The 144179-nt window shown below is 31.0% G+C and overlaps 12 protein-coding genes and 1 long non-coding RNA gene across 24 annotated transcripts in view; 4 read left to right on the forward strand and 9 right to left on the reverse strand.

Moving 5' to 3' along the window:
- LOC114164293 (Pentatricopeptide repeat (PPR) superfamily protein) overlaps positions 1-3638 on the forward strand; it is a 4098-nt gene extending 460 nt beyond the window's left edge. Inside the window, exons 1-2 of one of the 2 annotated variants that reach the window (XM_028048902.2) lie at positions 1-2885; positions 2969-3638. The exon at positions 1-2885 is cut by the window's left edge and continues 460 nt beyond it. In XM_028048902.2, coding sequence (XP_027904703.1) covers positions 1-2373 — 2373 coding nt within the window. In that variant the 3' untranslated portion in view covers positions 2374-2885; positions 2969-3638. The remainder of the gene's footprint in view (positions 2886-2968) is intronic. The other variant, XM_028048901.2, reaches the window with a different exon arrangement.
- Positions 3639-11904: 8266 nt separating this feature from the next.
- On the forward strand, positions 11905-16235 carry LOC114163316 (Chaperone DnaJ-domain superfamily protein). 6 transcript variants are annotated; one of them, XM_085666507.1, is made up of 8 exons: positions 12037-12361; positions 12850-13372; positions 13768-14297; positions 14428-14486; positions 15015-15110; positions 15237-15413; positions 15524-15572; positions 15913-16235. In XM_085666507.1, the coding sequence occupies exons 1-7, from the start codon at positions 12313-12315 to the stop codon at positions 15563-15565; spliced, it is 1476 nt and encodes a 491-aa protein (XP_085522633.1). In that variant the 5' UTR covers positions 12037-12312; the 3' UTR covers positions 15566-15572; positions 15913-16235. The 6 variants fall into 6 exon arrangements, 4 of the variants coding, with proteins under 4 accessions (XP_085522633.1, XP_027903351.1, XP_027903353.1 ...); XM_028047550.2 differs by having other exon boundaries at positions 12038-12361; positions 15670-16235; XR_014984586.1 differs by lacking the exons at positions 15524-15572; positions 15913-16235 and adding an exon at positions 14748-14817 and having other exon boundaries at positions 11905-12361; positions 15237-15379.
- An 808-nt stretch (positions 16236-17043) lies between these two features.
- Positions 17044-18328, reverse strand: LOC114163318 (Mitochondrial transcription termination factor family protein). The gene has a single exon (XM_028047559.2). The coding sequence runs from the start codon at positions 18120-18122 to the stop codon at positions 17214-17216; it is 909 nt and encodes a 302-aa protein (XP_027903360.1). The 5' UTR covers positions 18123-18328; the 3' UTR covers positions 17044-17213.
- A 1382-nt stretch (positions 18329-19710) lies between these two features.
- On the reverse strand, positions 19711-27358 carry LOC114163317 (CBL-interacting protein kinase 23). Of its 2 annotated transcripts, none has more exons than XR_014984588.1 (15): positions 26584-27358; positions 22957-23019; positions 22769-22840; positions 22546-22653; positions 22242-22322; positions 22103-22156; positions 21887-22012; positions 21454-21543; positions 21231-21350; positions 21015-21143; positions 20701-20817; positions 20527-20583; positions 20362-20436; positions 20101-20200; positions 19711-19991 (listed from the first exon to the last, which is right to left on the reverse strand). XR_014984588.1 is itself a non-coding variant. In XM_028047556.2 (15 exons), the coding sequence occupies exons 1-15, from the start codon at positions 26773-26775 to the stop codon at positions 19972-19974; spliced, it is 1401 nt and encodes a 466-aa protein (XP_027903357.1). In that variant the 5' UTR covers positions 26776-27353; the 3' UTR covers positions 19711-19971. The 2 variants fall into 2 exon arrangements, 1 of the variants encoding a protein (XP_027903357.1); XM_028047556.2 differs by having other exon boundaries at positions 20101-20197; positions 26584-27353.
- Positions 27359-46562: 19204 nt separating this feature from the next.
- Positions 46563-49756, reverse strand: LOC146883473 (uncharacterized). Its single transcript, XR_014984558.1, has 2 exons — positions 48195-49756; positions 46563-46851 (listed from the first exon to the last, which is right to left on the reverse strand). It is a non-coding gene; the product is annotated as an uncharacterized LOC146883473 (long non-coding RNA).
- Positions 49757-52370: 2614 nt separating this feature from the next.
- On the reverse strand, positions 52371-60842 carry LOC114164125 (LEM3 (ligand-effect modulator 3) family protein / CDC50 family protein). 5 transcript variants are annotated; one of them, XM_028048658.2, is made up of 10 exons: positions 60581-60842; positions 59665-59714; positions 59419-59583; positions 57397-57458; positions 57237-57311; positions 57012-57128; positions 56337-56407; positions 54408-54705; positions 53360-53649; positions 52371-52845 (listed from the first exon to the last, which is right to left on the reverse strand). In XM_028048658.2, the coding sequence occupies exons 3-10, from the start codon at positions 59495-59497 to the stop codon at positions 52743-52745; spliced, it is 1095 nt and encodes a 364-aa protein (XP_027904459.1). In that variant the 5' UTR covers positions 59498-59583; positions 59665-59714; positions 60581-60842; the 3' UTR covers positions 52371-52742. The 5 variants fall into 5 exon arrangements, with proteins under 5 accessions (XP_027904459.1, XP_027904460.1, XP_027904456.1 ...); XM_028048659.2 differs by lacking the exon at positions 59665-59714 and having other exon boundaries at positions 52371-52840; XM_028048655.2 differs by lacking the exon at positions 59665-59714.
- A 2309-nt stretch (positions 60843-63151) lies between these two features.
- Positions 63152-67178, reverse strand: GUS3 (glucuronidase 3). The gene is made up of 9 exons (XM_028049030.2): positions 66673-67178; positions 66126-66162; positions 65819-66002; positions 65566-65711; positions 65057-65287; positions 64775-64964; positions 64484-64609; positions 64032-64131; positions 63152-63755 (listed from the first exon to the last, which is right to left on the reverse strand). Exons 1-9 carry the CDS (start codon positions 66916-66918, stop codon positions 63399-63401), a joined length of 1617 nt encoding a protein of 538 aa, XP_027904831.1. The 5' UTR covers positions 66919-67178; the 3' UTR covers positions 63152-63398.
- A 13583-nt stretch (positions 67179-80761) lies between these two features.
- Positions 80762-87945, reverse strand: LOC114164036 (protein PHOX1-like). Its single transcript, XM_028048497.2, has 3 exons — positions 85659-87945; positions 85341-85581; positions 80762-81138 (listed from the first exon to the last, which is right to left on the reverse strand). The coding sequence occupies exons 1-2, from the start codon at positions 87685-87687 to the stop codon at positions 85433-85435; spliced, it is 2178 nt and encodes a 725-aa protein (XP_027904298.1). The 5' UTR covers positions 87688-87945; the 3' UTR covers positions 80762-81138; positions 85341-85432.
- Positions 87946-96165: 8220 nt separating this feature from the next.
- OS9 (ER lectin-like protein) lies at positions 96166-99536 on the forward strand. The gene is made up of 8 exons (XM_028046071.2): positions 96166-96401; positions 96537-96640; positions 97552-97755; positions 97908-97979; positions 98639-98754; positions 98881-98947; positions 99017-99123; positions 99204-99536. Exons 1-8 carry the CDS (start codon positions 96326-96328, stop codon positions 99355-99357), a joined length of 900 nt encoding a protein of 299 aa, XP_027901872.1. The 5' UTR covers positions 96166-96325; the 3' UTR covers positions 99358-99536.
- A 1120-nt stretch (positions 99537-100656) lies between these two features.
- On the reverse strand, positions 100657-105234 carry NUB1 (ubiquitin-associated (UBA)/TS-N domain-containing protein). The gene is made up of 11 exons (XM_028049451.2): positions 104859-105234; positions 104662-104784; positions 104487-104583; positions 103874-103909; positions 103207-103394; positions 102993-103095; positions 102007-102188; positions 101864-101941; positions 101440-101542; positions 101277-101370; positions 100657-101188 (listed from the first exon to the last, which is right to left on the reverse strand). The coding sequence occupies exons 1-11, from the start codon at positions 105155-105157 to the stop codon at positions 100854-100856; spliced, it is 1638 nt and encodes a 545-aa protein (XP_027905252.1). The 5' UTR covers positions 105158-105234; the 3' UTR covers positions 100657-100853.
- Positions 105235-113830: 8596 nt separating this feature from the next.
- Positions 113831-114953, forward strand: LOC114162797 (sterile alpha motif (SAM) domain protein). Its single transcript, XM_028046772.2, has one exon. It carries the CDS (start codon positions 114031-114033, stop codon positions 114829-114831), a length of 801 nt encoding a protein of 266 aa, XP_027902573.1. The 5' UTR covers positions 113831-114030; the 3' UTR covers positions 114832-114953.
- A 1044-nt stretch (positions 114954-115997) lies between these two features.
- Positions 115998-117264, reverse strand: LOC114162804 (uncharacterized). The gene is made up of 2 exons (XM_028046778.2): positions 116436-117264; positions 115998-116271 (listed from the first exon to the last, which is right to left on the reverse strand). Exons 1-2 carry the CDS (start codon positions 116950-116952, stop codon positions 116237-116239), a joined length of 552 nt encoding a protein of 183 aa, XP_027902579.2. The 5' UTR covers positions 116953-117264; the 3' UTR covers positions 115998-116236.
- Positions 117265-125544: 8280 nt separating this feature from the next.
- Positions 125545-128068, reverse strand: LOC114163790 (protein NUCLEAR FUSION DEFECTIVE 4-like). Its single transcript, XM_028048112.2, has 3 exons — positions 127528-128068; positions 126418-127313; positions 125545-126293 (listed from the first exon to the last, which is right to left on the reverse strand). The coding sequence occupies exons 1-3, from the start codon at positions 127849-127851 to the stop codon at positions 125804-125806; spliced, it is 1710 nt and encodes a 569-aa protein (XP_027903913.1). The 5' UTR covers positions 127852-128068; the 3' UTR covers positions 125545-125803.
- Positions 128069-144179: the final 16111 nt, after the last annotated feature.

Consider the following 144179-nt stretch of genomic DNA (forward strand, 5'->3'; position numbering starts at 1 on the left):
CTCTCAGACCCCCTCACCGATGCCCTCCTACGCCGCCTCCGCCTCCACCCCGCCGCCGCCCTCGAATTCTTCCAACTCGCCGCACAAGACCCCCACTACCGCCCCCACGCCACCTCCTTCTGCCTCCTCCTCCACATTCTCGCCCGCGCCAAACTCTTCTCCGAAGCCCGCTCCCTCCTCCACCAGCTCCTCTCCCTCCACTGCACCAACAACTTCCGCGCCTTCGCCGTCTGCCGCGACGTCGTTTCCATCTACAAGGAATTTGGCTTTTCCCCCACTGTCTTCGACATGCTTCTCAACGCGTTCGCTGAACGCGGCATGACGCGCCACGCACTCAACGTGTTCGACGAAATGGGCAGGCTCGGCAGGACCCCCAGCCTCAGGTCCTGCAATTGCCTCCTCGCTAGGCTGGTGCGTGCCGGTGAAGGAGGCCCGGCGCTGACTGTTTTTGAGCAGGTTTTGAAGATGGGGATTGTGCCTGACGTTTTCATGATTAGTATTGTTGTGAACGCGCATTGTCGGGAAGGGAATGTGGATTGCGCTGAGAGGTTTGTGGAGAAGATGGTGGGGATGGGGTTTGAGGTTAATGTTGTGGTGTACAATGCTTTGGTTGGAGGGTATGCTTGTAAGGGTGATGTGGGAGAAGCTGAGAGGGTGCTGCATTTAATGTCTAGGAAAGGGGTGGAGAGAAATGTGGTCACTTGGACTTTGTTGATGAAAGGTTACTGCAGGCAGGGAAGGGTGGATGAGGCCGAGGGGTTGCTTCGGAGAATGGAGGAGGATGAGGTGATTTTTGTGGATGATCGAGTGTATGGCTTGCTGGTGGATGGGTATTGTCATGTTGGGAAGATGGATGATGCGGTTAGGGTTCGAGATGAGATGGCAAGGGTGGGGTTGAAGGTGAATGTGTTTGTTTGTAATGCGTTGGTTAATGGCTACTGTAAGCAGGGTTGGATAAGAAAGGCCGAAGAGGTGTTTAGGGGGATGTTGGATTGGAATGTAAGACCGGATTGTTATAGCTATAATACGTTGTTGGATGGGTACTGCAGGGAAGGGAGAATGAGTGAGGCTTTGATGCTTTGTGAGGAGATGTTAAGGGAGGGAATTGATCCTTCGGTTGTGACCTATAATACGGTTCTCAAAGGGTTGGTTGATGTGGGGTCTTACGGCGATGCTTTGAGCCTTTGGCATTCGATGGTGGAAGGAGATGTGGTGCCGAATGAAGTCAGCTGCTGTACTCTGCTTGATTGTTTTTTCAAAATGGGAGATTATGATGGGGCCATGAAGCTTTGGAAAGAGATTTTGAGTCGGGGTTTTACTAATAGCACTGTTGCATTCAATACAATGATCGGTGGGCTGTGTAAGATGGGGAAAGTGGTGGAGGCAAAGGTTGTTTTTGATAGGATGAAGGAACTTGGATGCTCGCCCGATGAAATAACATATAGGACATTGAGTGATGGATATTGTAAAACTGGTAGTGTTATCGAAGCTTTTAGAATCAAAGATATGATGGAAAGACAAACAATTTCCCCTTCCATTGAAATGTACAATTCCCTTATTTATGGACTATTTAAGTCTAGGAAGTCAAGTGATGTTGCTGATCTTCTAGTTGAGTTGCGGACGAGAGGACTATCACCAGATACTGTTACCTATGGTACCCTTATTTACGGTTGGTGCAATGAAGGGAAGCTGGATAAAGCTTTTAATTTATATTTTGAGATGATCGAAAGAGGGTTCTCTCCTAATTTTTTCATCTGTAGCAAAATAGTCAGCAGTCTTTATAAGAATGATAGAATCAATGAAGCAACTGTGATCCTAAGCAAGATGGTGGATTTTGATCTTCTTACAGTTCATAAATGTTCTGATAAGTCTGTTAAGAATGATTCCATAAGTCAAGAAGCTCAGAGAATTGCTGATTCTCTTGATAAAATTGCTATATGTAATTCTCTTCCTAGCAATATTGTGTACAACATAGCTATCTATGGTCTTGGCAAATCTGGGAAGATTGATGAAGCAAGAAGTGTTCTGTCAATTTTGTTATCTAGAGGTTTTCTTCCAGATAATTTCACATACGGTGCCTTAATTCATGCCTGTTCAGCTGCTGGTGATGTAGATGGTGCTTTCAAATTAAGGAATGAGATGCTGGCGAGAGGTCTTATTCCAAATATTACTACATATAATGCTTTAATAAGTGGGTTATGCAAATTGGGAAATATGGAACGAGCACAGAGACTTTTCCATAAACTTCCTCAAAAAGGCTTAGTTCCAAATGTCGTTACCTATAATATACTAATCAGTGGTTACTGTAGGAGTGGGGACCTTAATGAAGCCTCTAACTTGAGAGAGAAGATGATTGAAGAAGGAATTTCTTGAACCCATACTCGGCCATGATCACTGGTCTTTTTGGAAGACTCTTTAAAGTGTTCTAATCAAATTATCGAATCATATTTTGCTTGATACTTGCTCATACATTTTGCTAAACGTAAAGTTGAGCTGCTAGCTCAAGACTCAATTAATGCTCACCTGCAGCCATATCTCTTATGCATCAATTTCCAACCAAATTTTCATACACAAAAGTATATCGTACTAATGATTTATTGGTGGCAATGGTCATTTTCCCATCCTATTCATCCACAAGCATCATATTTCAAATTCCGGAGTTTCATTCTCTTTCTTGTGGAGGCAAGATGTGATTTGTGATTAAGTTTTTATTCCAGTGGTCAATGAATGTGAAGTGTTTTTCTTCATACAATAATAAAATCCCACAGCTTATCTAGAGGATTTGGAAGATTTGGTTGACTTGGATGCTTGTATGGATTGGTTCACGAAGTCACATTGTTTGATGTTACTTAAAACCTCACCATGGAGGTTTTGCAGGTTAGAAGGTGCTAACTTTCTTGCGCATAAGACAACTACATGAATAGGTTACCTTATCAATACGCTGAGTTGTTTATGTTGTGCAACTCAGGTCAGATATTGAAGAACCTAGATGGCGTATGTCAAGCTGTGGCTTGTAATGTGGCTGAAAGCCTACATCTCATGAACTCTGCATCAGCATCTCATCCAGTCGAAAGGGAAAACACCTCATTTATGTTGGGAGATTATGCAAAGTGTGGTGTAAAAGGCCAGGTCAAGCACCCTTCAGGACTTCACAATATCTGGATCACACGGTTTTCTGCATTGAAGATTCTAACAACATAAATTAGTTCAAAGAGTTATGCTACATACTCCAAAAGGTAAAAGCTAGATTATGGGTGATTGTTGGATTAGATAAAATGACAGACAAATCATTCATTCATCAGAGTCAATAAGCTTGCCACCAGTTCATGAATTCCTTGTCATTTCGTCATTAGGGTTTGAGGGTCACTTGGTTGACCTTATGCTCTGATAGTGACAAATGAGACTAGAGATTGAATCCAGAAACCCCCATTAGTAGGTAATTTGTAATCCCATTGTAAATACTCAGATTGCCGTTTTTTTTTCCCTGACATTAGAGTTGGAAGAGCCTGCTTTTCCTTAAACTTTTTCGTGTAACCTAAAACATTTGTTTTCATTCTTCTGATAGGTTTGGCCTGAAATAATTAAGCTAAACCACATAGAAACAGCTTTACCAATGAGAGTGTTTTTTTTTTCCATGATGGCACTGTTCCTTCTTTTTACATACTCTGCTGTCGAATAGTTACACAGATATACAGTTGATTGACTGACTTTTGCATATTCTATACCTTTTTTTTTTAATAAAAAGTGTTTAGTTATATAATGGCTTAAATACATTTTTCGTCCTTATTTTCGTTTGTTGCGGATGGTCCTTATTTTGACCAAATGTTTAAAATGGTCTCCATTTTCGTAGTGTTTGTTGCGGATGATCTTCATTTCTACTAAATGTTTAAAATGGTTCTCATTTTCGCAATTTGTGTTTAATTTAGTCCTTTTCTGTGACACCGTTTAAATTAGTAATGGAGTACAGATGACATTGTTTGTATTACATTGTATTGGGGTATATTACGTGTATTGTACAGGTATAGTAATTAGATAGTTGGGAGATAAATAAGTGAGCTAGGGTTTATCGCTGAACCACTAACATTGCAAGCTGAACCACCAACATTGCACAAATTGCTACAACACTGATGTCTCCAATGATTACAACCAGAGGTAAAGGTAGAAGATTGGACCGTGACATGGGATTGCATGGACCATGACATAGGATTGCAGGAAGAAGAAGATTGCAACAACAAATTGAGAATGGAGGAAGAAGATTGCAACAACTGACCAACTGCCCAACAATTCATTTTCAAAATCCTAGCTCACCTATTTATCCCCAAATATCTAATTACTACACTTGTACAATACACATACAGTATATGTAATACACCCCAGTACAATGTAATACAAACAGTGTTACATGTACAGTATTCCGTTACTGATTTAAATGGCGTCATAGAAAATGACTAAATTAAACACGAATTGCAAAAATGAGGATCATTTTAAACATTTGGTAAAAATGAGGACCATCCGCAACTAGGGATGTCAAAAAAATCTGTACCCGCGGGTATCCGTGGATAAAACCTGCAACGGGTAAGAAACGAATATTAAAAATGGATACCCGCGGGTACGAGTATTTTTGATACCCGCATGTTAACGGGGCGGGTATAGGTATCATAGTATCCGTACCCGTGGATACCCGTACCCGCTAAACTTTAATTTAGAAAAATACCCTTATATATATATATATATATATATATATATATATATATATATTAGCAAAAAACATTATGAGTCTTCATTCAATAATGGTGGTCAGATTCTTATCCCACAACTGAGTAAATTACTTTCAGATACTGTGGAGACATTAATGTGTCTCCAAGACTGGTTTATGGACCAACATGGAAGGTAATGAAATTAACACTTTTACTTAGATATTTTAATTAAGTGATTGTTAGAAATTTTTAATGAACTTCTTATGTTTTCAGGCCCTTCTAGATTAAAATTGGACAACATGAAACTTTATAAAATGTTGTAAGAGGTGTACATTGATGAAGTTAGTAATTTTTTTAATATTTTATTCAAAAATAAACTACAATATAAATTGGTCGTGATTTTTTATTTGTTTGTTTCTCAAGAATCAATCGGAGAACAGAGACTTCTTGATCCAAGCACTAATTATGGTTAAATATTTATTTTTTTAAATATTTTTGTAAATACCCGCGGGTACCCGTGGATACCCGCGGATATGAAAAAAATAGACGGGTATTCGCATAACGGATACCCGACGAATATGGGTACGGGTACGAGGCGAATATTTATTCAGGGTAAGTGGGAGCTACTACGAACATAAAGATCATTTTAAACATTTAGTAAAAATGAGAACCATTCACAACAAACACTGCAAAAAAAAAAATGTATTTAAGCCTTATATAATTTAACTTATAGATTTGTGAATAGTAAAATAAATAATAAAATAAAGTAATTTAAATCAAATAAATATTAATTTTGGCTGTGTAATTTAACTTATAGATTTGTGAATAGTAAAATAAATAATAGAATAAAGTAATTTAAATCAAATAAATATTAATTTTGGCTGTGTAAGTAAAAGTAATATACACGGTCATTATTATAACTATTTTATTAATTATGATGATAATTAATTTTTTAAATGATTAAAAGCATTACAAAATATATGGTGATATTTAATTTGAAATAATTATTAAAAATTAATTTGAAATATTAATGCTTTCTTTGGATCTAGCCATGGGTGCATGAAGAAATGAAGGCACATAAATCGTATTTTTAACTTAATAAATTAATATAAATGAAAATTTATTTTTAAATTAGAGTAATTATAACCTTTACTTTTTTATTTAAAAAAAATTATATTATTAATACATTATAATTAAATTTGTAAACATAGTCTCTGAGGTTTCATAAGATTGCACAGTTTAAATGCAACCATTAAGAAACTGATGAGATAGTAACGGGATTTTACAAAAGACGAAATTCAATTTATATATATATATTTTAAAAATTTTATTATTTTAATTATGAATAGCATATTTTTTTTGGAAAGCAAAATAAAATAAATTTCTATGGGATGCTTATGTAAAATTGATTTATATAGTAATGATATTATAGACTAAATTCTTTATTTTAGATAATTTTTCACAAATAAAATATTATATAAGTTACGTTCATTGCATCAATATAATATATACATGTTAGAGAAAAAAAAAAGACGACCTAACTCTTAACTAATGCCCATGTTTGAGTTTTTAAAATAAAATATATAAATAATTGAGTTTTTATTAATATTTTATATTTCATTGGAACCAAATTTAAAACAAGATTCACAGCCTCTTTTGCAAATTCAAACTAAAAGAGGGTAAAAAACATTTAAGCTTATTCACTCAAAGATAATCAATTGTATTCTCTGAGGTTTTATATATATATATATATATATATATATATATATATATATATTAGTTATCATATATTTATTATTATTTCTCTTTTTTGATGAAATTTTTATTTTATTTATGTTTTTTAAATATCACCTAAATTCCTTTTGAACTGAAAACAAAATTAAAAATGTATTAGAGATAAAAGGATTAAAGAAAAAAAAGTAGAGAATGAAACAAAAAACTTAATAATTCACCAGAAATAAAAAATAACATTTATGTACATTCTTTAAGATAAATTAATTATTAACTCATTTCATATAAATATTTCACATTTGGTTGGAACCAAGTTTTAAAAGAATCGCATTCTCTTTCCAAATTCAAAGACTTAAGAAGAGTGGAAGTTACTTAAAGCTACATCAAGTGGATATGATTTTTCAAAATTATGATGACTCATGTGTTAAGTGAATTAAAAATTTTGATTTTGAAAGATATTGTTTTCATCAAAATAATTATGATTAAATTGCTTTCGATGCAATTTGGATAATTCTATTTTAGAGACCACTCTGTAGTAAAACTTAACATTGATTCTCCATTCATTAGAAGAAAAAGAAAAAAAAAAGAAGTTAGAAATTGCTTGTAACTGAAGATGAGACCAAATAGGCACAGTAAAAAGAATGAAAAAAAAAAAAGTAACACCTTCATTGCATTTATAAAGCACAATGAATCACGTCGATCTCATCGAATCGAAAAGAAAGAAAAGAAAATTGATGAGATGATGAATAGGTCAAATGGTACCCCACACTCACACTTGTACTATCATCAAGTTCATGCAATCAACTCATTTCATATCACAACTACCTTTCAAACTTAGGAACCAAAAATCATGCATGTTATCATCAATGAGAAATTCAAATATAAATCGAAAAACTTTCATTAAATAAAAATAAAAAAGTTAAAATGATATACAAGAAAAACAAGTATATATAATTTTAGTAAAATTACATACAGATTAATACTATTTTAATCCAAAAATTTTAAGACAATAAATTTTTAGTCTTTATTTTAAAAATAATACTCAACTTTTTTATTTTGTATCCGACAAAAAATTTTGAGTCAGTTAAATTTCTATCTGTATATGAAAAGCATAATGGTTCAAAAGATACAATATGTGTTCCCATATGAATCCTATTATAAGAAAATTGATATTACATTAATATATATATATATATATATATATATATATATTATATCAAATTAGAAAAAAAAAATGAAAAGGAGACTAGTTGGAGTTGATAATTATTGAATGGACACATATTAGAACGATGAGACGTATATTTTGGATGAAATACGTACATTGATTTGTTGATTGTATTATATATAGGTTTTGAGTGTATATACAGACAGAAATTTGTTTTTCCTATGTAATAATATTCTACTCTTTTCCCCCCTTACGTGGTGCTATGACTAGACATCATTGTAATATTCTGCACCACCATATCTAATCAAATAATTATACTTTTCTCCTACGTACGCTGTACAAATATCAAATAAATACGGCTAAGATACGGAATAGAGATCGCAATATTATATATATATATATATATATATATATATATATATATATATATATATATATATATATCCGAAAATGTTAATATAATTCAATTATTTATTTTTTAGTGTGATTTAATATAAGTCATTAATTAATATATCATTATTTTATTTAAAGTAATAATTCACACTAAATCACATTAAAAAATAAATGATAAAATAAATTACTGGTTGATCATCGTTCTTATAATTTTTTAATGAGATATATCACACATGAGAAAAGGAGTCATGCGCCATTGGCTAACAAGAAATAATATTGAAAGTTGACCATGAAGACATAATATAGCATCTATAACATTATATTATCCAATTATTAATTTATATAGGTTGGAAAATAATTAATTATTTGTTATCATATATATTGTTAACTTAGATCTGTGTAAACATGCAAAAGTGTTTTTGATTATTTCACAAAAGTTAGAAGGCCTTGCATTTCTCAAATAACTATTTTCTCCATTAATAACAAAAGAGGATTATTTGTTTAGCTTATTTTTAACAATTCTGAGAAGGTTACCCTAGTTTAGGCGGAAAAATTGTTAGATTGTTTTTGAATTATAAATAAAAATATAAGAGTAAAAATAAATGAAGAAAAATTGTTAAATGAATGAAGTGAGATAAATAAAAGAAACAATGATTTTACTCACGTTATATAAACCAGGGAAAACATAAACGAAAATAAATAAATTTATAAAAATATTTTATAATACTTGGAAATTACATATAACCAAAAAAAGGCAAACTATTTTGTAATATTGCTTTTAATATATATTTTATTTATTTAAAATATATATTTATTCTAAAAAACAAAAGAAAGACGTTGACACAACAAGGTCAAACATATTAATCAGTCAATTGTTTGTATGAATTGAATACAAGTGTGCAAGTAATACGGTTGCATGTGTGCACCTTTTGGTAGTATCATGTGTAATATTTCTTCTCCTTTAACAAACCCTAATCACATTATTTTACTTATTTTTAATGTAAGATTCATAGCACATCAAATACCTAATTATTTTAGATATAAACAAGAATGAATAATTTTATATTACATAATTTAGTTTAACTAATTAATGTTAAATAAAGGTATTTCACATCAAGAATACAAAATTTATTAAAATAAATTAATTAGCTAAAGGATGTTTTAGAAATAATATTATTTAACAATATATAAAATTAGTTAAATTTATTTATATTTAAGTTCTTCTCTAAGTGCCAAATTTTTTGTTTGTATATATTTAAGTAGAAGGACTTGCATATTTTAAAATTGAACACTCATGTTTTGGATTCTATGTAGTAAAATGGAGAAAAATAAAGATGAAATAAGTAAATAAAAAGGTAATAGAAGTAGATGAGAATTCGTTTAGCTGAATATAAACAAAGAAGAACGAAAATAAGTAAAAAAAAACAAAAGTTAAGTGAAAATATTTTTTTTATTGAAAAACCAAATTAAATTTATTATCTACTTCCATTTTTTCCCCTTCAACCAAACAGATCATAATAGAAGTAAACCAATTGGTGTTTTATGATATCTTATTGTCTAGGGTGAAATAATTAATAAAAATTCCCTTACCTCAAACGAGTAATATACATTTAATAAACCTTAAAATATATTACACACAAATATTTGTACATAAAATCTTCTCCTAAAAGAAAAAAATAAGTATACACACAACTATTATATACCATAATTTTTCAATAATAATTTTATACAATTATTTTTATTACATGTCTTTTTCCTTTTTTGTTTTCTTTCTATATATTTCCCTCTTTCATTAATCATATATTTTAAATAAAAAAAAATTATATCACATCTCTCTCACCGTCTTACTCTCTTCTTATCCTCAGAGTAAACTATACCATTATTTTCTCATGATTTGGTATTAAAACTTACAAATAATTTTTGATTTTATAGTTTTCCTCTCTTAGGTTTTCCTTGTATCTGTAACTTAGTTTCTCATACATGGAATTAAAGATATACTCTTGAAATTGTTGGTGAAGTGGACCTAGCCTAGTAAATATAACCTTGCATTTTAGTACTTTTCATTTTTAATTAATTTATACACCCAAAACATTTTACAATTATAATTTGTTAACTGGAGAAAGTTATTATGATATTTTCTCTCTATTGTCATAATCTATTGCCACGCACTTATATTAAAAAAAATGATATTTTACTTGTTATCAACACGTGTCCACTTTTGAAGATATAATTTTTCAAAGATATATGCACATTCATAAGATCAGTTGCATTGAAAAATAGGTGGAGATGAAAGGTGTGTTTTGTGAAAAGACTATTTATACAAAACATGCATGTCTTTGTTTTTATTCCTTCTGGCATTTCTTCCTTGTCTTCATAGAATACAGACATTAGTGTTCTGTCAGTATATTTCCATGCTCTTTTACAGTGTTTAGACTAAGCTAGGGATATACTATGTAATAACATAGCTAGTACCCACACAAACACAACAAACAAATACAACATACAATAAATCTAATTATAATACTTCAATACCTTTTAAACTCTTTTGCTAGTCTTTTTCAAATTCAAAACATAAACATATATACATTATAAATTCTGTTGAACTACAATGGTCATTTTGGTATAGACTACAAATATTTTCTTTATGTTTATTTTTTTGTTTGTGGAGATGAAAACTACCTTAGCTTTTGATTTAGTGTCTGATTGATATGCCCGATAGTTACACATCATTTATCGAGGTTAGCTTTTGATTTAGTGTCTGATTGATATACCCGATAGTTACATATCATTTAAAAATCGAGGTCAAAAATAATTTAAATGTATTTTTCTTTTTTGATATGTCTTTTAAGAACAAAACTCTGGAAGTTCAAAGCAGATAATACCTAACAATTATAAACAACAAAAGCTTTTTATATTTAAGACTGAGAACTCAATGGTTAGGTTGAAATAATTTAACATCAGTTAACCCACATGTTGAGTGATAGATGCTTTGGCTTTGTGAGCAATGTTTAGAGAAGAGTTTAGTGCCCTGAGATTGGAATTGAGCATGCTGAATTTCCTGGGAAAAGTGAAACAGATTGTGAAGATAGAACAAGTGGGATGATTACAAAATGAAGAGAAACAACTTCTTCCAAATCTGAATACAATGAGGAAGGGAACAAACACGGTTTGCGGAAGAATTAGTGTTGCTCGAATTGACAGGTGCACCACATTGCTTACTTTGTGTTATATCACCTTTAACATTATTATACTTGCACGGGGTCACCTTAATTTGTAATCAATCTAATTGTAAGTATTGAAAAAGTGGTGTAATAAAGTGATCTAAAAAATTGACGTGCAAAATACCCATATATTATAATTATTATTAACCTGTGAATGTGTTGCTGAATAGGCTGGAAAAACAGCACCTGATAGCTTCTTATGAATGGAACGCACTGCAGGACAGATTGACAAAAGCACTCTATCAGTGAACAGCAATATCTGATGGACCCATGATTATCAAAAATCATGAGTTTTTAATTACACTTGTTCCTCTTCACCTACCACACTAAACAGTAGAGTTAACTCACTTCACCTCTGAATTATGCTTTTGGACCACCACATAATATGGGAGGCAAACCATGTTTTGTGGTCCAAATTCCAATTAATTGGCTAACTCATTTCATAATAAAACAATTAACAAATTGGTGTTCTTCCTGAGTACAGCTTTATCAATACTTAACCTTGTTGGTTGTTTGTTTGTTCTTAGCATAGCAGCAGCACAAGACTATCTATATATGTTTCCCTGTGGTTATTTCAGCCAAATGAATTAAAACACAAAGACAAATTGCATATTATATAGAAGGGAAAGAGCTGAGAATGATTAGGCCTGTGTGTTGGTGCATTGATTATGATCTCTAAATGGAAGTTTAAAGTAAGAGTAAGGCAGAAAAGGGTGTGATGAGAAATGAATTTAAGGGATGCAGTGTCCCCTTGTGAGGTACCAATCATCCCTTCCCTCACCTGCCCCGTTGGCAACTTTATCTTGAGCCATACACGTAATTCCATGGTTCTGACACTTTGATCTAATTCCCTCATATGAAAGCAAAGTATTAGAGAGTGACGGTATCCCCAGATACATACATACACACAGTACATTCCATAAATGAATTTTATCCTCTTATTCTTTTCCTGAATCCTGAAAAATGGCTCTACAAACCCACATTGCATGAGGACAAGCAAAAGGGTGGACACTGGCATAGAACAAAACCACTTGCCCCCACCCAAAAAGAAAATTAAAAGCATAATGAAAAGGAGGTACCAAAATCAAACATAGCCAGCAGCAGCATGATGATGTCTGTGGGGACTTCCAATTCCAGCCTATGCATCTTTCCAGGTAATCAAAGCAACTCTAGCTCTATTGCACATTATTCCACTATGCATTTCCCATCACTTATCACTAATCATTCACACAAACCAAAAATTTATCATTCAACAAACAACACCACAATAATACCATCCTTTCTTAACCATTACTTAACCCACTATGGACCAATGCTTTTATCTTCATTAATCCCAACCTACTTAATCACTCTCTCCACAACTTATTTAGCTACCATCTATGCAAAATCTAGGTTTAACAATGGAAGCTCAAAGAATGTTGTAAGATTTAACCTGTGATTAGAGCAACGCAATCAATGGCAGTAACTGTAGATGATGAGCTTCTTGATTACTAGAAAATAACTAAAGCTCAAAGAAAAAGGGTAAAAGTCAATCAATGGCTTTTTTCACAAAAACTGTTTTTCTTTTTATTTTTTTCATTACCTTTTGTTTTATGTTCCTCAGCTCTATATATAAGCATAACCCACACTTTGTTTCTTCTAGTCAATATTCCGGTCAAACAACCTCGCCGGAAAATGGACGAGTCGTGGAGAATGCGAATGGGACTCACGCCGGGGCTCCCTCGCCGCCGATCCATGGAGGACCGCTCCGCCTCCCGCACGCGCCGCTCCGTCTTCTTCGCCGCCACCGCCGAGGCGGAAACCCTCGACCCCGACGACTTTGCCGATGTCTTCGGAGGCCCGCCCAGGAGCCTCCTCGCGCACAAGTTCTCCAGGTCCAATTCCTTCTACGAGGAGATTTTCCGACCGCCGGAGTTCGCGTCTCCGGCAAAGTCGAAGGGCGGCCGGAGCCTGCCGGTGTTCCGGATTCCAGCCAAGAACGAGGCGTTTTACAGCGACATATTCGGGTCGGACGATGACCGGCGGTCGCGGGAGCGGTCGGGGCCGCAGTCGAAGGCTAAATCGAAGTCGAATTCGTCGTCGGCGCTGAGCTCCGAGGAGCTGAGCCCTCTCCGGCCGCCTATCGGTGATGACGTGGCATTATCGGCCTTTGCTTCTAAACTCAGGTACTGAAATGAAATCCCAACCAACTAACTGTTTCGAGAGTCCTTCTGTTACGTTCTGAATTGACCATTTTGCCCTCTGTGATTGCCTCTATTTGCGGTTTTGAATTGAAAGAGTAAAAAGGAGTGTAGTATAGAAAATGTATTGCTAGGATTTTTCTTTCAGTAAATTTGGGAGCTAAACTTTGAAATAAATATGATTTCCAAAGTAGACGAAATATCTTTTCTGGAAAATAAACTTCACTGATTTATGAAACTGAGGTTATGCAAAGTTTTTTATTTACAGTTGGGGCAACAACTGTAGCATTCCTTAATATTGTGAAAAACTAAAAACTAATATGATTGAAACAGTTATTGTTATGGGAAGTCTGAGGTTTCTTTCTGGGTGATTGTTTCAGGCCAATAAATGTGCCATGCAGATGGAACTCAACCACTATGATGCCTGGGGAACACCCGATTAAACAAGGGGGACCACTTTTTCCATTCAATAATCAGTTATTTGAAGTTCATTGTCAGGATAATGAGTTCAAGGAGAGCTTCAAGAGTCCTCATTTCGGATTCTCACGAAGAGTCTCTTCACCAGAGACAATTAGTCTTGAATCCAATTCATACCAAAGCATGAAGGTATCTGCCGATGACTGGGAACTCAGTTCCCCGTTTTCTGCTGTCTCTGGCCTTTGCCATGAACATGAGGCAAAATCTTCAGTTCATGATTATGTTCTTCCAGAACTGGTTATAGACCAGGACGATGATGAAGTGATGAGCTCCTATGTCATAGAGGTCAACTCCAACTTCAGAGAGGAAAGTTGTGGAACAGCAGACATTGATGAAGCAATAGCATGGGCCAAGGAGAAGTTTCAGTCACGAAATTCTGATGAAGAATCAAGCTTGAGAAATGAAAGCAGTGAACAAAATACAGCGGTGGAAGGTGATTGTCTTAACTGGAAATAAAATTTTGTGCTTATTTTCTTCAGCTTATCTTTAAAAGAGTGATTTCAGTATTTTTAGAAAAATCATCTCTGAAACAAACTAATTCAAACCTGCATGATATAATGCAGGAACGTCTGATGCAGGTGAATGCCATAGTGATGAAACGGGAAACATTCAATCTTCCAAGGTAGTATGATATATTGGAAAAAGCATTGCTTATGAGTATGATACAAAGCTTGTAATGACACTACCTCAGTTTTAAGATTTGTCCGTATTGCCTATAGTTTTGGATAGAAATTTTGAATTAGAAAAATATAAAAAACTACTTGAAATATTGATGAAATCAATTCCATTCAGACATAATCATTTCAGGAATTGATAAAAATACATGGTCATAGAAAGAAATGATAAATATTCGCTCAAGTTGTATAATATATTTTATTTACAGGTTGTGATCAAAAGAGTCCATAATAAAATAAATGCAAGGAAAGGAACCAAGTATCTGTGATTAGAAATGAGTAAGAGTTTATTCAGGCTAATCAGGCTGCAATTCCCTTCCTCTCACAATTAACTTGTCTTCTTATATTTTAAAGCAGCTGAAACTTTCTACTTTGTAAAATACGTGACTATGACTATTACTAGGATTTTCCTTTACTTCCATTCCTTTTATCTTAGAACACAAATTTATATGGATTGTTCTGTTGTTTCTATGAAGGGACAGACAGAAACAGAAAAGTTGGACAGAGATATAAGATTGTGGTCATCTGGCAAGGAAACTGACATTCGGCTACTCCTTTCAACACTTCATCATGTAACGTTTTATTTGTTGTTGATATTTCAATATTGACAAATTTATTGAATCTTCTGTAGTTTTATACCCCTTTCCAAGCATGAAGACAACTGGAGAATTGACATTATTTTATGTTTTCAATAAAAGATTTTATGGCCCGAGAGTGGCTGGTATGCTGTTCCTCTTCCGAACTTAATAGAAAGTTCACAAGTGAAGAAGGCCTATCAGAAAGCAAGATTATGCCTCCACCCTGACAAACTGCAGCAAAGAGGAGCAACACTCCTACAAAAGTATATAGCAGAGAAGGCTTTCTCCATTCTTCAGGTATGTGAAATATGTGTCATATATGTATAAAACCTACTATTTGTTTCAGAGACAATAAATATAGGCTAAAGATCAACACAGAAATTAAGTTCATATCTACTTTGGAACAGGATGCATGGACTGCATTCATATCTGAAGACGTTTCCTTCTAAACAGCAGGTGACTCCAATTCCTGATAACTCAGTTTTGGTTTAAAGGTCGTGGGAAAACATCGAGATGAACATTTTGAATGACTGAAGTGATCATGTCCATGCAGCATATACACAAGATGTACATGAAATTTGAAAGCAGCATGTCCATTTGTACAAACTGTTGACTGATGGATCATGGATCTACTGTTTTGTGCTTGTATCATAAGTTGTTTGACGCTTTTGTAGGTATTATTTTGGAAGTAGTTAACAGGAAGTTATTTGGTTGGTTTCAGTACTTGATTTGTATATGATGACATGAAACCAAGAACTTAGCTTTTGTTATTCTTTTGGAACCTTGTTCCATTCAGATCTCATCAACAGCAGCCCATCAACCTTTTCAGCTCTTTCTGCTGGATAAGCTTATCAGTTATCATCCCATGCTCTTAGATTCCTTTAGCCCCTTCTCCTACGGCAGAGATTTCTTGGTGTGTCTACACATGGTCAAATTGTAAAATTGAAATATTTCCAGTATCATGTATCAGGTTACAGCAGTGAACAAGGCCTGGTTCCAACTGCTACCTACGACTAAATTTCCATGTTTACAGATATTGGCTTCTCAGGAAAATATGTAATCTCTTACACCTACATCATGTATACATGTAATTTCTATGTCGTTGGTCTCTTGATTGAATTCCATTCTTGCAGAGATTTTTCTCTTTTTTTTTTCTGACTTTTGACCTAGATGATAAAATTTCCACCATATTTGGTTTTTGGTTTGGAGTGTTCCAATTCAAATTCAGTTTAGATAAAAAATTTAGATTTGTAGCATGTTTGATCATCTTTAAAATATATAGACATCAATATTTGGCTGAACATAATTTTTGTACAAATAAAAGTTGGAATTACTTTTGCATAGTTACAACTTTAATTCCAATTTGCAAATTAATCCAAACATGTCCTTTGAAGTTCCATTGATAAATATGAAATTACTACCTTTTCACCTTTTGTTCCCAGTATCATGAAATCAAGAAATAAGCACTTTTTAATTATTTTGGAATCTTATTCCATTCAGATCTTATCAACTGCAATCCATTTGCATTTGAACTCTTTGGGCTAGATAATCTTATCCTTAGTGCACACATTTCCTTAGCCTTTTTCCCTACTTCATAGATTTCTTGCTTTGTCTAGATCCTGTCAAATTATAAAATTGCATATTTCTGCACTTAAATTTCCACTCTTACACCTACTGGCTACTGGCAGGAAAATATGAAAGCTACAACACCTACATCATGTCATATTTTCATTGTGGATGATCTTAAATCTTTTGAGAGTTTATTTAAATTCTATTCTTGCAGAAACTGCTTTTCTAACTGCTAACCTAGATGATAAAGTTCCAAAGTTCCATTGATAAAATATGAAATTACTATACTTAGAACTTAATTCAGCTTTGCTTCTCAGTATCATCAATATATTCAATACAATAAAAACGCAACCAGAGATTTGAAACGGCAACTTAACTAGTATATATATCAGTAACTTCGCATGAGCAATCTGTACTAAGAAAGGAAAACATACAAGGCATATAGACAATTTATCAAACAGTTCAGCTTCATTGGAAAACTATGCATTCACAGAAGTAAATAGACACAATGGAATGCATCCACTATAGTCACCCACCCCCCTGCTTTAACAACTCCCCAAATTCTTCATCAGTGCTTTTAAGCATCACTGACAAAGGTAAAGTGATCCCACTCTGCACAACCTCAGTGTGTCTAGGTTTTATCCTGTTTTCCAAACTAAAAGCAAAGTACTGAGGAAACTCTTTAAGCTCCTCCACTTTTCTTCCCATTTCCCCAGCAAAATAGCCATACTTTGGTTGAAAATTATTCTCTATACTGAAAGTGAGCAGTGCTGGACATCTCAACACCATACTCCTGATCTCATCCTTGGAAAGTCCCAAAGTCTCCAAAAATCTAAGTTTAGGGATGAGGGTGTGTTCCACACTAGACACCAAGAGAACAGAATCTTGATAAGCCAAGGCCCCCAAATCCTTGAATCCAAGTCTCCTTAGGTAAACCAAAGCTGGCCTGAGCTGGTCTTTCACACTGGATGTAAGCAATCTTGGGCACTTATTGATCACCCTTCTGAAACTATTTTCAGGGACTTTGAGTTCATTCAAGATGAAATCAAAAACTGGGGTGAGATCAGTTTTGATGTCAGAGGTGAGAATCTTGGGGCACATGCCAAAGATTCTGGGCAGGTCCTTCTCAAGAATGCCATTGGAGAAAAGGAAGGTGATGATGGACTGTATGGATTCCATGGTGGCTGTGCGAAGATCAGGGTTTTGGGAGAGTGCTTTGCCAGCATCAACACCCATTACCTCGAGACACAGAATTTTCTCTTTGAATTCAAGGGAGAGTTTGGCGTGGGTTGGAGGATAAAGTGGGTGGTTTTGGAGAAGGCTTTTGGGTTTCGGTGCCACATGCAGAACGGTTGATCTTAGAGGAGAGTACGGTTTCTCAGAAGCGGTGGAGCAAAGGGAAGAATGTAACGCGACGGCTCCGGCGGCTGGGGGCATGACGGAGATTGAAGAGAGAGAAACAGAGAGTGAGGCATACAGAGAGAGAGAAGAAGGGATAGGGTAAAGGGTGTGGTATTATGGAGATGTCGTACCATTACGGCATGACACGTATGCATATGTTGGGAATTTGATTGGCTGAAAATGGATATCACTTCATGGGAGATGGCTGAAAATCTTATTGATTTTCATATATTGTTTGAAACATTATACACATCCCTCACGAACTTTAGGAACATTGTAATAAGCTAAATCATCTTTCTTCTTATTTATTTGTGTATGAATTCTCTTGCGTATCTATTTCTTCTCAAAACTATTTTCCCATTGTCTCTTGATGTGTAATACTTTCTTAAGGACTAAATCAAAATAACTAATATGGTCACGTGTTAAAAAGATGGACTATTGTATTCATTTGTTTTGCCTATGCCACTACTACTATATTTTCATGGGTGTTTCTTCATGCACTCCTGTAAAAAATGTGTTTTTTAATTCACATTGAAATGTGAACGTATCATGCATCATATAATGTAAATAATTCAAACATTAAAATGAAAAGGATTTGATATGTAAAAAGAAAAAATTTAATATATAGATTGAAAAGATTATATTTACTCATTTTTAAAGTTTGAGGTCAAAATACATCAAAGTTTTAAATAAGAAAAAATTCTAATTTTGCATTAAATTTCATAAATTAAAAATATATTTTCATTTTTCTTTTCATATATATATATATATATATATATATATATATTTACAGATTATTCTAGTTTTTCTTGGGGAGAGCTAAGCTTTGGGCTAAATATTCTTTTTTGGGCCATAATTGCACTTTAGATTTTAATTGTAATTTTTAGTTCAGGCATTGGTGATAGGGTATCTTTTGTAGTGGGCCTATTATCTCATTTTCGGTACATATTTTTTGTAATTTTCATTAGGCCTTGGCCTTCTAAATGTTTTTTTTTTCAAATAGAAAAAACAACTTTAATAGGTGTTAGAGTCTCATTGAGGAATTAAGGTACAAGTTAATAGAATTTTATTAATAGTAAAATCCTAAAAGCAAATTGATAATAGAAAATTGAATGTAGCTCCTAGTGAACCGATAAAATAGAAGTGTGATTTTTCTTCCTTACTGTTCACGATTCTTTTAAATGGCTAAATGATTTTTATCACAATCGTAATTATCTTCTAAAGCTTCTTTAAAGGGTTTTTTCTATTTCTTTCAAATTAGTAATTCATTAGAAAAAAAAAAAGGTTTTTGTTAACCTTTTCATAAACACACGATATTGGGACGAAAAGTTTGCGAAATGTGAATTGCCACCAATTTAACTCTCCTTGTTGATGATCATATATTCTTCCAACTATAGAAAACGAATTCAATAACTAATTACTGAAATAATTTAATTGAAGCAATTCTAAGCTCAACAACACTTTATATAAAGAGGCTATTTTACGATTAAAAAGATGGATCAATCGATCATTTCCTTTTAAAATGATAAGGAATTGGAGATGGAAACAAATGACAGAAATGTTTAGTTGGCCTAGATTTGGCTTTTACATTTGTGACAGCACAAAAATGAAAAAGTCATGAATATACGGTTCAAATAAAAGCTAATTTCCATAAGCAAACGGTCATATAAACAAACATTAGGAATGTTTAGCTAGACTAGTTTTCCCTTTTGGATATGCAAAGTTTGTAACAGCACAAAAATTAAAGTTACTCGTATACAATTCAAGTAAAGGGAATTTTAACTGACGAGGAAAAGAGTCCATGACAGAATCCTCAATGAGCACCCTTAGCTAATAACACAACCACTCATTGCACTTCGTACGGAGATCACATTTTGGATGACACTTATTTTGATGGTTTAGCACCTGCTCATACAAATTCAAAACGATATTACATTACAAGTTCATTGCTCAAAACAAGTACTATAAAACATATTTCTATAACTCCAAATATCAAGATTCATAGAAAACGAACCATCTTTTCCTCCATCTTTTCCTCCTTCCTTTCCTCCATCGATAGGCTCTGCTTTCCAAACAATGTCTTTCAGCCCAGTGGCAAGATTTTTGTAGAACTACTAAGAAAGAGATAAGTTAGTCCAAGCAAAGGTAATGAAAATGAAAATTTGTTTTACTCGGTGATCTGTAACCACAAGTCAAGTAGTGATAATAATGAAGAAGTGTTAATTGCACTCCTGTAAATAAACAAATACATACATATTTTTTGCATCAAACTTACCTTGTGAAATTCCAGTGTATCTCCTTGAGACTTACGCAGCTCAACCATGTATAGCGAAGGGGCTACCTCTAAGATCTGAAAACCGGCTCTTAAAGCATTAGAAAAATAGTGACGACTCCTGAATACAAATAAACTAACATGAAAGAATACTTTGAAAACATATACCTCGGTGGCCACAGATAGATGACCTTTCCGTCCAGTCTTTTCCCCTTGAATCTTTAACTGAGGTGCAGCAGAATAAGATAAACAATCAGATATGTATATCAAGTTATTAGTGCTAGAAAGTAAAAATTAGCTTCGATATGTATATCACGTTATCAACTAAATACATTTTTCTACCTTACAGTTGTTCTTCTTAACATCAAAACCCAGGGGTCCTGCAGCTTTCTCAATTTCTGAAATTATTTCATCTGCTGAACATTTGGATGTGAATCGTGTTTCCCTTTTAACAAGTCCCTGGTTGTCAAAAAATACAACTAGCCTTAACCATGATAATAATCAAATAGCATGTGCAACAGAAAGTAAAAAGAAAAGAAAAGAGTAGTTGTGATCCCTTGCCCTCACAGGACAATTCTTATTTTACAGGTTTCTGTGATGCATAGTTGTAATAAGAGAAAAGTATACAAATCATTTAGTTATGAAGATACACATACCATTTGCTTCTCAAACAGACTACTAAGGTTGAGACCTTGAGATTTAGATATAAGCTCAAAGGCATTCATTGTTGCTGGTGCCACATGCCCCTCCTCTTCACGCCTCTCAACTACGAGATTTTGAGAATCCTGTGTACCGCACTCAATATAGAAGTTAGAATCCAAGCTTTGGTGAAAAAAAATTAATTAGGCTTCACAAAAAAACCAAACACTTACCAAAGATTCGCTGAAAATACAATTTACATCATCAAGACTAACACTAGGCTGTTCAAATACGGGAGGCTTATATCCCTTCTTGAACCAATCATTCTCAACCACCTCAGATAATGTAATCCTCTGTTGCGTATCATTAAATAAAAAAACAGATAAAGATTTTTTCACATATTTGGTAAGATGGCGGAAAAAAAATAAGAATATTTGCTAGACACCAGTGGCATACAGTGGCAGGATTTGGATCAAGTATTCTGTTGATTAGTTTCTTTGCACTTGAAGAGAACCATGGAGGACACGTGAACTCAGCCTTGTAAATCTGTCGCGGGAAATAGGAAAAACAAAATAAACGAAAAAGAAGCACACGAGGACTGTCATGAAACAGAAAATATGTAAGGTCATTCTAATTCACAAAATTCAATATGATGAGTTTTCTAGACAGCTTCACGACATTAAATAAATCAAGCTAATTATCTAATTCATATAAAAGGTACCAATTCATCTAGTAATTAGTTCGTAAACTGCTTCAATTCTTACAGATTCTAATCACAAAGATAATAAATTTTGAGAAAAATTAGGTTGTATCGAGAAAGATCAGAATAATGTGAATCGAGTTCAGTCAGGTGAGCAGAAAGAAACGAACATGGAGTAATCAAAATCACCTTTTTATATAAAGCCGTTAGATTGGTTTCTTCAAAGGGCAAATAGCCTGCCATTAAAACAAAGAGAATAACACCACATGACCACAGATCTGCCTTTGCACCATCATAACCTTTGTTGTTAATCACCTAGACGATAAGGAAGCAGTGATAAAAGAAGAAAAAATAAAAGTTTATGAGATAAAATGTAATGGTAACAAGCAGCAAAAGCCAATCTACCTCTGGAGCAACATAATTTGGCGTACCACATGTTGTGTGAAGTAGCCCATCTTCCTATTATCATTAAGATAATCAGTTTCCAGTTACACGTAATTACATTATCACTTTTTTTTTTTAAATTACTCAATGTGCTACTCACCCGAACTTGTTGAGGCAATGCACTCAATCCAAAATCTGATACTTTAAGCACTCCATTAGCATCCAGCAACAAATTCTCAGGCTTTAGCAGATAAAACAAAGGAACACGTTAATTTTATATTCTTTTTCTCTCCTTCCCTCTCCCCTTTCTTCACACACACATACATCTTTCTTGTAAATATAAATTCTTGCACTGCACTGAATGTTCTCTGAATTCAGAAATCCATATTTTTGAGCATGCAGTGGCATTCCCTCTTTGAAAAGGGGATCAGAGGAAAAATGTAAAGGATGCAAGAGTTACACACCTTTAGGTCTCTATGAAAAACACCTCTGCTATGGCAGTAATCCACAGCACATATAAGCTGTTGAAAATATTTTCTTGCTTCATCTTCTTTCAACCTCCCGCTGCGTGCCTGACTCAAGTTAATAGCAACAAAAACACAATAGTAGAGTTATATAAAGACCGACGAGATAATTCGCAGGACTCAGGCCTTCAGAAGCTTGCGGTAAAGATAAAAACTGCCTTACAATTTTATCAAACAGCTCTCCACCAGTCACAAATTCCAATACAATGTATATCTTTGTTCTGCTAGCCATCACCTACGCGACGATTAGTCATTTATAATGAAGTTAGGAAAGACAGGGAAAATATGAAAACAGAAATAAATGATACAAAATTTAAAGTAACTGGAAGGAATCGTCTACTGCATTCTAACCTCGTACATACGTATGACATTTGGGTGTCTAACAAGTTTCATCGTCGATATTTCTCGTTTTATCTGCATATCAGTGAAAAGTGGTAAATGTAAATCTCCCCGGAAAATTCCAACAGTTCACACCAGGACCTATTATGGTCAAGCTACCTATTTTGGCTCAAAGATACCTCTACAAAACCGTCTTTTAGATTGAGGTGAGGATTCTGTAATCTCGATGTTTGGCTACTGATCAAACTATCTACGTCAGAAACTGAACTCTAAGAGTGTAACTAAACTCGAAAGAGATTCTTTGGCCACTGAAGAACTAGCTCAAGAGAATGAAAGCAAAACTCTTAAAACAGTTTTTATTCCGACTTCAAACTCAACCAAAACTGTTAGTTTTGCTGACGAATTTATGGTCTAACGATAACAGTCCTAAAATAATTAAAATTAAAGTGTTATGGTAACAATTATGGAGGTCATGATTTAACTCTGTTTTGTGTAATATTATAACACAAGTTTTTTTGAATAAAATTTCAACTCTTAACATTACTGGTGAGAGTTTCTAATTTATAAGCTTTACTAATTCAACTAGGATGTAAGTTATTTAATTTTTTTACATTATTATCTTTTATATTGTATTTTTTTTTGCATTGTTCATAATTTATTTTGTCTATCATTATCTATTTTCCAAAAGTAATCAATTTTTTTTACATAATATTATATAAATATTGCACGATGAAAATTGAAAAAAAAAATAGTAGTTTAAGTTAAGAAATAAAAATATAAATTTATGAGAATAGATAAAAAATAAATTTGATTACTACTTATTAGAAGAAATAGTTTAAATAAGAGGTCTTGTCTAAGTAAGAAACATATATAACATAAAAAATAAGAAATAAAAGCATTACAAAGGATAATAAAAATTTAAGTATTTTATAATAAATCTAAAATTATAATTATATCACAATATGTTTTTTTCTAAAAAAATATAAATTTTATTTATAAAATAAAATTTATATAGTTATGTCACTTATATTTAACAATTAATTTATGAGTTAATTCTACCAAAAACTTTTAATCTAATAAATAAGCTTATTATTACAAAGTTTATATATTAGTAATTTATTAACTAGCAATTAACTTGTAAGTTAGAAACTAAGTTATTTTTACCAGCTAGATCATAAAGTCAAACACATGCATAATCAATCACCAGGTTATATATCTTCTCTCCTCGTATTTCTCTAAGTATCTGTCCCCTTTGTCTCCAAGGATTTTTCTTTATGTTAAATTTGAAAATAAAATATAGAAATAAATAGATAAAATTAACGGTATCAAAATGAAAATAAGACCCACACACACAAAAAATAAAAAACCAGAACAAAGATCTACAATAAGTAGGACCATGCCTTAGTGCACTAAGTTCTTTTCATAATTAATTTAGTCTTTATCTCCAATTTAACATATTAGCCTTCAAAAATCTTCCATCCCTAGTGCTGCTAACACCCGTCCCACATATACATGATAATAAGAAATATATATAAAAACAAAATAGTAATGATAAATAATAATAAAAATAATACCCAAGAATACTTACTCTAAAGTCAAAATTTGTCATTGTTTCAAGCTGTTTATTATTCAAATTAGACAGTTTTATTGTGTTTTCCCTTTTTCACTTTCCTTCTAGTTAATAGGATAGTATTTTCCTAGTTTCTTTCCCTATCCTGCTTATTTTTTATTAATACAATTTCAAAATAAATAGTATGCGTATAATGTGTATAATTAATTTAAATCATGCTAATTTTATTTAATTATCCAAATTATTTATAGAAAAGCAAATTCTACTTTTTAAAAATAATAAATAAACAAGTTTCACGTTCATTTAGTTTACTGCATGTTTTGTTCTGTTTTCTTCATACACGTCAACGACAACAGAATCCAAACACCCAACAAATTAAAAACTCTTACCCTCTCAGAAGACGACAAAATTTCCTTTAATAAATATGCTGAATTGATTTCCACGTTCTAAACGAGAGAAACCAACAACAGAAAACAAACCGACGGAAACTCCCGAACAAAAAAACTAACAGAAACCCATAAATGATCTCATATTATGTCAAACGACCTCATCCACAGTAATATAATAAGGATTAAGAAAATGTGTAAAACGGTTGAAAACTTTGATATATGTTTATTACAAAATCTCTTTATTAGAGTAGGTTAATATAGTATAAAATTTAAAATTCGATTTTAAATAAAATTTGTATTATAAGAATTTCAAAAATAGACATTTTAAATATCTCGATTATTTTATATAAGAACTTCAAAAAATTTCAAATTTTGTTTACTTAAATCTCTCGATTATTTTTAATGACTCATAATTAATTCTGAAAAATATAAAAAGATGGACAATAAATTTAAAAAATTCAAAACTTAAACTTTTAAAATTGAAAAAAAAAAATCATTTAACCATGTAACCTTAGTCACGCACCTTCGAGAGTACTCACCAAAGCTGGGAGCATCTCGGTAGGGGTTGGTAAGGAGATCAATGTCATAAGTGGGTTATTGGCGAATAATTTATAAATATTCTGAATTCTTGTAAGAAAAGAAAGATTAAAATATTCAAAAATTACTTTTAATAATAAAATAAAATATTATTACAAATAAATGTAATCTTTCTAGAAGAATTAAATTACTTGTCCATACAATGTAAGTTCTTCAAAAATGATGTTAGTTTTCAACATTCAAATAAAAAACAAAAATCTATAAAATTAAATAATAAAAAATTATTTCTTCTGTTAACACTTTTTGTAAAAACTTTTAAGTCAATAAATATTTAAACAAAAATTACTAGTTACAAATAGCAACATAAGTTGGGTAGGGTATATCCCGTTAGTGGGTACATAATTAAAATATCCATTTTTTCTGAGTATGCATTAAAAATACTAGTAGTCAATCTTATCTCCATGCATTTATCCTTATAATTTTTGTATTTTTAATCCTTCCTCTGGGCAACTATGTGGAGTCCAACTCATTTCACACTCGTCAGCAAAGCCTACACTCTACACAGGTCAGATAAGTCTAATAAATTAACATTTTTTTTTTCTGATATGTATCTGCCTTCCCAAAGTTGGTGGATTGCAGGCTTTATCTGAGTCCCGTAAGGTCTTATCTGACTAATACAAAGTCAGCAGGTTCAAAACTACGTGAAATATTTTATCGATTTAAAATAAATTTATTTACTTCCTTTCATTTGTTATTTTTTTATTTAATTTTAATCTATTATTTTAATCACTATTAAATAATCACATCATATCATTAAAAAAAATCACAGAAATAATAAATTAAAAGTAAAAAAATAATAATAATTAAAATATCATTATCTCCTTCTTTATCTCTCGTCTTATTTTTCTTTATATCGTACAAATTTTAAAACATTCTTTATGTTTCTTATTATTCTTGTCTTCTCTGTCAAATATTCAATTTATCATTTTTGTTTAATTTGTTTCGTATTTATTTTCACACAATGAAATGCGGCATCACTATTTAGAATAAATAGAGGGATCACAAACCAAAACAAACCCTATTAACAACAATAATGATAATAAGAAAGCGTAACTAAGAAAATCAATCGTAAATTAGTGGTACCTGGTCAATCATTTTGTGCTTGAGAACTTTCTCCTTGTCGAGAATCTTGATGGCGACGTTCTCTCTGGTTTCCACGTGTCTCGCGAACTTTACCTTGGCGAAATTGCCCTCACCCAGGGTCCGACCCAACTCATACTTCCCCACACGGGTCCTGCTGCTCCCGCTGCTGCCCTGACCCGAACGTGACGTCATCTCTCTCTTCCTCTTCCTCTCGCTTTTCCCCTCTCTCTCTGCGACAATCCTTATTCTCTCTCCTCTCCTTCCCTCGCTCTCTCTAATATCAACTCCTCTTCTTCTTCAGTGGCTGCCACACGCGAGACTTTGCCACCTTCATCTTCTTTCTCTTCTGTCTCTTCGCAATCAACCGGCGGAACCGTTGACCGTTGGATCTGAGCAATTCAATCGCGGCGGTTCGGGAGGAAAAAAGTCGGTGACTCGTTGACCGTTGGATCGATGGAGGACTCCATCATTTGCGGAGAATCAGAATCAGAGGAACGGAAAATTTCGGAAAGAGGAAAATCAAATGAAGCTTCGGGGGAAACCAGAAGCCTTTTTGATAAAAGATTTTCCCCTCTTGCTGATAACGGAACGAATCGAAGATGTGGATTTCGAATTTTCTTCGTTGGTGTTTGGTTTGGCTGGTTTGAATCTGAAGAAGAAAGGAATGAATGTTAGCGGTGAATGAAAGCGCGAATGAGGAATGGTTCTCTCTCTGACTATGATTTTATGAACGATTACGTTGGTGCTCATGTGAGTCTGCTTAAATATAATTATTTTCCATGAAAATGACGAAAACTATTGTACGAAAAGAAATCCCCCATTATTTGTCTTTTATAACAATGAACTCGTGAATCGGTATTAGATTGAATATTATATGTCATTATTAAATTATTATGTTATTATGAGTAACGTTAGATTTCATTGAAAAAAATATTTATTATTGAAAGAAATGTCAATAATAACGATGATTAAATATTTCAAAAAATAGCAGTTATACTTGGCTTAATTGAAGGATCAATCATAATTATGATGCTCTCACACTTCAATTTAAGATGTATTTAGGATATTTTACCGATACTTATTAAATGAAAAATATCTAAATTAATTTATAATATTATAGTATATTATAAAAAAAAATTTAAATAATAATCAATTTTAATAACAAAAATTAATTAGTCATTATATAACGACAAATTTAGATACTAATTTAAAAATTAAAAATTATTAGCAACTAAAATAATTAAAATAATTTCAAAAAGTTATAATTGGTCTCTAAACTGATAATTAAAATAGTTTTTATTGTGAATTGGTTTTTAAATTAGTTACTAATATTAGCTACCAAGATTTTGACTACCAAAATAAGTGGTTTCTAAATTGGTCACTAGCATTAGCTATCAGGTTTTGACTACCAAAATAATTGGTCTCTATATTAGTCTTCAATTAGAAAATTGGTCTCTAACCTATTTTTAATTACTAAAATTGATCATTATTTAAAAATTTTCTTGTAATGGTACTTTGATGATAACATTGATTTATATTTTTTATGTTAGTGCATATAGTTTAATTTTGGATTCACACAGTATCGATCATATATTTATTATGTTTTTAAGAATTAATGTTCACTTTTTGTCAATATTTATAATTACGTATTTATCACGTATCGTATCGTATTATTTTTAAAATAAACGTATTGATGTATCATATACGTGTTGTATCCGATACACGTATCGTATCTATGTATAATAGATCATAATATATGAAAAAAAAAATCTTTACTTTTTATAATTTAGCAAAATTGGATACGCATTGAAATTTCATAATATTCTTTTTACTTTTTTAGAACAATAATATGATAGTATTTATTACAATTGTTTAGCTTTTAAAAAAGTTTTAATGCGAAATAAATAAATATATATTTATACTCAAAGAAATCGTTTCAACTTATATAAAATAATAAATAACATAAAGTTGAAACAAAAATATTAATTGAATAATATATAATACCACATGGTACACGCTCATATCATTTTAAAGTTAAGACTATGAATGGTTTACACATCCCTCTTATTTTCATGTCTCATACATGTTTTTTAAAAACAAAATCATAATGAAACTCCAAAACGAATAATATCTCGGATGTCATGATTAACCATAGGTGTTGTCTCATTGAATTTATGATCAAAACATTAAAGCCAAACGAAGAATAATTTTCCTTAGTACTTTATTGGAAGTATCTTATTAGACTTCGGACTGAAACACCATATAAAAAAATATAATTTATCCAATATATAAGAAAAATAGTGTAAAAACCTAAATTTGGTTATAGAAATATTATATTAACTTAATTTTGAACTTCAGTTCAATATGACTCATCTTGACTTTTGGTTCAAGTCAATCTTCGACGCAACTCGACCTTCAGCCTTAGCAGACCTGACTCAACCTTCGAATTGGGTCGGCTCTTCTCAATCTTCAGTCTAAGTCGACCTTGCTCGACCTTCGGTCCGACTCGATCTTTGGCCTGACCCAACCCGCCTAACTCGACCTTTGGTCCAACTTGGGTCGACCAAACTCAAACTTCGATCAAGTTTGACCTTTGACTCGCCCGACCTGGCTCAACCTCCAGGCCGATTTGCCTGACCTTCAGTCTGGTTCGGCCCAACTCAACATTCGTTTTAGACTGGTTTGACTTAACCTTCTGCCTAGTTTGACCTTTGACCCAGCCTAACCTGACTCGACCTTGGGCCTAGGTCAGCTCAACTCGACCTTCTCCCGGACTAACTCGACTTCTTGGACTTGTAGATTTATTTATTTTTAGCTAGTGAGCAATTTCACAACTTGAGAAATTTTAATTTTCTTATTTTTTGAGTGAATTTCATATTCTACTATTTTAGTTATTTGAAATACTTTCTTAAATCTTAAATCTTAAATTTCTTTTTAGTTTCATCATCCAAACATATAATTTTCTTTGAAAGAATTTAAAATTCTCCAAACAAATCAATTACTTTCTCAAATTGTCTCATCCAAATACACCATTGGTGAAAATTGAAATTAGTCTATCTATGAAACATAGGCCCAATTTAATCTCTCAACTATAGAAATACGTGAATTTAGTAATTTTTATCAAATTTTGTTAAGTTTATTTGACATTTCAAACATGTTTCATTATAGCATTTTAGTTGTTTAGACCGTTTAACACATCTTCGCTTCAATGTTAATTGAGAAAACACATTTGAAATGTAAAATAAATTTAACAAAATTTGGTTTAAATAACTAAATCCACACATTTCTAAAATTGGAGAAATAAATTAGTCTAAAATTTTGAAGAGAAACTAATTCAATTTTCACTAATAATTAAGAGACATGTTTAACACTTATTAAATATACAAGAGAAAAATTAAAGTTGTCAAAACGGACCACCCAACCTAGCCCAACCTGACCCATCATGAGTTGACTACTTAGTGTGTCAAACCAACCAGACTAACTAATTAGCGAGTAAAAAAAAATTGAATTTGGCCTAACCGACCACAAATTGGTTAATTAAATGAGTTGACTCACTTAATTAAAAAAACAATTTTTTTTCTAGTCTCAACCAAACTAAACTATAATTTTAATTAAAATATAAACAAACTTCAATATAATCCAAATATAAATAGTAATACAAAATAATGTTAAACTCCTAATACAAACCAAAATACAAATTATCAATATGTTGGTTATAAAAAAAATAGTCCAACCCAACTTAAATGTAAACACAATAAAAATTATTTTTGTAACCTTTATTTATGGGTTGGTGATCCAGATAAAAAATTAACATATATTAAAATTATAAAAAAAGTTAACTTAACTCGATCAAAACTCATGATGAATTGAATTAGTTCACAAGTTCTAATTATTTTCACATCTATAATAAAAATGTTATCATTTACACGATACTAGGTGCAACAACTAAAAAAGTGTTAGTATAAAGTTAAACACCACTTTGAAAAGGTGTTGATTTAGTGACAAGTCACAAACAAAAAGTTTCAACCTATAAGAAAAACAACTTCTTTATGCAATTAAGGCTAATGAAATGAATAAGGATGGTAAAACCACAACCACGTGGACTTGTCTATTAACATGTTAATATTTTTTGGTTGGACGGTTTGACATGTCAAATCCACCAATTCAGTTTGTCCTACCCACTTGGTTGACAACCTTAAAGGTCAAAGACAGGGTAGGAGGGATTAACCTATCAACCCAACTTTTGAATTAAAAGTTAAAATAGAAAAATAGTTTAAAAGATTATTATTTTTTATTTTGTATCATTTAAATGATACATGTAATATTATAATTTAAATAACTACTATTAAAAGTTAAGTTATAATTATTAATTGTAATACAACAATTTAATATATAAAAGTAATAATTATTTAATTTATCTAATTAAAAATATTGATTACTAATTAATTAAAAAATATAAAATATTTACAAGACTAAATGTGATTTTTAATATAAGCTGATCTCACTTATTTTTTTCACCTTACAAACACGTATACATTTATGTCAATTACACGCAAAGTATTCTCCACTTTTAAGTGTTTTAGTTTTTAATTCATTTAATAATATATAAGATCCATTTATAATTATATTATTACTAAAATTTGCACACAGATATAAATATGCATGCATACAAATACACATACCATAATGAGTGTGCTAATAAACTAATAAATGTAGAGATTGATTTTAGAAAATATTTAACATAATCTCAACACTAATTATTACAAGAAGCGTGCTGATAAACTAATAAATTTAGATATTGACTTTAAAAAAGATTTTGCATGCTTTCAACTCATACTAACTATAATGAGTATATTAATAAATTAATAAATTTAGAAGTTGACTTAAAAAGGTTATGCATAATGTTAACACTTATTTATTTATATTAAATATATATATTTTTAAAATGGTTTGGATTATGTAAATATAGATATTTGTAGTTACATATATTTTATTTAGGTTGTCCTCCTCATATTTCTTTTTATCTCCATTTCTTTTAATAATAATATTTTTTTAACATATTTGATGGGTAAATTTGAAGGTCCTACTATGACATGAGAGTTACAACAACGGATGTTCACAAATAATTTTGGGGAGAAAAAGTAATACACTGAGAGTTTATAAATTGTATTTCTTATGAATACTATTTTAAATAAACTTTCCTAATTTTATTGTTTTACTCATAATTTGATTTGTTATTTAACCTTTTAAAATATTAATATCAAACTTATCATATGTAATCCTATGAATATTAAGAATGATTCTTCTAATTAATCAATTAGATTAATAGTATGATATTTTAGATTATGAAAAAAATTAAATTTATTTTACTTTTATACTGATGGATATGATGGATAGCTTTTCTTATATTATTTTTAAAAAATAAATTTATCTTTTTATTTTTTTCATCAATTAATTTTTTTAAAATTAATATTCAAAAGTAATTTATGGTTTAGAGTTTATCGTAATCTAATAAAAAATTCAAAGATATAATAATAAAGATCACAATTAAAAACTAACTATAAAAAAATACGGATCACGTTACTTCTTCTTCCAAAATAAAAATATATATAATCTAATTTTCATTAGTTTTCAATATTTCATATAATTTAAAAAATAAAAAAATATAATATATAAATAAAAATTAAAGAAAAGAGGAGCTTAATCTCCTTCCGACACTGAGAGTTACTATGATACTTGAAAAAACAAAAACTGAAACTTTTTTTTAAATATGAAAACTAATATTAAAAGATGGTCATTCCCGAAGAATCAGTTATTTGTAACTACTTTACCGTTTCACAAGTCATGTAACTACTTTACCGTTTCACAAGTCAATTCAATGTTTCCTTGTCTTTGGATGCATATGCATATTATAAAACTTTTGATAATTATTTATCTAATAGCTTTCAAATTATTATTTTCAAGGTGAAATATTTTGTATTATTAACTAATAAAAATGTGTTATAAACATTTTTTAACTAATAAACTTATCATACACAAAGTTTATAAATAGAAGATTGTATAAAACTGTTTTATAGTATTAATAAAGAAGCTTATTAAGTGGTTTATAATGTTTAGTTATTTTTAATAAATCATCACTATATATTAACTTTTTCTTATATTTTTTAAATATAATTAAAAGATAAATTATTAATATAAAATATTTATATTTAAATAGAGAATCTCTATTATATATTACCGAGTGAGAAACAATTATTTAGTGTCATTATATATGTTTAAGAAAAATAATATTAATAACAATGATTATATAGATACATAATGGATAATAAATAGTTATAATGTTGAACAATGCACATTTACTTTTATTTCTTTATTTTATAATATAATTAAAGATGAAATAAGAATGTAATATATATATATATATATATATATATATATATATATATAATCTTTTATATGTTGTTGTAACTTTATTTAGTTCTAAAATATAATTAAAAATAAGACACTGATTAAGGAATAATTAATATGCATTGGTACCATTATTTTTGCATTAAAAATTGAAATAATTAAGTATATTAATTACAATAGTATAAAACCATATAATATATTTTTAAAGATGAAAATACCTTTTTAATTTTTAGAGAATAATTTATGATACAAAACAAGAATTTTGGAGTTTTTAAAGCTTTTATTCAAATTGATACCGTAATTGTTTCTTTTTTTTTGTAATTTTAGATATTTAACACAATTTTTTTTATGATTTTTCTATTAATTTAAATTTTTTTATGTTTAATTATATTTAATTTTTAGTAACAATAAATATAGTTTTTTTATTATTTAATTATTTTTTAATTTTTATTGTTAAGCATTAAATAAAATATTAAACACAAATATATAACATTTATGAATATTTTTGTCCTTTAATTAAAATAAAATTACATTAATAATTATTAGGTCAGAGTTTATTTAATATCATACTTAATTATATATTTTTTAAGATTCGGGTGTATATTAGTTATCTTCAATTAATGTCTTTACGACACTCCTTAGTAAAATCCTTAAGAAAATTATATATAACGTATATTTTAATAAGAATAATTTTTTAATGTCTTGTTATAAATTATAACTTTAAAATATAATTAAGAGTAAAATAACAAAAAAGATGTACACTAAAATTGGGAATCTCAATCCACGTCTTAGAGTTGTGTGATGTGCTTTGAATGGATGTGGAAGTTCTTATTGAAAAGCGTCACTGAATTGAAATTTTAATTTTTGACTTTTTTTTTTTTCTGTTTGGGTTGATAATGGATTTGAATGGTAACATGTTATTTTCAACTTTTAGGGGAAAGCGTGTCAAATTAAACAACAATATCTTATTTATCATCATGGTTGGTGGTAATAATTAAATATGCCAGAAGTTCACATGCTATTGGTACAAGATTATTAAATTTTCAACAAGAAGAAGAAGGATTTGATTTTTATATTTTCGCTAAAAATCAATTAAAAAATGAAAGTAGTTGTTTTCCGAAATATCAAATATTAACAATTTTTTTTATTCTTTATCTGAAAATAGAAAAAAATCTGGTGAGACCTGAATGTGAGAAATAAAGTAAAACAGAGATAGTCATGGATTAAAGCTGAATTTTTTATATTATTTTGGAAAGAAGATCCAAAAATATATATATTTATAAAAAATTAGATTACATGTTTTTTTTTTTAATATTTTGGAATAAGGATCTTGGATAACGCTTGGGATACATACTTCAAAATTAGATTACATGTTTTTTTATTGATTATTCCTTAACATTCTATAATAAATTTCTTATTATGAAATAAATAAAATAATTTAAATTTAAATATAATTCAATTTTTTTTCTCTCTAGAAACGCAGAGTTTAAAGTCTCTCGAAAATACTTTATTTGAAAAGGTTTTAAAAACCTCAGACAAAACTTAATCTGGAGAAGTAAATTTTACTAGCACGATGATATTATGGCTAGGTAATCAATGTATTTTTTTTTTCCTTTTTTGCATTAACAACTACTCTGCTCAATTTAAAAAAGAAAGTAACAAAAAAGAAAGAAAATGAATAAAACTTCAGAATTGTTTTAGAAAACTTTCACAATAAAGACCTATTAAATATTTATAGGGTTGTGTAAAGGTTTTATAATTAATTTTGCAAGTACTAAGTATAACTTATTAAGTATAATTTATTTTACAAGTTCTAAAAAAACAATCAACAAATGTTCTATTTTAGCTATTTCTACAGCTTTGAACTTACCTTGAGGAGTTCCCTTAATATATTAAAAATTGATAAATATTACCTACAAATTTAAATCTACAATGACATTCATGTCGTTTTTTCTTCATAGAAAAATCCACTTTATGTGGATTTTGTTCTTCAGAAAAAAAATAAAATTAGAAACATTTTGCCACTTCTTTCTCTCACAACTGTTAGTAGATTTCTTTTTTTTTTCAGAAAGATAACACTTTATTCTTGAAATGCATCTGGGCTTGCGCTTGTTAAGCCCAATATATTATAAGATGAAAAAAATTAAAGGAGAGTAGTGGTCAAGGTCAACACTGGACACCAGCAGCTTCCTGCACCTCCTATACTTCTTCCTGCACCCCCATAATTTTTTTTATTGTGCAATTTAGAAGTAAAAATATATATTTTAAAATATACAATTCAAAATGAATTTTTTATTTTGTATTCTAAAATGTATAATTTAGTATATACTTTTAGATTTAGAAAAATATTTTAGTTTGTGCACTTTAAAATATTAATCTAAATGGTACCATAATTTGTTTGATTTCAATTTAGATGAAGGGAGGGAACAAAGTATAATATGTTGTTTTGGTTGAAAAATGGGCGTGCAGAAACCACATAGTTATAGCAAATTCGACATTCTTAAGGGGGTGTTAGGTTTCTTCAGTTTACTGGATACTAAGTACCTTATTAATATTTCCATGATGTAACAAGAATATATGCAAGAATATATGACACATATTTTGCATCTATGTCAACCGAAAATACATTTATTCACGTTCAATATAATAAATTTATTCTTAATATAGTTCTTTTTGAACATCGTTGAAATCACAAGTTTCCTTTTTTATATATATATATATATATATATATATATATATATATAAATATTAGTGTTTTCGATGTTAAGTGTATAAACTAAGTTAATTTGGACGAATTTAAAATTACCTAATATGATTGATTTTATGAGTAAACATTATTATATGATTCTAACTTTAACACATTTTTTAACAATTATAATTAACAAAATGTTATGAGGAGAGAAAGACACAACGGTTAAATAAGCACCAAAACAATGATAATGAAGAAGATGAGGATGATGCAATTGTTGACGATAATAAGGGTATAATTGACACAATAAAATGGAATAAGGAAGAGAATAACTCAACGATGGAATAAAAATACTTAGTTACTCAAACAAATTATATATACTACATCAATTATGTAAAAAATTAATAGAGTATACGTGATTTCAATATTGATTATGTAAAGAACAAATATAACATACGTGTATTTTCTACATTAGATGCTTTAGAAACCTGATGTAGAAAATATTATTAGTTTCATAATTATTCAATATAATATCTATATGGTTCTCTCAAAGAATTAAATTAATTTCTACTAATTTTGTTTCGGAAATAGGACCTAATACCTATCTAAAAACACTCAAGTCTTTACTCTTCCTTCGTTGCAGTTTTTACTGCTCGCTTTCCTTTTTTTAGCTCTCGTTCGATCTTCTTTGTTCTTTCACGCTTGGTTGTCCAAACGACCGGGTACCTGTCTATAAATGCTTCTATGCTTAAGTCAGTTCAAATATATTCGGACGAATGCAATTAATGCTGTAATAAATGCGAAGTAAAAGTCCTTACCAACTTACTTTGGGTTCCTATCTATAGGGTTTGACATGGGCCTGTGATTAGAGCTTTCTTAATCATGACACAATTATTTTTTAAACTTCATTACTGACTTGTATTACTTTAATTTACAGGTTTAGTTTTGATGCAGTCGCCCAACCGAAGGGTCGTGCGTGCTGTCGAAACTCTCATAATTATGACGACAAAGTTCTACTAGAATGAGCGTCTATGGCCGCTCGGGTTGTGGATTCCCTAAAATCACTCAGAAGAAATTGCCACATCAACAACCCACGAGATTATCCGTTTGTAGTGGACGGCCTTCGACCGCTTATCTTTGAACCACCTAACCGAAGGTCTAATTAAGAAACTCGATAGGTCATACAGGTTTCAATTAAAATAATTTGAGTAGGAAGAAATTGATTTGTTAGAACATTAGTGGATTGTTCTCGTTTGAAAATGATTTCTTAGAATCCAATATACTTGTCATGATCTCATTAATAGACAACTCCAAAAGTGCAACATAGTTGTCAAATTGCAGCTAAGACATTGCTATAACCTGTTGAATGGCATCTTTCCATGCTACCCAATAATTCCATCAAAACCCTTTTCCTCTGAGACCATCGTGTCCACAAATCCTTAACACCACCTAAAGGATTTACTATATTTTTTTTTCCATCTTTGCTTTCAGGAACAAAATCACCATTAATCAATATTGAATCACGTACAAAATATTGTGTAACTCCTTAATATATATTTTATCTCTAATTATAATTGAAAGAATATTCTTACTAGGTGTAGTAGAATTTAATTAAGAAAAATCATGAAAATAAAATTTCAATGCATTACATTATATTGTTAGAGATTTTAGATTTATGATAAATAAAGTTGTGTTAGATTTAAAATCCACTTCTTAAAATGAAATGAGAGTTATAAAAAAACCTATATCTTAGTGAGATTGGATTTTTTATTTGTTTCACCTAACATCAAACCACCAGTAATATTTAGTTGAAAAATGGTTTTTTAACTACTAAATTTTGACAATTTTCTTTTACAACCTTAAGTGCCATTTTCTAAGTGGTTTTTTATTTTTTTATTTTCTCATTCTCAATATTTCAAAATCATTTAGAAGATGTCACCTCATGAGAAAATTTTTAAAATTTAATAGTCAAAATATCATTATTTTACTTAATTCCACTTTAAAACTATATATGTATTAATGTGAGAAAGTGTATTAGAGATCAAATAAAAATAAAGTAAATTTATATTATATATAAATAGATCTAAATTTCACTTACATATGTATTTTGTAATGTTAAATTAAACTTTAACTTCTCCTTCTAAAGATAGTTTTATAAAATGGAAACTAATATTAACCTATATATAGATACTGGTGACGTTCAATTGGACGAATACTAATCACAATGTTTAAAACATAATACTCTTTGACTTATTGGCTTGCTATCTATAACAATTAAATAGAAAGTAATACTCTTTTAAAATTGGGTTGTACCTTTGTTTAAAATTAAAATTTGAAAAAGTTATATATAAGATAATTTCTAGAATTAATTTGAAATAACTATTTTTTTAAAAAAAATGATATACATTAAACAAAAAAGTATTAATAAGGTGAAGCAAGTTGCATGGATAAAATATTGGCATTTTTTGAAGGGTTATCGGAATCGGAGAGCAGCGATATTTTTATCCGCCGTCTCGACAACGCCAAAAGTGCAAATGCATCCTTTAGCGAAGCATCGGCATCACCGACGTAATAAGCCACATGCATCTTTTCCAATCTATTCATGCAAACAACAATTCCACCATACTGTAACTGCACCCACTCATAAGTTAACCATTTTTCATCAAATTATAATATTTTCTTTCCCTATCTGCTTTTCCAAAATTAAGACACAAGACACTTTTTTAAATTTTCTTGACTTTGATTCTTAACTAAGACTATTTGAACATATTAAATAAATCCATTTAATTATAAGAGAAATGAGAAGAAAAAAAGTGTTTAAGTTGTATTTGATCCCAACTCCTATACCATGTATTGGAATAAGTTCATTCAATTAAATTTTAACGGAAACTCTTTCTAACTACTTTTACATGCATTAGGATTAAGGAAAAAATGATTGATTCTTGGAAATTTAAGTGTGATCTAATCGTTCTAGTAAAAATGAGAAAGTTGAATATCTTATAAAGAAAAATATTCATAATCTATTGTTCTGAGATTTAAGATTAGAGGTGGTTAGTGGCGGATCTTCAACAAATACTCTGAGTTTAGTCATTTATATAAATCCAACAGTGATATCAGAGTCGATGGTTCAAAGTGATTGATAGCATAACCATAACAAAAAAAGGGTCACCAGAGTGTGAATACATTTGAGGGAAAATATACCATATATGAGAAAAAAAAAGGACTTATCATTGAAGAGAGATTGTTGGAAATAGTCTGAGTGTGAGTCAAAGTCCCACATTGGATAGAAAAGACAAAGTTAAACACTATATAAGAGTTAAAACGCATGACTTTATTGTATTAAGGTTTTAGGATAAAAGTGATGTTAAATATCTTATGTGTGTAAGATTAATATCAAATGTCTTAAAAGTGGTCTCAATGACTATTACCATAACTTATATGAAAAATATATAAACCCAACGATAAGTTATATGAGAGTAGAAGATGATTCTTCGACTTGAGAAAAAATATATTAATATGAAAAATATTCGATCAATATAAACATTAGATAAAAATAACAAGATTGAACAGCGAAGAAGAGTATGCAAATTCTTTTTATTAGATTATTAAATAAGAGGCAAAATCACTTTCGAAAAGCATTATGAGATACCTGCCGTGTTAGAGAGGTTATGCATGAGTGCAGAATGGAATGAGCAGTTCCAAAATAGGGCCAGCGAAAAAGCTTAGGGTTGCAATCAATCAGAAATGGAGAAAAAAGGTGAAAAGGAGGCTAATGGGATAATGTTCAACTTCCGTTCAATTTCAGGAATGCAGACAATTTCTCTCTTTATGCCTCCCACACATGCCAACTCTTCTATTATCTTTATTCATTATTACACTACTCAAATACAATGCATCACTTTTTGCCTCTCTCACAAATTTATTCATTTTCGATTACATCTTATTCCTGCATATATGTCAATATTGAAACATCTATTATACATCACTTTTTCATTCAATATACATTTAGTTAATGTGAAATATTTTCTTTTTATTCTACGTTAGTTTTAATAAAATGTTTGTAGAATATTCTTGTTATATGCCACTCACCTATCACTACTTGTTCTATTATGACACAATTTACGATTGAATTAATTCTCACAATGCCAATATCCAATTCCACAAATACAAGGTATCTCCACTAACCATTTGGAAAATATTGTGAGAAATAAGAAGGAAGATGTCATGAGAATGGAGGTTGCAAGAGAAAAGGACATTGTTAAGAAAGAGAGAATAGTTAAGGAGAGGGGAGACACACATTTAAAGACAATGAACATGAAGAAAAGAGCACCACAACAATTTGAATATATATATATATATATATATATATATATATATATATATATTAAACATTTGTTTAAATCTGTACATTGATTTGGAAGAGTTTGATGTGAATTTAAGATGTGGACTTACGAAATTTTAAGAGTCATATAAGTAATATATAGAATACACTACAAGAAAATGTATATTAAGAATAAATTTTAGTGATCAAATTAGATATCAATTTACAAAATAAAACATTATTGGTTACTAAAATAGTCACTATTATAAATAAAAAAATTATAATTGGTTACTAATCAATTAGAGACTAATTTAGAAATTAATTTCTTTGGTAGCAAAAAGCATGGTAGCTAATATTTAGTGACAAATTTTCTTTGGTGGCTAAATTTATGAAACCAATTTAGAAATAAATTATAATTTTTTATTCATAATAATGACTATTTTAGTAACCAATAATTTTTTATTTTGTAAATTGATATCTAAATTGGTCACTATAGTGACTAACAACTTTCGATTAATAAAATTGGTTGTTAATGAAACATTTTCTTGTAGTACTATTATTAGGAGTCATATAATTACACTATAAAATATTATAAATATTAAATTTGTAGGAGTTATGAAAATATGAAAGATATGAGATATATAATAGATATAAGAAATATGTTACATAAAGACCTTGTTATTTTATTTTATTCATAATATAATATATATATATATATATATATATATATATATTATGTATGAGAAAATAATTAAATTTATAATAAATTATTTAAAAAATATATTTAAAGTGATATTTAATTAACTTACACTTGATTTAAAACTAGAAAAATATTATACAGAGGAGTGATATTTTTAACTAAGCTATTTGGTTTTAGAAGTAGTTTGTACGAAACCGAAAGATAAACAAAATATTCTTCTTAAATATACTTTCATTTTATTACAAGAAAATATCAAATTATTTTTTAAATACTAGTGGTAGTCAAACTACAATTTTATTAGAATTAGTTGACTCTAATGTGATACATAATGTTAATTTTTTATTAAAAAGATTAAAAAATGTAAAATTATTTATAAATATTTTAGTTGTTAGGTAATTGAGTTTGTGTAATGTTAAACCTGAGTTGAACTTCTGATACGACTCTATCTATTTTTAACTATTTTTAATAAATAGATACTTGTGTTTTTTTAATTAACATTAAGTTATTTATTATTAATAAAGTCTATTTAATATTGGATACTAGAGTCGATTTAATCAATTTAATGATAAAAATTATTATTTTTAATTTTTTATAAATAAAAGTATTTGTGTTAATATTTAATATTGTATTGTAATGAATCGATAAACTTTTAATTATTTAATTTTAAATTTTAAATTTTAAAAACATTAAATATTAGAGTTCCTCAAAGAACTATTAAAAAAACTGAGAAAGTAAATTTGAATTATATTAAAATATGACTAAATATCTTAAATTACACTATTTATATATTTCTCGATTGTCTTACAATATTAATCTTTATCTTTTTAATATTATCTGAGCACTATTTTTTTATTAATTTAATGATGATTAGAAAAATAATTATTTCCAATCGAAACCCTTAACAATGATTAATTCCAAATACAAAAGGAAAAAGTTCACGAAATAAATGTAAGAATTATTTTAGTTAGTGAATTCTTAAACAATGAGTAATTTTAATAATTAAAAATATGTTTCAAAATTAATGTAAAAATACTAATTTTTTGTAACTAATGTTAGTAATACTTTAAAGACCAATTCATACTAAAAGAAATATTTTAATTATAGATCAATTATAATTTTTTAAAATTATTTTAATTACTAATAATTTGTTAATTTATAAATTAGTATCTAAATAAATTATTATAATGATTAATTATTTTTTGTCATTAAAATTAATTATTATTCAAAAATTTTATATGACCATAGTAGATATACATTATTTGTATATTCTTAAAAATTTTAAATATTCATATTAGTGTAAGAATTATCAATCCAATTTAATTTTATAGTCAAATCTATAGAATTTAATATATCTTTAAAAAAAATTAATTTCTTTCGACTTATTTTTTACTGTGTAAATGATTTAAATTTATTTTTTTTAAATTAAATTTATTTTTGTGCATATTTGTGGTATAAATTTATTTGAATTTTACTTTAAAATTAATTTTTATTTGAGTTTATATTTCAAACAATTGTATTTAAAAGTGAAAAAATGAAAAATAAAAATATCTATAATATTTAATATAAAAAACTTTAAATATGGAAATATCCACTAATAAAACAAATTTTTTAGATAAGATTAATGTGCGTAAGTATTACGTGTATATTATTATAATAATACTGCAAACATGGAAAACTAAGTTTGTCTTCTTTTTTTTTTTTTTTATGATTTTTATTCGTAGGTGCCATAGGTATTTAGTACGGTAGTTACAAAAAGGATCAACAGTCTTTTCAAGTATTCATGTCAACTTAAGAATATTATACGTACTGGTAATCATTGGAAAAAAGAGGATAAATAGTATTTTAAAATAGTTTATTTTAATTATAATAAAACATTTTAACATTTGCTTCACAAACTATATTTTATTTTCATTCCCCTACTTATAAAGTTAACGTTTTTAATTTTGTAAGAGAAATATATTTAAATTATTATTTATAACATCTTTTATCTCTATCCATCTAACATTTAAAATGTTATCTTTTATATACATATTAAAGCTGGTAAAATAATGTTTGAGTCTAAATAATTTTAGGAATAACAAAAAATTTGTACTCACGAGTATTCGCGGATAAAATCTATAACGGGTAGGAAATTAATATTAAAAATGGATATCTGCAAATAACGGGTACAAACATTTTGTATACTCGTATGTTAATGTGGCGGGTATAGGTATCATAATATCCGTACCCGTAGATAGGATACTCATACCCGCTATACTCTAATTTAAATTAAGAAAAATAAAATAAATGAAATGATTAAAACGTTAACACGTTGATTTTGAATATGCTACTTTTTATCAATTAGTTTTAAAAAATCTCCATTTATTTGTAAATGGTCATTCAATACTATTCAAAGTAATTTACATTTTATTTGAACTTTATAAATGTTATTCATTGTATTTTTATTTGAATTTATGATTAAAATTTGTTGTTAAACATTAAATTTTTCTTTCATAAAAAACTGCGGGTACTCATGGATATTAAAAAAATATACAAATACCCGTATAATAAATACCCACATAAATATAAGTACGGGTATGAGACAAATATTTATTCAGCGAGGAGAGTCACTAACCGTACTCTATCCACCCGCTGACATTCTTATAATAGATCCTAATTACATCCGGTTATTTCGGAGTCAAACAGGTTTAGGTGGACTAATTTTCTAAAATTATTACAACGACTTTAAAATTTTCTAATTTAGCACTTATGTAATTTTTTGAAATTTAGAACTGGTTTTGTGAACATTAAAATATGGAAACTGATTGGCACAATTTTCGACTTGATTGGTCGAACCGGACTGCATGAACCAATATTTTCACCCGGAATCAGTTTAGAAGTGAAGGATCAGATCTCATGAGTGAGATGTATTAGTCATTATTTACTATATATTTGAGGCCATTTCCTCCAAAATCTGAATACAAATAGAAAACCTAAAACGATAACAACATCAATATTTAAAACAGAGTATGTCTCTGGCCAACAAATTAACCCATAATAGATATTCATTAAAGAATCACATAAAAAAATCTAAATAGATTGATATTTATTAAGCAGATATCTGAATCCACCACCGTTGCATTAATGAAAAAAAGACATCTTAATTATAGAAGAAGAAAAAATTGAACAATTGACCATCTCGACTGAAAAAGAAAATATATATATTAATTCCTTAGCAATGTTAATAATGGCATTATTGCAGTTACATGGAGAAATAAGGGTCAATTTGTGTAAGTAATTGTATAAAAGGAGATACGAAGAAGAGGAAATTGGAATACCACAAATTTTCTTTGAGCAAAGTCATCATCAGTAGGAGTAAGCATGTCCAACATAACTTCATTGTTAACCCCATTCTGTGCAGTGTCTCCTCATTCTTTGGCCACTGTCACCAAATTACAGATCCAAATAACCCTAGAAACTATCTATGAAGAAGAAGATGATGAAAAGGAGACAAAGCTTGAAACTCCTGCAACCCCTTCCGCCACCACCGTTCTTCCCCATGCATGCAACAACTTCTTCATCCCAACTCCTCAACCCTCTTCACTCTTTGCTTGGTCCAAACTTCCACTCAGAATAATGTATGTAGTGGTCCCACGATGGATTTCTGCAGTTAATCAACCAAATTATTATTAGGTTTAGAATTTTGCTATTACACGTTCAATATTCTTATATCGTTTAGAAGTCGAGACTTAAAATAGTTTAAATATCTTCTTTCATCCATCTACGAAGATACCTTTTAGTCATGTATGAAGCAAATTTTTCTACTCAAATCTCATAGGAACTTCATGTTTTAACCTTTGATGACTACATAAGTTAGTCACATACATATAGCTATATGTTATGTTCTTTTTCTTATATACTCGTTAATTTGCTCATTAATGCTTCCATTCATTTTGGTATGAACATGTATGGTATAACTTCATCGTAATCATTCTATTATAGGTTTTACATATGATTTTAACCTTTAATTTTAACGCAAAATTAGAATTAGTTTTCGTTTTAAACTTTGAAATATTTGAGTTCTAAAATTTTAAAAGTGAATAAATATAATCTTTTTAATTCAATTACTTAAATTTTTATTAACATATCAAACACATTTTTTAATTAATATTGAAACGAGAACATGTTAAATGAAATAAATCACTCAAATATTAATATGAAATACATTTAAAAATTTTAATGTGATCAAAGTAAAAAGATTTTCTCTATTTATTTTTAAAATTTGTGTAATATAATATGTTAAAATTTTAAACAAAGACGAAATCTATTTCATATAATTAACTAAAACTATATTTAACTATTTTATTATTAATATTTGTCTTCTTCTTAATCACTTGTGTTGTGTTACTCAAAATTCAAAGATAAATTATTTAAAAATTAGTTACACAGTTCTTTTTGACTAATAGTGTCTTAGTATAATTTTAATTGCATATCAATCTAAATTTACAATTAATTGTAACATTCATTTGTTAAAACCAACCTCCACGTCAACTTTTATATGAAGACATTTTTTTTTGAGTTATTTGGAAGATGATAATTAGTTGATTATTAAACGTATCTCTATCCAGAAAAAAACATTGTTCACATTAGTAATGAAATCGGTGGCCAGTGTTGGAGAAAGAAAATGACAGAGACAACTGAAGAAAGTAGGGTCTTGCTATAATATTATCCATATTCTTTTTGGTTCCAGGAACTTCGCCAGAAATTCATATAATTACAAAACTTTCATTTAGGAAAAGAAAAATAATAAAAATGTTTTTTTATGGATTAAAGTTGATTTTTGTGTAAAGTAGATTATGCCTTTCTAAAATAATTATTCTAGATTAATAGTTTAAATTTATATAAAAAAGTAATTTGAATGGATAAAGATTAAATCAGTATTTTTTGTTTTTTAAAAATATTTCTGAAAAAGTTCCTTCAACGTGTTTTTTTCCTGTGGTTGGTGCATTGACAATAAAAGAAAAACCCGCTTCTAAGGGTAAGCAAAAAGGTCGCGAATGGGTCCAGCTATTAAATGTTGTTAAAATTTTAAAACATATTTTTTAACTTATATAATTTATAATTTAAGAATTTTAATTATTTTTGGAGTAAATTTTTTATTTGTAAAGTTAGACGAATAATTTTAGTTCTACTGTTAATTTTCTTCTTTAAATAAGAAATTACTATGCAAATATTGCTTTTCGTATTTGTACTGACAAGTCGCATATATAGCCAAAATTTAGAAGAATAATGTCCTCATTTTATGTCAGTAACTATTCCTATAATATATTCAGAATTACAGATAAGTTTCATATTCCAAAAATTTAAAATTTTAGATATTTTTTTTTAAATAATAGGTAAGAAAATTGATTTTTAAAAAAATAAAAATATTATGCAGATATAATAAAATATTTACAATGGAATATGACTAGTAGTGTTGCATATCCAAAGATAAAAATCAAAAAGTAAAGGGGCAACTTCATAGAAATGCCTCGATTGGTGATATATTATCAAATATAATATGCAATTAGAGTGTTTTTCAACTTCTTCTAATATTTCTTGAGACATTGGTGGAAACTCAGAATTCTCACATTGATTTTTAAATCCTTTCACGTTTATGAAGTTATCTTATAGAAGAACAAGGAAAATTTATTTGTACATCGTCTTATTGATAGATCTCACAAGACTGTATATGTCAGATAGTACATTCTTTTCACAAGTTTACATATTTAAGTTAAATTCGTATATCAAGGTGTAATAATCAAAGTTTTATAAATATAAAAATAATTATTTTTTAATAAATGTGAAGTTACATGTGACATTCCATTTAAATAGAATAAATCTACTAAAATTAAAACATCACATAATTATAATATGAAATAGAGCATAAGACAGAAAGTAAGGAAGATCTACTAATACAGTCACCCATAGTTATACTAGGATAAAGTTAAGACATACCACTATGTCATAGAAACAAAATACTAGGAATACAATTATTTTTGCAAAAGACCGGTCATAGAGCAAGGAATTTAAACTAAACTAAGAGTTCTTCAAGAGGGGTTCAACAGTGAGCCACAACCCAGACGATGGGGACCACCTTACACAGCAGCATCTTCACCATCCTGAGAACCACTAAGGGTTTCCACATTTGCTCACACCAATAGTATTGGTGATCATTGCAAAAAGGAAAAGCCAAACAACGAAACATACACCAAAAGAAAGGGTAAGATAGAGCAAAATTTTTTTAATCATGTTATAGAGCAAATAAAAGTTACCTCAGGTCAAAATTATAGAAAGCAATAGGCATCCAAATCATGTGAAAGCAAACAAATATAAGACTCTTTGACTCAATATCCGGATCATACTCTTGATATAGAATTCTAAAGGAAGTATGCACTTGTGCTGATTTCTAAACTCTGTAGAGTCTATACGCAAGGGGTTATCACCCAACCACACACAGGGTTAGTCCTCTAATGTCCTGGGCTCAATACGTCCCAAGACTAGGACCTCCTGCCACTCTCACCACCTAAATCATTCTGCTTTATGTGAGCATGAACGATTATTAGAGTTCATGATACCTTCATTTATCTAGACATCTCCTATATCAAGGTATACACTAACCACCATCACCAAGAGTTTCCCTTGAAACTCTTTTACCAGCAAATTCCACATGCCATCTCAATACATTCAATTTTCATGCTAATCCACCACCAACCAAACAAGTCGTGTTTTCCATACAAACACTTTCGTTTTCAGTCCCATTAAAGCATACAAAACTGATATGGTCACATACTTTGAGCAAGGAAAAGTAAATAAAACACACATGGAACAATCATCAGCCAACACAACGCCTCCTGCCTGTGTTTCGCCCAAGCTTAAGGTTCTCGCTCAAGCAAAAGGGGTCCTTTCGCTCAAGCGAGCCCTTCTCGCCTAAGCGAGCCCTTCTCGCCTTGGCGAGAGCTCAACAGTGGGTGCTGCAAGGTTCTAGCAAGTTCTCGCTCAGGCGAAAGTGTCTCGCCTAAGTGAGACTACTTCTCGCTCAAAAGACAATTAGTTGCCTCAGTGACAATTTGAGCTGGAACCAGGGTGAGTTCCTGCTACTCTCGCTTAGGCAAGGGTCACCCGTTTAGGCGAGATCAGCAGGTTTCTCACCTGTTTGCACATGCAACACCTTGTTCAACCAGAAACACACACAACCACACAAATTCATGCAACCATCAACATCATTCAAGCATCAGAAACACAAAAAACAGATAAGGAGTAAGCAAAATAACTTAAAAGTCCTAAACCCTAGCTTCCCTTACCTGGAGAAAGAAGACTAAAGGAAAAGAGAGTCCTAACAAAAGCTCACCACAGCACCACGACAGATTTAGAAATTGTAAATATTGATACCGAATCAAAACAGGGTTACTAGTACGAACCCTAGGCAGGGCCACAACAAAACAACTGGAAAAAGAAAGTTGAGGTCTACTTACATAGAGATATGAGTTCAAGCAACTCCGAACAAGGTTGATTCACTAACTCAAGGAGGCAAAAACTGGTGCCTTAGCAGAGCTGTTGTTCAAGAGTTGGCGGAAGGGAGGGAACTGTTTTTTAGAAAAGGAGACAAATGAGAGCATTAGGGCTAGAAGGGGTCTTAGGAGTCCCCAAAATGGGCTGACTTTGGGCCCTCTTGAAAGGCCAACCCAGACCCCTTCTTAGGACAAAATAAAATAAAAGGGTCTCACATTATATATTCAACATTTAAAAAGATTTTACATAACAAGTATATAAGAAATAAAATGTCTATGGAAATAATATATTGTGCGATACAAAATTAACAATAATTAGTTTTTAGATATGTAATTTGTTTTTAAATTTTTTTCTATATTAGTAAAAGAAATAAGGTTGAATGAGAAACATAAAGAGACTTTTTATATCAAACTTCTGGTCAAAACATTGACAAAGAAAAATTACAAGAGGTTGGTGGATAAATGAGAAGGTCAAACAAAAATCATATCTTAATTAAAGAATTGTAGCAACGCTTTATTATAGCATTCTACATTCTTTCTATTTTCTATTGATCATATAGTGCTAAATGTTTTTAGTAGGAAAGTGAAATTATTGTAACTCTTTACCGTGTGAAGTAATTCTAGTGAGCTAAATATGTTCTCTCTTTAAGAGTTCTCCTTGTCCTTTTTAATAAAGTCTTAATTTCAGGAACATGTTAAGACGATGTAACTAAAAGTGGTTTGTGTACTAGTGTGTAATCTAGAATTATTTGTGTACTTGAATAATAATTGATTTGATTAGTGTGAAACCTCTTGATCAAATTATTTAAGGAAAATTGAATATAATTCGTGAGTTTGGGTGAACCATCCTAAAATTTATTTGTATTGTTTGTGATGCTTGTATGTTAGACTGATTTACCCTAATTATCTCCAAAAAGAGTTTAAAACTCTATTAAACCGCTCTTATAGAGTCAGCTAGCTGTGCCAACAAAATCTACACCAATAAAAAAAAGAACTAAGTACTATTATTTATCAATTTAAATGCTTAACTTAATATTCATTTCATATTATATTAATCAAAAGGTTATAGGAGATAAATATTTGGTTCAGTGCAATCACACATTTGAGAGAAAACTTGTGATTAGACAAAATAAATTCTTCTTAATTTTAACAATGCAACACAGCTCGATATCTCAAGTCACATGAAGATTTTTGTTTATTAATTTTTTTCCCAGGAACATGGGCAAAATTCTTTCATATTAGCAATCCTCTATATAAGAAAATGTATAGAAAGCCACAGAATAGTAACAAAGGCATAGAAACAAAAACTCTGTTGTTCAACATTCCTGAGCCATGTGGTTGTTCTTCTTCCATGATAGGTTCCAATGTGAAGCAACGTGATGGTCTCTTATAAGCTGATTGTAGAAGGAGGGTTGGTGCAACTTCACCCCAATTGTGAATGGCCTTCATGTTGTTCATATTGTGATTGAAACTTCAAACCTAAACAAAGATTATTGTGGAGAGAGAGGGAGATTTTTGAATGTTATGAATGCAAAATGTTTGATTGAGGAATAATGCACTTGACATGAGTTTTTATAAGGTGAAAAGAAACTATTTTTGGTTTGAACACCAAAGAGAAGGACTTAACAATGGGTGTCCAACATTTTAGGGAGGTAGCCCTAAATTTTCAATGGTTGATATATATTTTTGGGAAACTAGGCTTTAATTTAGCTTGCAAATATGTAATTTCTACTAATATTTTGTTTTGGTTGTTACTTTCTAAATTATTTCTACTAATATCTTACTATTCTTTTACATGTCTTTTTTAGGAAAAAAAATATTTAAACTCTCCTAATTCTCTTATAACTTTAAACAAGTGATTATAACTTAAATACATATGATGTTAATTTAAGTAAGAAATCAATTATGCTAGAAGGAAAGTACTCATTTCTTGAAAGATATTTTTTTTAATTACTCACACGAAAAAGTATCATATTTCTAAAAAAAAAAAAAAAAAACTTCAGAATTCAACACCATTTAACCAAAATACAATCAGAAATTGAAATAGTAAAGTAATTTTTCAAGTAGACAAAAAAAATATCATAATATCAACTTGAAAAACAAATTCCCTCTCTCCCATGTATAGATATACACATGCGTTTAAAAAAACTAGATCACATTAAAAACTCGTTTTAATTTATTGAAATAAAAATCAAATACACAACTTTAAGTTTGAAATGATTTTAATCAATTAAATGGCCATTTTTTTTAATAACAATGTCGACATAATAACAATACTAGTAATAAATAAGTTATCTAAAAATATATATATAATATCAATAAAATTATGTCTCATAATTGTTTAAATTAAGAATTTTAATTTTGTTATTGTCATTGTTACCACTCTAACCACTATTTTTTTCTAAATTATTATTATTGTTACGTCACTGTCAAACATAATTATCTCTATGGTGCCAATTATTACTAATTGTTGTCACCATTAATATAAGAACTTTTGTGATCATCATTTTCCCCACCATTAAACTCCATACTTTTATCATTATTTTTATAACAAAAGTTAAATATGGTTTGTTTTTTCTTAACTTTTGTTTTTATAATAAAGATCGTAACAAAATTTGATTAAAAAAATTAAATTCAAATAATTCTAAAATTAAAAAATTAAATTAAATTAAAATTTTAAAAATAAACTAATTTTAATTTTTATCAGAAATCGAAGGATGAAATAAATATTTAACCCTTGTAATAAATATCTTCACTTTTGTCATTATTGTTACTTGTTTACCATGTTAGTGTTATTGTTATAGTAGTCACATTGTCACCATCATCAACATCAATATCATTATTTTTTTTATTGTCATTAATTTTATTGTTTTCACTACTCTCATCGTCACTATTGTAACTTTCTATTATTTGATTTTTATTACGGTGCTTACCAAATAATGTGTAAGATTAAATTCTCAACACAAATGAATTAATATTTTAGAAACTAATATTTTAGCATGTGTTAGATAGAATATGTTTGGTTTTGTTTAATTGAAATTTATAAGAAATAAATATTTTAAAATATAAAAAATATAATTCACATTTTAATTAAAATTAAAATTCTTAAAAAATAAATATATTTAAATTAGTTATATCTTGAATAAAATTAAAAAGTGATCTTTAAATGTATAAATCGTTTATTTATAATAAAACATTAAATTGTTAATAAGATTTACTTTAAACTATTGACAATCTGTTTTAAAAGAACTACTGAAATTCAACAAAGAAATTGAGATAAAAGGAAATCGAAATATTTACTTAAAAATTTCAGTATTAACGTGTATAGATAAAAGAGATCCGACATGCTTGAAAGAGAACTTTTATCAAGAATGTGAGAACTACGTTTAACACATTCAATTAGAGATACCATAATTCGTAAGTGAGTTTTTGAATAACAATTCGAGATACCATAATTCATAAGTGAGTTTTTGAATAAGTAGATTCACAGTTGTTAATTTTATTAAATCTTATTCAATAAAAATGAGTTACCTTCTATCATTAACATTTTTTCTTTTAATTTGTGATATAGTTGTGATGTTTATGGTGTGATAAAATGAAGGAAAAAAAAAAGTAATGTTACTACAAAACAGCCTTTTCCACGAATTTCTTTCTTGATAACTTAAAAGGAACCATTTATATGTAAGAGTTTAGCAAGGTAAACCAACCACAAAAAAAAAAAAAAAAAAAATGAAATGTCCACATGTTTTGTTTGTTTCTTTAGTGTAAAATGTCATGACCCGAAATGATATATAGATAGGTTTTTCTTTTAAAATGTGTAGGTCTTATCAAAGACCATGGAGACCTAAGATTATGAAATCATTGTATATATCTTTTCTATACGGATTCAAGTACTTCCAAGCACTTCAATATATAAATATATAAATATAATTTACTGATTAAAAAAAACTATAAAAGGGTCATACCATATTTATGAATGCAGTTCACAGCTATTAATTACCGGGAAACAATGCTTGATCGGATTTGTACTTAATGCACTCACAGTTGAATTAGAATGACTGTATAAGAATTTCTAAAGAATGTTATGTTTCAACAAGCAATTAATCAAGCAAGTGATTGTATCAAATAAAGAAAAATATCTAAAGAAAACATACCAGCTTTCCGTTTCTGCCATTGGTAAAATGCTCTGAGAAGCTAAACAATCCTTTTATAAGATCCTATCTAGTTTAGAATACTGCCACGTAAGAGTGGTAGGTCCTGTTCTGTAAAAATATGCTGCAAAATACAAAAGACCATATACGGTTTCTATTTCAATATATTGTCTTTTGTGTACAATGGCAATGCTGAGGTTTGATTCATGACCTCATGCAAATACCCAAGCTCTCAACTATCCCATTCCTAAAGGCTCATTTCCATAATAGTTAAACCAAAAGAAGATGCTTGCTCTGCCTCATCATTTACAATTAAATACAGAAGTTTTTAATAGCAAGTGTATGTATCTTGTGCATCGCATTAAGAAAAGTACAACCACCAGTGTACCATACCATGTCCTTTATCAGCTAGCAATGTTTTTCCTATTCCAAGATAGGTAGGCCATGTCCCCATAAGGTCTGTCCTAAAAAGAAGCATCAATGGTAAGTGAAAGCAAGTTCAAAAAATGTTGGGACAATCTATTTCAAAATATAGAATAGCAGAATGATCAGAACATGCTTTCTTGGATAATCTATGTAAGAAGTTTCCAAATCTTCAGTTTCTAATATTTTCATGACTTCACAATAAACTGTATAAATATTTACTCACAATTTCATTTAAAAGGACTCTCGGTCCTGCCTCAGAATATTAGTCTAATCTGCTAATAATGTATAGAAGTAGTAAATCATATTACACCACCGGCTTAAAACATATTATTAACCTTTACACAAGTCAAACTACTATTCCTAGCATGATTATGTGTGAAGAAAAGCTCAAAAGATCTTAAATGAAAAGGCAACAGAAAAAGAAAAGTAAAAGGCTCTAATGCAGTAAGTAAGCATTAGACAAACAAAAAACTAGCAGAGTTCAACATCCTCTAAGCAACTGCATAAGTGGTTTCATGTGAACAAAATAATCAAAAAGCATCTAGAAATTACCTAGGATTTTTCATATGAAGCAACAGGAAGACGATGGAGATGAATATGCAAAAGGCGCCAACAAATAAATTTGCAACTCCAAGGAAGTCATTTTTTCCACCCAACCAGCTTGATGTTGACAGAACAAGCTTCTTCTTTCCACCAAAACTGTAAGTGTTATAGTTATTTTGCAGGTGGACTACTATAACATCATCTACATCCAAGTCCTCTTCAATTCTACCATATAACTTTCTGAAGCTGGGGAGAGCAGCAGTCCTCATCCAAACAATGAGATCTTCTTGATCACCAAGCTGATATATGGGAATCAGAATGCATTAGAATCAGAACACGAGAAAATATATCACCAAAATAAGTGCATATAGAAAATTAAGAAGAAATTAATAGTACCATATAGTTTGACCAAACTATATGGTACTAAATATTAATATTTCACTGGTGCGTATGCTCTCTATTAGTGCGACTGTTTTCAGGCCAAAAGGAAAAAATAAAGAGAGGAGGGTGAAGGTGGTGAAGGTGAAACTGATTTTATCACCGCCACGCCCACCCTCCCTCACTCCACACAAGAAAAAGTGAAAATCAGCAGCACAATGCATAAGTATCTCTATTAGGTTTAATCGGACTTTTTGGCCTCCCTTATTCTCTTTCTCAAATTTAGTCCTTCCACTATTTTAGTTATGCAACATCTATTAACTTGACATTCAGTATTAAACAGAAGTGCTAACATGACACTCATGCACTGCAACATCAATATTGATGTCAAGTTAATGGAAGGACCAAAATCACATAATTAAAAAGGAATCAAATTTGTGGAGAAAAAAAAATGTAGGAACCAAATTTGAAAAATGATGATAGTAAGGTGACCAAAATGTGTAATTAAGCCTATCATTTAACTCCTATAGAACACTGTTAAATATATGAATAAAAGGAAAAATGCATTGAAATGCAGGTCAAAAAAAGATATTTCAAATCCAAATACGGAACTTGGTCACAGCAAGACAGGATGTCAATAGGAAAAGCTCAATATGCAGTTCAAAAGCTTCAAACTCACAGGAATACTTGGATCCAGCTTTCCACCTCCAATCAAAGTCCCATTTTGAAAATTAAATGGGTAAACATGTTTTCCAAATTTATGATCACGATCACTTTTCCAAGCAATATTCTTCCTATTGACCTTCAACTCTGATGGCCCACGACTGAATTTATATGTATCATTGAACAAACTCCACGCTATCAACCCACAAGGTACAACTGGAAGATTATGGGAGGACTCTAAAGGTTTACAAGAACTGGTGTCATTGTATCCAAGTCCATGTAAGAGCTGCAGGTCACTTCTACTTTTGACATACCTGAACAAATTTTGAAAGTTTGAGTGAACAGTGGAGAAACAAAATTACATAGTTGAATTTATAACATTTTACGGTATAGACTCTAACTTAAAAGATCTATACTGAACCTGAAATTCTTTCTGCTGGAGTACATTAGATTAAATTCAAAGACAAATAAAAAACATGACTAAAACAGAAATAATTTAAAAAATTAACAATGGTTGGGATGACCTGTTGCTCAAATAATTAAAAGACAACTAAGAAAATAGTGCAAAAAAGACGTTAAATTCTGTGCCCTTTGCATGTAAGCATCTTTGACTTTTACTTAAGCCGAATTAATCCTTAAACTCAAGTTAATGTTACAAAGGTCCTTCAATTAAGTGAGTAATCAATATCAAAAAGGTTTGATCATTAATTGTTACTAAATCCAAACCATCAAACTAAAATATTATTTTTTATCATTGCTTAATTTAAAAAGTAAAAGTAAGAAATAGGCAGAACAGAGCATATTTCGAATCTTGAAAACAAGTACTCAAAACCCAAGTTCTGTTAAGAAACATGAACAAAAGCCATAAAAAGAGACATCATCCAGTTACTGGTATTATGTTCAATCAGTTGCTGAACTTCAACAGGCCTCACAACTATATGTCTGATCTTACAGTACAAGACATACAAGTTACTCAACCATTTTGAAACTGATTAACATCAATTAATTTTGAAAGAAAAAGTATTATGCAAAGATAGACATTTTATATTAGGGGGGATGACTGGATATTTTTTATGATCTGGATGGAAAAGATTAAAGAGATCATCAATTGTTAATATCAAAGTAGTAAATTCCCACTTACCAGCATCCTGGATTAGATTTATTTAAAGAACTTTTAAGATTTCCTAAATTTGTCAATATATTAGGCTAGAGGCTATGATTTTCCTGAATCCATACAAGAAAATTGAGCCGCCAAAGAATAACTGGATTCTTCAGACTTTCAAAGTCTATGAATCATGAAATCAACAAGCTTGGTTTGTAATGTTGCTTGGATCATGAAGTTATTGTGTACAGAAAACATAGAACATGTTATGTTCTGCAGGTTATTTTATTAATTTTTCATTTAAGAATTGGGAAAAACAAAAAAGAAAATATGATTCTTCAATGGTTTAAGATTTAGTACGTTCGCTTAAGGGAAGGACTTACTGCCAGGACTAATTGAACCTATGAGTTGAATATGGCTATACACAGAAGCTATAATTATGCATTTTTTCCTAATAATTAGTAGAGGTAGAAAATGAAACTTCAAAATAAATCCAGAATTGCTTTGGAGAAATGTCAATATGTTCAAATATAAATTAATAGTGCAAATTGATTTGACGAAAGCAAGAAAATATAGCAGGGCATACATTCAGGTTTGATCAATTTAATATATACAGTTGCACAATAATCTATTTCCAACAATGAGAAACCAGCAAATGATAAAAAAAATGGCTGGTGTATTGACCAAAACACAAACAAATAAATAAAAGGAGATCAATGTGAAAGAGAAAGTATAAATAGACAAGATCTGAAGTTGAATGATGATTTGGAGACCTTGACAAATAGTACTTATTCTAAAGACTTAATCATTGTATTTGAAAACAAGAAAACAAAGAATCCTCACCGTCGGTGGTTTTGGTAATAGTTATCAAGCTGGTAATAGATATAAATTGGTGCTTTCATTGGCTTAAGTACCTACACAGATTATAAACGTAATCAAGAGGTGGTAAAAAATCAACTTTATTGATAATTCTTTTGGCAAGATATTAGCATTTTAGCTTCCAGCCCCAAATTATTCTTCCCAATTAAATGAGGGAGCAAAAAGCACACCAAAAATGTTATGAAAATGAAGTAATAATACATGTAAGAAAATATAATATAGTATTATACCATGTCCTTTTGAACAATGTCAAAACCCATCACCATGTGCTACCAGATATGATTTCCACGATTCATAATATCTACATCAGCACGTATAATCTTTTCTCTTGAAGGGTGGAAGATTCTTCATAGATCGTAATAACAAGATAAATGCAGAAAACAGATAACTAGCTCAATTTTAAGTACACAAGTTTTAACCACTCTACATGGTCATGCAATGCAACTTCTGAAAGAACTACGGTATGGGAATGTCACTAAAGAGTTTTGTGAATCCTATGTCAAAGATGTTAAGAGGAAGCCAGCCAATCAGTCAAGGAAAATTAAGAACTAAGTGTCACTGATCTATTTAACTAAAAATTACTGAACACTGAAGCAACAATCAGTATATGATGTAATAAATCGTAAATTGAACTATCACCTTTAAGAATCGTGAACAGTTTTTGGTGATTAAGTCATCTTTAATATATGCGACCTTGTTATTTCTATATTCTTCAGGTACACAATCCATGTCATACCTATCAACAATTTCAACAACCTACAAATAAATAGGTCAAATAAATATATTTTAGAAAACAGGAAGATTTAGGGGGGAGACAGGAAAAAAAATTGGTTCTAATATCAAGAAAGTAGAAATTATTCGTACACTGTTTGAGGCACGAAGTGTAACAAGTCCAATAGGAATGAAAATGAAACTCATCAATAGAAATGTAGCGATGATCTGCATAGAAATTGATTAAGACTTAGTACATGCATTTCATAGAATAAGGTGTCATGAAATATTCAAGTTTTGTCAAAGAACTAACTGCTGCAGGTGTAAGCACAGGTTTACATGCTGGAAGGTTCTGCTGTGTAAACTGATAGAATGCTGCAAAACCATCAAAATAGCAATCAGTACAAGTTTCAACAATAAAAAGGGGAAGAAAGAGGGGGGTTTGGGGGGGTGGCGATCAGGAACCAAAGAAATAAAACAGTTCAATAGCTAAAATAGAAAAAAAAAAGTACTGAAATAAATTGGTAAAAGACTATTTTTGTTGAAATAAATGAAAACAATTTTTCTGTCACCATTACAGCTATATGATTGAAAAAGTCAGTCAAAATGTTGGAATAATGATACTTAATGTACTTAGTAAATAGAAGATTCATGTAATCACATGATTATATATGTATTAAGTGTTTATGGGTATTAGTATCTAGGAAGTTGCACTCAATTAATATTAGCCTAGGAACTAATTTCAACTAAGGGTCCTTTGAATTTATGTATGATAAAAAAATCAGTGGGTAGTTGTGCTCAGCTGATGTTTATTATATATATATATATATATGGAAAGAGAAGAGTACAATACAAGGGAAAGTTATATCCTATAACACTCAACCCTTACATACACCGAAAAAGTAGCTTTATGAAAGTTGTATACAGAGTCTCTCTGTGGTTGCGAATTTTGTATTTAATCACGCACATGTAAATCCGTTATTTATATAATCATTCAAAGCATAATATAGGGAAAACTAATAATGGAGAATATACTAATTATCAGTTGTTCATATTTCCTTAACTACTGAGTCCAAATCATATCTTCTACACTCCCTTGAAGTTAGAGCATACATGTCATATGAGTCAAGCTTGTTATACAAATGTGATCAATACGAGAGTATGGATTCAGTGAGCATGTCTTAATGTTGGTCACTACAGTTGGCAAAGTCAGTGATGATTTCTCCAAAAAGCACCTTCTCTCCCACAAAAATGACAATCAAATCTTTATGTTTTTAGTTCGCTCATGGAAGATTGGGTTTGATGCAATTTAAACAACAACTTCATTGCAACATAATAGTCAAGTATCCTGTTTATCTCCAGATTTTAACAGATGAAGAAGTTGTTTCAGCCATGTAATTGCTGCCATAACTCGGTACTTAGCTTTAGCACTGGATCTAGCAACTATTTTCTACTTCTTGCTCAACTCTTGGCTAGAAGAGAGGAGTACAATACAATAACAAGCACAATTTTAACATATAGGTTTCTCCATAAGTACTTCTGGAAGAGAAAAATAAGATGGAAAAAATGAAAGGGGGTTTCTCCATGAGCTAAAATTAGTTTGTGCATAAGCTTATTTGTAGAATTTCTTTCATATAACTTCTCCAAATTTTTATTTTTAACTTGTGCATAAGTTAATTTTAGCTGATGGAGAAGCTCATTCATCTGTTTCTTCTTTTTCTCCTAGAAATGCTTATGGAGAAGCTTGTCCAAAGAAGCCCTAAGTTTATTACGAAAATTTGTTTGTATAATATACGTACCAATTGAATAAGCCTTTTCATTCTCAAAACTCACTAGATTAGCTCACTCTCTCTCTTCCTCTCCCTCTACAACAAAAACTTATGCTTTAAGGAGGACAAGTAAATACAATATCTTCTATTCTTCTTCGTAACTGCTGATAGTGATAACCAATATCTGCATTTTGATTATTGTTACTAGTGATGAAATAAGTTACAGTTTCATTCTTATATCATGCTTCAAAAAGAGGCAAAATTATAAAAAAAAAAAGAAAAAAAAAAATATATATATATATATATATATATATATATATATTCAATAGCATTCAATTCATGTAAAGAATCCAGTAACTGAACTCTCCTGACAAAACCCTGTTTAGTTTCCAGATTATTACACAGGTCCAAATTAAACAAAAGAAAAAGTGATTCATTCATTAATCATATAATTGCCAAATATAAATATAAATCATCTATTAGAAAAACCATTAATGCATTGCAAAAGCTTGCAGTGTCTAAGCTGTCAGAAATAGTTGAAAATCTGCCAAGAAAGTAACACTCACCACCACGTTGTGTTGAACGTCCTGGAATTTCCTGCACTCCTGTGCTAACTGTTGACGAACTCCCCCCATCAAGATCCATTACTAGCACAGCTTTCCAAGTTCCAGGGGTGTGTCACTCCACAAATTAGCTACCCAATTTTCACAAGCAGTTGCATTTGCCCAATACTGCATCCATTCCAATTCTCATCTTAGTTATAGCGAATACCACAGCTTGTCCTCAGTAATTGAAAAGCATAAAAGTACAACGAGTTAATCTTTAATACTGTCTCCATTCCAATTTGTCATGCTGCACGGAACTAAGTAATGGACAACAAAAAGGCATCAATAGAACATTATGGCCTCTTTTAATCCATGTAACCAATCCATACAAAAAGAGGGTACTACTACTTCCCAATCCCAATTAAAATAAAATAGCACGATTAGAAACCCAAATCTGCATCATTTTATTCTCTTCTAACAAGAGCTTACCAACAACAAGAAGTAACTTGCAATACATTTCATTTGCAAAAATAACATCATCATCACCAAGCAAAAAAGAAGTTTCTTATGATAAGTGAATAAGTCCCGAGACTCTCCTATTTAATGGATTGTCTTTAGGGTTGGGTTCTCTACTTAAGTTCTAACAAATTGATATTTTCAAGAAAAATCAGCCTAGAAAAAGGGCTAACTATTGTCTAGATTAAGGTGCAAACTAAATGTTGGTAGGTGAGTGAAGTCTTCAAGAGAAAATGAACACCCGCTCTTAAAGTAAAGGCATAATAATGCTAGCAGACTCATTGAGTGAAATCCGGGGAAGAAAAAAGCAACCAGAACAACAAAACAAAACAAAAACAGAGAAACTCAAACTGTTGATACTGCACATAATAACAACAAAATCCAAAATGACCCCAGCTCAAATCAAACGACACCGTTTTACCACTGTTTCCATGCATCAACTTAATCCCGAATTATAGCATTCAAAATTTCTAGCTGAACTAAATTATCGACCTCGTTATGATTCTCGTAATTACAGTCACAATTATTACGATGATCAACACCAGCAGTAAAATTAATCAAAAAGAGGGAGAAACACACAAAGGCATATAGGACGTCGTAAAATTGCACGTGCTAACAACGTAGCGAAAAATTGAAATATTAACGACGAAGAAATAGTAGGTATTACCTAGAACGTTGTGTAGATCTCGGAGCGGAGCGAAAGAGAAAAAAAAAACGGAAGAAAAAGAAAGAGAGGAACGAATGTAAGAGCATATATTCTTGGCTTGCAGAGAGGGAAGTGATGTGAACGCGCAACACAAGAGAAGGGAAGAAAACCAACGCTGCGTGAGGAATCTCTTCTTCCGCGGTTTCGCTTTGTTCACTTTTCTCAAAATCCCTCTGTTTGATTAGAGTTTGTGTTAGTGTCAAGGTTCCGGGAACTAATGGTTTGGTTTACCCCCAAATCAACTTAACACCTACCACGTGAATTATGTTTCATCAATTTTCAAATCAATAAATTAATGACAAATTTTTAGATTAGTTCTTAGAAAAAATTATAATTATATAGTATTATGGATAGTTCATAATTAAATAAAGAGTGAATTATTTTATAATGTTACAAAATAACAAATATTATTAATATAACTTTAAAAAGTTAATATAAAAGTCAACAAATTTACTTTCCAATTTGTAATTAGGTAGGTTTGGAAAATTAATTTTATGTAAAGCTCATGTTAGATATTAAGATGTATTTTGACATCTTGATATTTCAAGATACGTGTAATTTTTACTTATTTTAAATGATTATGTAAAATGTATTTACAATGAATTTAAATTAAAATGTCTGGAATTCTTTTATTGTGTGATAAAATGTCTGGAATATAGTCTTTTAATATTTTGATATTTTTTATTGTTTGAAAATGTTGTGTTGGTATTATATAATAAAGGGATAACATTTAATTTGAAATTTAAAAGTTTAAAGATGTTCTCGTAATTTTTCTTTTCTTTTAATCTACAATTTAATAATTAATGTTACTTAAATTACAAATTAATTAGTTTTTAAATCCTAAAATAGTACTCAGTGAATTGAGTTATGTAAAAGTCTCTTTTTTGTCCTCTCTTCTTTCTTATGCATGTAATTTGATTTAATTTTTTCCTAAGTGTTTTCTTTCTCTTATTTTTCTAAAATTGTTATTTATCTTTTATCCTTTTCTAGATTATATTTATCTTATAATAATAGGTGAGTTAAATATTCATGAAAGGTATAATGATTTATTTTTTCTTTCCACATTATTTTATTGAAGTGTTTCTAGAGTTGAAAAATTATGGTCAGTGTCATAGTTTTTGCTAAAAAATTAACCGTTTTATGGCTTAAATAAAGAGTTATTTAAAATTACAAGGATAACTTCTAAGAGAATACATATAGAATTGAACACCTATTAAGAAATAACTTCACAAAGTACGAAAATTACAAAGATAAACACTCTTTGTATCATTTGTAAGATACTCTATGATCCAGCAATTACATGATATTAAGGTTATAGTGCATGCCAAGTTTGTTCATATTTTGCATAGAATTTTTATTTGGTTCTACATAACGAGTCTTTTAAATAAATGTATCAACTAAGATTGTTATAAGTTACGTGTTTTTGGTTTCTTATATGTTAAAGTAGTAGCAAGAATTTATATATATAACAAGGATATGTGCTACACCCAAATTATTGTGCTTCAGAATACCTTAAATTTTGAACAAATTTTCATTTTATATATATATATATATATATATATATATATATATATATATATATATATATATATATATATTTCAATTATCATTTAACAAATAAAATTTGATAATATATCTTTTATAGGTCTTTAATTACATCACATGTAAAAATGTCAAAGCGGGCCAGACACGTTGGGCCGGCCTACTGGACTGCCCTGCCAGTCTGCCCAGAAAAGGACGGACCGGGTTGAAATTTCCAACTCGTCAACCTGCTGTAACTTGACTCGCCTAGCCCACCATTTTAGTAGGCCAAAACAGGTCAGCCCACCGTGACCCGCCAACCCTTTTTTTTAACTTTTTTAACTTTTTTAATGTTTAAAATTTAAAATAATTATAAAATAATACTTTTTTATATTATATAAATAAATTTATATATATATATAATAGATTTATAAACAAAAATTAAAAAAAAAGATACGGGCTAGCCTGCCGGCCCGCTAGCCCGCTCTAAGACAAAACAGATTACAATATCCAACCCGTTTATTGGTGGCAGGCCAGCTCAGCCCGATCCATTTTGGCTGGCAACAGACGGGCCAGACCAAAACGGACGGGCCGACCCATTTTGTCACCCCTAACATGTATCAAACTTTTTTAGTCAACTATTTACAAATATCACATTATTCATTGACTCTTAGTCTTTACAAGTAAACATCCTGTCTGTTTCCATCAACAAGCTCAGAATAACACCTCTATGAACCAAAGATTCTGCCATTGAAGATCACTTATATCTTCTCATTTCCAATTCATGAATCAATTTACTTCTTTCTTCTCAAATATCTTTTAATTCGTCCGTCAACTCACGCAATTTCATTGATTAGAGGAAGATAAAAAACAGTTTGAACACAACAGGACGAAATTTTGTTGAGCAAAATTTTTTTTAATAGAAGCTTAGGTAGTAAAAACTGTAATTAAGCAAAGCAAAATATTATTCCATGTCAGAAGAGAATTATAGCTGTAGAAAGAAACCAATCATTCATGTGAAAGAGGGTTTGCCTCATTCAGTGATGCAAGAAATTGAATTTGTCACTTACAATTGCAAACTGTAATCACATTGAACTTAATGAGTAATAGCAGAAAGCCATCATCATTATCCTAGTTCTCAACCTAAATAATTGGCTTCTCTTCCTCCGCCATATGAAGAAAACTAAGACATTTTTTTCCATGTAATTTGCTAAACCACCAAGTGAAACCAATTTTGGTTTCCCCTAGTGCCACCTAACTAGCCGCAAGCAGTAACAACAGCATCAGGTAAATGGGCAAATACAATAGAGAAAGGTGCAACAGTTATTGGTTCTGATGAGTTCACATATATAGGATCCAAAGGAGGAATTTCACCAGCTGAGTTTACCCTCAGAGGTTTTCCATTCAGTACCATGATTTGGCTATGTATATTCCCATCCTGTGGAGTTAGATGGTACTCTTCTCTTGCAGTTTCACTTGCAAGAGGCAATTCCATCGTGTTTGAATGACTAGACATCTTTCTCAGCCTCAAACTCTTTGCATTGTTGTCGAAGGTTACATCAGCTTCAACACTTGTGTTGCCGTCTAGGTTTATCAACAGTACTGTGATTCCCTTCTGTAAGATAGAACTATGAATAACATTTCGTAGATAGTGTGTTTGTGTCTCTATGGTTTTGTTTGGGATAAATTCTCAAAACATACGTAAATAAGAAAGCAATCACAGAAATTAAAACCAGCTTCTGTACTTCAACTTTTATACAACTTATCTAAATGAACTTGTTCATAAGTTCATCTTAAATTCTGCATTATTTAATCTTGTTCTTCTCTTGCAAAGTATTTACTCACAAGTTTATCCAGTGTATATGTGTGTGTGTATAAAAAATTTACTCACGGATTGCTTTGCACAGTGTGCATAAGCTCTTATCTTTTTTGTCCCAGAGAAGGTAGTTGACAGTACATGTCTTCCCATGAGTCTATGCCAAAGAAGAGCACTGTAAAGAAAAAAGAACATTACCATAGAAACATAGTATGGATCTATTTGAAAAAGGATCACCTATTGTATTATTGGAATAGTGGGGTCCTTCCCGTATAAGCCAAAAAACTATGTGTCAAGTAATTAATGAAGCATGGAACATTTGGTGGATTCATTTCAGCTCATGAAGAATTATTCATAATAATGAAGTAAACCATGCATATGTGGGTCCACAATTATGTTCCCCATTCTTGAACATGGAAATTATGACATGAAAAATGCATGTCTCCCTTGCAAAGTGGTCATATGGCCTTTTTTCCATCTCATGACTTGAGCAAATAAACAAGACTATGAAAGTCAATTATTAGTACCTATAGTAGTCTGGATTTGGCAGGAAATTGGTAGTATTGAGTAAACCATAGTTTCCTCCTATCAAACTCTGTCTGCAATATGTTTTAGTGTCATAAGCAGCTGACATGCCAAGCTGATCTAAATACCTGTTTGTGACATCATAACATTAGCCAAAATATTTCTGAGGCTAAAATATGTTTCTGATCTCTTTAACATATCTCAAAACTCAGTTTTAGTAACCATAAAAATTTAGTAAGTTTTTCTTCCATGAGATTTTAGTTCCTCATTAATAAAGGGTGCTTGTCACTAACCAGAAACTGTAAACAAATGCATCTGATACAAGATGATGACCACTATTGTAGGCCCCTCCTGACTCACCAACCCATGCTGTTGCTGAGGTACCTGTACTTGCAAGTATATTTTTGAGACCACTGAATGTGCTAGCTTCCTTATCAAGAAAGGAAGGGTCCAGAATTTTTTCCACAAGGTGTTCATCAACTCCTGTACATTGAGATAAAGCAGCCTTCAAATATAATCGAAGTCATGGAAAGTGGAAAGATATAATGAGTATTTGCCTGTTTGGTGAGGAGTACCTGGTCCAAGGTTGTAAATGTGGTGGGTGACCACATCCAAAGTTTTTCCAGATTTAGTTATAAATTCCTTGAACCAGGTTGCATCAAAGAACCCTCCAGGTGCAATGACTAGTGGCTTAGAATCAGTATTTGCATATGCATTGTAAACTATGTCTCGTAAAGCAGCAAAATCAGAAGCATATTGGTCTGCTGTAATGCTTGTTCCAACTCCACTGCCACTCAATTCATTGCCTGCCAATCAATGGCAAGTGCTCAGTATGCTTTAATATAGAACAACAGAATGATTCATTCTTTAGGGAAACTGTCAAATCTATTTCCTTCAACATAAAAATATTGAAGAACATGCCATTGAGAATTTTGATAAAGATAGTGATTTCCATAAGAATTTCCTCAAAGAAAACTTGGTATTTAGATTGTGGTACAGAGAATTCGGTACACAGCAAACATAGTTACTGAGAGAATTATGTAACTATGGTTTGGAAATTGTAATAAGAACAGCATATGCTTACCAAGTTCCCATCCATAAATGGTATAGCCATTTCGAACCGTGTATCTGATGAAGGACTCAGCATTGGTGGAATTCCAAGGTCCTGTTGCAGAATTACCGTGAATTGATTTTCCAGCAAGAGCATTTAATCCAAAAATGATCTTAGCCCTGAAATAAACAGTTCAAAAATGTTTTAGAAATGTGTTTTTTGTCCACAAGGTGAATCTTGTTGGTTGAAAACACACATGCATATCACAGTGAGAGTTCAATTTTACCCTGCTTTTTTAAAAAAGTAGTTGAGTTCATCCCATCTTTTCATTGGGAGGCACCCTTGCGTGAAACCAAACATCTCAGAAGTGTTCTTAACAAAAGGAGTACAAGGTTGGTGGTAATCTTCAGTGCCATATATTACCTTGTCTTGCAAACTTCCACCTAATCTGAGTTTCAAAGGTGAAAAGGCTGCACAACAGTACCTTGATAAGCTTTCAAAACTCAAAGCATTCATCTAATAAATTAAAAAGCAACGAAAGAATTGGATCCCTGCCAAATTCAATTACAATAGAGATGTAAATTATATCTTACCTTTCACTGCATTAAGAAAAATCTTGTTGTTGAGGTCCTGAAAAAGATGATAATTAAAAGATGTATAAGATTTGCAAGGTACTGTAAGCGGAAGCTTGTGAACTCATTAAAACAATTAATCAATAAATGAACACGCTTTTGAAAAAATGAAGTCTAGAATCACAAACCAGATGTGAATTTCCATAAACCTTTGAGGAAGCCAGAGTCAATAAAAATCGATTATTAAGAACAAATAAAGAAAGGTATATACTACAATCTCATCATGATTTGATGAGAATCTTATCACCTTGTTCACCACCACAAACAATAATCACAAATTGACGAAATATTCATTTAGAACATAGACATAATTATTTCTCTCTTTCTACTGGAATTACTTTGCAGATCGCAGACATGCATGATAGATTCAAACATCATTTCAAAAATAACAAAAAAAAATCATTAAGCAGAGAATGTTAACAAAGGAAAGTAGCCAAAAAAAAAAAAAAATACAATCTTCCAGAAATTCATCAGCCATCAGAAAAAGAAGAAAAGAAAGCAAAAATACCAGATTGAGAAGAGAAGCAAGACCCCAACTGCATCTACCATAATCACATTTATCAGGAGGCCACCAATCCAAAGTTGCACAGACAAAATCACCATCAATAGTTCCAATCACAGCTCTGTCATCAATGGCAACAGTCCCTTTCACAGTTGCATCTCCTCCTAAAGCCACTCTGGAACCAAAACTGAAGCTGAAGCATGCAAAGTGAAACCAAAAGCAGAGACCCAGAAGCTGAATCCGAGAACCCATTTCCAGAATCAGCCAAAGTAAATATCTTTATCCAAGCTCATGCATCAAAGAACAATGAGGAAGCCATGGGAGGGAGAAGTGAAGATTTCACTGCAGAGTCACGTGCTACACTGACAGACACTGAAAAAATGTAAAGGAAATTGGTAACTTAGCGGCACCACTTTCCTATGCTGCAGAGGCTTCTGTTTATAAAGGCATTGGGCAAACACAGTTAATGTATTTGTACATTGCTAATCCAGAGATTTGGCTCTTATAGATTCAGTGGCCGGCTCAAAGTATCAGTTTAGAAAGACATGAAGATAATTTCACAAAATCTTTGCATAAAAAAACAAACACAACACTTGGAAATTTTATTTGGTATTTAAAGTAATGATAATCTGCAGTATTTGTTCTTTTAAGACCTTAATGCTGCAAAGATATGAATTAATGGTGTAGCATGAAGAGCTAATAGGAGAAAAGATAAGATTAAGATTAAGTGTTGTCTGAGTCTGAATGTATGATGTAAAAATAGGAGAAGAAATTAAAAATGGAATTAGGAAAAAAAATTCTCAAATTTCAACGACAATTGATAAATATTCTGCTAGTGCATTTTTTTATATACAATAAAAGTTATAATATATATATATATATATATATATATATATATATATATATATATATATATATATATATTTGAAGCAAGTGTACCTTATTCAATAATGAATGAATATTATAACATTGTAAAAATACATGTGTATGTGATGTGTGTTTTTATTTATTTATTTTGTAGATATTTGTATAGTTAAAAAAATGATTAAATTGAAAAACAAATTAATAAAATAGTTATAAAATTGATCAACTAATTATTTTAATTAAAAAAATATTATTTAAAAAGTAAGATTAAAAAACAAATGTAACAAAAAAGACAAATTTGTTTATATACAAAGTATAGATGTAGCTGAAGTGGGTCAATACCCATATAATTTTAAAGCATTATAATATAAAGCACTGTCATTCTATTAATTATAGTAATTAAGCTCATTAATTTATCAAACTTATAATTCTTTTATTGCTATAAACCGTAATCGTAACAACATTCATTTTTTTTTTTCAGTTAGATAATATTTGACTTGTTATGAAATAAAAGGAATAACAGACATTCAGCACGATGTTCCAACCAATTAAGGACTAGTGGAAGCTTTTTCTTTATAACGACAGTGTTATGCGTGTCTCAATCCAGGCTCTTTCTAATCTTTTCTCAAATTATAATTTTACTTTATATTCTTCCTCTTGTGATAAGAATTATTTAACTTTATCAATTTTCATCTTCGTCTTATTATTTTTATTTTTATTATAACGGTGATTATTATTATTATTATTAAGTTATATGCTAGTTCTAAACACGCGAAAAGTTGCAAAATTTGGATTTGTGACTCTGGATATTACAAGGAAGAATTCCTTATATTGGAATTTTAAATGTTGAAATACATTTATATGCAATTGATATTGAGATACCATTGAATAAAGAAATAAAGCATCTAAGCAATTAATTTGCTCATGCGACAAAAATATTGTGAAAAGAGATTTCACAAATATTATGAATTTATTTCATGCCTATGTATGGCTGGCTGGACAAAGCAATAAAGCTTTTGATCATGAGATCCGCCTAATCTGCTTCATTCCCAGAAGTGAATGCAGCAATAAATATTATGAATATATATATTATCATTACGATGCTAAAGGCCATTTGAGTTGTACTTATTGTACACCAGAGCGCATCTTACAAATAATGAGAAGAACATAGAAACACAGATGAGTTGCTCCTTATTCTCTATTCTCTATTGTTTCTTCTCTGTTATTCGTTTTATTTCATAACATGATTGTTTTTTTAATAGACTAACAACGTTATTAATATTAATACATACGTGTATATATGTATGTAAGTTTAGTTTTATTTAAAATATCCATTATTACTTACGTTTTTACGTTGAAGAAATGTTATGATTGTAATGGTTAAGTTTTGAAATTAGGTTTAGATTTGATTGATTAACAATATTTGAGAGTTTAGCATCTTAAGAGTAAGATGCGAATGTGATTAAGAGACAGAGTGGGGACCAAAATCACATGACACTTTGAATACAAAAACGTGGGCAGCGAATCAATTGCAGAAACTATAAAAACATATATGTTTTTATGTATATGAGTAAATCTGAATCATACAGTTAACTTTTCTTTATCCACTTTTGTTTTTCTCAAATATAGTATATATCTCTTTTTATTTATATATTATTATTATTATTATTATTATTATTATTAAAAAAGAGTGAGGCAGCTGTGCATGCACGACGGATTGATGTACACAATAATGCGTTTAAAAAAGTATATGTTTAGTTTTAAATATATGATATTTTCTAATCATAATTTTTTGGTTTTTCTTATTGATCATAGTTATTTTAAACTCGTAAAAAAATATTAATTAACATAATTTAGATAGATAAGAATATATAAGTTAAGATAATTGTATTTTGTAATCATATAACATAATTAACTCATTTATTAATTAAGAAAAACATTAAAAAAATCAATTATGATAATTTTTTTATTGGATTGACATATGGTCACTTTAGATTATTAGATGAGTGCATGTGTGTATCATCCTTTATGTGTGAATAAATCATGTATTACTGATCGATTTGTCAATAATAGCAAATATTTGTTAATAATTCAAGTTTGTTAATGGATTACTAACAATAAAATATATGTTAGTAAAATGGTCGATAAATTTCAGTTGTAAGTAAAATTCATTAATAAATATTGTGATCTAGTTTTATTCTTTCTCTTCCTCTCCTCCTCTCCTCACTCTTCTCTCCTTTATCGTTTTTGGTTCCCCCTCCTCTTCCTCCTATTTATTTAAATTACAGATGATAATTTAAATTCTAAAATTCGTCGATAAATTTTGTCAATAAATTTAGATTTATCGATGAATTTATTTTCGTCATTAAAAATTTATAATAATTGTGAAAATTCTTGTAGTAATCATCAACATCTTCTCATTATCAAATAGATGTTGCTTGAGGGTTTTTCATTGGAATAATCTTGTTTACTAAAATTATGAAAAACTTCTCATTTTGAGTGACATGACATTGCTTAATCAATTAAACCACAAATAGAAGAATTGTTTTTGTCTCTCCCTTACTCAAATGCTCACATAAGATTTGAGTGATAACTATTTCAATGTTATTCCAATGCTTAAGCAATACTACTTGTTTGTATCACCTAACAAGTTGAAATCACTTGCCTAATGACTTCAATTGAGTTTTAGCACCATCTTATTAGGTATTAGTCTTTAGTAAGAAAGTTTTTTTTCGAAGAAATATATTTGTTTCGTATTAGTTACCATTGGAGATGAAGTTTGTTGTATAGTGCTTTGAAATTAATCTATATATAGTTTGTTCGATTGATTTGTGTTTTGTATGGTTGATGTTTTAAATCATGATCTACTTGTATGCATTTGTTTAATTGACCCTAATTCTTAATAACGTAACAATTTTGATTATAATTTCTTCTATAATCATACTTAAAAACAGGTCCAATAGATAGTTTTGAACGAGCTTAGATACTTTTATCATGAATATTCACAAAACTACGTTTTCTATGTAATTTACTTTGTGAAATACTTTGACATTTGTAAGCATAAGATATTAGTACAACTTTGGCCTATGGGATCTGAGGTATGTCAGAAAAATACATGCTTCACAAATATATATATATATATATATATATATATATATATATATATATATATATATATATCATGATATACTTATACTCGGTGCAAACTTGTTTATTTTAAATGTATTTTCTAAATGTTTTAAGCATTGCATATTTTAAATATTTCTATATTTTACATATTGATAATTATATATACACCTGTATATTATCATATAGTTTTTTCAAAATTTAAAAATGACATAAAAATACATTAAAAATCATAAAATAATAAAGACGTTATGATAAGGATAGATAAAAAAAAAGTTAAATATGTTTTTAATATCTGAACTTTAATATAAAATTGGAATTCGTCAATGATTATAACTTTGATATATTTTAGTTCTCAAACTTTAAAAATGAATACTTAGTCTTTTTAACCTAATTAGATTTTTTTAACATGTCAAACATGTTTTTCAATTGACATTAATATAAGAACGTGTCAAATAGTGTAAACAACTCAAATACTAGCATGAAACATGTTTGAAACGTCAAAAATATCTAACGTAATTGAGTTAAAAGAACTATTTTCATTCATTTTTAAAGTTTAAATATAAATATAATAAAGTTTCATACAATGATCAATTTCAATTTCACGTTATAGTTCTAAGACTAAAATTATATTTCACCCTAAAGAAAAAAAACTTGAATAAGTTAAATGGTTTAAATTTTCACGATTTGACATTAAGTATCACTTCTTAGATTATTAGCTAGGACATTATAACTTTATTGATACGAGAGATCTCACCTACTTAAAATAACTTTTGTTGCTATATTACTCTCTCTTTAATATTTATAAAGATCATTGAGGTTATGAAAATATTTAAAATCTTTTATGATCACATTATATGACATGAAAGACCATCCAAAAATTTTTCCATGATAAAGTTTACCGAGTGGTCCATCTTTAATGCCATAAAAGACCTCTTAAACTTTTTTAAATACATATTTTCCCTATCCATGTATGAAAAATATGAATGAAAGGAAGGTTTAGAATATAAGTATAAGATGATGTTGGTTGGTGGAAAGGGTAAGAGTTTGGTTTCTTGAAGGAACGTAAAAAAGGGATTGTGGAGGAAGTAAGGTACTGTCTTTTTAGCTTTTGCAGGCCAATGGATAACAACACCAACATCACTACTTCCACTCATAATAAAGATCTTCAACCACCACCTTTCTCATTATCTAAACCAAACTTTTAATTTTGGAAATTGAAAGGACTCAATTCGAGGTGTAGTTAGCTGAGTTGTTATCTAATTTGAAATAACTCTAATTATATAAGTTATACTAGTAATACAGTTTTTGAAATTATATAAATAGTGTTCAAAATTCAAGTATTTGTCTAATTCTTGTATTAAATAAAAATAAGAAAGTTGAGTTGATATAAAAATGAAAACGTATAAATATATTATCTTAAGATTTTGAGTTGAAAGTCCAAATCAATCTAATTTAAAATAATTCTTGTTATAAGTTACAATACAAGTTCAATATTTTGAAGTTATATAAATAGTGTTGAAATTCCAAGTACCAATCTAAGTCATATATTAACTAAAAATAAAAAAAATTGACCACCATATATATAAATGATAAAGATCTATAAATTTATTATCTTAAAACTGAGTTGAAGATAGAGTCAAAATTGGATCCAAGTCTTACACCGTTGTTGTAAGTATAATTTGAGGAAAAATCAATTATTTTTAATTTTATGATTTTTTAAAAAAGATTAAAAAATTAACTAACTTATTATATGTTAATATAGTAATTTATAATAGGTTGATGATGTATATAAATAAATTTTTTAGCATTTTAAAGTTTTATATTAAAATGATTCAATTGTTTATATAAGTTTGACTCAAGTATCTTTAACGTTGTCTGTCTTTCCAACAAATCAAGTATCTTTAATGTTGTCTGTTTTTACAAGCTTTCCATTTGTTTATGAAATCTGAGATGAAATTGAGGTTTATGAAATTTGGAAAGATCACAAATCCAATGTGATTTGGTGAAATCTGGAACCATTAGTGCAGAATCCACAACTTCAACAACAACATCAATGTTCCACCACGGATAAGCTTTTGATAAAAGGAAGAAAGGTAGAAAGAAGCTTTCGACTACGAAGAAACTTTTTGCATTTGAAAACAAAAATTCACGTCAAATATTACATAAATAAAACGGATAATGTCAGACTAATTCGCCACATCGTGCATTCTATCGTAAACTATTTAAACATTGTTAATAAAAGAAATTAAATTAAATAAAATTAACAAAAGTTGAAATTTAACTAACCAAAAAAAATATATTATTACTGAATTAAAAAAAAAAACTAGTAAACTGATTTTGCATAACTTTTCAAGCGTGTAAGATTAAATAATAAATTTGTCATTTTGTATAATCCGTTTTGCATATAGGACAATGTGAAGCAAATTATAGATCCGTAACTTGTAATTTTTTTTTTCTCTTTAATTTTTTAGTGTAGTATTGTTTGTGTATTGAGTGTGTATTTTCCATTTATGATCTCATTAATATCATATATTTTTCAAGTATAAATTTAGCTTTTATTTCATGATTTATTTTAATGTATTTTTTATTATACTTCCTTAAAAGAAAAATCTTTCAGCTGTTATAACTGCATTAAATCTTTAGTTTTATACGATATTCAAATTTGAAATAAAAAAACAATGGTTTAGTTAAGTATGAAGTCCTTCATAAATTTGTACATTGAATCATAAATTTTCTTTGTTTATTGACTTTTTTAAAATTTTTATTATTTCTCAATTGAGATTTTGTTTTTTAATTGTAAGACATGGTTATTATCTTATATAATTACTTTATTTATTTGTCTTTATGTATTAAAGATGTGAGATTTTATTGTTAACAAAAAAATGTATTATGATTAATTTAAAACAACAAGTAATTTTTATTATTTTAATTAAAAATATGTTGGATAATAATATCACCTTGTCCTTGTCACCGTAATGAAGAACGGGCCGAAATAATACGGCAGATGGACCAATTTGCCATCCCACTTTATAGGATTCATGAACATGCTTTTTACTTTTACCCTTGAATTGTTCCAATTTCCATGCTTTTTCATTATATATTTTCAATTTAAATTGTAAAATGCTCAATTTTACAATTAAATTAGTGGGTATAAATTTTATAGGAATGGCTTTTTTTTTTTTATGGAGACTAAGATTAAAATTTACTTATTTTACACATACTAAAAATATATTTCAGTTAATTAAAAATAATAGTAATGAAATAAAAAAAATTCACATTAAGAGTATGCAAAAAAAAGTTCTTGAATGAATTTTTGATATTAAGATTAAGATTTTTTGAGTGTATGATGATATTTGATGGCTTACGGCATGATGCACCATTGATGGCTTAGTATGTGATTGGATACTTATTGAAAGTGAAGCAGTTTTGTTTTCCAGCCACGAAACCTAATATTATTTTTTATTCACTGGATAACATTTTTTATACGTGTTTTTCAAGTATCAATTCTTCAATTGCAAGTATACTAGAAAACAAATATATATTTATGATAGTTTGAAAAATGATGATATAAGTATAAGAATAAGAAAAAAAATGTAAGAACATATTTTTAGAAAATTTATTACAAAACGTGATAGGTAATAGGTTAGTGATCACTAAAATAGTTCTTTATTTTTGTATTGTTTGAATTTTTAGTTCTTAGATTTATTTCATTGTTATTTTTTAATATTGTAGTTTATATTTATTTGGATCTTGTTACATGAAGTAAATGAAGAGTTTGAGTGTAAAGATTTTCGAACTTTTTTCCATTGTTTTTTAAAAGATAAAATATTTTCTATGAACAATTTAATTGAATTGGTTAACAGATGATCAATTAATAAAAATTACATGTAATACTCTTGAAATATAATCAATTAGATTTTGAAATAATCATTAGTGAAACTAAGATGATTTCGCAATTAATTGATTAGGTTGATGAAATAATATACTAAATCAAGGTTTTTGAAAAATACACTAATTTGAAAATTAAGGTTAATGATATAATTGATTTGGTTTAGTTTTAATCAATTAGATTTAAAACTATTTCAATATGATACGACATAAATGTGTTAATGTTTTCATGTTTTTTTAATATTTTTTAATTTAAATTAGAGTATAGCGGGTACGAGTATTTACGGATATAAATACTATGATATTCGTACATATTCCGTTAAAATGTGTGTATAAAAAATATTCATACTCGTTACTCGCGGGTATTTATTTACAATATCATTTTCCTACCTATTACGAGTTTTATCCGCAGATACTTGTGGGTACAAATTTTTTTTTACATCCCTAACCATGATGTTTAACAATTTATCCTCTTTTAAAATCTTGGCTTAAATACTTTTTTGGTCCTCATTTTCGTAGTGTTTGTTGTAGATGGTCTTCATTTTGACAAAATATTTAAAATGGTCATCATTTTTACCGAATGTTTAAAATGGTCCTCATTTTCGCAATTCGTGTTTTATTTGGTCATTTTCTGTAACGTCGTTTAAATCATTAACGGAGCATTGTACAGGTGACACGGTTTGTATTAGGGTGTGTTAGGTGTACTGTACATATGGCTAATTAATGTTAATTTTTTAATTTAGGGAAAATTTTGCAATTAGGAAAATTTCTTCATCTTCGTCTTTCTTGAGCCCGGATTTGCAGAGGAAGCAGCTAATACTTGTCATTTCATCATTGGATTGCAGTTGCGCTCTTCATTTCAATTTTCCAGTTAATCATCATCAACGAGGTAAATGGGTTTATGGTTTTCTGGGTTGTGTTTGCTCGTGGTTAGGGTTTTCGTAATTCTATTTTGGGGTTTGTTTGTCTTTCGATTGTTGTGATGTTCTGCATGGTTTCTAAATTACTTCCATGATTTTGTGTAGTTTGTGTTTGTAGGTGGGCACAAAAAGGATAACGCACAAATGAGCAAAGGAGATCATAGAAAAAATGTAGCATATGTCGTCAGATTGAACATAACAGCAGACTACAACACCTTCTGAGACTGCACCAGATGTCCAAACTGCTGAGAATTCACCAACTGCTGAAACTCAAACAACTTAACCACCAAGGAATGAAGTGGAGAGTCAAGTAGCACCACTACCAACACCAGAAGAACCATCTCAGCAGTTTATGATGAAATTACAGATTAGGAGGAGGTTATGATAGCAACTACAAACGTCTTAGTTATTTTTTGGAATTTCTAATGTAGAATTCATTATTGATGTACTGCATTTTGACTTTCCTTAAACTTCGTTCAATTTCACGTTTGCCAAACATTGATGTAGTGCATTTTGATGAGGATGAATTAATGTTATGAATTTAACTTCTTCCAGACTTAGATCAATTTAATTTTTCCCAAGCTTAGATCAATATCACTTACTTCAATGCTCAGATTAAAATGTCATTTTGAACATGTTGGGACTAATATTAACATAATCAAACTAATTCATTTCTTCATTTAACAATAGTACAAAACACATTGGACTTTAAAAGATTACACACAATAACAGTACGAATAATTAAATAATAACACAAGTGAACCCTGTTACTAATTGTAGTATCTTCTCAACAACCTTCAATGACTTCTCCAAATCATTAATCTGCCTCATTTGTGTCATGATGATGACATCCTTTTCATCAACACCACCACGAAAAAAATGAAAACTTGATTGAAAAGGATCTTTCTGATTATTGAAGAATGGGGCAAAAGGATTGATCGTGAAAGATTTCTTGTTCTTATTAGAAGATCGTGATTGGATCCACATATGTTTGGTAAAAAGAAAGAAAAAATCTTCTTCTTTGAGAATAATAAAAAGGAAAGTGTTCAATTGGAACATAAAAACGTGACTGAATTGGTCCTAGTTACTCTTCGAAACGGAATAGAAGAAGGGGAGAGATTCTCAAACCGAACTAGGAAACAGATCCAATGACTTCAAAAAAAATTGAATAAGGAGCCATATGAAGTGAAAATCTCATGTACGGTTCTATAGAGTGGCAGTAAGGGTGACTTATCTGTCAACTTTTCCACTATTACACCCAAAAAACCAAACTCTGCCTTACGTAAAGTTGCCAGAGTACGCTTAACCTTTGGATTTGAAATTACTCTTATATACTCGGTATTGGCCATAATTTACAAGAACATTATGTAGTCCTAGTAAGAGGGGGGAGGGTTAAAGATTTACCCGGTGTGACATTTGAAAAAGTTGCAGTCCATATTATTGGAACCACTACTCTGTAAATCAATAAACCAAAAATTAAAACCAATTTATTATTAACACAACAATAAAAGCATATTGTACCCAAAATTTTCTACCAATATTCTTTGGAGATCTTGTCATCCTCAAAGTTGTCATCTCTCTGCAGCTACAAATCGGGGTTAATCCATTTCTCGTTGAACCACCAATAGTGCACGAAGTGATACAACACGGTTGCCTCCAACGATTACAACCAGAGGTAAAGGAATAAGATTAGGACCGTAACATACCTATATAATGGAATTGCATGAAGAAGAAGATTGCAGCAACACCAATTGGGAATGGAGGAACAAGATTGTCAAAACTCACCAATTGCCCAAACATTCCTTACCAAAACCCTAGCTCATTTATTTATCCTCAAATATCTAATTATCACACCTGTACAATACACGTAACACACCTTAATACAAATTGTGCCACCTGTACAATGCTTCGTTAATGATTTAAACGACGTTACAGAAAAGGACCAAATAAAACTCAAATTGCGAAATTGAGGACCATTTTAAACATTCGGTAAAAATGAGAATCATTTTAAACATTCTGTCAAAATACCATCTACAACAAACACTACGAAAATGAGGATCAAAAAGGTATTTAAGCCTAAAATCTTTGTAGTTAAATTGTAGTCATTAATCATTTTTTATTAAAGGACTTGTTAATAAGCTATTAAAGATTCTCTAAAATTAATTTTTAATAAGCTAATATTCCTAGAGCTATCAAAACGGGTAACCCGACCCGCCTAGCTCGACCCAACTTGGGTTGATTACTTAGTGAGTCAATCCAACCCGGCTTACTTATTAGTAGGGATGGCAAAACGGACTGGGCCCAACGGGCCAGCCCGTCAGCCCGTGCTAAAAAGAACGGGCTGGGTTGAAGATTTCAACCTGTCAGCCCGTTCTGGCCCGTCTCGTCCAGCCCGTCAACTTGACGGGCCAAAGTACGGGTCAGCCCGTCCTGGCCCGTTGGCCCGTTTTAAAAAAATAAAATAAAATAAAAAATAATTAAAAATATTAATTTTTTAGATTATATATTTTAAATGTATAAATATATAATAGTATTGTAATTTAAATCATTAACACCTACAAATTAAGTTTGAATTATTAGTTATAATTGAATAATTTAATATGTAAATTTAATAATTATTTTAACTTATCTAATTAAAAACATTAACTAATCAATTAAAAGTTAAAATAATATTTTATTTGATTAAATATGACTTTAATAATAATTTATATGTATATATAAACAAATTTAAAAAATAAAATAAATTAAAAAATTTGAAAACTAATTAAAAAAAAAAAAACTAGACGGGCCAACCCGGCCCGGCCTGTTAGCCCGTCCTATACGGGGCGGGTTGTGAATATTGACCCGTTTCTGTTTGACGGGTCAGCCCGTCCCGGCCCGTTTTTCGACGGGCCACATACAGGCCGGGCTGGCCCGTTTGCCACCTCTACTTATTAGCGAGTCAAAAAAATTTGAACCCGGTTCAACCTACCATGGGTTGATGGGTAAAATGGGTTGACTTATGGATTCACTTAATTAAAAATAAATACAATTTTTTTATTTTTTTTCAATCAAAACTAAATTATAATTTTATTTAAAATCTAAATAAATTTCAATACAATCCAAATACGAACCAAAATCACAAAAATACAAATTATCTATGTGTTGGCTAGGAAAACAACCTAACCTGACGCAAATGCAAAGCCAAACTTAAAAAAAAAAATACTTGTGTGATCATTTATTTACGAGTTGGTAAGCCAACTCGACTCACCACGGGTTCAACCCAGGTGAGCCGGGTTCTAGGGAGATTGGGTCAAAAGTCAACCCGTATTAAAATTTATAAAAAAATTTCAATCCAACTCGATCCAAACCTATGATAAACCGAATTGGCTCGTGGATTCCGATCCATTTTCACAACTCTAAATAATCCAAACAGATTGAAGCAACTTTCTGTTTTTTGTTAATTTCAGCTTATGCATATGATAGTGAAAGCACTTTCTTAACTAAATTCAAAACTATATCGAGTACTCCATCTCCACTAACTTTATGAGGGTTCATTTTGTTGTTCAGTAGATATCAGAAAATACAGGGTTCAGAAGATAGATTCGAAGGAACTTCAAACAAAACAAAATAATCACTTCCTACACTGGAATATTCCTCATAATAAATCTGTTAATGCTTTCAAATTATGGATGACATCACGTGAAGTGGTTGCAACATTATACTCCTAAATTACTTTCAAAATCACCAAACCAGAGTTCTAACATAACCACACAAATAATTAATGTTTGTGTTAGATGGTATAACAACTCAAATTATTCTCATATATTTTGAAAACTCCATTCAAATTAATCCATTGTTTATATAAATTGTGAATACATTTTGAAATCTTGTGAAATCCAACATATCTAAATGTAGGTCTACAAGTAATTAATGGTGTTCATATGAAGATTGAATTTGGAAATGTTTTTTTTTTAACCATACAAATTTTATGGTACAAATTTGGAATATCAAATCATTATCCTTTGAAGTGAAACTTTAGTTTTGAATTTACTTCTATAATTTTAATTTATTCTATTTTGATTTTGTTTTTTTATAATTTAGTTTCGCAATCTTTAATTCTGCTTGAATTTAATTAAAAGAAAATTTTATTTGAATCTATTTCAATTGTACTTTAAATTTAATTATACAATTCTAATTGATGTTTGTTTTAATTTAATTCTTCAATTTTTAATTGATCCTATATTTATTTTGTTTAGAATTTAATTTTTCAATCTTGATTGAACTTGTTTATTTTTTATTTTTTAATTTACCTCTATAATTCTAATATATTCTATTTTTACTTTATTTTTTGATTTAATTCCGTAATTTTTTTAAATTTAACTTTATAATATTATTTGAATTTGTTTCAATTTTTTAATTTAATTTATAATGTTAATTGATTTTATTTATTTTTAATTTAATTCTGTAATATTAATTGTTCGTATTCAAAATTTATTTAGTATTTAGTTTTATAATTTTAGTTGAATTTGTTTCAATTTTATTTTATTGTAACTTTAATTAAATTTGATAATGGTTATGCTAATTTCGAATTCAATGAATTTATATTTCATAAAAAATGACACACGATATTTTTCATATTACAAATTTTAAGAAATTTGTGAAACTTTTTATAATGTTTAATAATAATTAATGAAAAACAGATCAAACTATGAATTTTCTATACGTAAGTAATATTATATACTTTGCAATTTTTCATTTTCTGAAAATACCACAAATCTAATATTTTGAAATGAGGTTGTGATACTTAAATCTCTTGTTCCATTACTCTTCAATGTCTTTATTTTCTTTATTGTAACTAAATTAAGAGACACTAGCATGTTTTTTTTTTCTCTGTTGAAGAAAACTGTAATATACCTATAATCTCCTTAAAAATAATAATAATAATAATAATAAGTATAAGAGATATGAGTATGATATTACCTAAACAAAAAAATCTAGCTTAATTTCTTCTAAAAAGTGTTAGAAAATAGTCCATGGTATAATGTTAATGACATTATATTATAAATCCCAAAAAATATGTCAAAATTTAATTCATACAATTTTCTTACTGGCTTCGATTTCAATTAACTTACAGTCTGGCAATTATGAGAATTGGTGAAATATCAGAAACAGAAAATTTAAATGACAAATGTTAATCTACAGAAAACAACAATTGACTAACAGTTAAAAAACCAAAATTACTGAGCCAAATTCAAAGGGACAATTTTTTTGTGAATGAATTATGAAGATGTAAGAATTAAAATCTGCTACTCTTTCCTTTCAAACAAATTTAAAATGCCTTTTTCCCTTTAACTTTATGAGCAGAATGTGCAGCAAGTTGAATAATTTAGTACAAGGAAACCTCATGTAGTTAGAAATACTAATTCAACAAGTAGTTACATATGATAAACTATTGAACAAGAGAAACAAGCTCCAACTTTCTTTCAGTATAACTTTAATTTCCTACAGGCCACTATAAATCTAACCATAAAGGGAAGGAAATGTGAGCAAAGGCAGAAAGTAACTAAAAGGTAATTTCTGCAACTCCATCTTCCCCACCTGTCAAGAATCTCCCAAACTTTTAAATTCTTGTGAAAGATAGTTTCTTTCTATAACTACAGTGTTGACTAAAGATAGTAGGCAAAGAAACCTGCAAAATAAGCCAACAAAGATGATAAAGTATAATCCATATTTTATGAACAGAGAGGGCAAAGAAAAGAAGCTAGTAGCAGCAAACAGTATCAATCATGCACATAGCTAAAGGTTGCATGGAAAACCATGTCAGTTGAGTAGTACAATAGCATACAAAAATGGCTATTTGTTTCTGCATCCTCAACCATCTCAAAACCTAAATCCCTTTTAAACTTGGATTAGGTAATCTGAAATATAAATCTTTCATTCTGGATTAACCTTTCTGCAACAAATGCAGACATCCATATGTGGACTCCGGATTAGGTATAGATCATATACCTTGTCCATAAAAGGTAACAGTACATTCAATACAATTGATCTTATGTCTTAAGGTGTTTGGATTCTTGATTCAGGAGCAACTGATCACATGACTAGAGAACAACTCCTTTTAGTCAAAAGTGGTGATAGTGTACTAATGCAGATCTGGAAATATAACTTCAGAAACAACTAATGTATTAAAGGATGTTTAATATGTCCAACAACTGACCAGTAGTAGTCCTATATTTGTGCAGAAAGTTACAAAAGATTTGAACTATTTAGCAACCTTTTTTCTCTTCTTATTATGTATTTCAGAACCTTGCCACAAAAAAGATGAATTCAATTGCTAAAAGGACTAGATTGGGTTGTATCTGTTGGAATCCAAGGACCATAACAAAATAAAGGTCACAATGCGGCAAGCAACATCAAAAACATGGACAAGTTTTCAAACATGGATTTATTATATAAGACTTGGGCATTTCTCATTCAACCTTATCAAATCATAGTTCCTTCATCTATTTACTAAAGAGTCTATTAAGTCTTTTAAATGTGATATTTGTCAATTATTAAAGCATCACCATGCATCTTATCCCATATGTGGTAAGAAGTGTTCTATTTGATTTAATTCATCCTGATGTTTGGAGAACTATTTTAGAATATATTTTTTTATCAAAATGGTTTGTTACTTTTATTGAGGATTGTATTCATTACATGAATATAGATTATGAGAGGGAAATTTGAGGTATTTCATATCTTTGTTATCTAGTTCCGTATTATCAATATGGAAAAAATGTCAAAAGAATTAGATTTGATAATGGTACTAATTATGTGAATTATGAATTCTACAAACTTTTGTCTCATAATAGTATTGTTTGTGAACTAACATATGTAAACACTCCACAACAAAACGAGGTTGCAAAAGGGAAGAATGGTTACCCACTGGTGTCCTAAATGGCATTAGTCTTATTGACTCTTTATTGTCTTTTGTTCCCTTTCCTCCCTAATGCCAAGTCAACCTTGTCTAGTTTTTGTGATTTTGTGATTACAACCTACTTTGATTATCAAAGAAGGAAATAACCCACTTTGATTCCAAAGTAAGAAGAGTTGTCTATCTTACAGGTGAGGATCCCTAGAGATAAAAGTAAGGAGGTAAGTATCATTAAGAATTTACCCATTGCATTGAGAAAAAGGAAAAAAATCATATGTTAAATATCTTATTTCTCAATATGTTTAATCTAACAATCTTTTTAATAAACATTGAATTTTTATTAGTGTCATTGAATTCTCCTTATAACCCAACGACATTATCTTTTTCTTTGTGTTAAAGGGCATTTCATGCTATCATTTGAATTAGAATGTGTCAAATAGTGTAAACAATTCAAACACAACCTGAAATGTGGTTTAACACGTCAAAATAAGTTAACGTTGTTGGGCTAAAAGGATTGTATCCGTCCATTCTTAAAAGTTTGAGGACCTTTAAGGATCAAGATGTATCAAAATTTGAAACAGCAACAAATTCTAATTATGCGTCTAAATTTAGAAACTAAAAACATATTTAAACCTTTTGAAAAATACTCTAGATATCATGTTAAAATCTAGGAAAGAGAGAAACATATAGCTAAAATTGTGTTTCTAAAACAACATGGGAACTTCATTTATATTGAGAAAAAGGAAGCAATACAATAAGTAGAGGAAATTTGATATCCTTTAATAATAAAGATATGATATGAGACTAAGTAAAAGGTTCCTAATATATAGATATTATTAATTTCATAAGATCAGTTCTTTATTGCTATAATCATAACAAGACTCAATATCAGATATTGGGAGGAAAACTTATTTATTAATCACACATGAGCCCAAATATTGTTTATGCAGTTAGTGTAGTAAGTCAATTTATACAAGATCCAAGATAAACATACATGCAAATAGCTAACAAAAATTCTTAAATAGTTGAAGTCAAGCCCAAGAAAGGGGTTATTGTGAAAGGCTCTTGATAAAAATTATACTAGATAACCGAAAAATAAAGTTTGACATTAATTGTATTGTGATAACAAGTTAGCCAAAGCATTGTCATTAATCCAGTACATGATAGAACCCAACATATTGAAATTGACACTCATTTTATCAAGGGTAATCTTAACAAATGTTTTGTGGTCACAACCTATGTCCATTAAGGACTTCAAATAACGAACATGTTCACAAAAGGTCTTTTCTAGGGCAGATTCCCTTGTCTTGTAGGCAAGTTCGGAATGATTGATATATTCATATATCAACTTGAAGGGCAATGTTGTACATAGCAGATTATTAAAATAAAATAAAAAAATCCTCAATGTATCCATAGTGATTAGAAAGAAACATACATATATGTAGAATCTTTCCATTCATCTCAGCATACTTTATTTCTTTATTTTTAAGAATTTGATTATCATAAATAGAGATGATAAGAATGTATTTGGTATAATTATTATCAATAAAATAATTTTTTATTTCCATACGAAGTTCAAGTAAAATAAAACCTGCATGATTGTCGCCTAGAAACAAAACAGCAAACTACAACAAATATTCAAGGTATATATACAATCGTTTAAATTGCAGAAGTCATTTATAAGATAATGTAAACTTTAGTAAGTATAACTTGATGGAAGAAAATCTACAAAATAGCAAATTATAGAAATAAAAATCTTGAGAGTCCAAAGCCTTGAAATGCCCGATTGTATTGTAGTCAAAATACCTTTATCATCTATTTCCAGAGTATGGGAAAGAATAATCACAAAATTACCTCAGATGCCTCACAAATAAAAACTGAAAATTGTTGGTGCATGTATGTACACGTTAAGATCTTAGAATGTAGTCACAATATTAAACCGCTAATGTCAGATTATTAGGTCCATAAATTCATAATTTATTTCACCACAGTCAAAATTTCTGATTTAGGATTTCTTCACTTTCTCTCCAAATCGCCGGCATATATTATTACTATTACAAACATTCAGATGTTTCCAAAAGTTTGTTATTTTCCTTAATGTAAAATTTACAACACAAACTATATATGTTCAAAACATCTTTGCATCTAATCTTCAAGGTAACACACTGTGCTCTAATGAAGCAAAGGCTTGATGTCATCACATAAACAAATTCATTTTCATTAAATCAGCCTGCTCTACAATTGATTCAACTGAATATCAAGTTCTTTAACATTATTTCTCAAAGATTCATGCAGAAGAATTGGGCTATAAATTTATAACCTAGTTCTGGCAAGTTAATTTCAATTAAACTGTGCTTGATTCTTGTGAAAGTATTTCTTCCAAATAATATTTAATCTTCCTCTGGTGAAGATATAGCAATCTAAAATCCTTTATTGAGAAATGGGTTTTGTGTATTGAAGTCCTTGCTAGTAACTTCATATGAAAACCTCTTGTATATGGTCAACAAATGTTTATGCTATAAAGAAAGGATATGTACAGAGCAGCTTGTTCATTTTAAAAATAGATTGCAGAAGTGATTCTAAAAGATAAGCATGAAATTTACAAAACTTCAACACATTGCATATCGATAATCAATGACAAGACTTCATTCATAATTAGAAGGCAGATAGTAAATGTCAAAACAGTGCCAAAAAGAAATTGCTATTTTTTGAGGCACTAATCAGTACCTAACTTCAAGCATAATTCTCAATTTACTGCGATGATCACAAAGACAATAATTTTCGCCAGCTAAATCTAACACCAATAATCTACAGTTACTTATCAATGCTAAAATCTATAAGATACTTTTGCAAGATGCCCCTAGAGTCTCATTCCACAAACATGTACACAAAAAGAGAACAAAAGGTGTAGACTAATAAGCAGGGACAATTAATACTACTAAAACAAAAAGAAATAACATAGGACTCTCAGTTACCTTCATGAAGACAATAGCATTTCGGTCACAGAAGCAACCCATGTGGATGTTGGCTCTGTTATTCCTCAACAACTTGCAGAAAACGATGCAACTCATTCAAGCTCAAAGGCATGGAATGTTTTAGATACTCTTCTTCTAAACAAGGGCTCCAAACGGTATGATGGAACACCTTTCTGCAACTTTTTAGCGTTGTACATCTCATTCCATGGTCGGACTATTTCATTAATGTTGAATCCAAGACCTGTTGGGAAAGTTGTAAGTATATATGAATACATATCTGTTCAGCTATAAATTTTCTAACTAGGAAAGAAAATGTACCGTCTACAGCCAAGTTATTTGAACAGTGATTCTTCAACATTACAGATATATCTTTTGTAGAAATTCCAGCAAGTTGAAACTTCTCAGCTGCAACTTCAAGACTTTCATTCCATCCTGGTAGCCCTAACATGAATTCCACAATTGAGCGCTCATATAGTATGGTACCCCACAGAAGATTCATTTGCGACCTCGTATCAGCCACCTGTGAAGCAATTTCATGTGCTGACATATTTTTGAATAGTTGGTCCAACCCCATGTCCTTTAAATGTAATAAAGTATCCTTCGGATTGGAAGTTTCCAGCAACTTCTGCTCTCCTGATTCTTCCCATATAAGCATTCCTTTCTCCAGACTATCCTCAGCACTGTTGTAAAGCTGAAGAAGCTCAGTGGAGGAGGACCATGTTGATAAATCTACCTTAGAACAGAGTGCATAATTCCAAGAAAGCTTGGCTTGCTCAAACAGCTGTTGGCCTAGGGCCAAGAAGCCTTCATAGAAATCTGGTTTAATTTCAATGGCTGTTTCATACTTCTCCCCAGCTTTTTCATATTCTTCGTGTGCCCATTCATACAAACTTCTGATTTGTTCATGCAAATGCTCCTTAGAAGAATCTCCAGTAAAATAAACTTTGTTCCTTGCGCTGGACATATGCACATTTCCCCAATTCAACAATGCTAGAGCTGCCATCTCTTGGAACTTACCTTCAGCAACATCAAGTAGGCCTTGAGCTTCCTCACTTATAATTGTCTCCTCCACAACCTCTGAATAGAGCTTCATACCAAATTCATGAAAATGTAAATATCTGTCAGCTTCCAACCCAACATGGTTCTTGAACAGTTGTGCAAACTGAATTATCCAATCCTCAATGCAAGATGAGCTAATAATGTTCTTTGCCTTCACAACAGATCCATTCACAGGAGAATTAGCAATACTAACCTTTTCTCCACTCTTTGCATTAAGCTTCACAAAGAATGGATCATGTTCAGGATTAACTTCCACTATGTACAGCCGTATAGAACCCTGTGATCCTGTTTCAGCCCACCTTAATTCTTCATCAGAAGTGATAGTGACCAGATCACCCTCTTGGTCCTTATATTTGACAAGAACTGCTCCCAGTCTAGGGAAACGATCACAAATAATTTCCCTAAGCTGAAAGAGGCTGCAATTAACTGGCAATTCAGCCCATCTTATATCCTCACCAAAAACAAGTTTTGCTGCTTTCTTAGGTATATCTTCACTTCTACCGTTACTCTTTTCCTCAATAACTTCCTTAACATCATCTTTTTTCTCAACATCTTTTTCCTTGGCCTTCTTCTTCTTATATTTCTTAGCCTTCTTATCTTTCCGACTGTCCTCAGCTTTATTCTCTTCTAATTTCTCCTCAGCTTGCTTTTCTTCAATTTTATCAGTAGACCTCACCTTCTCTTTGCTTTTCTTCTTCCTGTAAATCTTTTCTCTGTCAACTTTTTCCAGACGTAAATCAGGAGGTCCGGTATAGTCTGGAGGCAACTCAATTTCCGTATCATTTACTACTAATCCCTTAACTTCAAGAGCTTGCTTCACCTTATCCGAGACCTCCAATGCCATTACATTATTTGGCTCTATCTTCAGAACAGTGCTAACATCTCTCAGCGCAAAATCCAACCTATTTAAAGCTTCATAGCACCTTGCCCTCTTCATCAGAGCTTTACTATATTTTGGTGATACTTCAAGAGCCAAATTGCATTCATTGATTGCTTTAGGATACTCACGAAGACCCATCTGCATGTAGCACGCAGCCATGTTACTCCTCAAATAAGAAATATCTCCATGATTTCTTGGAAGCAAATTCATGGCCTTCTCATACTTTGCCAAAGCCCCTTCAACATCCCGCTTCTGAAACAGCTTGTTCCCTTCATCCTTCAACTCTTGAGCCATTGATATAAACGCCAAAGTATCGTTGTCATATGATCTGGAGCTTTCATCTTCTGTCTTCTTATGATCTCCTCTACCTTCACTTGTTTCTCCTACCTGATTCTTTTTCTTCCCCATTTTGAACCCAATAATCCAACAGTAAATAAACTAATCAAAAATACCACTCCTCCTAGTCCACAACAGTTCAATCCACTCAACAACATAAGAAAAGGAGGCTCTTTTTTTTTCCAATGAATCAATTTCACACCCAAGATAACCAATCTAAAACCAAACGCAAAGCCCTCCTCAGAGAAAAAGACAATTTAATAGGAAAGAGCTTCACAAAAACCTATGAACATAGCAGAAGGAAACAATGGAAAAGATACAACTGTCAGGTTGATATAAGAATCACCTAACCAAGATAACCAGCTTTATATATATAACAGTGGCAGCAACTATGAGGAAACATGCTCAAAACCTCAAAGTTGAAATTACTGAAGAATCAACTGGGCTGGGTTCAGGGAATACAAATGCACCACCCTTCTCTCCAAATCAGGATTTGTTTCTGCTGATACAAATCCCAACTCAGAGAGGGGACAAGGACAACCCAACTCAGATTTGAAGGTGAAGGAAATTACCCTTTGGTTATATCACAGAAAGGGATTGAAAAGAGAGAAAAAAAAAAGACCCAGAATTCGGTAACAACGAAAATCTTATCAGGGTGACAAATTCAGGGGAAAAGGTTCAAGCTTTGGGAAGGAAATCCAAACACCAAGAGAGAGCGAGAAAGTCTGAAATGCGAGCAATGGAAGAAAGCCAAACCATCATAACGTTACGTTGTTCCTTCGTCCCTCTGGAAAAAAGTATTGGATTTTCTTCCCCACCCTTCACCTCAACGCCACAAATGAAAAAATAAAAAAGGAGAAAAGAAAAAAGAGAAAAAGATAGATAATGCCGAATTTGTTGTCTGAACCGAAAATTTCAATCCAATGCAATGCAATACAATATCCCTGGGGAATTAGTTTCCATCACTCTCTAATTAATTCCCTAAATTCTTGAAGAAAAAAAAAAAAAAACAAAATCTGTTGGTGGGTCCCACCATGCAAAATTTTGTAATGAATTAATTAATTAATCCTTTCCTTTAGGACAACCTTAGTGTGAAGTGGCACAAACATGTTGACCTTTATGTCATATCCATCAGTTTGTTAGTTTTTTTATTTTTTATATTTTGGCATATATAATGGAAAGGTCATTCATGTTAGTTGGTGTCTCACAAAGTGTATCACTGTATTTTCCTCTTTCAATTTTTTATTTATAGTTATGTTTTCATTCCATTATTTTAAGAATATAATAACTATGATATATATAAATTAAGAAAGTTATAAATAAATAAACAACTATATACCTATTTAAAAATTGTATATATTTATTTTTGTCATCTAAATTTTTAAAATATAACATTATCTATACTTATGACATTTTATATATGGCCACTCATTACATGATCTAGTGAGATTCATTCTCCATTTGTCACATATCTAAAGTCAATAAAGAAAAAGAAAAAAGTGAGATATAGTTCAATATTATTGAAGCATGGATTGTTATTAGATTGATTGGCACCATTATCTTTGATTAACATGAGTTTAGCAATCATGTAAAGGATGTGTGTTTTGGATAAATCTAAAAAGCAAATGGCTATGCGTGAAATATTGGGAATTAGTTCCACACTCCACGGAAAAAAAAAAGTGTTCAAAAGTTAATGATCTTTTGGGGAAAATCTGATTGCAAAATTCAGTGAAGAAAAAATTAAAAAAATAAAAGTTAAAGTAAAAGTGTTATTTTGATTACAAATAATTTATCCAAATTATGAAAACTCAAATCAAATGTGTTTTATAAGAACCGAAAATCTTTTTGGAAACAAAAATGGGATTGAATCTTGCAATACATCATCGGATAATATTTTTAATATGATGGTTGTATGAGACATAGATTAATATAAAGATAAACGAAAATATAGGTAAGTGGATGCAAAGAAATGTATGATCGTTTTACTTTTTTTTTTTTCATCATTTGCTATCCTTAACAAGATGAAGTAAAACCATTTTTATCTTCTCTTTTTCATGTTTCTTTTTTAATAGTTCTTTTATAATGTTAAAATAAAATAAAGAATCGACTTAATAGTTTACTCATTATAATAAATATTCAAATATTTTACTTATAGTTAAAAAAATAAAGACTAATCACTTATAGTCATTAGATATTAGAGAGAATATTAACGCTAATATGCAATATTTTTCTAATAAACACACGACAATTAAAGACTAATCTTGTATTTAATTATCTTATCCATTAAAAAAGTTCAAATAACATTAATAAGTTTATGCATTGATACTAAATTTTTTTTATTGTACTAAAAATAAAATATGTCAATACTTGCATTGAACCAACTATTTATCTTAAAATGTTTAAGTAAATATGATTATGTATTGGATTTCTGAAAATTCAATAAAATATATTTATAGAATTATTTTAAGTAGATAAGATCGAATTAGATTTTCTCAATCTAATTTAAATTAGATTAAATTCAATTTGCATAATATTTCTAAGTTGGATTTAAAGTAAGATTTTAATTAGTTTGATTTGGATTCAACTCAATTAAATCCAGCCCAATATGGATTTGACTTGCAAAGCCCGATATAAAGTGAACTTGACTCGATTTGGTCTCACCAAGCTAACCTAACTTTGTTCCAATTTGACCTATCTTGACTTGGACTAGGCCCGATTGAGACTAACACGAGCTCAACCTAACTTGAACCGGTTTAACCTAGGTTAGACCCAACTTAATCATAGTCTATCTTAGACTCGACCCAACATAATATAACAAAGGTTTGACATGCTCTAATGTATCTAACTGTAACTTGATCTAATGCAACTTGGGCTCTTCACATTGCAACCTAACCTTGAATAAATTTGGCCTCACCCAAATTTTCCTCGACCTTTACTCAACTATATGCATCCAACTAACTCAACCCAATGTGGGCCCATCCCAACTTGGTCTAACATGGACCAAACCTAACTTGACCTAATTTTGGCCCCTTTTAACTTGACTCGGCTTGGACTTTGGTTAACTTGACACGACCTTCTTGACTTGACTAAACCTCACTTGGGTCTATCTCGATCAAACTTGAAATGGAGTCAAGTTGACTTAGCCTAAATTAGGCCTAGGTTGATCCAAATTGAAATAGATACATGATTGTCCTTAAATGAATGTGCTTGATTTGACCCAACTTGGCCCTATAATTACTTGGCTTAGCCTATCTTAATTTAACATTATTCAACTCTCATTCAGCTTAACTTGGGCCTAACCTTACTCAGCTTAGCCTAGGTACAACCTTATTGGAGGTCCTGACCCAACCCAAATTGACATAAGTCCAATCCAACAAATTTGTCATGGTTCTTGCTGAATCTAACTTAACTTAAATTTGACTTGACTTTAGGTTAGGTCTTCAATTTTTAATTTACTCTCCTAACCTTTTAAAGTAAATTATTAATTATTAATTAAATTTAATATAATTAATCTAATCAACTAGAAAAATATTTTATCTCAAAATGAGTCTAAGCAATCTTAATTTGAACGAAGAACTTTAAAAAATGATAATAATTAAAAGTATTACCAATAATATTACATAAACATTTCATCCATGTAAAAAAGTAAATTTAATATAATTGAATACTTCTAATATGATATTAAATTTTTTTAATATCTTTTTTATAATACAATCAATTTAGAAAAAAATTTAGTCAATTTAGAAGAAAAAATAAAAATAGTCGTGTACGAATTCTGTTAATCTATAATTTATTCATACAATGAACAACAAGAAAGTTGAAACTCAAATTACCTTGACAAAACCTTTTTAGGGAAAAAGGCATATTTTACGCTATATATTCACAATTAAGAGTACATTAGTAGATTAGTTTTAGTAAATTAATTTTACTTCTTAGAATTATAATTGATTGATATAGGTGCCATTGATAATTACGTGCCATATCAGTGGATGATCACATCGTTGCATTGGTTTGCTTCTTGCACAAAAAGTTTCTTGCATACTTTGAACAAATTATGGTTAGTAAGAAAAACTAACATTTTTTGCATAAATATGAAGGTTACAAAGTTGTTCCATAATCAATATCTTCATGGTATCAGTGTCTATTATAAATATAAAATATTAAGCGATGACAGATAATAAGATCTTGTAAACTGACTCGATTGACCTGGATCCAAGGTCAATCATAGTTGGATTGGACAAAAGATTGAGTTGAGTTGGCTTAAGATGAATGTCAAGTCATGTCGACCTAGGTAGAACAAAGTATGTCTAGGTTAACGATTGAGTCGAGTCTCTCCGGGTTATAAGGTTGAGTCGAGTTGGTATGGAACACATGTTAAGTTGAGTTGGTTTGGGTCACATGTTGAGTAAAGTCGGTCTGAACCACAAGTCGAGCCAAGTTGTTCCAAGCCAAAAAAATTGAGCCAAGTTGGCTAAGGTTGAAGGACAAGCCAAGTCTGCCTGAATCAAAGAATCGAGTCGGGATAATTCGGGTCAAAGGTCGTACCGACTTGGCCTGAGCAGAGAAATATAGCCAAGTTGGTCTGATATGAAGGTAGAGATAAGTCGGATTACATCGAAGAATTGAGTCGAGTTGACCTAGGTTAAAGTTGAGTCGAGTTGTGTTGCTAGGTTAAATGTTGAGTTTAGTGTTCCTCAACCAAAGATTGAGCAAAGTTGGACTAGACCGAATTTTTGAGTAGAGTCGTCTTGGATCAAAGGTTGAGCCAAGTTATCTTGGGTCAAAGGTTGAGTTGAGCCTTATCGGATCAAATGTTAAACCGAGTTGTCCCCGATTGGAGAGTGAACCAAGTCGGTACCAGCTAAAGGTCGAGACTAGTCAATGCAAACCTAAATAGAGCCAATAATGCACAAATCCTAATTGAGTCAAGTTAGTCCAAAACACAGGTTGACTTAATTAAACTTTCACTGATGAATAAACATTGTTTATCTCAATGTTAAACTATATCTACATTTTTGGACAAATTTATGCATTTTTATTTTCCTTAAAAAATATTTGTTTATAGTTGGATCCAATCAATTTAATGGGGTGGTTAAATTATAAAAAAAAACATAAAATATATAATATAATAGTCTTGTCATTAAATTATATATAACAATATATAAAGATAATTCTCTCTTTCAAAATTCTAATTTTACTCTTTAAAATATAATCATTTATTAAATTTTTGAAAATTGACTATTATTTTTATCCGTTTTTTATAAAATCGTCTATCTCTACTTCTTTTTTAATAAATATAATTTAATTTTATATATTAACTTAATAATTTTATAATATTATTATCTACTAATATAATATCGTGTATATATAAAAAATACATACACATATATTATCGCATATGTGTTTACACTGGTATTAATAAAAACCGAACACTATCTAAATTTAGAACATAAAAAAAATTCAATCTGGCATCATATATGTAACTATTTTAAAAAAACAACCCCTAATACGTAAATATTATTTAAAATGATCCCACTTTCGTAGATAACCCTCCTAAAATATCATCCGAAGAAGTTAGGTGGATTGGAATATCATCCTGGGAATGTGATTTTCATTTGTCGGTTTACTTAACCAACAACCATCATAACTTTTATTTTTTATTTGCTTTTTATGTTTTCAAGTAAAGGAAAGAAGGTTATTCAAGGTTATTCAAGTTATGGCGTTCCACTACGTGAAAAGAATTATTTATAAATGAAATATTAATATAATATGAACTTTACCATAAAAAGTTTAAAAATTACAAATATTAATAAATATATCTCGTTTTAACTTAAAATAATTTATATTTGTAACATTAACGCTATTTTACATTTTTATTTATATATAACTTTTATAAAAAAAACTATTATTAAAAATAGTCTTATGAAATATTTTTCTTCATCTGTAACTTTACTATAAGCTATTCAGATGGCTTGAGGAAGATGGAGACCACACACGTGACCACAAGGCTCTTTTAGTTGAAAAAGCAGATAAAAGGCAAAGGTATCATCATATCACATCATCACCATGTAAGATTTTATTATTACTTGTTAATTAAAATAATAATAATAAGTAAATAAATTAATAATAAAATATCAAAGAATAATCTTTCATACAAAAAAAAAAAAAGTTAGACATATACTACCTTCAATAATTTTTGATTTTCTAAATCCCATTATCAGTTTCAGATCCAAAATCTAAAATATGGATAAAAGGATTCCAAAAATCTCATTACACCGACTAAAAAAAAGTATATTATATAGATATATGTATATCTAGATATGATGTATTTAAATTTAAGGGTTTAGATTTTTTCCATTTTTGTGCCTACACCTTCTGTCTTGTGTCCCAACTAACTTTACATTTCAATTTCATCTTCTCTGACACTTTATTAGTAGTGGGTGGGAGCAAGTTCCTGAACAAAGTCAACGTCACCAAAATTCATAATCATCACAAATTCATAGAAAAGAAACAACACCAAAATCTCAACACTTGATGAATTTTAATACACTGAAAAACTTATTTTCTAATCCAGTTAACGGAGGAGAAAAATATAAAAATAAAAATAAATTATGTTTAAATATAAGATTAATCTACTAATTAAGTCTATAAATAATCACTCCTCCTTTATATTTTGTCAATATTTCATTTTATTTAGGTATATTAAAGACTTATATAAAACCATTTTTAATAAAAGTAACATCAAGTCATTATTCAAGAAAGATTTTATTGTTTTTTATATGAATCTTAATTTGGTATTTAGACATTTTTTTTTCAAAATTCATCTTCATAGATATTAGCTTAATAAAAATGGTTGTTTTTCTCATAGCTCATTTAGTCCGTGTTTGGATGGAGGCTTTTGTATTGTGGTGATGACAAATTCCGTGCTTCCCTAGGTCAACACAATTGAGACAATTTTTTACGTGGAAAAATTTTATTTACTAGGTCAAATTTAATATACTTTTGGTTAACAATAATTTAAATAATAATAATAATATAAAATTATTATTTAAGAAAATGTATTAGAAATTTATTCTACTAATCTCTTCTGTAAATTTTAATTTTATTTTTGTAATTTTAATATTTTTAAATTAATAATAATTTCAATTTTATTTTAATATAATTTTCATTACTTAAATTTAATTTTATAACAAATTTCTAAAAAAATAATATATTGGTAATCTTCTATTTCTATCAATTAAAATATTTTTCTAATCTATCACACCAATCACATTATTTACAAATTTTGAAAAATTTCTCTTCAAATACCTTCATTCATCCATTTTAATTCTTTATCCAAACAACACCAAAATATCATTTTCATTCTTTCAAATTCATTTACTTATTTTTCTTCGTATCCACTTTCCAAATCAAACAATATTTTAAAGAGATTTAGTTTTTTAGGTTTTGATAAAATATTTCTTACTCAATTTAAAATATTCATAAAGATAAAATTCAACCAAATATATGAAGAGGCACGTAGAATTTTTTGTACATTTTTCAATATGGATGTGAGCTCTCCATCCATGTGGATTTACTCAAATAATCTAGTAAAATCCTTGGTGAAATTTTGCACAATCTTAAAAGCCATGTAGATGTAGCCACAATTTTTATGGTCAAAATTCTAGGACAATTTTTGATAGGTGTCTTCATACCCATGTAAAAGCAACCATATGCTTGTAGTTATTCATTGTTTTATTTTATTTTTTATGAGTATGTCTCACACTATCGTGGAAGTAGTCACACCCTTGTGACAAAATATTTAGCGTAAAGTGCACACCTATATTAGTAGATAATGATTTCTAATGTTGATAATACAAAGAGTTAGTAAATCAAAATAACTTTAATTCAAGTTTTAAAAAGATCATTGACACAATATAATCTTTTAGTGAATTCTCTTTATTAGATATAAGAAATGAACAATCCCTATAACATAAAATAAGAATAAGTATGAGTTATTATAGAAATATGATGTTAGGTTAAAATCATATACACATCCACGTATGAATTCTTATTAGAGTAGTAACAAGATCGTACGATGTTTAATTTAACAAAGAAAAAAGGTGTATTATAGATAAAAAGCGTACTTTTGTACTTAATTATTTTTATCACTTAATCAAAATTATAGAAAGTTAAACTTTTTAATTTTATTATCTTAGGTGGAATAACCATAAAATATTGATATATGCGTGAATACTTAAGCTAAATTAAGTAAATTAATATTGGAGAGATAAAAAGAAAATACAATATGAAGTTTTTACATTGTACCAAAAGTAAATTAAAACTATTAATTTTTCACGTCAGTTCAATGATATTATAAAAATGTAACGTTAGTAGAAAAAAACAAAAATTAAACAGATTAATATTATTTTCTTTTAAAATAAAACATAAGTAAATGATACATCTTAAGAATTAAATTAAAAATCAAACTTAAAAAAAATCACCAATCAAAAACAGTATAAAAAATTTAACATGTGAGAGAGTATATGAATATATGATCTAACATGAGAAGGCCATTCCATTGTGACACGTGGCAATCGTGGATTGGTGAGTAGACGTGGACGGTTTGGCATCACGGTGATCCTGGTTCGAACTTCTTTTCGTTCAGTGCTGAGGAAACGACGTCGGAGCTGGGTTTGGTTGGTTGTGATCTGTGAGGGTAAAGAAGACGATGAGGCCACTCTTTCTGTTCTTCATTCTCTTCTCTTTCACCTATGCCTCCGAACAAATCTTCCCTGCTCATATAGGTCATTATCTTTTCTTTCTCCATTCTTTCTTAGGGTTTCAAATTCAATTATTGCCATCGATTCTTCAGATTTCAGAATCATAATTCTTTCAGCTTTTCCATTTTTTTTTAATTTTCTCTGTTGTTGTCATAACAGGTAGTATATTTGGTGGTGCTGGTGCTGGTGCTGCTGCCGGTGGCCGTTCACGGGAACCTAAATACAATATCGAATTCCATCCCCAAGATTCCCCTTTTGTCCCTGTGAGTTTCTTTATGTTTACTATTGTTAGGGTTGCTATACTGCACTTTAAGTGAGTGTTCCCTGCCCCCTTGGTTTTGGAAAGGAAGTAGAGGTTTTCACGGAGTTTGCACTCTCATGCATGGATAAGTATTGTGTGTCTCTTGGACGATCAAATACGTTTGTGATTGGAATAATATTTACAGTTTATTTTGGTAATACTGGTTCTGAAAACCCAAAGTACTAATCGAAGAGATTGGAAATAAGAGTGCATGGTTCTTTTTGATGGATTAGGAATTAAATGTCCTGTTTGTTTTACTGCAAACATTCATTTGTGATAAACAAACATGTCTTTACTAGTGTGCATCGTGTTTGGTTAATTTTTGAGGTGGATGAAATTAATTTTGTTGAGAAGATGTTAGGATCTAATTGCATGGTATGAGTTCTTTGAAAGGAAATATTTTAGCTTTAAAGGCAAATATAATTGATTGAGGGTTGAACCTACAAAATTTTTAAAAACATCTTAGTTTACGATACACAGTCAGTGATTCTTCTTCACCATCCAAGCGATTAAATTCTTCTAGAGTCTAAACTCACTTTCAACATATCATTCCCAAATACAATTTAATTATTTTTAAACATCAATTGTTTCAACACTGGTTATTTCTATCACAGTTCTTTGAAAATCAATTCTATAACAAAACAATCTAATATAAATAGTACAGACCCAAAATAGTTTAACTAGTTTGACTGACAACTCAGTAACTCACAATTTATGGTGGTTGCCTTTTAACGAACATACTAGGCTTTTTAAGTTCCTTTCTAAGCCTCTGGGCATAACTGGATTTTTTCTTTTCAGGATAAAGTCAATTTCAACTTTATATATGTTTATCTCATGACCTGCTGATAAGAATTTGTGATACTTCATTTGCAGGATGATGACCAGGAATCTATAACAATACCAGATAAAAATGGACAGAAGTTTATCTGTTACTTACCTAAGGTGGAAAAGGAAAAAAGTGGAAAGCCTGTTATCCAACACAATGTTAGCAGTATGATTGTTGAAACAGAGAAACGGATTAAGCAGAAGACACCAGATGAACTGCTAGAAGCATTAAAGGGTCCGTGCTTTCTCAGGGTTAGTATTTGAGTTATTTCCAGTGGTGATTTACTAATTACTATTCATGAAGTTTGTGGTCTGGGTATTTGGGTTTTGGGTTTTGGTGAGTCTTATTTAAACATATGGCATCTATTGTAAATCATTTCCTTACTGGGTGTTTGAATGTGCAGCAAGAAGGTTGGTGGTCATATGAATTTTGCTATCAAAAGAAGTTGCGGCAACTACATTTGGAAGATGATAAGGTACCCTCTTGATTGCATTCAGTTTTGGCCCTTCATGGGTGTTTGTATAAACTTCTCTTTGCTCCGTCCTCTCTTCAGCAGCTCAAAGTGATGATGTATTTGTTAGGGGAATTACATTCTTGAATAAGTTTAAGAAGTACTGACTGAGACACATATGGATACGACACTGACATGGATACCAGGACACGACTAATGTTCAAAAGTGATACTGCTGATTACGCGCTTACACACACACACACACATATATATATATATATATATATATATATATATTTATTTATTTATTTATTTATTGACGTGTGATAGAGACATACAGTGTATCTGTATGAAATTTATACTCCCCAACATAAAGCATGTTGCTCACTGGACAAGAAAATTTATCTCTTAATGGGACACTTTTGTTCCTGCGTAAAAGGAGAGGATCCAATATTTCTTGATAACATCCTTGTTCAATTTTCCTTGCCGTAATTATTGATTGTAGAAGTTAGTCTATAAATCGTACATTCAAAAGACCTATCTTTTAGTTTCTCAATTTTATCGAAGTGCATTTTAGCAGGTTCAACTGTATAATAGTGGATATGTTTTATTATTATTATTTAGAAACTTGTAAAATCATATATCCATGTATCTTAATCAGTGTAAATTTTTCCTTTTCACAGATCGTCCAGGAGTTTATCTTGGGAGAGTATGATCCGGAGGCTACAGCTGCATTTAACCAAAATCTTTCCGACATTTCTACATTGAAGGATCCCCGTTCAAAAGATGCATCTCAAAGGTACCTTATCGATGTCTGTTTCTAAGTGCGAGAATTGGGTTAACTTGGAGAAATGGTTTCACATGATATATGCTGTGGATGACTGAATGATCAAAACAAATACGTAATTATATAATATTCTTTCAGGTATCATGCTCATCAATATACTAACGGAACCATGTGTGATCTTACAAATAGGCCAAGAGAGACCGAGGTATGAAATTGCAGAATTGGGTCTTTTTCTTCCTTCCCTCATCATATTGATTTCATATTTTTATTTTAGGTGAGGTTTGTATGCTCCGAACCCAGAACGATGATTAGTTCAATCACTGAGATTTCCACTTGCAAGTATGCACTTACAGTGCAATGTCCGACGCTATGCAAGCACCCGTAAGTCCTCTGCGCATCTTTCTTTGAAGTTTTTTGTCTCATCACTATATCTAAGTTTTATGCTATTAATGTTTCGGCAGATTGTTTCAAGAGGAGATACCAGTATGGCACACCATCGATTGTAATGTGCTCCCAAAGAAACACATGGGTTCCGAAGTGAGGCAAGAAAACCTAAACATGGAGATTGTTATGGTCACAGATTCAGAAAATAATGACTCAGAATTAGAACAATGATATAAATGTACAGAAAAAAACCGTAGGGAAAGTAAGTGACATGTATTTTCTACAGTAAAGGAACATCTATTTTCTATTAGCCTATGGCTAGGTGGGAGACTAGGTCATGTCTCCCATCATGGAAAACAAGTTTTACAAAGTTAGGTTTTTGTTCAAATTCAGATTGGTCGTTGAAATTTTCTGCTCTCTTTTTCCTTTTCCCAGTCTTTCTGGTATTTATCTTTTTTAATTCTCACTCCGTTTTTTTCTCCTTATCGTCTTTTAGTCTTTTCCATTCTACATTAACCACTGTCTGTGTTTGGATTTTCGTTGGAAAATTAATTTGAGTTCAACTCAATGGGAGTGAAAAAAAAAAACAATTTGTCGTAATTCTTAAATTAATTTTATTTTGAGGTGAATATTCTTTTAACTGGATTTAAAAAGTGTTAATCACACTTGAGAGTTGATTTGGGTATTCCATCTAAAATTCAATCACACTCTACGTTGGTCTTTCGTCATTTCCTTTTCTTCACAAAATTTGTAAATTTTGCTCATGAAACACCTTATTGATGAAACTAGGTGTCCCTAGCCATCGGATACATAACCTACTTTTTCACCTAGCGAGAGCCTTTCAGTTGAGGCAAATTGATCGATCTGGATTAGTTTAATCTGAAAGTTACCGATCTCAGATACTTTCTAAAAAATATTACAGATAAGGTCAAACACGACTTCACTTAAAATTAACCCAACTAAACTATGAACTAGGTGAGAGAATAACATTTCTGAATTTACAAAATCTAGTAAAAATGTGAAAAATTCATTTTAAGAATCTAATTATTAAATTTTAAAATCTTTTAAGAGTGTAAAACAACCTACCCTAAATTAAATTTTGAATAAACATTTCATGTTTTGTTACCATTTTAGAAGATAGGATCTGTGTATGGAAAAAGAAAAAAATAACTTCGAAATTTGTAAAAGATATTACGGACAGAAAGCTAAAGAAAGAAGGTTATTAAGAAAATAAGAAGACGGAAAAACGAAAATGATCTACCGGCTTTGACGATGAAGTTGTTCATAAGAACGTAAATGAAATGCAATGAAAGTAATTTCTTTTAATATTCCTTATATATATATATATATATATATATATATATATATTAGAACGACAAAATTCCAAATAATGAAGTTGATCCTTAAAGTTAGACATGAAAAAAAATTAGGCTAGTTTAGGTTCTCACAATGATTGTTTTTCGTAATTTTAATATTTTACTTTTCAATTTTTTTTTTCATACATGTCAACCAAATCATAAAAAAATGACATAAGATAAACACGTCAAATTCGTTATCTATCAGCGGAAGGACAATGTGCTCGTTGGGTGGAGTTTTTATGATACTATTTACATCAAGCTCCCACGAGCATCAAATACGTTGTTATCTATATCAACCTGCTATTTACATAAACTGCTCAATATTATTCTAAATATTTTTTTATTTTTTATTATAAATAATTTGTTTTCCTAGTGGGAAGCAGTTTGAAGCAGGGCCAGGTACTCGGTTATGGCTTCTCCTTCTACATTAACTTCAATGTCATAATCAGCCAAGGCATCTGCTTTTGCAATATCTGCAGAGAGCTCATCTTCCATTTCTTTATCTCGTTCTGTTTTACTGTCTTCAACCTCATCCGTCGTGTTTAGATGATCATCAGAGTTAACATTGTTAGGTAATGGAGCAGATGAAGTAGCACCACCATTGGAGGTGCCCGTTGAATCTGTATTGGGTTCAATCCCAGGTTGTGCTGTCAGTCTTAGCAACACTTGTTCGACACCACCTCCGGCCTCAAAAGCAGCAACAACTACAAAGAAGCAGCAGTATCAGAATAACCCTATATATGCATAAAACTTTGTATAATGTGACTTGAATATCTGTATAAACTTGTATACCTCTTGCTCTATCAAAACCCATTCGCACAACTTTCTCAATTTCATAATCTTTTGCTTGTTTTTGTCTCTTCCTTTTCCTTGACTCGATCGCAACCTTCATATTCATGATAGTAAGTAGGAAAATTGTTTTAAGTGACAGAATTTTGTTAAGACAAATACTAACCTGTAAAGCAGAATTAGTTTCAGGATTCGTCAAATCATCCAATGCTTTCTGAGTATCATTTTCATTTTGTCTAAGGGCTTCAGCAGCAAGCTCCTTGTCAAACCTGCCAGAATAGCAGTGTCAATTCTGATGACTAGTTCGATTATGCAAAAGCAGCATTATAATACTAGAAGAATAAACCTGAAATTCATCCCTGAAGTAGTATCCTCTCTCATATGTTATGTATCAAGTATTACAAGTTATGCATGCTAAGTATCATGTTAATGCAAGGATAGATGTCCGGCACGAATAAATAAATTCTAAGTGCCACAAGCCTAGGTACTTACAATACGTTCCAAAAAAGTATCCCCCCTTATAGACCAATGTTTACAATACGCATGAACAAATATCAATACTCACAATACAGAACATAAATAGCCCTTACCCAATAGAGACCAATTCATTCAATCTCTCTAGATCCACAGCTTTCTTTAAGGGTGTCATTCCATATCGCTTTTGTTCCCTGGGAACAAGCTATTTAGAAAGAGAAACACAAAAAGAAAATAAAGCAGATAAACATTAACTCACTTAATTTCATTTCTTCTCCTCACATCCTCCTCCCGCTTTTGCAATTTCTTTGCTTTCTCCTCAGCAAGGAAATCAATGGCACCTCCAACATCTTGATTGTTCATCCGCAATGCTCGCTTTGCATCGCGTTCAACATAGCCCATGCTCATAACAAATGATAAGGCTTCATCTGACACTTGCAGCTGCAACAGAAAAGAGCATTGCTTACTAGAGAAAACGAGGCAGGGGTCATACAAAACAAAACTGTATATATCAATCAATTTCAAAAACATTTGAAGCCAGAGGGATCCTAACTATCTACTGTTAACTTCAAAATTTTAAATATTAAACTCCTTATACAAGGTCAAGCTTCAGCCACTTCATCTAATTTAATGTGCATTTTGTAAGATTATCATATATGACAACAGCTACGAGAAACTGATGTAACATACATACAAATTATTCATAACTAAAACAATATAAGATTTTGAAAATTAAGATAGTAATTTACAAGCTTAGGGGTGGTTACATGCTAAACTAGAGTGAGATAAGTCAACTGATGCACAAATTTAATTATCTTTATGATACGGCAGAGAAATTTTATTGTATCAACATATAGTCCAAACCCATCACATGAAACCTGCTAATGACAGCTCCTATTAAAGTCTCTTCCTGTAAGGCTGAGAGTGTCTTTCAATTTCCACATGGTTAATATAATATCATACTAGCAAAGAAATATAATAGTCTATATAAAATTTGGATAAAACATTTATATCATGTTAAGAATAATTTATAATGTAAATAATTATGAGTTCTGATTATGGTATACACACACGTATATTAAAAATAACATTGTTTATACAATATATATATATATATATATATATATATATAAGACAATATGACAAGAATACTTAAAAGGAAATTTGAAACTCTTGTCTAACTCCAACAAATGTGTAAAATGTTGTCTATATTTCTTCTATCCAATTTATCGCACTTTTACAAACCTGTTCAAACTTAGCTCTTGCAGAGGCTAATGCTTTTCTGGATTTCTCTAACTGGCCAGTATGATATGCCACTACCCCTTCAAGCAGCTCTAGTCTCAAATGCCTATAAACCAAACAAATTCATTTACAGGATGAAGAAAAAAATTAGCTATTTATATTTCACCACATACATATTGAGTGTTTTAAGGGGGAAAAAGCAAGGGAAACAACTCACAATGCAAGTTCTGGAAATCGACCACCTTGTAAGAGCCTCAGGCGAAGAGAATCCTTTCCATGAGCCCGTTCAATTCCTATCCTAGCTATTTCAAGACGCTTTCCTGCGTCTGCGAGCCATCTGATGTCTCGTATCATAAAATAGCACCATACCATGTCTATTTGTAGTATAGGAACATTGTCAATAAGCTGAAGAGACAAAATTTGTATTAGACTCAAAACAAAAACATATGTATTAAAAAATTTGGCTCTTCTAATTTTTTTTTTTTTTTTTGTGGGGGGAACTATAGAGGAAAAAATACAGTTATAAACAATTAATAGAAGAATCAACACTCAAAATCTGCTACTTTGACACTTCAACAAATATTTATAACTACGTATTTTCTCTGTCTCTGACTTCAGAGGATTTCAATCCTATATTCCCTCTAAAGATCTGTTTCCTAAGCAATCAAAGAGCTTCATTACAAAATGCATACATGCAACAAAATATTGCCAACGACAAGTAATTTTCAGCAAAAGAAAAGGAATAGGTAGCTAAAACACAGTTTTCAGTGAAATAAGTACACAATTAGACTAAATCATGCCCCATTTCTTTACTTGAGTAAATAATTTGCAACAAAATTCTCTCATGGGCCCAAATGAGGATAACGTTTGAATAAATTACTCACCTCAATGACTTTTGAATCACAAAGAGAGAACGACTCCTGCAAAAATAAATGAAATTTTGAATTAAGAGTGAAATTAATAAAAAAAAATCACTATCCAAGCAACACGGAAGAGAGGCCATGCGCGCAATTTCATGATTTATATATAAGTAATTTTCTGCCAAAATAATAATAATAATATAGCAAAAATACTACTCAAAATGTCAAGGTTAAAGAAAGACAGTAAAAATGTCACAGAAACTATAACCACAAACTCTTGCCCTGACAAAGGCTACTTCCTTCACCACACAATGCTCATAAGTCAGTGCCTATTCGTCACGTATCATTGAGCATAATGATGGTGAGTTACACCGAGCAGCAGTATTGCAGTTCAGGACTCGATTCTCCGGAATTCACCCTGCTTTTTCCCCCGTACAGTAATCCCTCTTAACTGTTTGAATCAGTGGCTTACACTACCCCAACACTCTTTTTCATCCAAAAAGTACATTGCAACAAGTTTAAAAGGCAAGTGTAGAGAGTGAATTTCAGAGAAACCAAAAGCAGTGTATAAGTTTCAGTGTAATTTGCTTATCAGAAAAACACATTCGCAACAAAACATTAACCTATAAAAACTAACCTCTCCCATGCTAAGCACTTCGAGCGCATCTTTGTAATTCCCCTGTTTGATAAGTTTCTTCCCCTTCGCGTGAAGCATCAGTCCCATCATCACTGCCCTGCCACAGAACCCAAACCCTCACGTTCTAATTCAAAACGAAAATTCCAAACACAAAAAGCTCACACGTGCAACACACCTTTGATCAGTCTCAGAGCCTAACCGCACTTTCTGTCCACTCTGATCCTCAACTTCGATATTGAAGTCCTCAATCGGCAACGCACCATCCGAGTGGCGTTCCGCCATCGCAGTCGCAGCAGCCCTGTCCACAGCAAACGCAACCAACTAAGTAAACCAAAATTTTCGCGAAATTAAAACCGCGGCAAGGCGCGTGACCTGATACGCGCGAGTCTGGAACAGCGCTCTTCCTGCGCGACGAGGGATATTCCCTGCTGCGGAGAGGAGGCGCGCGTGGCGAGAATCTTAGCGTTGTTCTTTATGCCGAGTTGGGAAAGGGTTTGAGGTGGAACGGCGTCGTCTCGGAGAATCTTACCGGCGCAGATGAGGTTGATGGACTGCGACGGAGAGTTGGATCGCTCGGCGACGCAGTCGCGGAGCATGGCGAGGGTCCAGGCGTGAAGGTCCACCTCTTCCACCACCCCTGCCCACGTTCCTCCTATCTTCAGTTTCGCCATCGCACAAACACACACACACACACTGAAAACTATGGTTTTTTTAAGCTTTTCGATTTCCAACTCTTTCGTGTCAACAAAGAAACAAATGAGGAATAATGACGGAGTAAAGTAAACTAGTTAGTTAAGAATATTAATTACTTTAATTTTATTTTCTCAATTACTTTGATTATGGATTTGAATGTTCTCTCATAGTAACACAAGATATGTTCTTCTGGACAAATTTTAGTCTTAACTTTAGTTGTAATTTTAATTTCGTTCCTTATATTTTATAATATCCAAAAATTTTGCTCTTAATTCTTTTTTCGAATTTTTTCATTCAATTTTTATTTTTTTCAATTTTTAACTGCTTATTTTTTTTAGTTCAATTATTTACAATTCATCTTTTATTTTTAACACGACAAAGTGAAATTAAGGTCTGTTCGTTTTAGAGAATTTTCTGTTTCAGCGTAAACGAAAGGATGAATCAGTAGGGAAGGATGATGTTCATTTTGGATGATATATGGACGAGTGTTTGCAGTGATTTGGGAGATAGATGATTTTTCTGATCTCGCTTTGTGCAGGTCGAATTTGAAGGATGACTGCAACAAATGACCCTTTTATCCATTGTCCCGTTTTATTATTTACATGTTTGCATGTACCAATATAGCACCTACGTTGTTCAGCTTCAGCGGTGACTATGTGAGAAATTTCAGTGCAGTAGATCGATCTATAGTGGCCTGGAACTGATCCCATTCGTTCTTCATGCATCTTGAAGCTTGGAACAGATCCCTTGAATCTTGGAATCGATCCCAAACATGCAGATCCAATCCCCTCAAGCTTTGGAACTAATCTTCTCTTCGCTGGACTTCGTTGGAACCTTCTGGCAAGTGGGAGAGTGGAATCGATCCCTTCTTTGCGAATTCGATGCATACTCCTGCTTCTATGCTTGGTAAAATTTATTTCAATACTATGAAAATAATTAATTTATTTTATTAAATTTTGTAAATTATTTATTTATTGTGTAATATTAAATAAAAAATTTAAAAATTGATTAAAACTCATACAAATACTAATTTGTACTACTTATTACATAAAGGGCAAAATTATAATCTCTCTTTTAAATATATTAAAATATTTTTTTATCTGTCACATTAATCAAATCACTCACAAACTTTACTTTTAAATCTACTTATAATCATCTCTAAATTCCTTAAAAAAATAACATGCATTTCACTCTCAAATTAACTCAAACTTATTCTTTCCCTTTCCCTTAACCCATCTACCCAAGTGAATAAAGCTTAGATAATTATACTACCGAATTTGATAGAAATCCCTTAATTTTTAATTTTTAATCATTTTATTCAGTTTTAAAAATAAATTGAGTTGAAGTTGTGTCTGGTTAAAGATTAAGAGATTAAAATGTCCTAAAATGTCAAAACCAAAATTATAGATAATTAAAATTTAAGGTGCTAAAATTACGGAAAAGTTATAAACGACTTTGTAAAATAAAAATACCTGAATCGCAATTAAATTTAAACAATAAATAATTAAAACTGTTACAATGAGAAATATACGTATACATTTATTGGATCGTTAGGAGTAAGAGAAAATTTGCAGTTGTGACAGTATCGCTTAACTGCCCATTTATAACCGTCTGATGAATAAAATGAATATATAATTAACTATAATTTGAAATTTTGTTTTTTAATTGATGGCAATAAATGATAATTATTAAATTTTTATTTTTATTTATTAATTATCCACGTATTACTATTATTATTTAATTTTTTGTTTTTTACTCATTTGTTTAGTATATATTTTCAAAACCTTAGGCTGAAATTATATATATAATTGAGTATTGAATTAATTACTTCTCAAATATTTATATTGCTTATTATCTTTTAATGATTTATATATATTTTGCCTAGGTAAGTATGTTTATCAAATATTTTATAGGATAAATGAACATCAAACTATTAATTCTAATAAGTTAAAAAATAAGATGAACCTAACAATAGCATCCAAATTTGTTTTTCAAATATTAAATTAAACATACTTAATAAGACACACAACTAGAATTAATCCAATCAAGTCAAGTCAGTTATAACGTCTTAGCAGTTGAATTTCTATATATAAATACTAATAAATACAATAATATATATACTCACTTAACAGGAAAACAATTGATAAAAGTCAATTAGAAACACTTATAGCATATATATTGTATAAAAATAATAATAAATTACACTTGTGGTACATATACTCTAACAAGTTTATATGTATTTAAGTCAAGCTTGGAAATGAAAGGAAAAGTGATAAAAAGAACCACAACAAAATGAATAAAATTAATCAAGGGTAATGTGTGTTATGCAACACAAATAATTTCAAAGGATATTAGTATTTATTATTTATCTTTTAATTTTTTTTTACAAATATAAGTTAAACTTTTTAATGACCAAAATATCCATAAAAGTAAGTTATCAATTGGTACAGTGTCACAAAAATATTTTCCAACTCGAAAACTCCAAATCTTAAAAAAGAGTTTTATTAAAATTATAATAAAATTTAGGGTTAAATATGTTTTTGATTCCTTAACTTTTAGTAAAAGTTGAAATTAGTTCCTCTTCGAAACTTTAATCCAATTTAGTCCATCAACTTTAGAAGTACGTGAATTTAGTCCTTTTAATCCAATTTTGTTAAGTTTAGTTGACGTTTCGAATGTATTTCATGATAGCATTTGAGTTGTTTACACTATTTGACAAAATTCCACCTCAACGTTAGTTGAATGTTAGCTAAGAAATGCGTTCGAAATGTCAAATAAACTTAAAAATATTTGGTTAAAATAATTAAATTTACACATTTCTAAGTTGGAGAACTGAATTGGGTCTAAGTTTCAAAAATGGACTAATTCCAATTTTTAAAAATTGAAGGACAAAAGACATATTTAACCCTAAAATTTATGACAAAATAAACAACGGACTATCATAACATTTATAAAATTTCACTCATTACTCATTTTTAAATTATATCTATAAAGAAAATTCTAAGTTTTTGCGATCCACATGAAAGAAATAAAAAAACTAAGACGAAGTCAAGGGTTGTAAATTGACATATCCTAGGGAGACTAGCCGTGTGAGTTTAAACTATTCTCTTCATGTTGAACGAAAGGTCCAAGAATTCATTTATTTCAATTGTAGAATATAAATGGAAATTGTCCTCTTATATAGGTGTGAGATGCATTCAATACCCTAATCCGTTTGTTTCCAAGATCATGCTCATGTATCCATCCAATTTTAAAATCCATAATATTCTCACATTTATTAGGTTTACTGTCTTGTGCAAAGTGAGCTTGATGAAGCATTATTAACTAAGAAAAAAAAAACATTATTCCAATATTTTATATTTTTTAAATGGATATTATGTGAAACTTCAACAATTTATGAGTTGATTGATAACTATGAAAAAAAAGATGGGATTGTTAAAGAAGTGAGGTTACAGAAATTACTAAGTATCTTCTCACAAGAAGCTTTGATTTAGTGCTTAGCTATTTTGGTTATGAGTCATACATGTTGAATATACAAGCGTTTACCCCATCTCAATGTTTTAGAAAGTGATTCCTTAACAATGTAAGTATACGGAGATGATAGGGAAACTAGGGACCACGATGTGGGACTAGCAGTGAAAAATGCGGGGTGGTCAAGATCCTGAATCTGCTGGCTAGTACAAATCCGACCTGCATAACTTATGGTTCGTGTAGGCCTGTGACAGGTAGCTGACTTGTGATAAATTTTTCCTAGATGAAAACCTAATGATTAGGTGTTTTTTTTTAAGTAGATAACATTAGCATAAAATGAATAGGTTCATTCTTTTAACAGAAATTTCTAAAGTTCCATTTTAAAAACACATTTTCATTTAATTCATGGTGCATTAGATAGAAAATTTTTTAAAGTGAGCCATTAGATTCATGGTGCAGTAGATAAAACAGTGTACTGTATGCCCCATCGGGCCATGTGAAGTCCTCTGGTCCATCGAACAAGGTTGGGAGGGCTCGTATATAAAACATGTCCACCGGTCGAACGACCCCACAGATGAACTATATAGTACCATCAGTCGATCGGCCCTACGCATAAATTACGCGTTACTCTGTAAGGGATCATCGGTCGATTGACTCTACAAACAAATCACACGCTACCCCGAAAAGGGACCATCGGTCGATCGGCCCTACGCATAAATTACGCGTTACTCTGTAAGGGATCATCGGTCGATTGACTCTACAAACAAATCACACGCTACCCCGAAAAGGGACCATCAGTCGATCGACCCTACGCATAAATTACGCGTTACTCTGTAAGGGACCATCGGTCGATCGGCCACACAGACGAATCACTCGTTACCTCGTAAAGGATAATCGGTTGATCGGTCCCCAGGTCGATCGCGCATCAACCCATGGAAACCCATCGGTTGAACAGTCTCATAGGTGGTTCAGGTAGCGCCTTACATGTGACCATCGGTCGATCGGCCGTATAGATTAATTATTCACTTAAGGTTGTTAAAATCATAAGATAATCAGCCTAGTCAAGCGGCTATCGGTCGACCGGCCAAACAAGGCCAGCGAGCTGGATTAATTAACGTTAAACAAGTCAGTAATTTTGATTAGAGGATCATTGGGCCGTGATTAAGAAACCCTAATCTCAGGCCCACATCGGAAACTATAAATAAGGCCCAACGGTAGGTTGGTGAGGATTTTAATTTTGCATTTATTATTGCAGTTACACTTACACACCGATCGGCCCATCAACTGACTTAAGCATCGACGCCTTTTAGACAGGTACCCCGATCGTCTGTTCGACCGATCGAACGAGGAGATAGATTTCTTGGAGAAGAAGCCAGTGCCGTTGTGAAGAGAGGAGATTTCAAGAAGAAAGGAGTAAAATTGAAGAGGTTCTTAGTAGGCTCTTGGTCCTTACACGCGAAACAAAAAGTGTTTGGTGTTGCAATTTTTTTTTTTAAATTCATGATGCAACAAAAGTGCAGGTCAGCCTCCGAGCCATTACGAATGCGTGGTATACCACAGTTTTTAACCCATTTTTGTACAGCAGGGCAAGCCAACTTGACCCGCATTTTTTGGACCTAACGTGGGGCGGGCCTAAATGGGATAACTCAATTTGCATTGTCATCCCTAAGGGAAACAACACCTAAAACTAGTAAAATATGCAATGAAAATAATTTCTTAAAGAATTTATGAGGGGCAAGGCCATACTTTGGATATGAGAAAACTTTTTCAATGTGAGAAATAAAAATTTGGCACATGAGTTAATCAAGCTCCATTAAGATTAAAAATAGATACAAGAAAGTTAAATAAAAGTCTGCCTACAACCACATAATACATCAAAACAATAACGATTTCAAATTTGAAGAATAAATAGAGACCTGAAATAGAGCAAGACTGATTTCCCTAACCACATACCCTTAGTTGAGGATTTGGACGATCAAACGAAGAATCATATGTCATGAACCTTTTGTTAAAATTTTAGCTCAATCCAAGGGACAAAATGACAATCGCAATCTTGCTGAGACGATTAGTTGAATATGTCAACTTTTTTTCTCATTTTCTCTTCCAAAGATTGCGAAAAATAACACTTTTTCGACCTAAAAACCTTCTCTCCACTTAGTTAAATGAAACAAAATGGACTTAATTAGTTTAGATTTTTTAAACACAGTTAAAAGTCCAACCTAAGAATATCTCCATTTGTCAAAGGATTGAAATTGAAGGTGAATTAGGTTATCCCTTTTTACCCAAATCTCTACATATAAAACTCGTATTTTAAACCTTATGAATTTCTTGTAGTTTAGTCACAATCGTTAGCAATGGTGGAAGTTGCAGTTGATGCGACCCTAGTTGCAATGGTGAAGTGATTGTGATCAAAATTTAAAATTGTGGTTAGTATTAACAATCTGATCAAATCATGTTTTCTGGTACATATCTTGAAAAATTATTATCAAAGAAATTTGAAGAAATAAAAAATATAATCAATACTTTTATTCATAATAATGACTATTTTAGTAACAATAATTTTTTATTTTGTAAGTTGGTATCTAAATTCGTTATTATAATGACTAACAACTTTTGGTCATTAAAATTAGTTGTTAATAAAATATTTTCTTGTTGTGATTCCTTGAAGAGAGTGTTGAAAGTTGCTCGATGGAAACAACTTTTTTGAAAAATTTACAATGTTAGTGTTGTAGAGTCAACCAACTATGCCAAACCCTACACTTTACTCAAAGGTGGAAAGAAGCTACCTATCCTAGGTTTTATAAGTCATGTCATATATTAGAAGAGGCCAAAGAAGCTACATACATTTAATCTTACGTCAAAAGCGTTTAATGTGTCTTTAAGCTTCAAGCATGGACATATGATAGTTGAATAAAAATGACTTTAGTTTATCTTCCAATAGCTCCAAAGAATTTATAATGTCTCTTTTTTCTGAAACTCTATATATAGAATATCTATGTTAAGAAGGAAGGTTGATGAAACTCTTGCAACAAGAAGTAAAACAAGATCTAATAATCCTAACCAATCCTTAGCCATATGTTCCAAAAGTTTTAATATATTTCAACCACACATTATTGTGTAATTAACCTATTTTTCACATAATTTAAGGACAAAAGGCTTAAAAGATTACATGACATGTGATTTGAGGTACTCCAATTCAGGGATCCATAAGAAAGGAGATATACTTGATGAATTAGAAGAAGATAAAACTTTTTAACGATGGGATAGACATGACATGTGATTGAGTAGCAAGAAATTTTTACATTATTTTCCAAAATTACATATAATGGAATAATGGAATGTAAAAAGTCCTCCATTTAATTGGTCATATTTAATTTCACAACAAACTAACAAAGAACAACAAAACTAAAAAATAACAAACAAAGTTGGTGTCTAAAATCAAACTAGAATAGATAACCAAAACTAAACAAAGAGTTGAAACAAAAATGAAGAAGTGAAGGTAGCTATGCGTGGTGGAGTATAAGTCATGACATAATTAGGGTTGTGCAAAAAGAACACATTGGATTGGATTGCAAATACGGTCATGAATTGGGTTGAAGAAGAAAAATTGATCACTAAAATTGCACCATGGTAGAGAGTTTTCAATCACAAACTAAGCTCTAGATACCATAATATATATATATATATATATATATATATATATATATATATATATATATATAATTTTAAACCAAAATCTAATAAATATCTAAAAAAAATTAACACAGCTATTATCCTCACAATTAAACTCAAAAAATAAAATTAACAGAAGTTGAGGATGAGACGTTGTAGTGCATATGTAGACATTTCTCATGGGTAATAAAAATAATTATTTTTTAAAATAACAATTATGGGGGAAATTGTGAAAGATAGTATTTTTACTTATTAAAATAGTTTTATTTTTTCTATGGTTAGGATGGTTTTTTATTTTATTTTATGATGTCATTTTAACTTATCGAGAAGTTAAATAGGAGAAATTGATTAACAAAATTTTAAAAATAAAGAAAAAAAAAACTGGACTAAGGCCCAAAGAGAGACGTGAATTCGTCCTGCTCTCATGAATTCGGAACTTGTCACATTTAGCTTCCATTAGGGCATAATTACGAGAAACTTTAAGAAACAAATTTTTAATAAAGTTAACAAAGTTACTAAATAGAATAATTTTTTATTTTTTTTATGAAATCTACAAAAATAAAATAATAAAATTTTAGGACTTTTTTTTACCAAAAATATTTGTTTATCAAAGTTTGTCAAAATAAATTTTGTCAAAGCATCACCTCCCAACTAGGAAAGGTTTTCCCTACCTTGTACCGAATGAAAAACTAAATATGGAAAATATATTAAAAACTGAAATTTAATATTTTTACAGTGAAATTTTTAAATATTTAATCGATTTAAAAAGACAAAAATACATATATTTTATTATTCTAGTTGATTTTATAAATTAAATTTGTCCAATATTAGTTAGTAAAAAAATAATATTTTTTGATTAATTTTATTTATTTAAACCAATTTTATAAAACAAACCATTTAAATTTTTTTATTCACCAATTTCCCATAAGCAAATCCAGGGGAGTATGTCCTATTTCAATTTTATTTCCATGGTGGGTCATGAATTGAGTGAAAAACAGCTGTTCCACCAATTCTGGACACTATTTCGTCCAACAAATTCATAGCAAGATAACAACAAGTATACTATTCTGCTTAATTTTCCCTTAGTTTCTTTCCATTACAGCAAAAACAATCTTCAATCTCTGAAGTCACACAACTTTTGATGTTACATTGATGAAGTCCTAAAGACAACTAAGATAAGCAACAAATCATTTACACTTGTCTACAACATGGGACTTTGTCTGAAAGCATGAAAGAGAGATACATAGTAATTAACTGCTTCAACCTTCAAATTGATTTGCCTTCAATAAGTTCCTTTTTCTTTGGGTCCTCTGGCGCGTCTCACCCACTTTATCAGGCCTCTGTCGCAATCCAACATAACATAGCCGCACATTTTGATCCCTCTTCTTTTCCTTTTATTTATTATATCTAAACTTCATATCTGCATCATCACTTTCGAAAAACGTCAAAATTTCCCACTTATTCTTCTTCACTGTCTCCTCCCGTGTCTCAACCACTATCTCAATTCCATTAAAAGGAAATAAAACCAATAAATGAACAATAAAATCAAAAGCATAGCCATTTTACCCGCCACATTTATGCATAGAGTTTCTAGTTTTCTAGTTTATAAATCCACACACCCACCACACACCTCAACGTAAACTAGCTAATAATAGCTATATTATATCATTGTGTTGCATTGCAGCACAAGGCTTGATCTTGGTGAACCATGGACTGGTTCTCGTGGTTGTCCAGGACCAGCCTAGAACCCTCCCTCATCTACGACTATGGCCTTGCCTTCGCCCGCAATGAGCTTCAGTTGGAAGATGCCATCTACTTCAACCACGAGTTTCTTCAGAGCATGGGCGTTTCCATCGCCAAACACAGGCTCGAAATCCTCAAGCTTGCCAAAAAACAAGATGGGGCACCCAAAAGCAACAAGCTTTCTGGGGTCATCAAGAAGTGTCTCAAGAAGTGCTTCAGCCTGGTTTCGCGTGATGATCATGATCATCAAGACACGATGATGAAGAAGGAGATGCCACCCGAGCCAAACTGGTACCAAGGGAAGTGGAGAAGAGCCAGGCACAACAATGAGGAAGTGAAGGGAGAGAACAAGGGAGTGGTGCAGAGAAGCAGGAACATTGCACTGTCAGGGCCTTTGGATGGAACAAATGGAAGAGTGTTGCATGAGAAGATGATGAACAACAGCAAGTTGATGATGAAGTTGTCTGGTCCTCTTGATGGAAAGGTGAATAATGGCTGTGAGAGAGTGGTGTTTGCAAATGCAAATAGAAGTCCTATAATGAGTTCTGCTCCTGCTAATAATGGAAGGTTCGTTGGCACAGCAAAGAGTCCTAGACTTTCTGGGCCACTCGATGCAAGATCAGTGGTCTGTAATAGAAGTCCAAGGTTACCTAGGCCTTTAGATGAGAGGGCCTACAGTAAGGTCAGAGCTGATGCAGCAGCAGATTATGATGATGATGATTATGCAATTTGGCCTACTTTGTTTGAAGATCTTAAACCAACTTAGATCATATATATTTTGTGTTTGTGTTCTCTCGGCTTATTTTAACACTTTGATGACGAGTGATTGCAACGCTTTTTCGTACAATAATGACAGGTAGTACCACATGAAAATTATTGTGATCTTCACTGCAACTGTTTTTCTGTGTCTCAACTATGAGATCACATCATTTTTCGACAACTTGGCTGATATTAGTCCTTGTCACAGTTACATGTTTCTTGTTATTATCTTTAAGAAAATCTTGTATGATCCGTGGATGAAACAAGGGATGTGTTTAGTTTCTTCGGAAGAATAACGGTTGGGCTTTGCGTGAAATGAAACAGTTAAGTATAACTTTTCAAACAAGGACATCGCTATGATTGACAGTAGTTCTCGAAAACTTTTACCAATTATTCATATTATTTGGTACGTGAAATGGCGTTATTGGTTTTAGATTTAAGTTTTTTTTAAGGCTAAGTTAAGTTTGTGATGCATGCATTTTTAATTGAGATTTTGTGAAGTTAATTATTTTTATTTTTCAACCAAGTTCTTGTAATTTATTTTTTCAGTGACTTGATTATTATCGTGTTCCGTCGTCTTAGTTATTTGTCTTTACGGTTAAAGAAAAAAGATAAGATTTTATGATTAATATAACTCGAATTGGTTTGTAATAATGATCGAACTGCATCTGTTCTAGACATTTACGTCAAAGAAACCTTTTTTTTTCAGTAGACACCAACCCAGTCTTGCACATTTGGTTGTGAAATTGACATTAGATGTTAAAGAATCCAACGAGGAACTTGCATGGTAAGGCAGGGTTTCATTGTTTGGATGAATTTGGAAAGAGTTTGAAGATGAATTTGTGTGAATTTGAGTGGATGAATGTGTTTTTTTTAGTGGATTTAGAGGAAGAGTGAGTAAATTTGAAGATAAATTTTATAAAAGTTAGTAAGAGATTTAATCAATGTAATAGATAAATTTTTTTTGAAGATAGATAGAATTTGAAAATTATCAAAATACCATTGATGAAAAAAGAGAATAATTTTGTAATTTGATGTTAAAAAAATAATTAAAATTAAATAATAAGAATTTAAAAAAATTAAAAAATTAAATAAAATATTAAAATACATAAATATAATTTTGTATGAATGGGAAAGAAGTTATAAAATTAAAACTAAAATTTGTACCTAATTTGTTAGTTAAGAAGTTCAAAATATATTGCAAGAAGAAAAAACAAGTTAAAAAAAATACTATCCACACACACATAACACGGATTAGGTAAACGATGTCACTCTGCACCAGGACTAGTTACGGAACCGGTGCTACAAACACACATTGTAACCGGTGTCACAAACACACATCATCCTACCGGTTATGTAATATGTGTGCAACTCCTCACAGACCACTCACATACCACCCCATCTTCCTTCACTCACACACCCTGCAGTCCTTGGAACTCTTCTTGTCCTGAAAAACCTCATAAAACATGGATTAAGAAATACTAATATTTACTCATCTACTCATACGGGTTCAAAAGTGGATTTTACACTTAAGGCTTCCAAATATACTATAAATTATGCAGGTAAAAACTATATGTACAATTTTCTCATACATGAGTAAGTGCCACTCACCTGACAAAATGTTATGATACAACTCCTCCACCAAGCCGCCCAGAAAATTGCAAAAGCTAAAAATTGACAGCAAAGTGGCGGTGTCTTCCTCTCCTCGGGCAATACCTATTTGGGCCAGATTATTGAGAACAGTAACCCCAGTGCCGACTCCAACAAAGTAGACCAAAATCAGAAGCCAGAAATCAGCCTCAACTATAGCCTCAGTAAACGTAAAATCTTCTCCACGTTTAGGCCTTCTCTTCTTCTGCTTCACAGTCCCCTCACCCAAGGCAAGAAGCTCAGAAACCTCAGGCGAATTATACTGATCATTCAAACTGCCAAGTGCCCCTGCCGACGAAGAAGATCCAACGTGTTGCTCTGATTTAATCCCATTCCTTGGAAACAGTGTCATCTTCAAAGGGACAGTAAGGGGAGCCATGAGAAGCAGAAACATCACGGCCACCAAAGCATACGAAACAGCATCGCTGAAGGGGTAGACATTACCGAGTATGGTACTGACAAGAAGGTAAACACCCATGATCACACTGGAAACTTGGACAAACAGAAAATGGTAAGGCTCTGCAGGGTCATCACCGATGAAACTTGGAATGATTGTTGTTGTTGGTTTCTGTATGTTAACGTAGGTATGTATATAGAGTTTGTGTGGAGTATGAAGATATAGATTTAGAATGACTCTTGTTTGGTTTTTCCATGTTAAAAATAAAACTTTCTCACTTGGAAAGAGAAAATTGACATGGAATACCAGTTGATAATGGCGAATATGTCGATTTATTGAATAATCTATTAGTTTATTCAATATAATATAATAATAATAATAATAGTATTTATAATAAGGAGTTTTATTTCTTATAAATTTCAGCAATTAAAAAGAAGATGAAATCAAAATATTAAAAAAATGTCGTATTAACTTTTCTCTTCTTAGTTTTATTATTTTTGAATAAAATTATATATTCGATATAAGATAATAATCTATGATTACAGAGAATTATCTTTTTTGTATTGACATTTTATAATTTTAATTATACTCTTTATAATATAACTATTTGTTAAATTTTTAAGAATTAACATTTATTTTTACATGTTTCCTAGAAAACTTCTATTTTATTTCCTTATTTTTTTTCTTATTCAAAAACAAAAACAGTTATTTTTTTTCATCTTTTTTCCATTCATTTAACTTTGCTTCTAATAAATATAAAATTATTTTGTATATTAATTTAATATTATAATATTATCATCTATTAGTATAATATCATGCATATTTTAAAAAATACGTACATATTGTGTCTATGTGTAGACGAATAATAATAATAATAATAATAATAATAATAATAATAATATTAATATGCATGTGTTTACGAAAAAACAATAATAATAATAATAATAGTAATTTTTCAATATAAAATATGAAATTAGAGGTAGAGAAATGAATATGGAATTAGACTTTTGATTCAGAATCACGAAATGTTGCAAAGGAAAATTTGAAAATTTAGGGTTTAAATAAAGTTTTGTGAAATAAGGTGAAAGAGGGAGACAAAGGCATAAACTATTTTAAGAAAAGAAGTTAAACATTTTAAAATCGTTGCCATATATTTTTATTTTTTTTATCTCATACTTTTTAAATATTATTTTCAAATCTTAAAACAATAAGTTACAATAAAATATATATGGTTTAAAAATTTAATAATTTAAAAATCATAGCTTATAAAAAAATAGTAAAATAGCAATAACTTTATGGCAGTTAAGTAAGCTCCTAGAAATTAAAACATTTATGTCGATTATAATACACTATCAGAAAAAACAAACGCTAAAAAGCTTATCTTTTTTTATACTGATAATTAATATTATGTATTTGTTTAAACATTTAAACTATTTTTATTATAAAATAGTATCACAAATTGATACTTACAATATACATTTTTATTAGAATTTATTGTTATATTAATAATATAAATAATTTTTGTAATTTATCTTTAATAACATGAAATAATGAATTTATAAAATATAAATTATAGAAGAAAAAATTATGTAATTGGATGTAACACAAATGGTAATGGGATAAAATAGATGAGATAGGAAATAAACACATCATAAGATGAGTAACATAGCACATAATACTAATAAAATAGGACGCTTCATTATAATATTCAAAAATAATTTAGTGTACAAAGATATTAGTACAGTCTTATAGATAGAATTATAAAATATATCATTTATAAACTTAAACTAAACTAACAAGCTCTATACATAAATAAACTAATACTAAAGCTCCTCAAGACCTACCTATTGTAACTAATGATTCCTCATCCTCCAAAGATGTCTCTAAACGTGCAACTTCATCTGCTCACACCAAATGGGTGATCATCGCAAAAGAAAGATACCAACCATACAAGAAGACACAAAACATACAACAGGGTAAGCTAGTGTACAAAATAAATATTCATACATATATTTAAATCATGTCAAATACCTACAAACATGGTATCTATGTATATAATCACACAAGCAGTTGACAATAAATTCAATTATCCAAATATATGCACTTGACATCGAACTAACTGGTGGTGTGCACCTATAGTGGTTCCCAAACTCTTAGAGTTTGGCCTCAAGGGTTATCACCTAACCACACACAAGGTAAATCTCCTTCGTGCCTAGGACTTGATCAAGTCTATAACTAGGATATCCTTCTTCTCTTCATGACATAACCTACTCTGCTCTACTTAGTGTGAGTAGTTATTAGAGAAAAGATACCTCCATATTGAATTCTTATGTCAATGCATAAACTAAAATACTGCCACATAGATTTTCTCCTTGAAATTCAAGCAACTAAATCATATTTCATGTTCACAATCATATAATCATTCTTAATTTAGTTCCCCACACCAACCATTATCTAAGAAATAATCCATACTTACTACAATAGACCAAGAATTGAACATAAAAATGACTACTAGATTCTGATGACTTACCCAACGACTAGATGACTCACCCAACGACCAGGCGAAAAGTGCACAAAAGTTCACTCGTCCAACGACCAGATGACTCACCCATCGAGTGGATCACTGGAACTCACAAAGGTAAATGCCTCCATAATTCGCTTAGTAAGTGTGTTCTCGACCAACGACTATAAAGTTAGTAAGTTCTCTGACTCTGGATTCGCTCAACGAGCATACACTTGACCAACGACTCCCAAGTCAGTAAGCCTCTAACTTTAGATTTGCTTAGCGACTCAACAACTACCAAGCCAAAAACTCTCTGACTTTAGATTCGTTTAGGTTCACACTCAACTAGCAAGTCTGCATAATTCTGCAGAACCTGATTATGCATAATTATTTCAGTCTAGTCCAGTCTATACAATCCAATAGTCATTACATATGTCTAAAGCATACCAAACTCAGTTTCAACACAATCATCAATATTAATTGATTTCACACATCACATATCATTCCACTATCATAACATCAAACATATTTACCACAACAACTTAGTTTAATCATCAAAATACAATTAATCACATACATATGCAACACATCAAATCTATCAAACTCATGCATACTAAAACTAATTAGCTTCCCTTACATGACAAATCGGCTCCACAGACCTAAATCGCTCTAAGAACACTAAAACGCTTTTAACTCTACAAGATATTTTATCTATACATAGAAACATCACAAGAACGATCAGGTCATACCGTTATGATCACTGATTAGTAGAGACTCATATTGATGACTAAAAAGGTTCATGCCTGTGAAAGAAGGCTCACATGCAGCGACAAACGTAAAGAGACCAAGAAAAAGAACTGAAACTCAACTTACACAAATAAAAGAAACTGATTAATCTAATTTGAAGAGCTTGTCATGAGGATCACTCCTACGATGTTAGATCTTCAATCAAATAAATAGAGAGGAAAACCCTTAGAGAGAAGTTAGAGAACTCTAGAAATTTGATTTATAGAGGGATAATGTGTTTTAAAATAATGAAATTCGTTTATAAAAGTTCTATTTATACTAAAACCTTTTAATCTTAAAATAATCGAGTCTCGCTATTTTTAAATCATTGTCACCTTTAAAACGTTATTGATGACTTTTTCTCAACAACTATTTCCCAACAAATGTATTGGTGCGTAGTAGTATCAACAAGTATCGTATTTACAAGAATTTAGCAAGTATATTGATAGTTTGATTTTTGGATTTTTCTAGTTTGTGATAAATAGTACAAGTAAAAAATAGATAATAGTAATTAGATAGATTGAGTGGAGTAGGGGATATGAATTGATTTCATCTCATATTCTTCTACTACACCATTACCATCTTGTTTATTTACTATGCAAATCATTCAATGTCCTGCAAGTACTCTTTTTATGTAGATCTAGGTTCATCCCTGATACCCTAGAACCCAAGGACTTCAAACCAATGTGATTCCTCAACTCCTGGCAGAATGAATCCTTGCTTTAATGTGCATGACTCTCTTCTCCAGCATCTCCTCTGGCTACTAAATAAGCATAAATACAAGCATGATGATTTGATTGTACCATAGTTTGAGACCAGTTTCCCAACTCAATCCAAACCAGTTAAATAGATGAATGATTAAGTCATCATTAAGCATAAATCAAATCACAAACAATTGAATGAAAACAAAGATAAATACCCAAGAAGTAGGAGTATATAGAATCAGAATTGATTACATCAAATTTGGGCACAATGGAGTTCAACTACTCATAGAATAATACAATGCAATTCCAACAACATCTACACATAAGATTTACACTAAAAGCACCTCCCCTCGTGCCTCACAAACCCTATTGTACACTACTGCTACGTTTTTCAGCCTCCATTGAATGCTTTTAATGAGAACCTTTTATTTATAGAAAAATTTGAACGGTGCTCAGCCCAACTTTTGGTGCTCAGCCATAAGGGTTTCTTCACAAGTGGGTTTCTTCTTAGCTTAGTCCTTTGTCCTGATGCTTAGCACTTGACCTTTCCCTCTTGGGAGGGTTTCCTTTGCTGCTCAACCTCATGGATTTGTGCTCCATGTTTCCTCATGAGGCTCAACTCCATTTGTTGTGCTCAGCTAGAAAGTCAAAATATGTTGTCTTGTCTTTTCTACCTCCATGGCTCAACTCGAGTACCGTGGCTTAGTTGCATACTTGATATTTTCTCTTATAGTTACTGCAAAACAGAAAAATATCATTACAATTCATAGCACTCTATTTCTCAATACCTCATTTTGTATCTAGAGCTTACGAATGTTCATTTTATACACAAATAATACCATTTGATACATGATAAATGTCAATTTTAGATAGAAAATTTACTTATTCTTGACACTTATCAGTTATTTCCTGGAGTCTTACATTCCTTTTCTTCGTTGTAGTAAAAAATGAAAACAAAACAATAAAACAAGTCATCTAATTTGTACTATTTAAATCCCATATGACAAATAATCCTTAGTGTTTTCTCAAAAACACTATTTATTCAAACTTTTCTTCCATTAACCAATTTGGAACATGTGGGTTGCACAAGAATCAATTTTGAAGAGCATTGATTCATGAACGGAGGTTTCTTCCTGCACCCCCAAAGTTTTTGGGCCTTCTATTTTTATCCTTTAAAAAAAATCAAAATAAAAAATTGAATTAGGTAAAAACAAAAATTAAGTAATTATGAAGTTATGAGGTTGGTGGCTACCATCACAAACATAATAACTAATGTGGTATGGCTTTATGAATGATTCTTTGCACTCCCAAAATTACCTCACACTTTGTTTTCGCTTTGCATCCCCAATTCACTTTTTGAAGAGTTTCCTTTCACTTTCACTAAAGATTAAACCTTTGTGTTACTATCGTGCTCGTGGATTTTTTTGAAGATGAGGATTGCCATTCTCGTGGTCGTTTCTTCATATTTCAGCATCTCCTTACACGTTCGAAGGTATTTCTCTCTCTCTCTCTCTCTCTCTCTCTATATATATATATATATATATATATATATATATATATATATATGTGTGTGTGTGTGTGTGTGTGTGTGTGTGTGTGTAAGAGCTGTTACATACATCTTCCGAAAAAAAAACAATTTCCGACAATTACGAAAGTTGACTTCCAGTTAATTACTTCACCGGAAGTGGACTTCTGGTTTCTCTCAGTGACAGAAGTGGACTTCCAAAATAAAAAATTTATCACTTGTGGAAGTCAGCATCCAGAAATGTATTCAATCGCATGTCGACTTCCGGTTTAGAACTTTGGCGGAAGTGGATTTCTGTCCACTATTAGCGTGCTTTCAGAAGTGGACATTCAAAAATACAATTAATCGGATGTCAACTTCCGATTTTAGGTCTTTCGAATGTGGAGGTGCGTTGGATTAGTTGAGTGGTTTTTGGTCACGAAAGTGGAGATCCAGAATTGTTACTTCAAATTTGAAATATACTTCAACTTTTTATTTTGTTATAATTAATATTTTTTTATGGTTTATTATTTATTTATTTTATTGTTACATGAATATTTTTATTTTCATATTTTATTTATTATTGTTGAAAAAATTCGGTATTGAATATTGATGCTAGGTTAGGTTGTAGTGGTGAAAGTTATCTAGAATGGAAGATTTCCCATTCAAGGAATCACAACTCATTTTGATTTTCATCTCAAATTTCTCTTCTTCTATAAATGAGATGTGCGATGGAGACTATACAAATAATTTTACGACTGAAGAGATATTTCTCACACGAGATGACTTGACTAAGTGGGTTCGAGAGATAGCTTTTGATCTCGATTTTGTTGTCATTATAATATCTGACAAAGCTAATGGTCAATCTGGGAGGAAAACATATGTACTGTTAGACTGTGAAAGGGGTGATAAGTATAGGAAGTACAAATCTGATGTTGAACCTAGTGTGTCTAGCACAAGAAAATGTGATTTTCCATTTAAATTTATAGGCAAACCAATTTCTAATGGAGATGGTTGGGTGTTAAAGGTCATATACGTATATCGTAACCATGATTTGTTTCAAACTTTAGTTGGTCACCCATCCGTTAAGAGGTTAAAATCTACTGAACATTCCTTACTTGTTGATATGTCTAAGAGCCAAGTCAAGCCTGCAAATTGCCTCCTGTGTGCAAGGTTTGCATCGCCAAGCTACTCATAAAGATGTGCAAGTATAACAACTCTCCAAGAGAACCTCCCACATGACTGCAAATCTGCAAACATATGCAGGTACGACACATTGATTGAGTAATGCTTTTATCCACAAAAATGGTGCAACCAAGAAGATGCAACATATACACATGTGTTGCAAATTCCCACTGCTCATTTTGACAACACTTAGTGTACTAGACTTTCAACCAACTCAGTCTTACTTGGGGACCACGATATTGCCTGAGCTTAGATGACACCATCACTCGTTCAAAACCTAAAAGAGCCATCAGACTCTCCAAAGCAACATCAAAGTCTAGTGCTTTGTTTGGACAAAATTGTCCCATTATAGGCAAGTGGAAGAGGACAAAGACGTCATCTAGTGTCACGATCATCTCTCCAAAAGGAAGATGAAAGTTTTTGGTCTCTCTATGCCACCTCTCAACAAAAGCAAATATCAAACCCTTATCAGGGTATTCAAAACATATATGACATAGTGGCATCAAACCATAATTTTGAACAATGACTCAACAACCTCATGACACACTCCGAATCATTTTAATTTCTTGCCATGCGACACCAACTTCATGTCCACTCGGTCCTAGTCAAAAATATTATATAACTTTGTTATACTTATCCACCAATTTCATCAAAAATATTATTAAAGTACTATACTAACTTGACCATCCTAAATAGCACGCGGGTCGGCCCACTTTTTTTTTTTTAATTTTTATAATAAAACTTTCAATGTTTAAAAATTTGAAAACTTTAAGAAGTTCACAAAATTAAGTAAAGACTTTGGGGAATTAGATGATAAATTGATAATTGAACATTTTCATCATATTCATACTATGACATACACAATGTATTCTTTAAATTTTAGCACATTAAAAATTACATAATATTTGTCTTTTCCAGTTATACAAGAATTTGAAACGTTAATGCAAGAGTCCATAAAAGAAGTAATTAATATACACAAGTGCAAGTTTTTTTTATTTTTTAAATTTTAAGCGAGCTTGCGGGCCGGCTCGTGCGGGTCGCGGGCCTATAAGGCCTTTGGGCTCACTGCCCTGGCCTGCCTCGCATTTTTTCTACGGGCCTATGGGCTGACCCGACGGGTCATGCCCTAATTGCCACCCCCAAAGGGAATCACAAAACTTCACTTCCGGAAGTCCACATGCGGAATCTTCTCCTCTTCCGAAAGTTCACTTCCGTAGGTATTTCTTTTTTGAAAGTTCAGTTGCGTAAGTTTTTTTAGACTTACGAAAGTCAACTTTCGGTTTTGACTAACTTTTCCCCTCCTTTGGATGTCCACTTCCGGTAGAATTGTTTATTCTGGAAGTCCACTTTCCTCTTCTGGATATCCATTTATGGCGATTGTTTACTTTCGGAAATCAACTTAGGGTTCTTCTACTCTTTCGGAAGTCCCCTTCTGTGTCATTCTCTCTTTCTGGAGTCCACTTCCGGCTGCTCTTTTCTTCTCCGAAAGTCCACTTCCGGTAGTTCTGCTCTTCCTAAAGTCCACTTCTGGTTGCTTTTTCAGTTTCGGAATTCTACTTCCGCTGTGCTTTTTCAGAAAATGTTCGCGTGGTTGTGTTTGTGTTGCAAAAACTTAATAATATATGCATTTTGAAATGAAGACATCATGGCAGCCCAAACACAAGCACAACAGAGAGAGACGAAATATTTACGTGGCTTCGTGTGTTAAAACAAAAAGGTAAGATTTTGTGATTAATATAAGACAACTTGGTTTGTAATAATGATCGAACTGCATCTGCTCTAGACATTTACGTCAAAAAAACCTTTTTTTATCAGTAGACACCAACCCAGTCTTGCACATTTGGTTGTGAAATTGACATTAGATGTTAAAAAAATCCAACGAGGAGCTTGCACACTAGATAAATATTAAAAAATAGCTCACAATTCATGTCTATATGACAAAAGGTTTGGAGCATAAAATCCAACAAAGAGCACAAACATATCCCAGATCATTCTAAGTTCAATGTTTTTCTCTAGATTAAGTAATAAGAGTATCATCACATTACAGTATGTGACTGTCAATGCATATTAATTGGCCTCAATCCTTTTAAGACTAACACACAAATACGACCAAAATTTTGGACCTTACAGTTAATGTCCAGTAACATGTACAATGCACACCACTGACAGATGAAAAGCAAAAACAGCAGAACTGGTATGTAATGAAACTAGGAAGGGCTGAGTTTTATTCAGTGATGAAATTCAGCAGATTTAGTGACTTGAAGATGTCTGAGGGAGCCTGAAAGAGCCTCCAGCATAAAGCATTCGGTAAACAGGCCTAATTCTCAAAGTCACGATAATGCTCAAGATGATGCCAACAGCACACACCCCAGCAAGAATGAGAAAGGTAAGCTTAAAGCAATTTGGACCCAAACACGAAACACCAGAATCAAGAAGCCCTATACCATGCTGTTTTGCTGCCTCACTATCGTATATGTTCCCCGCTAGCAGAACAGAAAACAGCACTGCTCCAATTGGATTCCCCAACCCCATCACGCTGCTCAGTACACCGTAGTGCTTCAGACCGAAAACTTCAGAAACTGTGGGGATGATCACGGAGATTTGCACACCATAGCAGACGCCCAGGAATGCAACTGCAGCGTAAAGGGTTCCACTGACAGCATAGGCAAACAGAAGGTATACAATGAGCATAATTATCTGCGTGCACGACATCCACACGGTCCTTGGAACTGTTCTTGTCCTGAAAAACGTCAAAAAACATGGATTAAGAAGTATCAATACTTAGTCATCTATTGATACTGTAACTTATGCAGGTAAAAACTGTATGTAAAACAATTTTCTCAGCATGTGTGAGTGTGACTCACCTGACAAAATGTTCTGATACAACTCCTCCACCAAGCCGCCCCAGAAAATTGCAAAAGCTGAAAATTGAAAGCAAGGTGGTGGTGTCTTCCTCCCCTCGGGCAATACCTATTTGGGCCAGATTATTGAGAACAGTAACCCCAGTGCCGACGCCGACAAAGTAGACCAAAAACAGAAGCCAGAAATCAGCCTTCACTATAGCCTCAGTTAACTTAAAATCTTCTCCACGTTTAGGCCTTCTCTTCTTCTGCTTCACAGCCCCCTCACCCAAGGCAAGAAGCTCAGAAACCTCAGGCGAATCATCCTGATCATTGAAACTCCCAAGTGCCGCTGCCGATGAAGATGCCAGCAGCGGCGCCGCACTCTCGTCTTTCCCTTGAGTAAGAGACTCAGAAGACCCTACTTGTTGCTCTGATTTGGTCCCATTCCTTGGAAACAGTGTCATCTTCAAAGGGACAGCAAGCGGAGCCATGAGAAGGAGAACCATCACGGTCACCAAAGCATACGAAACAGCATCGCTGAAGGGGTAGATATTACCAAGTATGGTACTGACAAGAAGGTAAACACCCATGATCACACTGGAAACTTGGACAAACTGAAAATGGTAAGGCTCCGCAGGGTCATCACCGGTGGCCGGCGTACAGGGCCTAACGAGAAACATCATACTCAAGCAGATAGCAGGAATACCAAGGGCAAGAAACAGGAGAAACCTAGAAGAACTGTTATGAAGCAGAATGCTGTAAATCTCGGTCCAAACGGCAGCACTAAGCCCCCCATAACCTTTCAGAATCCCGGCGACAGAGCCTCTGCTAGCAGGGAAGTTTCTCATGTTGGTCACCAGAACCGCGGTGGTTAACCACGCAGTACTGTTTGCGGCAACAAGTAGACAAAACCATAGCTGCAACCATCACATATCAGTAAAAATTACAGTCGCTAAATTTTCGGCAAAAGAAGCCTGTCCAAGTTTTAAATTTAATTATTTTGATCCCTGAAATTTTGTGACTAACAACATCAGAGACAATCAATTTAGAATAGAACCACTCTAACTGGATTAGTTATCTGAGCAATAGAAATGGAAGCAGAATGAAGAGTAAGTGAGAAATATTACGGACCAGTAAGAAAGGGATGGATGGAAGGGTCTGGGAGACGGCGAGGAAGATAACGCCGTAGCCGAGGAAGGCGGAGAGGGAGCCGACGAGGAGGATGAGCCAAGGGGGGAACTTGTTGCAGGCGATGCCGGGAAGGAGGCTGAAGTTTTCGCCGACGTCGACGGCCACACCGAGGAGCGTGACGTGGCGCTGGTCGAAACCCAGCACTGATTTCAAGGAGTGGGAGTACAGAGGGAAGGTGACGGTGTTCCCCGCCGCGATCTGAACCCAGACGGCGGCGCCCAGCCCCACCCACGGCGGCCGGCTCCCTCCCTTCTCCTTCAACATGGGGTAAGTAAAGCTATTGAATTCACGGTTTTAACACACCTGTTTTAGTTTTGGTGCATGATTGTGAAGGTGAGTGAAGGAAAGAAAAACACTTTTTGATGTTTGTGTGATTGTGATGTCGTTTTTATGGAGAGAGAGAGAGAGAAGGGAAGAGATGCGATGTGGGAGAAAAGTGATTCCATTGAAAACCAGATTCACCTTAACTGGTTCTGTTTTGTGTTTCGGAGTTAGCGGTTACTGTCTCGGTCAGTGTCAAATATCAATATTGCCACCAACCAAGGTATATTATTCAACCTTCTTTACTTTTAGGAAAAATTTTCCCCATTACCATGTTTTTACATTGCATAATGTTGTAATATTTATGAATGTTTCAGAATGTGGATTAGAATAACGGTTATGTTAACCTTGTTTTCACGTGATCAAAACGGGAAGATTCAAACATTCAAACGAATAAATTATAAGAAAATTCTTATGATATTAAAACAATTATTATTATTTGATTTTGCACGTTATAGTTGTGCGGAAATGAAATTTATGTAGAGTTTGAGGTGGATTTGGAATGATTGTTGTTGTTGGCTTCTGTATGTTAAAGTGGGTATATAAAGAGAGTTAGTGTGTAGTATGAAACGTTGCGAAGGAAAATTTGAAAATTTAGGATTTAAAGAAAGTTTTGAGATAAGGTGAAAAAATAGACAAAGGGAGAAACTATTCTGAGAAAAAAGTTAAATATTTTAAAATCGTTGACATATATTTTTAAATTTTATTTCATCTGGTAATTTTAAATATTATTTTCAAATCTTAAACAATAAGTTACAATAAAATATATATGGTTTAAAAATTTAATGATTTAAAAATCTAAGCTTATAAAAAAATATAGTAAAATAATAACTTTACGGCAGTTAAGTAAACTCCTAGAAATTAAAACATTTATTTCAATTATAATACACTATCAGAAAGAAAAAAAAAACGCTACAAAAGCTTATATTTTTTACCCTGATAATTAGTATTATGTATTTGTTTAAACATTGATGTTTAAACTGTTTTATTATAAAATAGTATCATAAATTAATACTTATAATATACACTCTTATTAGAATTTATTTTTGTATTAGTAATATAAATAATTTTTGTAATTTATTTTTAATAACATGAAATAATGTATTTAGAAAATATAAATTGTTGAAGAAAAAATTATGTAATTGGATGTTTTCTAAGATTTCCTACTTGCCCTGGTGTTTTATAAGAAACACTATTTGTTCAAACTTTTGTGCCATTAACCAAACAGGAACACGTGAGCTGCACAAGAATCAATTTTGAGGAGCATTGATTCATGAACTACCTCGTCATTATAAAAAATAATTTTTAAATTATCTAATTGGATAAGATTTAAAAGAACAGTTAATATTTAGTTATTTGCACTAAATTTTAAATAGGAGTTAAAGTTCGCTCAATAAACATTTAAAATTAAAATTTAAAAGTCTAATAAATTTTAATATAATTTAATAAATAATTACATTGTTTTTCTATCGAATTTTAGAATATAAACTGCACTTTATGCTAACAAACTAGTTTTTTTAATAGTTTTAAGACATTTAATTATAAAAATTTCGATATTCATCACAAAACATACTTAACATAGAAAAAGGACATTCATGATATACTTATATATGATTGAGCTTCCCAAAAATAATCAAGTCATAGTATATATGAAAAAGAATATGAGCTAACATCAATGCAAAAAATAATTAAGAAAGAGTTGTTTGATGAGAAAATCACCATTAAAGAGTATAAAATCACTTCTTTTGGTTACCAATGGAAGCTCCAAAAGAACTTCATCGTTAGAGTAAAAACCTAAGTCGCAGTAGCAACGTTTGTACGATGAGATTTGAGAAAGAAATGTTTGACATTGAACATATAGCAATCAGAGACGTAAAAAAATCTTTTCCATCTCACCACTATAAATCCAACGTAAATTTATGTTAGAATTATCCTAATTTAACTTTTACCGATCCAACGAAAAACATATTATACTGGTTTTTTTTTCTTTTATGTATATTATTTTAAGTAAAACATAAACTAGGTGATATAGATCGTTAAAAAGGGAATTTAAATCTAATTCAATTTTAAAAAATCAGTTTGTAAAATAAGATTTGTAATTCATTTGTATATTATAAAATTATCTTTTTATAATTAATGTGAAACTTCTAACATAGATGATATTTGTTTTAATTTACTAAAAACGTCAATTTTTGAAATTTAGAAACTAAAATCGTGACATAAATACAGAAAATCAAAATCACAAATTAAAAACTAGACAGAAACCAAAAATACATTATTGTGCTATTTTATACTCAATTATGAATTTAACACTAAAATGCAATTTTTGTCAAATTTATAGGCATTTCCCCTTCTTAAATATAAACATTTCCCCAAATTTATATAATATTCAAACTCATGTTACTAGTGATTAATTAATTTTGAGGTAAATAAGAATAGGAACAAGTTATTCAGTAAAAATAAAAACAATAAAACATACAAAATAATAGAGTTCTCTTCCTATGCATCAGCAAATAGAAAAGGGGTTATTAGCACACTCAAAAAAAAATTAGAATATTTTTTTAATAAATATTTAATTAAAAATACTCAAATTTTTATAAAAGACTTAAACTCAATTAAATTTTAAGTTAATTTAAACATTATAATATTATTTTTTTAATTTGAGTTAAGATCAAGTTAACTTATTTTTGGATTATATTATTTTGATATCCCTGTAAGAAAACTCTTAAATAATTAATTTTAATGATAAAAAATTATTAGTCATTAATTTAGATGTCAATTTACAACTAAAAAATTAATAGTTACTAAAATAGTCAATATTACGAATCAAAACTTATAATTGGTCTCTAAATGAGTTACTAATTAATTACAAATTAATTTAGTAATTAATTATTTTGGTAGCCAAAATCTTGTATCTAAGATTTGTAGTGATTAATTTGTAAACTAATTTTTTGGGTAGCCAAAACTTTGGTATCTAAATTTAAAGACCAATCTAGAGACCAATTGTAACTTTTTATTCAAAATATTGACTATTTTAGTGATCAATAGTTTTTATTTTATGAATTGGTATCTAAATTTGTTACTATAGTAATTAAGAATTTTTACTTACTAAAATTGATTGTTAATGGGAGATTTTCTTGAAGTGTAACGAACTAAATTTTACACACACTTTACCTCCACTACTTCAGTCTCCTTTTTTTGTTTATATATACAAAAGTTAACTTTCTTAATGATCAAAACTCCTCTAAAAATAAGTTGTCAACCGGTACAAGAGGTGTAATTTTTTTTTTTCCTTATTCTTTGAACTAAAATTGAGAAGTGGTTGAGGCAAAGAGAGAGGGTATAGTTAACTAATTAAGGTATTTAAGAAAAAAGAGTAGAAGATAGTTAGGATGTTGAGTTGTGGGGTAAGTGAGAAGAAAGGTGATAGATGGAAGATGATTGGATTGGATGCAAATGGTGGATCATGCTCTCAAGGTCAAAGGAGCATGTCATGCCATTGCTTTTTCTTTTCTTTTCTTTTCTTTTTTTCTTTGCTTTGGTGTCTTATTTATTAATTGATTTTTTTTCTTCTCTCGTTTATTTCTTCCTTCTATGAGTATATATATTTATTAAATATTATTTAAATTAAATATGTTAAATATAGTGAAATTCAGTATGAGTGACAACGGATAAATTGTAGTCTTAAAAAATATGAATAGAATTTGTAAATAGTTATTTAGTGGGGATTGCTTTTCAAAATATGAATGATACTTCTTTATTATTATATGTATCTTTAATATTAAATTAATAATAATATCATTTTTTTATTATTGTAAATTTTACTTTTTGAAAAAAGTATTTAGAAAAATATAAACGCGTATATACAAATATACCCAGATCTGAAAAAGACAAAACATAAATTTTTATTGTTGAAACAAACATAAATATAATCATAACTTGATTAGTTTTTTGTCATTTTAGTAATGGTTGTCTCACCATATCCAGATGATGATAAGATAAAAAGAAAGGCACTTTATTTTGGGATAGCAACATAAACACCACGCAATATGAGCACATTTTGCCAACACAGAGTTTGGTTTAGTGCAAGTGTGATTGATTCTACTTCAAATAGGAAAAGGACTTAAACAATTCAAACACTATACAAAAATAACTGAAAAATTAGCAGAAGATTACCTAGAGGTTGATAAAGATGTTAAATTAATTATTATATTATAATATTTGATACCAGTCTTTTAAACTAGTTTAGAAATATAATGTTAGATTCGTAATCGCGGTGACAATTTGGACTTGGCTCGGTAAACTAGCCCGCAGATCGCCAAAAAATATGGGACGGTTAAAGATATTAAGTCAGCTAATTCACAAAAGTCTGACCCAAATAATCTATAATTTGTGATTTCCATAAAAAAAATCTTGTATTTGTGTATATTAATTACTTTCATTTTTGACTCCTACATGACCGTTCCGCATTATGACTGGATAACACAAGTGTTATGTATTTTTGAATGTAATAAAATTTGAAGAATACATCAAAATATGATTATGAATATGATGAAAATAGTAAATTATCAATTTATCATTAAACTTTCTAAAGTCTTAGCTTAATTTTGTGATTTTGTTAAAAATTTTCAATTTGTTGAACATTAAAAACTTTATCACCAGAAATTTAAATAAAAAAAGCGGGTTGGTCCGCAGATCAGAACTTATCAAGATGAACCAGATTTTTCAACTTGCATTTTCAATACGGGATGGACCAGTCCAACCCGTATTTTGTGAACCAAGTACAGGACAGACCTAAACGAACATGACTGATCCACATTGTCATTCTTAGTTCGCAACCATCACAATAATAAGATAAAAAAAATATTTTTATTAATATTAGAAGATTTTATACACATACAATCTTATAAGATATGGTGTATTAATATCTATTCACGTAACAGTCTCTATATATTATATATAGATCATAGTTTAATGGAATAATAGAAAATCATTAAGAAACTTAATTATAAAAATCAATAAAGGTTTACTGAATTATTCAACAAATTGTTCACTGAACGTGATTTAGTGCCAATAAGCACAACCTTGACAATAAAATAAATAAATTTCAAATCTTAAAAATTATCTATTTAATATTAAATAAAAAAATTAAAATAAATAAATGTTAAATCAAAATATTAAAAAGTAGTATTTTCGTCTTTAGAAATTAAAATTATATATATATATATATATATATATATATATATATATATATAAAATTAATTTTTAGGGATACATTATTCTTTTTTAATTTGAAGAACAAAAATCTGTAGCTAAGAATATAATTAAACCTTAAAAAATATTATGTATAAAAAAATCTATTCAAAAAACCTTAATTGCAAAATGAATAAAAATTTCATCTCTCTTTGTCCATCACTAAAATAGGGTAAAGTAGAGCTTTATTTATATATTATTAATTATGGCATTAAATTAGTTATTATTGATATAACTAACTTATTTATAAAATAAGACCCCATCAATTGAATACCAGCAATAAAGCATTGGATGGAAAAAAAGAAACCTAAGAGGTTGTTACCAGCTACCGACACTTTTTGACTTAATGCTATTTATTTACGTTACGGCACGACTCTATTTTTGTTAAAATAAAATAAAATATTACAAACCATGTATTTTTATGAGTATAATAGGTCTGTTTCTTGATTATATGGTCGATTAATCATAATCTTTGAAGTAACTTAGAAATACTAGGAATTATTATAAATATTAATAAATTTACCATGCATAACAATTTATAATTATATAATAATTTAAACAATATATATTGTCATGTATTATTCATTTATATTTTAGGTGTGAACTCTTATGTATTTTAAGTATGGAGTTCCCCTGTAATTTTATAAATATCTAATAAATAATTTCAATATCATTACCTTTTTTTTTCATCATATCTACTGTATATGTAGAAACAGTAAAATGAAAATAATATTAATATAGTTTATAAGACAATTTTGAAAGAAAAAAAAATGTAAAATAATACGGTATTTTTTTATTATATTGTATATCATAATTATTATCTTTTGAAATTCATTCACTTCTTGAATTCAAATTTATAATATTTTGAAACTATACTTTTGTTAGTCTATACTTTTGGTACAATAATTTATATATAAACACAAGTTCATTAGCATATTTAGACGTATGTAATCTTTTTAGGTAGCCATAAATATGAGGCAAACTCTTAAACAAACCTTTTGTTTTTATCACTCTTAGGCAAGTTTTTATAAGAGGTTGATGAAGTTGTTGAAAGGGCACTATCTTCCTGCACTTCCATAATTTATTCATGAATCTCTTTATACTTAAATTTTATAATTTTTTTAATTTTATATTTTGAAATATATAATTTAAAATATAAAAAAAATATATTTTAAATTATACATTTTAAAATATATTCACAATTATATATTTCAAATTATAAAAATTAAAAGAATGCATTTTGAACTGTATAATTTAGAGAGTATTTTTTATTTGACATTCTATAATTAAAAGAAAATACCACGTTGAAGAAAATGTGGAGGAAGAAGACTAAACCTAAGGAGAAAAAGGCCCTATATCAAGTATAAATGGACTGGGCTTCGGCCATACTAGGCTCAGTCTGTGAAGTTTAATCTATGACCCAGTGTATTTCCTTCATTGCTAATTCTACTATTATTTTTTCTCCTTGAACCTTTATTTTTTTTTATTTCATATTTTTCTCCATGTAAAATTTATATTATTTTATTTATTTTTATAGATTTAAATAATTTAATGTTAAGACTTAAATACAATAGGAGAATCTAACAAAAATAAAATAAAAACAAAAACTAGTTCACTAGGTGTCAGAGTTTAAAATTTAAGTACTCAAGAGTGAGTTCTAAATTTATATTTAAATTGATCACAAATACCACAAATTTAAAGATCAATTTTTTGGATAGCTAAAACTTCAGTAGTTAATATTAACGATCAATTTAGAGATCAATTCATTATAATAACCAATTTAGAAACTATTTTAATTACCAATTATTTTTAGTTTATAAATTAATATATAAATTAGTTAAACTTATAAAACTATATACAAAAGTGTTCACGAGAAAAATAAATTAATTATAAAATTTTCTAGGATTGTCTAGAACAATTAAGATGTACAACATTTTCTTCTACCATACTAAATACAATAAAAATAGTCATGATAAGACAAGACAAATACAAATATAAGTAAGCTACTAATTAATTACAATTCAAATACACATGAATATTTATAACACCAATATCTCTAGATATAATTTATCATTCATCTTCACACAAAAGTTATAAATACAATCTAACAAAATTACTTCATCTTCTAATTACATATGATTCATTCCAAACATTATTAGTTTACAAATAATAAAAAAAAACATCTCATAAGCATTATAAGTTTACAAGTTTGCTCGTGAACTTCAAATGGATACAAAACATAATATAAAAGAATCATATTATGTTTTAACAAAGACTATCACTTTATTTATTCTATTTTTTATCTATATTTATACCGTTTTATTTTTTCTTGTCATTCACTTCTTATTGAACAAGTCCAATCCTTTTCAATTCATGCTTTCAAAGCTTACCAAAGAACAATGCGATACTAATGTCAAATAAATCCTTTGATTTAGAAAATGTTGTGACTTTTGGTTGTCAAATTTTATTAGAACACTTAAAAGGATTTTAGCTCTTCTTTGTCGAGCATTTTTCCAAACCAATGAGATTATTTATGATAGAGTGAATTTTTTTTAACATGTAAAATGAGATTAAAAATATTTTTAAAGTTCTAAGTTTTTTAAAGCGAAGAATAACAAGGAACACAAACAATAATGTTGAATCTTTCTCTCATTTTTTTTTCATTGTTATATTGTTATACGATTGTGACATTGGTTGAAAGAAGCTTTTCTTCAATTTCTTCTTTGAATTTGGTTGTTCAATTTATGAAGTCTCTTTGTAGTCCTTTGCTTTAAAGTGTCTACCATTACTATAGTTATTTGTATGATTTGGAGGATGAGAAATCATAGTAGGTTTTAGGATCCAATTGTAATTTCTTCTAGTATTTCTTAAATTAAGGAGTGCATATGGCTGAAAATAAATCTAAGAAGCTTATGCGTGATCCTGTTTCTGATTTTTTGGTGTTGAAAATTTTTAATATTCAAACTAGGAAAGGTAGGGTAATTTCATTTATGAAAGTAATATGACAAATCTCATCGGTCAATATTAGGAAGAAGGCAATAAAGGAAAGAATAAAGGAGAGAAAAATAGACACAGAGAATTTAATGTGGTTCGGCGTACAATGTGTATGCCTACGTCCACGACTACACTAGGAAGTATTTGTATTTCTGGTGTATCTTAAAGCTTTACATAGAGTCTCTTATATAGTAAAATAGAGAACCACATCTCACTATTCTAAGCGATGTGTGACTAAATCAAGCACCATAATACTAACAATTCTCCCACTTAGGATTTGATTTACATTACCACCTAGTGTAGTGCCTTCATCATCAATTTTCTCGAAGGCCAGTTGAGGCAATGCAAAGCCTCAACTTAGTTGTTGTGACAGTCTTGGTCAACATATCAGCTGGATTCTCTGCACCTGGAATCTTCAACAAAATCAAATCTCCATATTTATCAAGTTTAAGATAAAATGATACTTCAATTCAATGTGTTTGCATCTGGAGTGAAGAATTGGATTTTTAGCAAGACAAATGGCACTTTGACTGTCACTGAACAATGAAGGTTCATCTTGCCCTTTTCCTAATTCTTTTAGAAGATTCTTCAACCATATCATCTCTTTTGCTGCTTCTGAGATAGCTATATATTCAGCTTTAGTGGTTGAAAGGGAGACTCTTCCTTGAAGTTTGGACTTCCAACTGATAGCTGTGCCACCCAACGTAAAAATATAACCTGTTGTGCTCTTTCTACCATCCAAATCACCTCCCAAATCTGCATCAGAAAACCCCTATAAAGTGAGATTACTTCTTTTAAAGGACAAATGCATCTTTGAAGTGCCCTTCAAATATCTCAATATCCATTTCACGCCTTCCCAATGCTCCTTTCCGGGATTGGATAGAAACCTGCTCACAACTCCCACTGCATGTGCTATATCAGGTCTGGTGCAAACCATAGCATACATCAAGCTCCCTACTGCAGATGCATATGACACTTTAGACATGTGATTTTCTTCTTCCTCTGTCTGATAAGATTGCCTTTTTGAGAACTTTAAGTGAGTTCCCAAAGGTGTATTCCTGGTTTTAGAATCTCCAACATTGAACCTGTTAAGCAATTTTTCTATATATTTTTCCTGAGATAAATTTAGAATACCTTTAAATCTATCCCTGAAAATTCTCATACCAAGAATTTGCTTGGCTGGACCAAGATCCTTCATTTTAAAATTTTCTGACAATTGTTTCTTCAACCTGTCAATTTCTGCCATATTAGCACCAGCAATCAACATGTCATCAACATACAAGGCAAGAATGATATAACTATCAACATATTTCTTCACGTAACAACAATGATCTTCTTCACATCTGTGAAATCCTGAGTTTCTCATAAACTCATTAAATTTCTTATACCATTGTCGCAATGCTTGTTTTAACCCATACAAACTTTTATGAAGCTTGCATACAATATTCTCTTTGCCTTGTACTTCAAAACCTTTTGGTTGTGCCATAAAGATTTCTTCCTCAAGATCTCCATGTAGGAATGCAGTTTTCACATCTAACTGCTCCAGATGAAGATTTTCTACAGCTACTATACTCAAGATAACTCTGATGGTAGTCATCTTGACAACAGGAGAGAAAATTTCTGTGAAGTCAATTCCTTGTCTCTGTTGGAACCCTTTCACTACGAGTCTAGCCTTATATCGTTTGCTACCATCTGGTTCTTCTTTTAACCGATAGACCCACCTGTTTTGCAAAACCTTCTTTCCTTCTGGAAGCTTGGTTAAAGACCATGTCTTATTCTTCTGAAGAGACTTTATCTCATCTTCCATTGCTAGCTCCCACTTAATAGATTCACCTCCCTGCATAGCCTCAACAAAATGCTCTGGCTCACCAGCATCAGTCAACAACAAGTAATGCAATGAAGGGGAGTACCTTTGTGGTGCTACAATTGTTCTGCTAGACCTTCTAGTAGGTAATTCAGGAGTTACTGACTCTACTATCTGTTCAGGTTCTAACCCAAATTCTGACTCGGGCTCTGACTCAGGCTCTACTTCTGTATTCTGCCTTCTGTTGGCTACATCACTTTCTGAAATTTCTTCTAATGATACCTGCTCTGGCTTTTTATTTGCAAATTCTGCAGTTATGTCCTTATAGAACATGTTTTCATTAAAAGTAACATTTCTACTTCTGATAATTTTCTTGTTTTGGTCATCCCAAAACCTGTAGCCATACATGTCAGATCCATAGCCAATGAAATAGCATCGCTTTGCCTTAGGGTCCAATTTATCTCTACTATTAGAGTTCAACAAAATATATGAAGCACAACAAAAAACTTTCAGATGTGAAAGGTTTACCTCATTTCCAGACCATACTTCTTCAGGTAACTGATAGCCCAAAGGAACTGATGGTCCTCTGTTTATGAGATAGGCTGCTGTGCTTATTGCATCAGCCCAAAATACCTTGGGTAATCCTGACTAGATTCTCATACATCTTGCTCTCTCATTCAAGGTTCTATTCATTCTTTCTGCCACATCGTTTTGTTCTGGTGTTCCTGGAACCGTCTTATCATTCTGATCCCATTCTCTGAACAAAACTCCTTGAATTGATTACTGTCATATTCTCCACCATTATCAGACTTCAAACATTTAATCTTTAAACTTGTTTGAGTCTCAACCTCCTGTTTCCACCTTTTAAACACAGAAAACACATCAGATTTATTTTTAAGAAAATAAACCCATACCTTTCTTGTAGAGTCATCAATGAATGTTACGTAATACTGTGAACCTCCAAGAGATTTCACTGGAGCTGGCCCCCAAACATCTGTATGCACTAGTGCTAGTCTTTCAACTTTAGACGACTTACTTGTTTTGGAGAAGCTAACCTTTTTCTGCTTTCCAAAGATACAATGTTCGCAAGGTCCAACGTCAACATGCTTCAAGTTAGGTATTTTACCTTTTGAGACCATGAGCTTCATTCCTTTCTCACTCATATGCCCAAGCCTCTGATGCCACAAAGAGGAACTGTTGCCAACTTCTGTAACTGATATCATATCCTCATCTGCAATCATGTAAAGAGATCCTCGCTTCTTTCCACGAGCAACAACAAGATTACCTTTCATTACTTTCTAGTGTCCATCTCCAAAGGTGGTGTAATGACCTTCATCATTCAACTGCCCTATAGATATTAAGTTTCTCTTTAAGGCAAGAATATGTCTGACATTGTTCAAAGTCCACACACTTCCATTAGAGGTTCTGATATTGATATCATCTATTCCTATAATATCAAGAGATTTTCCATCTGCAAGGTAGACCTTTCCAAACTTTCCTGGAACATAGTTAGATAATAATTCTAAGGAAGGTGTAGTATGAAATGACGCACCTGAGTCCATAATCCATGAGTCAATAGAACTATCTAGACTACATAATAGTGCATCTTCAATTTCATCAGTTGTTGCATTTGCTGATTGATCACTGTCAACACCCAATTTTGTCCGGATTATAATATATACATTTTGTTTATCTATTTATTTATTTATTACTTTTTGTTATTATTATTTTTACTTGTTTATTTATATTATTATTATTTTCTTACTTATCTTGGTTTACTTTGATTTTATTATGTCCTTTTATCTCATTTTTATTTTATTTTGGTTTTCTTTATTTTTTCTTTTTCTTTGTTTTCAGTTTTCTTCATATTTATTTTTATTTTATTTCATTTTATTACTATTATTATTATTATTATTATTATTATTATTATTATTTAAAACAAAAAAACAAAAAAAAAAGAAAGAACAAAAAGAAAACGAGAAAAAAAAAGGGTAAAAAAAAAAAAACACATATTTGAAAAAAAATAGTAAAGGAGACATGAAAACAAAAAATTTACAGTAAGAGAAAAAAGTGGCAGAGCATTTAATTTCCTGCATGCCTAGCTCTCTCCTTTTTTGGCACCCTGAGGATGCACTGGCTTAGCTGCAGCTGCCTCATCACACAAAAAAGGAAAACTGTATGGTGACTGAAGGAGGATGAATGGACTGATGGAAGACTCTGCAAATTGGGCGAGAGAAGCAACCGCCACTTCCCACCCTTTTACCTCTTTGGACCGTGAACAAAAGGAGGTTCTGAGCAGAAAAAGAGGGGGGGCGAGAGACACAGCAGCGAATGGGCATAAGAAAAAAACAAAAAAAACAAATAGGAGATATATTCGGAGCAACAAAGAGAAAAAGGAGGCAAGTTCGCAAGAGAGAAAGGAGCCATCAGATCAACTGATAGTGAGAACTTCCGATACAATATCACAAAAGAGCAAGAGAACAACGGGGCAAGAATACAAGAATACACATTTTCGCATTTCATAAGAGTTAACAAAAAAGGAAGAGAGCACCCTTGGATCATCTGAAAGGAAGAACGAGAACAGGAGAGCCTCCATTGATCACACCCCTACAAACACAGGGAGACTACAAGAGGTAAGCACCAATTGAACGTGAACCTTTGGATGAATATGTATGATCTTGTGTTATGTTGGTTGCTTGAATGAATATGATCTTGTATTCTGCTGGATTTGTTATGTTTTACTGGTTTGAGATGTTTGTCGTCCTCGTTACTATTTGCTTATCATTATTCATCCAACCTGCACGAAATAACCGAAAAGATAGAACCACCGCACCATTCATCAGCACATAGCCAGCCATAGCCAAATACCAAGCTCCTCAACCATCATCAAACACACCAAAAGCTCATTTTTTTTCATTCAAATCCCGCAACATTCCCATTCGAGGTCTACCACCTCAACATCCCAGCACACAGCAAACAAACTCCTCAACCCATCATCTAACCCCTAACTCATTCTTCTCTTCTCGCCACCAATCAAACAAAAAACAGCAACCCCAAACTCCCTCGTCTTCCCCAATCAGAAGCAGAGAACTTCGAACTGTAGAGTACGGTCACGCGACGTTGGCGGATCTAGTCGCAGTGTGGCTGGCGCGGTGGTGGCGAATCACAGGGGCTATGACAGCCATCTCGCGCGTGGGAGGAGAAGCGAGAAAGGAGACGATTCGCGGAGTTGGATTCTCGCCGGCGACGCTTCCGTTGGTGGCTGGTGTCGACGGCGGCGTGCCTCGCCGTCCGTGGGATTTGCGGCAGCGGCAAGGGCTCCTGGAATCGCGGTGGCTCGAGGCAAATGGAGAAAGGGTCTCGCGCATAGAAGAAGAAAAAAAAAGGGGCGTGTCGCCGGTGAGTTGTGATCGGCGTCGTCGCCGGAGTTCCCGACCCGCCGGCGTGGTGGAGCAGAGGTGAGGGCGGCGCGGTGAAGTAGGCAGCGGCACTCGCTGGCCGGTGGCAGCGTGTTGGTGTGAGAGAGATGGAGAGGAGGCTTTCTTTGAGTTAGGGTTTAGGTGTCTCATATGCCACATCTCCTTTACTTCCTACACCTCCCTTCTTCTCATGCCTGCACTTCCTTTCGTTTGAGCTAGACTGTTTGATTATTTTTTCTGCGCACCCCTGTTTTACTGTACATACACCTCTCAATGTTTACTAATCCGCACCACCATGTTTACTGACTACACCCCCTCTGCATTTTATCGTCTTTTTGGGCTTGTTTTATATTCTACTTGTTGCACCCCATCGCTACTGAATACATCTCATTACTTCATGCACCTCCCACATTACTCAATCACCCTCCCTTTTTTTTATATTCCATTTTTGCCCATTTTTTTTTTAATTTAATTTCATCTTTTTTTATAAAATTATAAAAATTACAAAAAATAGAAAAAAAATCTAAAAAACCAAAAATAGTTTTCTTTCCCTTTATTGTGTCTGTCCGGTCGCTCGCACCGCGTGGCACTCAGTTTCAAAAAACACCAAAAATAGTTTTTCTTTCTCTTTTCGTGTCTGTCCGACCGCTCGCGTCGTGTGGCACATACTTTCAAGTAATTCAAAAATACCAAAAAATATAAATTTAAAATATAAAAATATCAACATTTTCAAACAAAAGTCCTTTTAAGAACTACGTGATCCTTGATTCTCGACTGTGAGATACGTAGGAGCAAGGCTAGTCCTTGTCAGGTTCACCTCTAAAAATCAAATTGTTTTCTCATTTGTTTCTCATATCTTTTAAAAGAACTACGTAACCCTGATTTCTCACTTTAAATGAGAATACGTAGGACCAAGGTCAATCCTTGTCGGGCCCAAAAACTTAAAAAATATTTTTGTTTCTTTTTAGCATTTTTGTCTTATTATGTTTGGGGAAATTAATATTTTGAAAATCACATCAACTTTGCATTTTTAATTAAAGGTACCGCCCTCGGGCGGGCGCGGTAGGGTGCTAACACCTTCCCTACGCGTAACCGACTCCCGGATCCAAAATTTGGTTTTTTTTCGCAGACTTGTTTTATTTTTATGGTTTTCCATAGTTTTCCAGAATAACTATGGTGGCGACTCCAAATCTCTTTTTCAAACTCGTGTTTTCTTTTTGGTTCGTCGTCCGATCGCGATTCCGGTTGCGACAATCACTATCTTGCCTCTTGTTGTTGTTGTTGTTCTTCCTTGGAGCCTTACATTGATTTGTAAAATGACCCCTTTTCTGACAATTCCAACAAGTGATATCATTCCGGAATTTTAGTTTTGATTTCTCTCTAGACTTTGATCTGCCTCGACCTTGATTACGACCTTTCTAGCTACTTCTTCCTCTAGTTTCAGTACTCAATGCTGAACCAGAACTAGAACTGGAAGATTCCCCTGAACTTTTCCTGCGAACATCTTCGCTTAAGATCAAGTCACGAATGTTATCAAGCTTCAACTTACTATTACTTGCAGAATTACTAATTGCAGTAATAGTTGCACTCCAACTTTCCGGAAGAGATGATAATAAGATTAATGCTTTCACCTCATCATCAAATGTTATATGCACTGATGTCAACTACGCAATAATTGTATTGAATTCACTAATAGGATTAGTAATCGAGTTACCTTCACCCATTTTTAGGTTGACTAGTCTGCGAATCAAATACACTTTATTGGCTGCAGATGGCTTCTCATACATATTTGACAATGCCTTCATCAAATCTACGGTTGTCTTCTCGTTCATGATGTTGAATGCAACATTCTTGGCTAATGTCAACCGGATCACACCGAGTGTCTGCCGATCTAACAAATCCCATTCCGCCTGCTCCATGTCAGTTGGCTTTTGCCCTATTAAGGGTAGATACAACTTCTTTTGATACAGGTAGTCCTCTATCTGCATCTTCCAGAACCCGAAGTCACTGCCATCAAACTTCTCAATCCTCACATTCCCTTCTTCCAATGTCATTGCTCTTGCTGCTTTGACGAAAGCTCCTGCTGCTTTTGACCAAAACTCCTGCTGCCTTTGACCAAAGCTCCTGTTGCGGCTTTTGACCAAAGCTCCTATTGCCTTTGACCAAAGCTCATGCTGCCGCTTTTGACCAAAGCTCCCACTACTTCTCTAAACTAAGATCCCCAAGAAGAAAAAATAGAAACCAAATCTTTTTTGATGTGGAAGATCAGACAATGCTACAACCACAGAGCATACTAAGAAAAATGGCTCTGATACCAATTGTTAGGAACAAGGCAATAAAGGAAAGAATAAAGGAGAGAAAAATAAACATAGAGAATTTAACGTGGTTCGGTGTACAATGTGTATGTCTACGTCCACGACTACACTAGGAAGTATTTGTATTTCTGGTGTATCTTAAAGCTTTACATAGAGTCTCTTATATAGTAAAATAGAGAACCACATCTCACTATTCTAAGCGATGTGAGACTAAATCAAACACCATAATACTAACCGTCAATTGGTTTAAGGTGAATATTGATGTGCAACTAGGGGTTGTCCTGATTTATCTTCCTGTGTTGGTATTTTTAGTGGAAGTCGAGGTGAATATGTGAGTAATTTTTTAACTTTGTTAAAGTACAAACTTCTATTTATGTTGAATTTATAGGAGTCATTTATGCATTGGAGCATGTATGGAGGGAGGACTTTCAAAGGCTTTGGTTGGAAAGTGATTCTTCTTTAGTGTATCATGATTTTTCGGATAAA

The sequence above is a fragment of the Vigna unguiculata genome, chromosome 9 (assembly GCF_037176805.1).
Source record: "Vigna unguiculata cultivar grain cowpea cultivar isolate G323 ecotype 2 chromosome 9, ASM3717680v1, whole genome shotgun sequence".
NCBI classification, from domain to species: Eukaryota; Viridiplantae; Streptophyta; class Magnoliopsida; order Fabales; family Fabaceae; genus Vigna; species Vigna unguiculata.

Bases quoted from the DNA above. Each gene is read 5' to 3' on its own strand.
- GUS3 (XM_028049030.2), bottom strand. From the start codon at position 66,918: ATGGGTTCTCGGATTCAGCTTCTGGGTCTCTGCTTTTGGTTTCACTTT. The intron at 66,163-66,672 runs GTATTTTTGCTT...CATCTTTTTCAG, and splicing joins TTGCTTCTCTTCTCAATCTG to GACCTCAACAACAAGATTTT. The intron at 66,003-66,125 runs GTAAGATATAAT...ACTGTTGTGCAG, and splicing joins TTTTCTTAATGCAGTGAAAG to CCTTTTCACCTTTGAAACTC.
- OS9 (XM_028046071.2), top strand. From the start codon at position 96,326: ATGAGGCCACTCTTTCTGTTCTTCATTCTCTTCTCTTTCACCTATGCC. The intron at 96,402-96,536 runs GTCATTATCTTT...TTGTCATAACAG, and splicing joins AATCTTCCCTGCTCATATAG to GTAGTATATTTGGTGGTGCT. The intron at 97,756-97,907 runs GTTAGTATTTGA...TTGAATGTGCAG, and splicing joins AGGGTCCGTGCTTTCTCAGG to CAAGAAGGTTGGTGGTCATA.
- LOC114163790 (XM_028048112.2), bottom strand. From the start codon at position 127,851: ATGTTGAAGGAGAAGGGAGGGAGCCGGCCGCCGTGGGTGGGGCTGGGC. The intron at 127,314-127,527 runs GTCCGTAATATT...TGATGGTTGCAG, and splicing joins CATCCATCCCTTTCTTACTG to CTATGGTTTTGTCTACTTGT. The intron at 126,294-126,417 runs GTGAGTCACACT...GACGTTTTTCAG, and splicing joins GTATCAGAACATTTTGTCAG to GACAAGAACAGTTCCAAGGA.
- LOC114162797 (XM_028046772.2), top strand. From the start codon at position 114,031: ATGGACTGGTTCTCGTGGTTGTCCAGGACCAGCCTAGAACCCTCCCTC.
- LOC114163317 (XM_028047556.2), bottom strand. From the start codon at position 26,775: ATGACGTCACGTTCGGGTCAGGGCAGCAGCGGGAGCAGCAGGACCCGT. The intron at 20,818-21,014 runs GTATGTGTATCT...TTTGACAACCAG, and splicing joins GTCTGTTTGAGAAGCAAATG to GGACTTGTTAAAAGGGAAAC. The intron at 20,584-20,700 runs GTAGAAAAATGT...GCTGCACCTCAG, and splicing joins TTAAGAAGAACAACTGTAAG to TTAAAGATTCAAGGGGAAAA.
- LOC114164036 (XM_028048497.2), bottom strand. From the start codon at position 87,687: ATGGGGAAGAAAAAGAATCAGGTAGGAGAAACAAGTGAAGGTAGAGGA. The intron at 85,582-85,658 runs GTACATTTTCTT...CTTTCCCAACAG, and splicing joins AAATAACTTGGCTGTAGACG to GTCTTGGATTCAACATTAAT.
- LOC114163316 (XM_085666507.1), top strand. From the start codon at position 12,313: ATGATGATGTCTGTGGGGACTTCCAATTCCAGCCTATGCATCTTTCCA. The intron at 14,298-14,427 runs GTGATTGTCTTA...GATATAATGCAG, and splicing joins ACAAAATACAGCGGTGGAAG to GAACGTCTGATGCAGGTGAA. The intron at 15,111-15,236 runs GTAACGTTTTAT...TTTCAATAAAAG, and splicing joins TCCTTTCAACACTTCATCAT to ATTTTATGGCCCGAGAGTGG.
- LOC114163318 (XM_028047559.2), bottom strand. From the start codon at position 18,122: ATGCCCCCAGCCGCCGGAGCCGTCGCGTTACATTCTTCCCTTTGCTCC.
- NUB1 (XM_028049451.2), bottom strand. From the start codon at position 105,157: ATGGCGAAACTGAAGATAGGAGGAACGTGGGCAGGGGTGGTGGAAGAG. The intron at 103,096-103,206 runs GTGAGTTGTTTC...TTTGGTTTATAG, and splicing joins CGATTTCCAGAACTTGCATT to GCATTTGAGACTAGAGCTGC. The intron at 101,942-102,006 runs GTGAGTTAATGT...GCTTGTTCCCAG, and splicing joins AGGAGAAGAAATGAAATTAA to GGAACAAAAGCGATATGGAA.
- LOC114164125 (XM_028048655.2), bottom strand. From the start codon at position 59,497: ATGGATCTTGATGGGGGGAGTTCGTCAACAGTTAGCACAGGAGTGCAG. The intron at 57,129-57,236 runs GTACGAATAATT...ATTTATTTGTAG, and splicing joins CACTTCGTGCCTCAAACAGT to GTTGTTGAAATTGTTGATAG. The intron at 54,706-56,336 runs GTGAGGATTCTT...AAATTTGTTCAG, and splicing joins TATTACCAAAACCACCGACG to GTATGTCAAAAGTAGAAGTG.
- LOC114162804 (XM_028046778.2), bottom strand. From the start codon at position 116,952: ATGGGTGTTTACCTTCTTGTCAGTACCATACTCGGTAATGTCTACCCC. The intron at 116,272-116,435 runs GTGAGTGGCACT...GAGGTTTTTCAG, and splicing joins GTATCATAACATTTTGTCAG to GACAAGAAGAGTTCCAAGGA.